This window comes from Phodopus roborovskii, unplaced genomic scaffold (genome assembly GCF_943737965.1).
Source record: "Phodopus roborovskii unplaced genomic scaffold, PHOROB, whole genome shotgun sequence".
Taxonomy (NCBI): Eukaryota; Metazoa; Chordata; class Mammalia; order Rodentia; family Cricetidae; genus Phodopus; species Phodopus roborovskii.
In genome coordinates, this window is record NW_026126433.1 from 25,229,363 (window position 1) to 25,366,409 (window position 137,047).

General features: G+C 42.3%; 1 protein-coding gene across 1 annotated transcript; it reads right to left on the minus strand.

Annotated features, from left to right (window-relative positions):
• Window positions 1-352: 352 nt before the first annotated feature.
• On the minus strand, window positions 353-115,105 carry Lamc1 (laminin subunit gamma 1). The gene is made up of 28 exons (XM_051185969.1): window positions 114,299-115,105; window positions 41,691-41,995; window positions 37,397-37,527; window positions 34,430-34,596; window positions 31,144-31,332; window positions 30,281-30,398; window positions 29,761-29,859; window positions 29,538-29,674; window positions 29,025-29,147; window positions 28,745-28,934; window positions 28,260-28,372; window positions 26,434-26,655; window positions 26,138-26,326; window positions 23,805-24,050; window positions 23,145-23,298; window positions 22,544-22,686; window positions 21,004-21,182; window positions 19,984-20,140; window positions 14,821-15,026; window positions 14,052-14,131; window positions 12,321-12,458; window positions 11,392-11,536; window positions 10,376-10,525; window positions 10,112-10,226; window positions 8,907-9,106; window positions 7,792-7,950; window positions 5,049-5,148; window positions 353-3,211 (listed from the first exon to the last, which is right to left on the minus strand). The coding sequence occupies exons 1-28, from the start codon at window positions 114,708-114,710 to the stop codon at window positions 2,955-2,957; spliced, it is 4,824 nt and encodes a 1,607-aa protein (XP_051041926.1). The 5' UTR covers window positions 114,711-115,105; the 3' UTR covers window positions 353-2,954.
• Window positions 115,106-137,047: the final 21,942 nt, after the last annotated feature.

The following is a 137,047-nucleotide window of genomic DNA, read 5'->3' on the forward strand; positions in this document are numbered from 1 at the left end:
GATCACAATTTGAAGGGTTAAAAAAAAAAAAAAAAGTTGAGGCTAGTGGTGCAATCCCATGATCCCAGCTAGTCAGGAGGCAGAGGCAGGAAGACCTCAAGTTCAATGCCTACCTGGACTGCATCGAGACCCTGTCTCAAAATAAAGGGGGAAAAATGTGGTTGGGTGCGGCTCAGTTGGTAGAGTATTTGGCTAGCATGCTGGAAGTCCAAAATTTGAATAACAAGCAAACAACACTGGATGAATCTCAAGAAGACAAGGAAGGCAGTTAAGGCACCATGCAAGTTGTTCATTCATTATACCTTATAAAACACTTTATGTCCCTAGCACCACACTCAGGTAACACAAGATATAAAGGGTTACAAATATTCAGATTTTATTATAAATAAAATACTGTTTTCTTTTTAAACATAGAAAAATGCCAAGTGTTACGCTTTGCTACCCTCCCTGGAGTGGAAGGCTGTGGAGATTGAGGCAGACAGCTCAAGTGAAGGCACATTTAAAAGGGCCACAGTTGGAATCAAAAGGGAAACTTCATGGGGGGGGGAGAATAAAACAATCTATTCTCTGTGACACCCAGCATTTTACAGCAGCCATCCTGTCAATTTAATTACATAGAATACAGATTACTGGAACTATACAAAAAACAACAGCCGTGCTGCAGGCATGTAATAGGTGTCGTCTTGTAAATAACTCTCATTTTTAAAAATAAATTTGTTTAAAAATATGTCACACAGATGAAGAGGACAAATAAACCAAACAAAATACCACACCCACCAGGGCCAACGACCTGCTGGCATGGAGCTGACCCAATGGACGATGGCGGTCTCTTTTCAGCCATCTTCCTGCAACTGTGACCAAAATGCATTTGTTAGGTGGTGAGGCACTTACTCAGAGGAACTAGCCAGTCAGCAGTGAACTTGGTGAGGGAGGGCTATGCCTCTGCTGTAGCAGAAAAGGTCTGGGAAGAGCAAGAGTGGAACCTCAGGGGGGCCAAGCCCAGAACTCCGGTGATCCCTGTTTGCCCAACAGAGATGGAGGCACACTGAACAGAGCCTCCTCCCTCCCTCATCAGTGACTGCCCAGCGCCCTAAAGTGCTCAGTCATCACGTGCTGCCTGTCAAAACTGACCCATCCTGATCAAGAATGGGAGGGTCCCATCAGTAAACTTTCCAAACTACTTCACCCTGTCGCCTGGTGACTGCTCTGGGACAGGCACTGAGGACAGCATGGAGCTGCAGATGGTCAGGACTGCAAGGGAGAGGGCTCGAGGGCCCTCTTGGGTCTGGCTGTGGAGGTGAGCAGGTTGAGATTCCTGTCAGATAGCGAAGGTGCTGCAAACACAAGGCAGAGGCAGAGCAGAACCCTGGGGAAATGATGGGAAGGAGGGTAGTGTCAGGTTCCCTGTGCTAGCGAGAGGGAAAATGGAGCAAAGACGTGAACTGACAGTGCCATTCTAGCACTGGGAATATTTACATAAATTCCTTACTCTATAATCATGATAAACAAAAACCATTCACACAAAAAATATAAATTTCAAATAATTAATAGCACCAGTGTGTCAGATAATAGTTTCTTTCCCCCCCGCTACACAAAGTACAAAATTGCATAGTGTTAAAGGCTATATATGAATCTCAGAGGCAGGTAGGTGGGAGGAAGGGGGTGTGTGGCAGGGACTGTCACAGTGTGGCCTTCGGAAAACCACAGAGCTGAGGATCAGAGGCTGAGAAGCTTACTAGGAAATGCCACACAAGGTTCTTCCCGCTCCATCCAGAGGAAAGGCTTAGAGTGGGCGCAGACACCAAGTGCAGGAACTAGATGGTGTTGGCAGCTGTGTGAAATACTGAGCGACAGCTTTTGCCACCAGGATCTGGCAAACGATGATGTGTTTTCGAGGAGTTTTAGAAAAATGGAAACATCAGAAGAGAATTTGAGCTAAGGGCCAAATATCACATCTCTCTCCAACAGAGAAAAAGAAATGCACATACGGAACCCGATTTATACAGGTTACACCTCATTTTCCAGAAAATATGGGGAGAATGGGGACTTGCTTTCCTTTCATTGGTCAAGATCTCAGAGACCAACTGTTGGACAGACAACTTAACACACTAACAAAAAAGATCAAAGAATTAGACTTGGAAAAATACCAAAGTCTTTAGTGGTTATCACACCTGTTTCTCATGCATTAAGTCCTGTTTATAGACGTATCCAAAGCTACCTAGCACACTGGTGAATGCAAGCTGCCCATACTGACTTTTTAACAGCTGCCTAAGGATTTGGAAAAAGTTTGCCTTCCTGGTTAGTGAACACGGGAGGAAATCCTAGGTGTCTTTGAGCCATGCTCTATGGGAGACCCACACATAACTGCACTCTTACCCACGATGGCTCAGTGTCCTATACTCCAACAGCTAGCATGACTGGTGGCTGGCTACCAACATTCTAAATGACCAATACCTTTGGCACAGGATGTTTATTTCCTTTTGTTTAAAAGAGGAGGCTGAAGATGCAGAGGCATTTTCTTTATCCACAAATGGGACATATTGGCCATCTCAATGCTACGATGAGGAGCCAAACATTTCCTTCATAGAAATATGAGAGCTGAGATAGATTCTGCTGGTGTTGAGAGTGGGGAGGGGCATGGGTCTGCCCTGGCATAGAATGGGTCACATGACATGGGTATGCCACTGGAGGGTGCCGTGACCTCAGGCAAAGGAGGGAAAGTTTGGGTGAGATGGTGATATGAATGGAAGAGAGATTTTATTAGGCAAAGCCCTTCGTTCCTGGTTCAGGTTGTCTAACTTGCTTCTCTTTAAACTCTGACTTTTCTTGGTTCGAAAGGACAGTGATGGAGAGCAGCAGAGAAGTGGGGGGTCTGAAAGTGTAATCTTTGTGTCAAGGCACTGTGGCCTCACAGGGCTCCCTTTCGGGGGCACTGCCTTGCAGCCCTCTCGTCACTAGGGCTTCTCAATGGACGGGGTGTTGAAGCAGCCGGACGGTAGGGTCTTCTTGATGTCCTCCAGGTTGTGAATGTCCTTTATGATCTCCTCTATGTCTCGGTTATAGTCCATGATGGCTGCCTCCTGCTTCCGGGCTTCATTCTCCAGGTCAGCCACCTTCCTGTCCAGATCGCTGACCTTCATCTCATCTTTGGCTTTGTTCAGGGTACCTTCTATCTCATTTAGCTTGTTCAGGTCCACTGTGTCCAGCTGGCCTGCAGGGTCAGGAAGGGCACAAAAGAGAACAGGCTCATTCTGTGAGATCTGGATCACGACCCTAAGTGCCTCTCGCCTTGCCATGCACTAAGGCCGGCACCCGCCCTGATGAAACAGAAGTGCTGCTGTGTTCAAGGGCCTGAGCGGTGCTGGCCTCACCAATAGGGCTGCGCAGAGTGGATCATTAACATTAGAACAGTTTTAGTTTTGTTCTTGAGAAAGTGGTTTTCACAGAATATTTTTAATTTTTAAATACTCATTATTATTATTTATTGTTGTGTGTGTATACGTGTTTGTATGCATGAATGGCATATATGTGGAGTACAGAGGACAACTTGTGGAAGTTGGTTCTCTCTTTCCACCATGGGGGTCTCAGGCATTGAACTCAGGATGTCAGGCTTGGCAGCAAGCTCCTTTAACCACTCCATCTCTGGAGAACCATCTCTCCAGTCCTTGTAGAATGTTTTCTAGATGTACAGGTACCACGTCCTAGACCTCACTCATGCTTAAGAAGGCCATTTTACCAAAGTTACCACTCAATCCTGTTTGCTGGTTCATATGTGTAATCTATGAACCATTTCAGTGTCATCAAAGAATACAAAATTCTCTAAAATAGAAGCATGTGCCCTCAACTCCTGGGTTCCAGGGAAGATGGGCTAGTTTGGGAGTCACTTCCTGCTTGTAAGAGTTAGACACTATTAGGAAAATAATGGCCAGGGCTGAAATAATGCCAGTAAAGCTTCAATCTAAATGCATCAAGAACAAAATAAAAGATTCTTTTGAAAGATAATGCTCCATAAAAAACAGAGAGAGAAGCAGACAGCCTCCTGAGGCCAGTTTAGCTCACTAACTCTCAGATGGCTCGGAATTTATTTGACCAGCTAAAACCTTGGTGACAGAGCCAGAAGTCCAGCTCCAATTCGCCTGGGCACAAAGTCTGCTTCATCCCCTAAAGACCATCCCTTTAGTTCACTTCCATAGCTCATCTGCTGGCACACAATTTATTGTTATTTGTCTTTGAGACAAATAAAATATGATTCTTCCCCCTCTAAAGAAAACAACAACAACAAAACTCAAAAAACAAAACCAGCAGCGCGTGCCTTTAATCTCAGCACTTGAGAGGCAGAGGCAGTCAGATCTCTGAGTCCGAGCAAGTTCCAGGACAGCCAGGGCCATACAAAAGGACATGTGTCCTATAAAAGACCTGCTCTTTCCCAAACCGGAATAAAAGGAGGGTTCTGTATGCTTATGTTTCCATGAAAACAAAATAAAACAAAACAAAGCTTTTCTTTCTTTTGGTGTAAAAGTTTTCACTTCATAAGTAGAGAGAGAATTATAAGCAATGGTACACGGTCAGTTCCAAGTATTCTCTTATTCCACCACTGAGCCTTTTCTTTTCAAATCCCTTAAAGAAACTCCACCAGCAGGAGGAACTAAGGGGAAATGACTGTTTAGCTGTGTGATGAACCTTGACCATAAGTGACACCTTAGCTGGCAGCTCATCTTCATGTGTAAAGACCATGGCATCCATTCAGTGCAGAGTCCAGGGAAGGCATCTAAAGTTCCTAAACTTTAAAAAAGTCCCAATTCCTTTCTGCTCTAGAGTTGACAGCTATCAATGTTGTGATGGTGCAAGCTGCCCTGAGAAGGGCCTGCCACCAAGACACAGGGTACAAGCTACCCTTAAATAAGCAAGAGCTAAATGAAATATTAGTGTATGAGTAAATGGAGCTTTTGAGCACTTCCTATTAATTGGACTCATAGTCAGTGGTATCAGAACCCAAGAACAGTACAAAGCACCAGTGCCCTGGCTGGGACAAGTCTTCCCTTACTTACCCAGTTGCTCCAAGAGGTCAGTCAGTTGGTTGAGGAGGCTGCTAACAGAGTTTTTGGCTTTTCTGGCATTGAGCTCAGCTTCTTGAGCATCCTGTGAAGCCTGCAGGGAAAGAGGGTAAACAGCATGGATACTTGTGACTCCGTGTTTCCATAGTCTCTAAATATTTTCCTCAGTGATCCAGTAGCTATGTTTTCAGATGTGTCCCTTTCTACGTGATGAGTCATGGTCTCTCTGCAGGTTTGGGGTGGCATTTTCAGGTGGAGGATGTTGTTTCTACTGCACAGAGCATCATAAGCCCTTACACCTTTGTGTGTTTGTGTGTGTGTGTTTGTGTGTGTGGATAGTTTTGCTATGTAACCTAAGCTGGTCTCAAACATGAGATCCTCTGGTGTCAGCCTTCTGAGTGCTGGGACGGTAGATATATATGTATATATATACCATGTGTCACGGCTGCCCTTCATGACATATGCATTCAAAAAACAATACAATCTCATTTTCTCACTCCCCCCCCCCCCCCCGCTCAAGAATACCTGGAGCAAACACATGATAAACACATTAAGTAGAAATAGATTCTTTTTAAGTACAGATTGAGTACAGGAACAGAATGCGAACATTCTTAGGTGCCTGATTATTAGAGATATCCTATTCTTGGAGAGTTTTCATAAGCAAAGCCAGGCTTTTCTGAAAATTCTCTATCAACTACACACATGCTCTTGTGTGCATGCGTGAGCGCTTGCACACGTGCGCGCGCACACACGCACACACGCGCACACACACAGGCAAAACAATGGATACAATGGATATTTTCAAAGTCAACCAAAGGTAAATATATTTGGGAAAGTTCCATGAAACCTGAACAAACACACTGAGCATGAGTCACAGGAAACAGCGGCGGGAAAGGAAGCATCTACGCATCAGAAAGCAGATGCTCTCACCAACGAATCCAACGGGACACAAATAAGAGGCTTTGGACTCTCTACCAGTAATTGTTTTTCCTAGTTCTGGGGTCACGGCAAAGCAAACATTTAGGGATCAAAACAATGTGAAATTTTAAAAACAGAAAGGATAAAAAATAAAAAGCTTTCACAAATAAATGATTAACTCAGTTCAAATTGCAGCTGCGGTCAGGGAGTCACACAGGCTTCCTATGACTGTTCTGAGACTTGGGCACAGGACTCTGCTGTGTTTAACCTGTGGCCTTCAGCGACTTCCAGAAAGAACCACAACCCTTCTGGTTGAAGAAAATATTAGACCTGGCAATACTAGCTGAATGTTGGGTGTTCAAAACTGATATAAATACAAAAGGGATAATGTATGAAGGCATGGCTTAGTGCTCCTAAGAAGTTAAGTATCAAAACTAACAAAAGAGGGATTCTCTTTCTGCTCTTTGAATTAAACCCATATCCCTTTTTGGAACTCATAAATACGTATCCTTTACTTTTTTTTTTTTTTTTAACATGCTTTAAATACAATGTTTCTATCAAGATGCCTCAGAGATAAGTTGCCATAAGTTTAATGACCTGAGTTCTAAGCCCAAAATTGACACAGTGAAAGGGAAGAACCAACTCCCACAAGTTGTCTTGAGACATTAGCATATGTGTTATGGTGTGATGCATGCACATGCATGAAATAAATATATTTAAAAAGGGAAGCCCAAAGAATATAAAAGAAATACTGCATATTTCTGCACATAAGAGAAACACTGATTTTTTTGCTTCATGATTATCTCCATCTGAGCATTAAAAATCACAGGATAATCCAGCACAAAGTTTAAAAACTCAGCTGTTTAACTAGTTGTGGTAGTGCATATCTTTAACCCAAGCATTTAGAAGGCTGAGACAGGAAGATTTCTATATGTTCATGGTCATTCTGGTCTACAGAGAGAGCTCCAGAGCAGCCAAGGCTACAGAGTGAGACCACCCTGTCTCATAAAACCAAACAAAAAACTGAGCTGTGTGAACAGAGAGGTGTAAAAAATTTAATTGGTACCACTTCACCAGACCTTGTATTTCTTTCTGTCCCAAAGTAAAAATGACCCATAGCAAGAGGACTTGTTTTTGGGGGGCCTGGAAAGGATGGGCCTCTTCCTGACCCTGCAAGTGTGTGAGCGAACAAGCGAATGTATCTGGTTCCTATGAATGAGACTCCAAACAGGAAAGGAATATTCCTCCACAGTAAGTTCTTTCTAGTGCAAAATATCACATGTCCTCCCTTGGCCATCTAGGCACAAACCCATTCTGTCACAGGAGGTGTGATGTCTGCACATCACCACAGAGGTAAAGCAGGGAAGCAGGGATGAGGTTGGTGTGCTGCAGGGCAGTATGTCCTGTAGAAGAAACTGCCTCAAGTGAGTGAGCAGCTGGGAAAGCCCAGAAAGAAACTGGCTTTTTGCTGCAGTCTCCTTTTAAAAGAATTTTAATTGTATCCCACTTATGAATTACCTATTCAACTACATCTCACACACACAGAACTTTTTTTTTTTTTTTTAAATGTTCTAAAACTCCAGCTGCGGGGGAAACGTTTTGCTTCTAAGTGAGTAGCTCTGGGACAGGGTAGTTGTGTAACATCAATACCTGGCAGAGGAGACAAATTCTTTGTCTTCTACGTCAGCTACTGACCCAATTCTTGACCAGAAAATGCAATGCAAACCCGAAGTTCATATGAATGAGGCATTTGGGGGAGCGGGTCTTCACCAGTGAACGCCCTCCACTGGGCCTCTGAGCAGCAATGGGGAGCTCTTACCTTCCCCGCCATCATCATGTCCTGGTCGGCATCCCTTTGCTTCTTCTTCAGCTCATTCTCTGCTTCCTCCAGCTGTCGCAACATCACGTTCACCTCATCATCCAGGTCCGTCACCTCTGCAAAGGTTCTTTCGGCATCCGCCTTGATGCTGGTGGCATTCTAGGTACAGAAGAAACTGCTGACCAAAGCAAACCAAACCCCAGCACAACGTGCCCTTTCCAGGGCACATCCTTACTCCCTTTTATAGTCTGCAATCCAGAAAGAACATCAATGGCGTGTACTATCATGACCCACTTCCCACCATTTCCTGGTCTCTCATAAAAAAAAAAAAAGAAAGAAATTATTGTCAAACACAGCAGCATTTTATACAGCACCGTCATTTGTGCTCCATTCTTTAAACCTTTGAAATGTCCTCTTCTATTATAACCATTTCTAGCTGAGGTCACACAGAGAACAAATAAAATTTAATTGTGAACACTGTTGTGCCACATTGTGTTGATCATACTCTTTCCCTTGGATATTTTTTAACTCCGAAGCTTGCCTTGTAAGTTCATTAGCAAATGTACAAAGGAGCTCACATCCTGAAATATGAGCATTTTATGAAACAGATCTAAAAGCCAACCCTTTTAAAGAAATTAAAATTTTCTGTGATTCTCACACACTTAATTTTAAAATAAGCTCTAATCTGTCCTTGAAGTAAAACAGATGGATCTTTAAATGAAATGAGCCTAAAGAAATTCCTTTAACGCCCCTGCAGCAGCAGCCACAGTAGCCCCAGTGCTGACAAAGCGTTGACACAGCATCGATACAGCCCTCGTCATGTGCAGGCTCAAGGAGGATGCTTATTTAGGAAAGGTCTAAACTCTTGTGGGCAGGGACTCTGACGTAGTCTGAGACCACCCTCTTCACAACTCAGATCCGACACTGAGACAGGAGCAAGTCCTTTTACTGATTTCTCTTTCCCCAGTCACTTATATATTCTTACATGAATTGAAAAGAAAAAAAGCAGCCAGGGATGATTCCCAACAGTGTAACTATAGCAGAGAAAAAAACTCTGCAAGGTCTAGAAAGCAAGAGATGCATGAGCAGGGGCTGGGGAAGAGGGAAGCGCTCACCATCTGCACGGCGCTGGCGATCCTCTCCGCCTCGTGGGCTTTGTTTTTGGCCTCTGTGGCGTCAGCTGCAGCATTGCCCAGTGCCAGCTGTGCCTCCCTTGTCTTCTCATTGGCTTCGGCTATGGTCCGGTTGATGGCGGGAATCCTCCTCAGCGCCTCCTCTGCAGCTGTCTTGTTATCATTCACACGTCTATCAAAATCTAAAAGGAGTTCAAGGCAGGCATTTGAATTAAAAGGAAAATAAAAATGAAAGTGCAATTGGATTTTGTTTTCTCTGCACTAAAATCTGTTTTTAAAAAATGAATGACTATTGGGGCTGAAATCTCACAGGGGAAACAATACACACATCCCTGTGCAGGTTTTCCGGGAGTAGTCACATGACGCACGTCTGTTTCTGAACAGAGTTCCTACTTGAAAAGCCGCTGTCATGTAGAGCCTGGAACACATCACTGCTTTAGCTAGTGTCTTTTAGTGTCTACTGTGTGTCAGGTGCAGCGTGACACTTTTTGGATAAATGGGAAAGCCAGCAACTGAAGATGCTAATTTGTGGAGCAGGGATTCAAACAGACTTACTGACAACAAAGTTACACTCGCAAACTATTGTGTTTGCAAATCCTCCTCATTCATAGAACCTGTGATTATTTTTTACCAGACATGAATCAGCCCCTCAGTGAATTGGGCACGTTTCTCTAAAACAAAGAATTAGGTATCAGAGGCAGAAAGAAAAAAAAAAAAAAAATGAAAGATAACCTCCATTTATCATTGAAAGTCAGCTAAGCAGGCAGACCATGGTGAGACCACCCTCCTACACAAGGCTTTTTGTTTTCAGACAGAAGAATGCAGGGTTACAATGACAGAGGCACTCTGGTTTTCCTTTCAAATACATGAGCTCCAGATTTGGCAAGAGATCCTGCCTCAATAGATAAAAGTGAAGAGCCATCAAGGAGATACCTGAAGTCAATTTCAGGTTTGCACATGCATGTGCATACATACATATCCACATACATGCAAACACACACACGGCAGAGTATGGAGTTTAAATGGCAAAAGATCATGGTTAACTATTAAATCTAAGTAGTCAGTATATGGGATTCACCTCACTTCTATGGTCAAAGAGAATCACACTAAAGACAAAATGGAAAAGTGACACAGTGACCGCCTCCGCTGAAGACACTCAGAAATGCTGTCGCCTGACCCTCTCGTACCTTTGAGGTTGCTGAGAATGTCATTGGCTTCTTGTAAGGTATTTCGTCCTTTCTTAGCAGCTTCTTCAGCAAGAGCCTTGGCAGCATCAGCTCGAGCTAGGAGTTGGTCGGCCGTCTGCAAATGCATGGCAGGTCAGAAGACAAACCTTCCCGGGTCAGCCTGTCCCTCCCTCACAGCCTCAGGCCATGCACTAGGCACGGCCTACACCTGTGCTTCCAGAATTGTTGCTTCCAGAAATGCACCCAGCAGCAAATCAAACTCACCTGCTGCTCAGCTTTTCCCTTCTCTAAAAGGTTCTTCACTTCATGCTCTTTCCCCCTCATATCTTCCCGAAGGTCCTCATAATCCTTTAGCTTCTGGTCAATTAGACGGTCCAGATCCGCAGCTTCTTTCTTGATTTTATTTGCTTCATTCTGTGACAAACACGTAAGAAATAATGACATTGAGTGACAAGGGAGTTTAGGAATGCTGTAGGATTTAAGGCTCAATTGACAGTTCTAAAAGAGAGCAGAGGTCAAGATACCCAAGTGTAATTCAGTGATTTCCCCATGTTTCCTGTACTTTTTACAGCTTTTGCCAGCCCACAGCTCCATTATGACGCAGAGCACATCTTCCCCAAGAAGCTCCCTGGGTACTTTCAAGTGACTCTGTCTACCCCCAACTCCCACAGCTGCTGCTCTCCTGACTACCATCATATCAATCCTGTTTGTTTTCATACTCATATTCATGGACTCTGTCAGCACTAGGTGTCTGAAGAGACCTAAACCGTGGGATACCAGTTGACACCTCAGATATAGGAAATAAGATGGCAAATTTCAAGTTTAATATTAAAGATATTTATATGAGGGCTCTGAGTGAGGAAACATGGTTAGAATGAAATAAAATACTACCAACTCCTGAATATTCTACCTGCCCCTGAGCATGCTGGTATAGTTGTTGCTGGCTATCACCTCTTCCTGCTCTCTAGAGGTCTGTTATACAATGCCTAGGAGGAAGGCTCCAGCCACACTCTACTTCATGGAACTCAAATATATCACAGTTTGGATTTATAGGAAACATCTAGAGGAAGTACTCATATTAGCATAGTAATCCTCGTTTCATGTCTGTAATCCCTTATCTCACTAAGTTCTATTTGCATAATTAAAATAGAATTCACCTTTACCAGTGAGTCAGTCAGAGGTCTGGAAGGGAGGAGCAGGGCACTCAAAATGGCTCTTACAGAGACTAGAGGGACAGGGATATAAAGGGATTCCAGTGACCAGAGTCTTTGCACACACACCTCCAGCGCCTCAGAGTCCACAGGGGTCAGCTGGGCCACACTGGCATAGATCTCCACAGCTTTGTCACCTGCCCGCTTGGCTTCCTCGTGGACTCGGGCAGCCTGCTTCTCCAGGTCCTGAGAGATGTTCTTTGCTTGTTCATACCTAACGAGCAAATGATGTAATTCATTAAAAAAATAAATAAATAAAAATAAAAAACCAGTTGGGTTTTTTTTCCTTAAAACATCTTAATATTGATCAAATACAATCTAGTTAATATCACTGGGACAATAGCTCCAAAAATCTAAAGGAGCTGCCATACCAAATGCTCTCTCATTTTAATACCAACACCTAGCTACTTACCTTATCACATATAAACTGGGCACCCCTAACCCCAAATCCCAACTCTGTAATGTTTTTAGCACTCTTATAACACACAGGAGGAGAATTTCACACTTGATTCTATTTGAAGGCTACATCAAACTGCAGACACACTACAAATATTATATATTTCAGGCTACATGTACAGGAGCATAAATGAACTTTGTATTTAGAGTTGGGTTTCATTCACAATCTCACTATGCATGCAAATATTCATGTATAAGAACATATAATATTAATACAATACATACACAGAGAGTCCCAAACACTTGTGGTCCCTGACCTTTCAGATTAGAGATATTAACTTTATACATTTTATACACTCTTACTTCAGACCTGTTTAAAGGTTGGCAGCTCAGTGTATGTCCCCTCGTCAGTCTCCACATATGAAGAATCTTAAGTGCATGGTTAGTCTAGTTCCCACCCTCTGCAGTCTGAGTTTGGAGCGGCTGCACATCCCCTGCTCTAACTACTCCACCATTCTGAAAGCGTGGTGAACCTCACAGCACATGCACTTACACCCCAAATCACAATGCAGGACTGGGAGCCACTTCCCAATGACACTCACTTCCTATTAAGCTCTTCAATCTCCAGAGCAGTTTGATTTTCTCCTTCCAGGGTCCTCAAAAGCAGATTATATGCCTCAGTCGAAGTCTCATTGGCTGTCTTTGCCACTCGGACAATGTCATCAGCTTCCTGCTTATGGCTGTGCATGTAGGAGGAAAAATTTAAAAATAAATCACAAATGAGACCATGTAATAGAGAAAGAAATAAAATTTAGACATTTACTTTGTTGTATTTCCATATACTAATATGGGCAGAGATCTAGGAACACTGGAAAGCCCCATTCGGTTTTTCACAATCATTTCAGGTGGTTACATTTACAAAAAGCATTCTGTAAACTGAGAAAAGAGTATTTTCTATGAGAATCAGTGGCACAAAACTCTATTGGGGCTTTCTTAGAAAAACTGCTTTTTGGTTGGGCATGCAGTGGTAGGTAGCTCCTGCCTATAACCCTAGCACTGAGGCACTAGGCTCAGGAGGTTCCAGGCCAGATGAGTTACAACATGAGAATGTTTCAGAGAACAGGGAGGGGGATAGATGGAGGCAGGCAACTCACTTTAGAATACAAGTAATTTACATACAGCACTCTGCTATCCAGAACCCTAGTCAGCAACACAAACCTCAGGACTGATCTTATCATACAGTCTGCTGGCCTACACAGTTACTACATGGGCTCTACACACATAGTTACTACATAGTTTCTACACAGCCTGTCTCTTCTGACTTTCTTATTTGACCTAATTACTGGAAGAAAAAGCAGCACCAAATAGCAATGAACATGTCATCAGGAACTCCAGCCAAGCAACGCATCTTATCTGGGTAACAATGCTAATGGATTTTCCACTTCTAACATTTCGTGTTGAATTGTGACACCCAGCATATGGCCATTCTCCATGTCATAAGAAACTTTTATCCTACATCCTCACATGAAACCTACCAGATCAGTACATCTCTAAGACCTAGGTTTCTTGGGAGCTTCCATGTTTTCAGCTATCTTCCTTTAGTAAGAAAATCCAGCTATAAAACTATGAATGTTCTGTAAAGCTGATTACATGGCTCACAAATTCACACTTACCCAGAATAGAAAGAGACCTGCTAAGGTCAATGTAACCTAGAACCTGTAAGACGTCAATGGCACTTCCCTGGACAGTGTTGACAATTCCAACGTCTGCATAAGGCTCCTACTGAGGTCTACTGTACTGACTTCATACAAAGATACCTGCTCTCAGTGATGCCTACATTTTAGCCACTCTTAAAAATGTAATTCCTTCTGCAATTTAAAGCCTTGCAAAGAAGTTACAATGAATTTATAAGTATCTAAAAAACAAACAAACCAGGTATGAAATGGTCAGTATTCTTTGGCTTACTTTCAAATGTACATTGAGTTAGTGTTTTTTTATTGAGAACTGAAAATTAAATATTCATCGAAAGACTAATGTAAAAATTTTAAATTAATAACTTCTACTGGGTTTCTTGGAAATCTGAAGGCTTTAAAGTTTAAAAATATCTAAAAAATTGTTATGATCTGTGAAATATATAAATATAATTTTGTTCTAAACTATTATATTCTAATACTTGAGGTAAACATTCCAATTTCCAAGTGAAAGAAACAGAGTTTGCATAGCTGCTAACATTTCAGAACCTTACGAAAGAAAGTATGCACGGGAGGGGACAGGAGCACATGCACACATCAGCTGGGGCACCATGCCTGACCCACAAGGCCGCTGCACCTTACCGCTCTGCAAGCCTTCGGGCTTCTTCTGCCAAGAGGGTCATGTTGTTTGGTTCCCCTGTAGACTCTGGCTGAGTGATTGACTGAAGAGGAAATAAAACACTTAGTCTCAAAATATTAAATTGTTTAAATTCCACAAAGCAAGTATTAACACTAGTAGTTTTTTTTAAATTATTTTCAGAGATATTAACTTCTGATCAGCACCTTTAATTAGAAATTATTTCTATTCTGAGTACTGCAGAAGAGGCAAGTGAGAGGAAAACCCTAGACACCTCTGTTTTTATCCAGTTTCTTCTGTTTTGTGACAATTGCTGAAGTTAGAACCTGAAGTGACCCCCCCCCAGGCTCCTTTGTCTGAAAACCTGGCCCCCACCTGGTGTTTAGGGGAGGCTATGGAGACTTTGGGTCACTGGCACAGGCCTTTAGGGGAACAGCAGCTCAGCTTCTGTCCCATTCTGGGCTTCTAGATCTGGCTGCTATATGAGAAGCCACCGCACACTTCTGCCGGTACCAATGGCTGTCCCAGTGCTTTGCCCTCACTGAAGAACTGTGAGCCACAGACCCCTCCTGTCTTAAGCTGCTTCTGTTTGCTTTGCCACCATTAAGAAGTAAAGCAACTCCTTCAGTGACTATGAGCAGCAAGGGTCTCCTGCTCCTCAGTGCCAGGTAGGCGGGTGAAGACATATTGTAGCAGATGGGCAATGGAGTAGAATGGTCTGCTACAAATTACCCAACAACCCATCCTACCCACCGCAACTTCAGAGTAACTCACCACATTGGCAGCAGCCATTTTTGCTTTCTCAAGCTCCCTGGAGGCAATCTCAATCAGTTGCTCTGTACTCTCCACTCTGGACCGTGCTTGCTCAGCCAGGATACCAGTCTCTTCTATAGTATTCCGGATATTGTGCAGTCGGCTAATTTGGCTATGCAGACTGCTGTTCACTCTCTGAAGGCGATCCATCAAACTTTGATCTACATCTGAAGGAGTATTGCAGACAGTGTGTAAATGATCTGAAGGGCCACCCCATCTTATGGGAAGCCCAGGTTCTGTGTGTCTTTATTATCTCCAACAGCATCTTTCAGACACATGTGCCCAAACCCCCAGCAGAGGTGATGTCTCTATTGTGCCCCATGCTTTCACTACTACCAACCTCACCGCACTGCTTGTCCCAGATGACTAAGTCTTTCCTATTCATCACTAGATCCACAATCTTCTACAACAGTCAGCAAAGCACAATCAGGCAGAAGGATGTTTCATGAAGGAAAGTAAAATTGATCTTTATACTATGACACATGCCAGATTTAACCATAGCTATATAATATTAAAATGCCGTCAGCCCTGAACACCTGACACATAACTGTTAAAAAGACCATTTGAAGCAGACGCCAGGTATGATGGTCAAGCTTTTAATCTCGCACTAAGGAGGCTGAGGCAGGTGACTCTGTGTGTTCCAGGCCAGCATGGGCTACACGGGAACTCCAGGCTAGCTAGGGATACAAAGAAAAACCCTGACTCAAAATAAAACAAAACACCCCTGAAGTATGGTAAGTCCAACTTCTTTGTATTGTAAACCAAGCATGCTTTTTGCTCTTCCCCACCCTACCCCGTCTCAGCACATGTAAATTTCAATTGGATCTCTGTTTCTATACAGTTTCTCAAATTGTACTTTACTGTTCCATTCAACTTAAACCTCATGCTTGGGTCTTAATAAATCAAATGATATTTATAAACCTGTGCAAGTATAAATTATTTATATTTAGCCAGTATTAAATTCTCACATGTCATGAAATTTTATTAATATACAAAAACTCATGTTCTATTTAAAATCGACCAGTTCTTGGAATGGAAGAGAGCTTAGAAACACACCCACATTTGCAGCCAGATGGGTTTCAAAAGAGTTGAAATACACACCAGGAAAAGGATAGTCAGTTCAATAAATAGAACTGGAAAAGCAGACTACCACACAAAGAATGAAGCTGTACCTTTAGCTCTCCCAGCTATAAACACCAACTCCAATGAACTAAACACTTGAATAGAAAGCCTGAAATAATGAAATTACTGAAAGAAAACAAAAAAAAAAATTGCTGTAGAACTCTAGAATTGGCAAGGATTTCTTGCACAAGACGCCAAAAACTAGACAAACACAATTATATCAAACTGAAAGGCTACACAGCAAAGGAAACCATCCAGAGTGTGGAGACAGCCACAGACCAGGAGAAAGTAAGTACAAGCTGTGTGTTGGAAGTACTAAGAACTTAAGTTCATTAGTACTCATTACCATTGCCATTAACTCATTACCAAAAGGAGGTGAGTTAGCAAATGGGAAGCACACATAAACAGACATTTTTCAAAAAAAAAAAAAAAAAAAAGACACACAAATGGCACACAGGTACAGGAAAATAAATGTTTAACACCATCAATCATCAGGAAATTCAAGTCAAAACCTCCATGAGAGACCATCTGGCCTCAGTCAGTATGGCTCCAGTCAACAAGACTGTGGAAGACAAGTGCTGGTGAGGATGGGGGGAAAGGCAAACCTGCACACTACTGCCAGGAATGTGATTTATAGCAGTGCAGTCATCATGGAAAACACTCAACATCAGATCAACCTGACCCAGTAATCCCAACCCACATACCCGTTCCAAGGGGACTTCAAAGACACACCTGCAATCCCATCACTGAGACACTATTCTCAGTATCGGAGCAGTAAAACCAATAGTTGGGCCTATCAATCAATGGATAATGAAACGGTACATAAACACAAAGAGATATGCACAACCATAAGAAGGAACAAAATCCTGTCCCTAGCAACTACACAGATGGAGTAAGATAATTATGTAAGTGAAATAAACACAGAGAGCAGAGAGTGCCATACGCCCTCACTCAGATGTGGAAGTTTTAAAAAGCTAACATTAACAAAACAGTGTGTGCATGCATCCGAAGGCAGGGGACCATGGAATGATGGGCAGTGGGCAAGCATGTTAGAGAGCGCTAAGGAGTTCTGATGCGCTACTGAGTAATGAGTGCGGCAACAATGATATCAGCATGAAACGTTGTGAAAAGCTGGAAAAAAGGGGTTTGAAAGTGTTCACCATAAAGAAATAATAAATGTTTGAGGAGTAGATATGTCTAATGTGATTTAAACTCTATGTTATGCATATATGTATCTGTATCAAAATATTATTACTCTATGAATATATATAATTTTTATGCTCAATTTATTACTTAAACTTAATTTTTAAAGACTGAGCAATTTTAAATTTTCAACATGATGCTCTGTTGGAATCTAAATTTTCCAGAGAATCTAGGTAATGAAGAGGACCCTATGAAAGAGATACATGGATCCACCTAGGAAGAGGAAAAAGACAATATCTCCTGAGTAAATTGAGAGTAGGGGGTATGAGTTAGAGTAGAAGGGGAGAGGGGAGGGGGGGAATGAGAGTGGGAAAATGTATAGCTCAATAAAAACATAAAATAAAATGAAATTAAAAAAAGGAAAAAATTCTAAGGGATATAAAAATTGAGAGTTCCAAGTGAAGATCAAATGAAATAAATACAAGCTTGGAAAATAGCAACTTGACAGTAAGGCCATGAAACACGTGTGTAAAGTGATGTCCTACACAACTCATACCTAACTGCACACCGTGTCCTGCTGACAGGACTCTTTGTACAATTCTTTGATAATTAGACATTTTTAAGAAACTATAAAGATGCAAACATGTTTAGATCAGAAAAGAATCAGCAAATGCTGTAAAGAAGTCTCTATCCTTTAAGACCAGTGCTCTTCAACTTATGGGTCACAATTCCCTATTTCCAAAATATTTACAATTCATAAGTAGCAAAATTATAGTTAGGAAGTAGCAAGGGAAACAATTTTATGGTTGGGAGTCATCACAACACAAGGGACTGTATTAAAGGGTCTTATCACTAGGAAGGTTGAGAACCACTGCCCTAGACTCTCAGGAACACAACTGCCACGCCTCAGTGTCCAGTTCTCTACAATGGCACCAGAAGAGACAACAGAGACACTAATTGGTATGTTCATATCAACCATCCTTCAACTCCCAGTGTCTACCTGTCAGCCCTAAACTGTACATATCATCTTTCAAATCTGCAGATTAAGCATATTTCCACTACAATTGAGTACTTAACAGTCTCAAAAGCCAAATCATTACAAAGGCGTGTCATTCTTGGCTAGAGAACCTAAGCAGGAAAGGTCAGCTGGGAACTCCACAACTGAGGAACCTCAGAAGGGGAATTTAACCCCAGCCTATGAGATGATCTCAGGGCTGGGAGAAGCAACAACCCACTGTGCTGTCAGCTTGCAGGTGGTACAGGGAAGTATAATGGAGCTTCTGGCCAGCAGAGCGTCTATGTGGGCACAGGAAAATACATGGTTACTGTGGGATGCTGCCAGTAGCTCAGCCATATTAAGTTGCATGGAATGACAGTGCCCAGACTTGCTGCCCTTTTCTGGCCCCAGGATTACACCTGTGTGTTGGTGGTATTGGCCCAGAGCTTTCTGTCACACCTGGGTTAGCCCAGCTGGCATATCAGAATATAACACCATGACTTAGTGCATACAGCAAACACATGGATTTGTTGTTTTGATAGAGCATGTTAATGGAAAACCACATGCCAAAGTGGTTGACACAATGAACCTTCTAAATGGGAAGGGTGTCCATTCCTCCCAGGCAGTGTTTATCACTTAGAATGATACAAACAAATAACCCCAAATAGGCACACAGCTGCATCTAACATTACAATAAGCCACCCACATCTTATGCTTTTCAATACCTAAGAAGCATCTCACATGGAACAAATTCCAAATGGATACATATTTATAAACTCAAAGTGGGCTTGGTCACTGCTGCCCTGTGCAGCTAATTTTAATGAACATTTACTATGTGTATCTGGGAACACACTTGACCCATGATGGAAAGCCCCACACCAAGGGGACTCAGTATGATGGTGATCATCCTGCAAACAGGAGAGCACTGTAGGAAGTGTCTGCCTAAGTTCAGGAGAAAAGCTAAGTTCAGGGTAAGGAATAAAAACAAAAACTTAAAGTGATCTAAAAAGCAAGTATATGATATAAAATAACATTCCCACTTCAAAGTTTTTTAAAAACAAGTTTCTTTGAAAAAAAATCAACAAAATAAATTGATTTATTTTTAAATAAGTTATGTTAAAATAAACTGTCTTCTAAGTCTTAGGCTGATCTCCTTTCTTTCTTGTCATACCATGCACAGAAGACCTTAGGATGGGTCTGGTACATATGACATGTACTTTTATATAATGTCAGCACATACTGTGCTAGTCAGACAAAAATTTTCATGCACAGGCATTTTACAAATGCCAAGTGTTGCATATTCAGTAATTAGCTACTCAATCAATGCTTGGACACCCATTTTCTGTTCTCGAGTCATGTTGAAGAAAATAAAGCTATATATAAAATAAATTCCCACTCATTAGAATAGTGGGGGAAAAAATCAAAATTAGAATTTTTTCCTTAAAAATATTTCTCAGAAGTTGTGGCTGGAAAACAAACATCCTTAAATAAATAATATTTTCAACTTCACATTCTCTGTATGTAAAGGAATAGATACATAAGGTACTTTAAACCTGGACAACAAATAGTTTTTGATATAGTGGGAAGCTACCCATGTTTATTTCATCTTAAAATATTAAGAGTAGGATGTTTTTGTAATGTCATCTTTAAAATAACTTACAGCCAGGCAGGTAGCTCATGCCTGCATTCCTAGCACTTAGGAGGCTGAGGATATATTGCCAGGTCAGCCTGAGCTACAGGGAGACTCTGTCTAAAATAAAAAGACCATATTCTGCAAGTAGTTTATAATGTGTGAATTTTATAAAAACCATATGAATTACAAACTAGAAATGAGATCAGTCACCCAGCTGCATAATGTATACCTCTGACATCCTGAGCCTCACGAAGGAGGTCTGTAACCTCTCTCTCTGCCTCCTTGAGTCTATCCTCAAAGGCTTGATCCGTCACCATCTCATCCCCGGTCCCAAGGTTTGCTATGAGGTTCTCTAACTCCTGGAGTTTCACTCGATGCTCAGCAACCTAAGAAGGAGAAAAGAGGACTTAGCTGTGCATGCTGCAAGAGCCACAGAAGTGGGAAAACCGTGCCCGTCACAAAGACAGCACAGGCAGAAGTGGCTTATCTGTTTCTCTGGCTTCCAAAGCAAGCTCTTAGAACTGTCTACAGACAGTTCTCCAGTTCTGGTCTCTCTTTTGAGCATCACTTAGATCTTTGCCAGGCATCTCAAACTGAACTCCAGAACCTGTTCTCCCTGGGGATTCCCAGTGAACAACATCTTCAGCAACATTAAAGCAAAACCCCCAAGGCCCAAGACTAATTCTCGATTCTTCTCTTCCCTGCCCTGCTCTCTCACCATATTTATTTACCCTATCCATTCAAAGGCTTCCCCACAACCCTGCCCTAATGGGCATTCTTCATGTGGTAGCCAGGTCACTCCTCTGAAAATACAGCTGGACTTCTGTGCATTTCCACTGCCTTTGGGAATAATTCCTAAACTCTTGGCTTATTGTCAACACAGTCCTATAGAACCAAGTTCCTCCACAGGGCAGGGTCCAGAAGCTTCCAGGCTCCAGGCCTTTGCCTGCCATTCCTCCTCACATGGCTCTCTCCTTCAGCTCTCACTTGGCAGGAGTTTCCTGAAAGGCTATACAGTTTCCCACAGGTATTGCCTGTTTCTGTTCTTTCAGCCTCTTATCTCAGGTGTTCTCTTATGTATGTAACTAGAAGGTATGCCTCTGAGAAGAGAAGCCAGATCAAATGTGTTCACCATTTTTTCTCTGGAGCCAAGAGCTGAATAGATGAGGGATGGATGAATGAATGAATGATGAGTGAGTGAATGAGTGAATAAGTGAATGAATGCATGCATGCACACACTACAGCTCACCTTATCCTTCACCAGTCGGTAACAAGCTGGACACTCCTGGCAGCCAGGCCAAGAGCGATTGTAGAAATAGTTCTCTTCACATTGGTCACAGCGATTTCCCACAAAGCCTTCCCTGCATTCACAACGACCATCGTCTTTACACTGGAGCGAAAGGGACCCTTCATGATGACAGTCACAAGCTACAGAACGAGAAGACGATTCTCATTTAACTGGTTGTATCATTATTCTGAGTACTTAGGAAAATGCATTTATGGAATTTTAAATGGCTGAATCTACTTAGCAAAGAAGACAGACATTTTAAGTTGTGAAGTAAAACATGCATCTTTTGGAGCATACTTTTTGTGTGTGGTGTATATGTTCATATATGCACACACGTACATGCATGAGCCTACAGAGGCCAGAGGTCAACACTGAGTATCTATCCTTCTCTACCACTTTCTGCCTTATTTCTATTTGTGTGTGTGTGTGTTATTTTGAGAGAGGGTCTCATTATGTAGCCCTGGCCTGAAGCTCACTATGTAGACGAGGGTGGCTTCAAACTCACAAGAGACCTGCCTAGTTTTGCTTCCTGAATGCAGAGATTAAAGGTGCCACTGTGCCCAGCTCAGCAATAGGTAAGACTGGCTGGCCAATGAGCTCCAAGAACCTACCTGTCTCAGCACTGGAGTTACAGACACACACCTACTTTTTTATATGGATGCTGGGAATCTGAACTCAGGTCCTCTTGCTCATATGGCAAGCACTTTATCCACTAAGTCACCCCCATACCCCCTTGGGGCACATAGCATGTGACACAGGAATTACAGGGTTACCAGGCATGGTGGTGAATGTGTGTCTTGGGAGGTGGAGGTAGGGAAGGTGAGGCCAGCCTAGGCACACAGGGAAGGCTTATTGAAGTGAGTAGTGCTCTTCCTTCGGGAATCCCTGCATACTTTCATCTTTCCACTGCCTAAATTTCTCAAAGAAATGAGGAAGCCCAAATGCTAACGCTTCCCTTGCATTATCTTTCTGTTTCTTTTCTCACTTTGTTCTCTGAGCTGCATTCCACAGGAGAAATGAAGGAATTCAGAAAACAAGAACCCAAATTGTTCTGATTTCCAGGCAAGTGTTTATGCCAAGGAGAAGCAGATGTTTATATACAACCGAACCAAAAAGGCCCCACGGGTGGAGAGTAACTACAGTAAGTCAACAAACACTGAACAAAACCCATTACTGTTTCCTCATCCACAATGACAATGTGATCAATAAATAAGTCTCGTTAAGCAGAGTGGGCAAGTTCAGTACTCAAGGGAGATTTTTTTCCTTAAAAAAAAAAAAAAGATTACAAAGGGGAGTATTAAAAAAAAAAAACCTCAAAAGGCGATTTCAACAAGGCAGTTACAAAGGAACCAGAAAAGCCCTTGTTTTCCAGAGTTTCATAATATTCACAGATAAAGTCTCTGTGATGGCCACACAGAGGCTATGGAGTTCTTTCTGTATGTTAGGCACTAATTGGAGTTGGAAGACAGTGCCCTGCAAGCCACCATGTCTTATGTCTTACGTTTGCAGCCTTCAGGTCCAAATCCAAAGTGGTTGGTCTCACAACGCTCACAGTGCTGACCGGTGATGCCAGGCTGGCACTCACACTGACCAGTGCGGATGTCACATTGCCCATTGGTGGAACCCAAAGCATGGCAGTCACACCTGAAAAGAAACACAAGACATGTCTATGGTAAGAAGAGCAGACTGTAAGCAACATTCTCTATCAAGGGCATCGTGTTAGGAACTGTTAGGCATAATGTTAGGGTTGTCCTAAGTCCCTAAGGTCCCAGCCCTTTCTGGGAGTGCTATTTAGGGCTCTTTGTCAAGCCTCACCTGTACCAGCAATCTCCATTCTGAAACCCTACCAGCACTGACCAGGCTGCAGCCCTGCTGAGTTTGTCTGAGAAGGAACCTTGCATTTGAAATGTCTGATACACGGGGGCTGCCACTGTGCTGCCTCTTCTGTCCTAGAAATCCTCTCACCCGGTGCCTTTCCCAGGTAAGACCCAAGAACAATTCCTGAACGACATCAATGTAGCCACTGACTACAACCTGAGAAACTGTACTTCTTATGACAAAGAAGGAAACGATCACTTCCTCCAAAGGCTCCAAAGTCTCACCTTTCACAGCCTTGCCCACTCTGCAGGTTGTAGAAGCCAGGGTCACAAGCACCACAGTCCCGGCCCGAGACATGAGGCAGACACTCGCACTGCCCAGTCACAGGGTTACAGCTACTCTGCTGCTGCACTGTCCCATAGGGATTGCAGGCGCAGGCTAGAGCGGGAAGACAGAAAAAGCAACAGATGCAAGTCAGCAGAAAGAACAGTAGCACAGGTGCTTTAGGCCTCTGGCCTACAATAGGAGCTGCCCAGCCACATACGGTATGTCCGGCTGATCTGCATGAACATGTGCATCAGCTGAAACACACACTGGCTCTGCTATGTACGGTGGGGAAAGAACACCTATTTCATTAACAGTTTTTAACTAATTATTAGTTGAAGCAATAAAATGTTGGCTGTATTAACATAATATGTCATGCTAATATGTTAAAACATATATAATGTTAATAATAATAATAAACATAACATTAAAATTAAATCCTGTTTCTTTCACTTTTTTTCAGTGTGGTGTCCAGCAATTTAAAGTTGTGCAAGTGTTTCACACTGCATTCTCACAGGTGTTTGGAAGCATCTGAGCAAACTTCTGTAAGTATTGAAAGAAACACACAATGAAATTGCACGTCAAGGTGTATGTGTGACTGACTCTGGCCAGTGGCTGACCTTTGCATTTGTCTGCTGGGTTGGGAGCCAGGGGATTGCCGAAAAACCCTTCTTTGCACCGGTCACAGTAGAAGCCAGCAGTGTTATAAATGCACTTCAGACATTCTCCTGTCAGGCGGTTGCAGTTGCCAACCGCATTGGGGTCTATGTTGTCGTTACACTGACATGGTCGGCACAGTCTCACAGGCCCATTGCTGCCCAGAGGGTCTCCGAAGTAGCCGTCATCACAGAGTTCACATCTCTTGCCTGGGAATGAGAGAATCCGAGGTTAAGGAAGAAAGGCCTGAGGCATTTCTGCTGTGGGTTACCAACAGGTACGGACTGTCAGTCTGACCATCATATGCAAGGTCTTGTGTGATACAGTGGAGAGCAGGAGACCCAAGCTGTGGCCCAGACCAGTGAAGTGACCGTGACATACTTTTTCAGTAGGATGGTCCCTGGTTTGCCTACCTGTAGTCTCTGTTCCCATGACATTTCTGTTGCAGTTAGGGAGGGTCAGCACAGACTTGCACACAAGACTTCAAATGGGGACAGTACAAGAGCATTAAACCAAACACAGTGACAGCTGAAATGACTGTGAAGGTGAAGGCCTTTTTTAGGTTGGGGGTGAGACATTAGGATGAGAATTCACAGACATAGAGGTCTTCCAGGAAAATACCTATGGGAACACTTTCAAACAAGGCCACACACGGAAGCAGAACCAACCAGCCCAGGTCAGACCAGGATTTAAAGTGAAGTGCTGTGACAAGTTACTAGAGAGTTCTTTCTTTTCTTTTTCCTTTTTTTTTTTTTTTTTAAATGTTACATGTATTTGTTTGCTTGCTTATTTGTATGCTCACATGCCGTAGCATGACTGTTGAGGTCAGGGAACAATTGGTGGGAGTTGGTTCTCTTTCAACTATGTAGGGATCCCGGGGACTGAACTCAGGTGTTGAGGCTTGACAGCAAGTGTTTCCCCACCCAGCCATCCCGGCCCTGGAGAGCTCTTAAGTGGTATAACCACAGCACATGGAGCACACACAATCTCAGCCAGGAAGATGACAGATTTGAGGTCAGCCTAAACTACATGGTAAGATGGCTCAGCAGAAAAGTGAAGTAATCTGATTACATCTTAAAAGGGTTATTCTGGCTCCCCTGGGAAGAACCGATCTGAAGCAGGGAGACCCATGAGAGAGGCAACCTTAGCTGAGAGGCTGCGGTGCCTAGAACAGAAAGCTTCCAGCCCTTCACTGGGTGGGGAAGGAAAGGGCTGTTGCTCAGGAGAGGATGTCCAGGGCTGAGGATACTGACTGCATAGTCCCAGGCAGAAACCTGAAGAGATCTGATCACCTAAGGAGGAGTGTGGATGGAATTTGGATGAAATCCCCCAGCCGAGATAAAGACTGTGAAAGAGAAAAGAGTAGTAAACGAGGAGAGTGGCAGGCCAGACTACAGAGGGGCAGCCAGCCAGCACTGTCCAGCATGGCCATGACACTGACCACTAGACCTGACAGACAAAAGCAGAGGTCAGTAAGCTGAGCAGGAGCAGGGGCAGAGGGGAGAAACCAGATTGCAGGAGCATGGGAATGAGGGGCCCTCCTGGCCCTGCTGTGGGCAGCCACCAGACTCCCTCAGAGCCATCTCCACATGAGCACATGGACCACATTCCAGCTATGAAGTCTCATCTGATAATGGAGCTATTCCACGTGTGACCTATACTTCAAAAGCTTGAAGAGTTGTTTCGTATCAGACTACAACAGACACAAGAGGTAGCCTGCCTTAAACTCATTCCCCATAACAATTTGCTTTCATTTCAAAGTCTACAATCAAGTTTCAAACCCTGAATTCCTTATATGGATTGATGGAGTAACACATTGTTTTATCCCTGATTTTTGTCTTCCGCTCTTTACAGTAAAGACAGGGTAAGCCAAAAAAGGGTGGTCTGCCAGCGAACCCCAACCCCCATGGTCATGGCCCTTACAGCTACCTGTGAGAACTCAGTGGGTAGAATGGGAAGAGAGGTCTACCCAAAGCCCCCTCCACCCAAATAACAACTTTCCCAACTCAATGTGACCAATGTTGAAATTCTGAAAGGATGATTTAGAGAGAGAATTTTAAATTGCTATTTCACATTAACAATTCCAGACAAGCCTATTCTGAAAGCCCAGTGGGGTTCTCACTTTATGAGAGACTGCAGTATGGTGACAGTTTTCTTGGGTCACCCATTTCTCGCCACACACCATTGTCACTGTTTCCACACCTTCTTGTCACAGCACAACGGCAGACGTCCCCTCTCAGGGTTGTGAGGGCATTGAGGGAGGCACAGGAGGTTGAAAGGAGGGCGTGACACTCACCAGCGGTGCCAGTTGGACAGTGGGTGCACACTACTTCCTTTGTCTTGGGGACAATGGCACAACTTGAGCCACCAGGACAGGGACAAGGTTGGCAGTCAGAGGAGGTGCCCAAGGTTGAGTCTCCATAGTATCCGTCACTACATTTCTCACAGTGAGGGCCATCTGTATTGTCTCTGCAGTTACAGACACCTATTTTGGGAGCAGATAAAAGAATATCATCAGGTATGTGACAAGTAAATTAAGTCACTGAGTGCCCTCAGGCCCAGCAGTGACCTCAGAAGCAGTGGCCCTCTCACCTGTCTCGGGGTCACAGGTCTCGCTATGTCCATTGCAGGTACAGAGCACACACGGACTGTAAGGTCCAAGACTTGGAGTTTCTCTTCTGTAGCCTGAGAGGCACGTCTCACAGAACTGCCCTCCATACCCCACTGGGCAGGTGCAGGACTCCACCCAAGTTGCAGGGACTCCAGGTCCAGGACGAGCACTTGCTAAGGTGACATCATCCAAATATCCAGCACCTGTTTGTGGTGTGGGAAAGAGAACCTCTGAAGTGCCTTCCAGTTTCCAAGAACTCATGAAGAGTTAAGCATAAGAGTAGCCAGACCCAAGAGTTCAGACAAAACTCACCATTACCTCAAGTCATTCGCCAGGAATGATACTCAGAAAACAGCATTTAAGACAACCATATGATACAGGGTGCTGAGCACATGGACTAGAGGTATGGCAAAGTTATAGAAACACACACACGCATGCACACACACACACACATGCGTGCGCGTGCACACACACACACGATTGTATAGCTCTGACAAGTGTACAATAATCCCAAAGCCATTATGCCACATGTCAGAATGCTCTTTCATTTCCATAAGGACAAAGAAAGCTTATACTGAATTAGACAATGATCCATCCAATCTAGTAGAACCAGCAGCAACGTTCTAAGGTCAAAAAGAGGGCCTTGAAGATACTATCATGTTTCCCTTTAATTTCTATTTTACCGGAATCCTTTGCTGTCTTTTGCTTTAAGTACATTCCTCCCATGTTATGGAGCATTACTTGGTGCTAATATAATCCTCGTAGACACTGACCACCTAGGCCAAAGGACACTTCTCATACTAGCTTGAACGTAGCTTTTAATATGTTTATGGTTTCTGCCAGTAAGATCGTGAGTTATGATGTACTTCTAATCTCTAAACATTCTTACATCTCCCTGACCTAAAAATACTCTTCTTCCTTCAATCTTGGTCCTCCTCCCAAATGATCACTCATCTCTTTTTCTCTCTTTCAGCCAAACGTTAATATTCTTTATTTTTACCTCCTCACACTCAAAATCACCTTTTCAAAGAGTCCTGTTATCTTCCTCAGCTTCATCCCTGAGCCAAAGCTGAATTCTCACCAATGACTTCTCAACCCCCACCTAAAACCCAGTGGTGCTCTCGTCTTAAACCTGCAATTATTTTTTCTTCTCCAAATCCTTTTCCTCCCTTCAGCCTCAGGGCACACACCTCAACTGTGTTTCTAGGATCCCATCCCCTCTCTCTATTTTCTGCCACATTTCCAAGTTTAAAAGTAAATGCCCAAAATGTAAATATAATCTACATTAAAGCCCAAACCTCTTCCAAGGACCCAAGTCCATATTAGTAATCATTTATAAAACATTTCTATATGGATTCTTGCAGGGGGGGGAAGCAAAACCAAGACATCCAAGCTATAACTTTACCTTACTAGAGGGGGGAAAGCCCTCATTAATAAGCCCTTGTTTATGCAAATGTTCATTGGATGATGTATTACATCATTGGATCTAATTTCTGATAATTTATCCAATCACTTGATAATTACATGGCAGTAAATAAAAAGTAATGAAGATTAAGCAAGTTGAACCAGACTTTAAGAAAATCTATGTATAATGAAATTTCAATTGGCTTAATAATGATAAAATAATAGTTATTAATAGTCATTTTGGTGAATGTTCTCCAGATCCAAGATGGTTTGAAAGTACATTTTAATATACAAATGATAATAGCTTGGATCAGTGTGCATATATCAGAACAGGACCTCCTCCCTGCCACAAATCTTTCTACCATGTCATCTTAATTAACTCCTAAATTACATCACAACTTACTCCTCTCACTGTATGTGCCACGGATCTTGATAGAGGTCAAGTTGTTTAGGAGCTTCTGAAATTCGAAGGGGGAAAGAGTGGGCCTCCAAGGGTAATCTGTTGCTTCATGGAGCCTGGAGAGAAAGAAAGGGCACATAACCTCTGTCAAGATAATCTGCAAGGAGGCTGTTTCTTGCTCAATGATGCCAGCGCAGGCAATACTGACACACTAACCAAACAAGAGAGTGTTGCCAGTTTCTCAGTACAACTAGAAAAGAGAAGATAAAAGAAGGTGGCTCATCTCAATAACCCAAAGGGTTTTGTTGTTGTTGTTTGTTTTTTACAGAGAATTTCAATACATAACCTTCTCATCTCAGCCTCCAATGGTCTAGAGCAATAGGTATGAGCAGCCACATCTAGCTCAGACGTTTTTGTTTAAAATGAACAACAAAAACCCACTTTCTCTTTCATAGCTGGCCAGGTCTGAGTTGGCAGAGATGTCTCACCTGAAGATATATTTCACAGCAGTTTCACTAGGATAGGAATTGCCCTGAGCGATCAAGGGCACAGACACTCTCAAGCCAGCTCCCTCAAGCACGAGATCTTCTGCAGAGAGGCGAGTGTCCCGTCTGTCCACTCGGAAGGAGAAGGAGAGGTTCTGCCCATAACTCAGAACCTGGTTGCCCAGGAACTTTGCTGAAAGGCAGATATCAGGCTAGGTCAGAATGTGAGATGGTGATGGAAAGAAGCACCCAGAAAACCGTGTTGCTTTCCAGCCTCACTTACCAGGGGCGATGAAGTACCTAGGAAAGTAACTGTCTGAGATCACAGCAATATCCTGCCTATCAGAGGACCACTCAAGAGATGCCTCCGAGCCATCTCTCTGCTCCACACGCCACCCATCCTCATCTGCAGGTAGAGAATGAAGAAACAAGTATATTTACATGACAAACATCCTGTATGTAGGCTCACAAAATGTGAGACTACACCTTATATACAGAAAACCATTAATAAAAAAGTTTGACTCCACAACAGAACCTATGTAATACTATCCCCTGAAAGACATACTTTGCTCTATTTTTTAATAGAATATTTGTAGTCACTGCTTACTACAATAAATTCTCTAAAGCCACATGTATGTTTTCATTAAAGAGCCACACAATAAAAAAAATGCATATTAAATAATAGCAAATGTTCCTAGTGTCAAAAATCCTCCCAAGCTACTGATTCAAAAACTGCCCATGTAGATGTGGTCTCAGAACTCTAGAGGCCCATGAGACTGAATACGGGTTGAATTACCGATCTGAAAGGTGGAGGAGATGTCATGAACACTGTAGCCAACAGCATTTGTGCACACAGAAGAATGCCCGAAGCAGAAGCAGGGTGTGCAACCCTTAGGATTAGATGATTCCAGATTAAAAAATCCAGGTTTGCATCTGAAAGAGATTAGGGCAGCATCAGTCACTGTTTCCACTGGAAATCTGATACTATGAAAGCAACAGTTAGAGAAAGACGGAGCTACCTCTCACAGCTGAAGCCTTCGACGTTTTCTTTGCAAACACATCTTCCTGTTTCAACGTTACATTCATCCGTGCTGCCAGACGGATTACAGGAGCATGGCCTGTTGGAAGGGAATGGAATACAACAATGAAAAGGAGAGGAAAGAGATCCCACTCTTACAGTCTGAAGTGGAATCCAGGCTGGCAACAGTCACACTGGTCATCCATCACTCCTGGCTTACAGCCACGTCTGTGTTAACTGCTTTACATAACAGCAGATTCTACACACAGTGACCTTTAAAGGACAAAGTGAACTCCTGATACTTTTATATTTGGATTTGGTTTCAGTCATCACCCATAATGAAAACCAAAACCGTGCACACTAACATAAACTACTAAAAAACACACTGTACTCTCCGAAAGCCCATGGGAAACATCATGGTGGTCTTGAAACTGACCATCACTGCTGGGAAAGGGCTCCCACTATTACTACCACTTTCCTGTGCAGATTCAGGACCAGTCTGTGATCCTGAAAACATTTACCTGCATCCCGCCTCAGTGAGGGAATGGAATCCAGGCTGGCAACGGTCACACTTGTCACCCATCACTCCTGGCTTACAGCTGCATCTGCCGTAACTGTCACACTGTGTGCTGAGAGAACCTAAAATCCAATGAGTTCAATGTTCAACTCCAAATCTGAACAGATGGGTAAGTAAAAGCAATATAAAAGAAACACAAGCAGAAGCTGAAAGCAATGCCTGACGACCAATATGTAATCTCTAGATGATCAGAGAAAATAAGGACCAAATTCCAAACTAAAACTCTTTGTAAATCATAGCTTTAAAAGCCATTAAGAGTTTAGCTTTCCAGGCACACCCTTAGGTAAATATATCCACCACTCTTGAAAAAAATTATCCCCAATGACACAGTGTGCACAAGGCCAATCACCTCTCTGGCCATCAGACATTCCCTAAGATTCTCATCTAGAATTTCATAGGCACAAACAACAAAATATTAGTCTAACTTTAAAAAAAATACAAGAGACTAAACGCTCTAGACACATACTAACATGCTGCACACAGCTCAGCCCTCTAAGGAGATTAGACTAAACAAAATCATTAACAAGGGGGAGCCTTCCTTAGTCAAAGTTCAGATGATCTCTATGACCCAGCTGCCAATTATTTACAAAACCACTACTTCTTTTATACACACTAGGAAATAATCCGAAAGTTCAGCTTCGTTAGAGGAAGGGAGAGGCTTGGAGACAGAAGGAGATATTTACAAGTACAAGTATTGCTGCACCTAACTGTGCACATGCTCAGAACGCAAAGCTTCATTTTCTGGGTTCAGGAGACTACTGTGTCACCTTACTCCATCCAGTGGAATGGATCCTTCCTGTCACTTACCAACAGGACTGCAGTGACATGGAGAGCAGGCTTCGGTGTTCCCAAGGCGGAAGAAGTTCTCCCGGCATCTCTCACACTTGGCACCATCTGTGTTATCCCGGCAGTTGATACAGTGGCCACCATGTCCAGTTGAACGGTATAGTTCAGGGTCAAAGAAGCATTCTTGGGATCGGCCATTGCAGTCACAGGCTATAGGCCAAAGTATACAAGTTAAGTCAGATCTGTATACCTTTAAAAAGAAAATATATGTGTGTATCTGTATGAGTGGATGCCTGGAGAGGCCAAAAGAGGTGTCAGATGCCCTGGAGCTGGAGTTCGAGGCGGCAGTTGGGAACCACCTAACGTGGGTGATTAATTGGGAAATGAACTCTGGAAGAGGTGTGTGTGTTCATAACCTCTGAGTCATCACTATAGCCCCCAAGACCTGTATACCTTTAAGAAAGCATTTTAAAAGACTCCAAGAAAACCAAACCATACTTTCCTACATCTCTGTGACAGATTATATAGAATGACTACTGGGCACATTGTTTACAGAAAACCTAGTATGTCAATAAGTTTACACAGCCTTATCGTCACTTTACAAAGAAGTATCCATCCTTATAGAAAAAGAATAATCATAAACATAAGACCTATACCCAGGAAAGAATCTGTGTCCCAGTCGCTGCTCATATGTAATAGCCAAGTCAAATGATCCCTCTTTAACTGTTTTTTGAGACAGGCTTTCACTATTAGTGTTGGCTGGTCTGGAAGTCACTATGTAGACCTGGCCTTGAAGTCATAGAGATCTATCTGCCTGCCTCTGCCTCCCCAGTGCTGGGATTAAAGTGTATACCACCACATCCATTTTTTCCCACCAAACTCTATCTTTTACTTGTAGAAATGACAGTAAAAACAAGGCACTAATTTATCACACAGCTTTTAACATTTTTGTATTAACAATCGGAACACATTAAGATGCTATCTGTCAAAGGGCCATATTATCTATCCAGACTAGGGAATTTGAGACATGTAGGCTTAAATTAGAAAACCTGATGATGGAAGCAGACTCAGGGAAATCAAGACCTCTCAGATCCATCTGCTATAGAACCACAGTTTTAACTGGGTCATCTGTTAAACACAACCACACTTTAAGAATTAGTAACCGGCCAGATGTGGTGCACAGCTTTAACCCCAGGACTCAGAAGGCAACTCTATGAGTCTGAGGGCCAGCCTGGTCTCCACAGGAACTTCCAGGCTAGGGCTGCATAGTGAGATCCTGTCTCCAAAATAAACAAATAAATAAATATTTGGACTCACAGAGAGTCTTTATTGCTGCTTATTGTAAGATGATTTTCTCAGACTTAACTTGTCCAAAGAATATATAAGCTCTTAGCCATCACATAAAAACAAAGTTTCATTTGGTTTATGATAGAGCTATCAACTATTTTTTTAAGTATTTGAATATATGTTTTCTTTTTTGTGTACAATATAGTCTATTATAGAATTATAATTGAAAGCATTTTTTAGAAGCTTGAATGCTGGCGCCAAGACTTGGAGTTTAATTAAGCCATTTTTAGTGCCTACCCCTTTCCATAGCTGATGCACAGTACATTTTCAATAACTACTTCTCTTGCCCCAAACTGCCTTCCATTACCCTGCAGTCAATCCAGCCTTGTTAAGTGTGCACTGGTGCTGAGATCACAGAGCAGAACAATTCCTATATCCACTCTGCTCTAACCCAAAGCTACATACAGCTTGAGCCCTCTCATTCATAGCTAGGAAGAGAAAAGACAGCTGGATTGTTCTCTGATCTAGCCCCAGTATCTTAACTGTCCTGCTATAGTTTTGATTTACTTCCCTCTGAAGCATTAGTGCCGAAGAGACTGGACGGAGGCAAATTCAGTGAGTTCCTTATCAAAGCTTGATAGCTGCCAAAGCAGCTTCATTTCCTAGTGGTGAACAGTATTTTGTTTGTTCTTATTTCCTGGATAAACTAGAAACATGGCATCCATATGTATATAACTTTACAAATGCACGTGTGTTTAGATGACATGTTTTAGGAGGGCTTCATGTCTCTTTCGCCAGGCCTCATCTTACATCACCCAATTACATTACTGTGGTAATGGGATTAAAGGAGCTCACTGGATGCTTAGAAATGCTAAAGGAGGCCATAAAGTTTATCAGCAATTCCAGGATTTGTTGAGAGAGAAAAATGCTTAATAAATTCTGCTCGAAGCAGCTCAATGAAAGCAGTCCTAAGTGAGAAGGTGGCTCCTTCTCAAGGTATGCAATAATTGTTGCATGCTCCAAGTGTCCCTTTTCTTACTCCTTTTATCCCCCACACTGATGGAGGATGTAAGAACACTGTGGTGGCTTTAAAGTTTGTTCACATTAAATCTTGGACAAATCATAATTCAATGCTTTCTTTCTTAGTTCCTCCTCTCCACCTGTTCAGAATAAGCCATGACATTATGAAGGCTAAACGTGTTAACTTCTTCAATTTGACTTTTGCGACAGCACGGGGCTTATCCCTTCTCCCAAAGCCACCCAGATTTCCAGGCTGTGGTTGGACAAGTTCTTCCCACTTTTCTCTTTAGATAAGGGGAAAATTATTTTGAGAATTAACTCACTGTATTTGACATACACTAACCCAGCTGGCTGCTTGAGTGAATGACGGTGATGAAAAGGAGACGGCTATACTCTGTTCCTGGAGTTACACAGCCACAGCATCCATCAGCTGTCAATAGACAGTATGGTGGCAGTGCGATAATGTCTGTACTTAACATATGTACAGACGTTTCCTTATTGTCCCCACTCCCCAATGTAGGACAACCATTCACATGTCATTTGCACGGTTTGCCATATTAGTAACCTACAGATGACAAACATGGAAGAGGGGTGCAGGGTCAAATGAAAACACTATCCCATTTTATATAGTGAGCTTGAACATCTATGAACTTTGGTGTATAAAGGAGATTCTGGAACCCATTTCCTATAGATACTGAGGGATGGTTGATTTTAAAGGGCAACGGTGACTACAGAAGTCATATTTAAGAGGTGCCACATTGACCCAGTATTTGAATCTAAGCAAACTCCTGAAACTTGGCGATTCTGCTTCCTAGTTGATATTGATGAAGGAAACAAAACCAGCACAGTTTATTCATAACCAGCTTCCTTCATCCATCGGTTTCCTCTGCTCTACAGGAGCAGTGTCTTTCAGAGTTTTCCATCAGTGAGGAAGTCATCCATCCTTTCTTCCAGCTGCAGTCCTTAAAACAAGTGGACAAACTACACTAATGACACTCACGTAGGCATTCGCTGGCACTTTCCGCGGTTGCCCTCCTCCACGGCCGGTCATTGAAGAAAGGCAGGCACTTTTCACAGTCAACTCCGTATGTGTTATGTTTGCAATTGCACACCAGTTTGTCAAATTCATTCTTCACACACTCACTGGCATGTCCATTACATTTACACCTGGAGAGGAAAGACAAGGGCTGGCTAAGAATGGAACCACCGTGAGGTCCTAGAGACAATGCAGAGAGAGTGTGTATGGAAAACCAAAAGCAACTGAAGAATTCTTTGAATTTTACCATTCAAAAGTATAAACTGAGGAACTTAGCATGGATAAGTTGAAACACACACACCCAAAAGCCCAGAATGGAACATTAACTAGACAGAAGACAGTCCCTAACAGTTTCCAAGAATACCAGCAGGATATTTCCTGAAGTCAAGACCTTCAGGTAGCAGCAAAAGACAATGGCTAAGAATAGCATTAAGTCTGACACCAGGCCACCTGGGTTTGGAACCCTTCCCTGACACTCAGAGCTGCCTGAACCTCACCTGTGAAACAAACAATGCTAAAGCCTCTCAGAGTCACTGGGAATTGCTCAATTGCTACATACAGGACTCAACAGAACCCAAGTTAATACATGTGGCAATAATTCACCGTAATGACTAATGCTTCCCATTGAAGGAAGTGAGATGCTGACTTTGACACCTAAAACCCATAGATGTCAAGTAGACAGATTATTCCCTTGGGCTCTTTGGGGGCAAGGGTCACTGAAGGATCCCTTAGATGCAAGTATTATAAACTGAGGACCCAAGGAAACTCGGAGATGTGAATGTGGCTGGAGCAGAGACATTTCTCTCACTAGCTTCCTTAAAGACAATGATTTTACAGCTCCAACTGCTATGTAAAACTGCCTGTGCACACTGAAGTCTTCCTCAATGTGCAGAGAGGAGTCCTGATTTTAGAATCCTGTTCCCATCCTTCACCAAGGCTCCTATCCTTGTTGGTTGTACAAACTTAATGTCTCTCATATATCCTTAAACTCTACAAGTCTATGACTATGTGGTTGGCCCATTCTCTCTCTCTCTCTGTCTCTCTCTCTCTTAGTTTTGTTTGTTTGTTTGAGTCAGGGTTTTTCTATATTGCTTTGGAGGCTGTTCTTGAAACTCACTCTGTAGACCAGGCTGGCCTAGAACTCACAGACATCTGCCTGCCCCTACCTCCCAAGTGCTGGGATTAAAGTTGTGTGCCACCACCACCTGGCTAGCCCATTTTCTACATTTAGTAATGGTACCACTGTTCTCCAAATCATCAGATCTTAAGATCATCTTTGACTGATGACCTGGTAATTTCCCTTTCACAGTAAAATGCATCTCTGCATCCCTTTTGATCTGTCAGCAGCCTGATGTCAGGTTTTTGTTGTTCAATATGCAGATTACACAGCAGCAAATCAGGAATGGTAATTCCATCAACCACACAAGTCCCCTTACCCTGTTTGCACACTCACCTTAAACATTTTTCGGATTGATTCTGTGGGTCAGCATATAAAGTAATGGGCTTCACGGTGTCTTCATAACTACATACCACTATGCTCTGCTCTCACCATTCACTTATCTTCCTAAACCAGCTTTTATATTATAGCCTCACTCCAAATACTGTGCAATTTCTCACTGCATCTCAAACCAATCTCACTGAGCATGCCAGGAACACCAGGCACAAAAAATAATTTTTCTGTTCTAGAGACCTCATGGGCTAATACAAGGGGAAAAAGTCCATGATTCTTAGCCTGTCATCTCTGACCATAAGTCCATCTTTCTGGTTTACAGTTCTACAAAGAGATTTCCTCCTCATCAAGCGGGGTTACACTCTCTGAAGGCTGCGGATACAGCCCATCCTCCTGCACTCAGTCCAGACACCTTCCCTCTTTACCCAAGCTGTCCCTGTCCTGGAAGACACATCCAGACCCCAGATGCTCCTCTAGCCTTGCAGCTCTGTGTCTTGATTTGTGACATTTTGTTTAGAATACCTGGGGGCACCAGCACAAGCTGAGCACCCCCTCCTCGAGTGCTTGGAAAGGGAAGTTTCTGGATTCTTGATCTTTTCCAAAAACAGATTGCTATATCTTGGGAGCAGGACCAAGTCACAATATGACCTTCATGACCTGAAGGTAGTTACATAATACCCAGGGGGCTAGCATTTTGACTGTCCACTTGTGACAGCACCTGAGCACCAGAAAATTTCAAGTTTTGTGTGCTGGTTAGTTTTCCTATCAACTTGGCATAAGCATGGGGCATCTGGGAAGAGGGACCCCCAAATGAGAAAATGCCTCCATCAGATGCCCTGTAGGTAAGTCTGTGGGTATTTTCTTGATTAATGATTGATGTGGGAGGGCCCAGCCATTGTAGGCAGTACTTACTATCCCTGGGCAGGTGGTCCTGGATTTTGTAAGAAAGCAGGCTGAGCAAGCCTGGGGAACAACCTAGTAAACAGCACTCTTCCATGGTGTAGGTTCAGCTCCTGCTGGCAGACTCCTGCCTCGCTGGAATTTCTGCCCCAACTTCCCTCACTGATAGACTGTGACCTGAGAGCTGCAAGATAAATAAGACTTTTCCTCCCCAAACTTGCTCTTGGTCTTGGTGTTTATCACAACAACAGAAAACCAGAACATCTTGAGTTTGTGGATTAGGGATGCTCAACCTATGTTTGAATGTTTACGCATTTACGAATTGCTCTTAATTGAGTTATAAGACCCTAGAAGGTCTGCAGAATCTATTACTGGACTCTGCACTTAAACCGCCAAGCCAATGAGTATAGACTTAACAATTTTCAGAAAACCCAACTGCTTAGCTTCCAGAATAAGCTCTAGTAAGAAAAAAAAAAAAAAAAATCTAAATTGTAGCTTGTCTTTCCAGATGGACACGGTCGCTAAATGCTAATGAAGTCATAAACGGTTCCACATCAAAGTTCCAATCATAGTTTACTCACCTGCCGCCCACAGCAAAGTCTGAGATTGCATAATAATAGGACTTGAGAACTTTGGGGTCGTTAAAGACTTCATCTCCAAAAGTGTTTAGGCGATTGAGTGTTACTCTGATGTCAGTAGCAGTTACCCATTCCTGCCAGAAAAAAAGTTAAAAGACACATAAAGAGATGTAGAGGGACTGAAGATGAGAAACATGTTTGACAAATCTTCTAAATAGTTCATATGTTAATCTAGATCCTCTTTTGCTGATCATTGAAATACTGAACTACTGACTCAGATTCCCTGATATTTTCCTCCTTGGCTCTTCTGTAGTCAATAATCACTACCACTTGGGAGTTTCCACAGGCCAAGACACTGCTGGTTTCTTCCTAAGGTGAGAGAAACACACATCCAAAAGCCCAGTGAACAGCAGGAACTCTCAGCAGGACCCCTTGCTCTCTTCTCAGTCTACAACTAAAATGCAGGCAGCTCAGATCACACGAATGCCACACTTGCTCTAGCACACGTGTCCCTACACACTGCTTCTCCCTGTATGTTTTGTACCATCTAGTTCTGGCTCCTAGGCCTGAACCCCACACAGATAGATACTTACGCACAAGGTAATGCATGAGTATGCTGACCCAAGCCAATCAAATACAGTTCTGTGTTGTCATCTTTCCTACAACACCACCTCTGTCAGGTCTTCCCTGGCCCACTACTCCAATGCTCTGCCGATGCCATCCATCTCAACACTGCCTATCACACCCAATTAAAGGGCTCAGAAGGGTAGGAAATTGTGTTCATTTTGTCCAGTGCAGTGTCCCTCAACCTTGGCACAGAGTGAATGAATCTTCACGTGATCAAGTTGAAAGGTGTATCATAACAGAGCAGCAAGAATGAAAGCTGCAATATTACTCCTGGGTTTTATGATATCTACGCCCTTATAATAAATGCCCTTTTCATTTTGCTAACTTTATCAGATGCTTACATGTGTGGCTCACAGCTATCATAATGATCCCGATGACTCAGCCTGCCTGTGCCACACCCTGTGCAGTTTCCTTCCATGCTGACTCTGGGATTGGATGTAAGCTGGTTTCGGCAGAGGAGACATCAGTCAATATGATACAAGCAGAGGCTTGATAAGGACTATTCATGCTCAGGGAGTTGCCCTCACTGTGGAACAGTCTGGTCTGGTCTCCTGAGCATGGAAGACCCCAGGGGAAAAGAAAGATTCTGCCCTTAGTTGACCCGCCTAGTGAGTGAGCCCAGACCAAAGATAGCAGCGCTTCTATCCAATCCAGGAGGCTGACTTAGGGACTACGCGCTGGAATCACCCTCACATCTGTAACAAGTGGGAGGACTGGCTCAGGCATCTATGCTTTTGAAGGGCTCTATGAGACCAGCAAGTGTACTCCTGATAAGGAATCACTGCCTTAAGCTACACCAAACACCTGGCAACAGGGAGAGCTCATAAAAAACTAATCTCCATGAACCTTCAAGTATAATTAGAAAGGAGAAGATGATGATTTCACCGTATCCAATCTTGGAATTCAGTAACAACTCCCACTCATGGCCGCAATGGCAGGAATCTGTTAGTTGTCCATAATGTAAATAGTTAAACACACCTCTGTTTAATGCTTATAATACCTTCTAAGGCCTCATCTCTACTACAGCTCCCCGCTACAAGGGAGATGGAAAGCTCACAGGATGCCACTAGGACAACTGCCTTCATCAAGATTATCTTAAAAGAGCAGACAGTATGAGTCTCAGTTCTGCCACTAAATCTGAGAGGTGGGACAATTTCTTTCTGAGCTCTGATTCCTCATCTGTAAAAAGGAAGATAATAAAAATACCCAACTTACCGAGTTATGGAAGTTAAAAGGCTTAGTACATCTAGACATCAGAATTCTGCTCAGTTACCTACAGCTGAGAACATGCTTGCTTGCTGAACTGTAGCACAACTAAGTGTATAACAGATGCTAAGAACTACAAACGAATGCAGGTTCCACTCAGCCAGTGGAACCTGAGACGACTCCTCCATCTGGGAGAAGGCAGTAATTTACTCTTATCAGCTACAAGTCAAAGCTGCTCACCCGACTTGGCCCCAAGCTAGGAGAGCCAGGGCTCTTATATCCAGACACACATAATTAAAGCTACTGCACAATGAAATGAACTCACCAAATTTATGCAGAAAGCATGCTTACCACAGAGTCTCACTAGTTTCTATGACATAAGGAGCGCTACCCTGTTGGGAGCTGCTCAAGGCAGACTGTGGGCCTGCAGCAAGCAAAGGAGCCAGAAAACCACCCTTTCCTACTGGTCCCACTGCAGTCTCTACAGGACAGGAAATATAATCAGCCAGACAAAGAAACAAGATTGGCAGACATCTGCTACACAGCCTTCCTAAGGCTTTCCTTCAGTTCTTAGCTATTTCATCTGTCTCTATCAGCTATTCTCTCTGCCATTTATTTTACCTGCTTTACCACGAACTCTTTTCTGGAAGGCTTGGTAAATACTCGGATTTACTTTCATATTCACACATCTCCTGACAGCCTAAAAGAACACAATGGGTGGGGAATTGGACACACAGAAAAATATATTCTCGTCAGTGGCTCTGCCTAAAACTAAATAACCAAATCAGAAAGTGTCCTTGACTATAAGAATAAATTACAGGGATGGCAAGATGGCTCAGTGGGTAGGGGGTGCTTGCCCAAGCCTAATAATGACCTGAGTGCAATCCCCAGAACCAACATTATAAAAGGTCTTGCATGTTGTCCTCTGACCTACTTGTGGGTGGTACAGTGTACACATGTGCTCTCACATACACATACAAAATAAATAAATGTAAAAGAATAGTAATTATAATAAATCCCAAAGAAGAAGACTAAGAAGCCAGAAGTGGAAAGCCCAGGAAAACAGGGGGTTTCCACTAAGAGTTTTCATGAAATGGACATAGCATTTGCAAAGTCACATGAAGTCCTTCCTTCTCTCCTCAGTCAAAGAATATATATAGACTGCCCCCATTTAGACACTAACATCACCACCCATGTAGGTGTGACATCGGTATCTGCATCAATAGTCTAAGAATGACAAAAGGATCCCTAGTCTTCCATAGTCACACCCAGCCAGAATGTGGAAAGTTTAACCCTGAGCCACACACAGAGATTCCATAGGAGGCTGTATAAGGAATGTGCATATAGAAATGACGGAAGAAATCTTTGATTTGTCCCACTGTTAGATGGGAAAGAGTTTTACATGATCCTTAAGCACAGAACCAAGATCCCTAGCAGACATCTTGTCTGTAGAACTCAACTTCTCAGGTGAAGAAGAAAGAGTTCTCACAGTGACAATCAACAGCACAGACAAAATGTCCTTGTCTGCTAGGAAAGAAGGCTTCTTAAGTACTTAAATAGCCGGCATCAGCTGTTCCCCATGGCTAATTTAAAAAAATATAACTTTTAATTTGCCAATTCAAGAAGCAGTTAAGATAGGATGCAAGAAAAAAAAATATTTTATTTACTTTGGGAAGGGGCAAGACAGTAAGAAGGATCGGCAGGTAAGGCACCTGCCACCAAACCTAAGGCCTCAGTTCCATCTCTGGGATCCACAGGGTAAAGGAGAACTGACTTCCTTTAGTTGTTCTCCTCTGACCTACATATATAAGCTATTGTGCTCACACACATACACACAATACATTTTAAAATATTAAAAAAATGAGAATCCTTTTAAGGCAGTATCTCATGTATTCCAAGCTGGCCTTGAACCTGCAACATAGCTAAAGATGATCTTAAAGTTCTGATATTCCTGCCTCTACCTCTCCTGCTTTATGAGGTGCTAGAAATTAAACAGTCTACCAACTGAGTCATAGTCCCAGCCCTACACCAATATTTTCTTGAAGAAACCAGAAGCGAAATGTTCCTTCCTCAAGTACAGACACTAAAGTTAAAACTATTCACCGTTAATAAAATTTGCAAAGTAGCTGAGTGTAGTGTACTGGGGAGGTGGAGGCTGGAGGGTCAGGAGCTCAAGGTCATCCTCGATTGCATTCAGACTTTGTCTCAAATAACCAATATTAGTGTGTGTTTGCTTGGTTTTGTTTTGTAAGGGCTAAACCCTGGGATATGTTTTGAAGTGGAAAAGACAGAAGCAAAGTCTCCTAGGCAGGGTAGGGTGGGGGGAATGGTTCCTTTCACTTACAGACAACACCCAGGAGAACAGCAGAAACCCCTGCTGCTAATGTGATGGGTTACATGAATAATTTTCATACTCAGTCAGCCGGAGAAGAGCCAGTTCCCACACCACCCTGTGAGCACCTACCTGCAGCACAGGGCTGTTGTCAAAGTTGTAGGCACTGGGCCTTCCTTCCAGGGTTGAAAAGGCGACGTTGCCCCCGGTGAGGGGGGAAATGTCACTGAATTCATCAGTACACAAGGCCTGCTGCTCATCCCCTCCTGTCCTGATGAAGCCTCGGTTGGCCTTTGAGTAGGTATTCTCACAGGAGCCGCTGTAGTACTGGTAAGGAATCCAGGGCCCGTCTTCCCGAGTGCGCTTATAAATGGCAAAGCTCTCTGGGCGGCTGGTGTGGAATTTGAGACGCACGTAAGTGATGTCAAAAGCCTTTCCTATGGAACAAATACATCAAAGTTCTTAAGTCATGCAGATAAAGATAAAAATGTCCCTATTCCTTACTAGGTCTGTGACTTGATGAAGAGGGGTCCAGCAGTAGACCACGAGGACCTCAGTACACTCAACACAGTGGCTGGGCCTGGTGGGCTACTCTAAACCTAGAAATTGCACATTTCCCCACAATATACAGCTAAGCTGGCTTCTTAACATTGACCGTGAAAACTTGTGGTATAAGTACAGTACTAATGAATTTTAAAATAAAACTAAATAATAAGCTCACCTACTCTTCATGTTGCTGCTTTAGGGAAAGCTTAATTTAAAAACATTAAAAAACTGTCTGAGGACTTTTGAACTTGGTCTTCTGGGTACTTTCAGTACTTTAAAAGCCTTACTCTTTATTAACTACAGCAACTCTCTTGGCGCAGGAAGACTGTCCTCAGAACTACTTTTCCATCTACCCCAGCGGGAATGAGAGTGTATGGACATGAACAGGAAAGGGGAAACCCCTCATTCAGAAGCTCAACAAAGAGGCAGAAGAAGAAAGAGAAAGGCATCTTGAAGAGGTTATTGCTGAGGATGTGTTCACAAGAGAACACATGAGAAGCAGCTCTGAGCAGCAAAGGGCAGGAGGAGGAGTCATGGGCTGCCTGCCCTCTGGAAGCACAGTGGTCAGCGGCTCCGTGCAGCCAGAGCATGGCTAATGGTTGGGATAGCATGTCCTCAGACAATACACAACTATTTATTTACTCACCATCCATGTACTCTTCAGCCCTATCCTTTACAATATGTGACACTTTGCTACTTCTGTGGTCTACCAGAGACACAGCGTGACCACAGTTGGGTCAACAAGTATTTGTTGAGCTCAACTTCACATTTAGTCCTATGTGATGCACTGGGCACAGGGTGTGTACAGAAAAACATCTTTGTTCTCAAGGAGCTTGCATATACTCCCCATAAGTGAGTCACATCTTAGAAACAAAACCAAAAACCCACCCTGACCTTCTCCTATGCAGAACAGGGACTCCTGCCCTCTCAGATGCTGGGGCAGAGACCTCCACTGTGAGTCCAGGCCATATCCCCCAACCCAGCTTTATCTACACTAAAACTGACTTTCTCAACTAGCCAGATCAAGGAAGAGATTTAAGACTGAACCACACACATACACGCGAGTGCACACGCATGTGTGCACACAGTACTCTAATATAACACAACCGAACTTAACAAAGCTGAAGCATGCAAGAGTACTAGGATGGAGCATTGTGGGGCCTGAGCTCGGCCTGGCTCCTTTACTCACTCGCTATCTGATTCCTGCTGTAGCAGTTGCCCTTTGTAAAAAGATGAGGCCAATCCTGTCCCATCCACTCTTGCACAAGCTCCATCCATTAGAAAGTTCTCGGAGGTGTAAAGCAGTATTAGGGTGTATAAAGAAAACTCTTGAACCAAGGGCTTAGACCTGTTCATATAAGGACCTAACTGCCCCAGGAGTACTTAGTAAACACATTCACCAAAGAGCTACACAATACAGACCTCCCCTTTGGTGAGGTACAGCGTCTTTCCCAGACACAGGCCACACACTACAGTTCACACAGGTTTGTTGAAAGAACCATTGTCTCTGCCGTCAAACACTGGCAAGCTCTCACTTCAGAATGGGGGTGAGATTGTTGTATATTATCCATGGTATTCCAGAAACTTCCTCTCTAAGACATTCCAGCAAGGCAAACAGTTGATTTTGCGCAGGAGTAGGTGGTGTGGGACGCTCATGGGCTTACTCACTAATCTGTGGATTACACATTACCTTGACTTTCCTTCTCTCCCTACCTTCCTGACATCTCACCGCTTTTTAGCAGCCTGTCCTATAGCAGATACCCTCTGAAATAAGTCTGCATATGAAGCTGCATTGTGGCCATAGCAGCAAAGCATCCAGAGAGCTATACTTTCATTAAGCTCTGAGGCTTGCTGGCTTCCCAGCTGAGCTCTCAGTCTCACTTCCGAGCACCCTTTCTCCCTCAGCAATGGTCACAGGAAGAGGGGAGGAGCACCGTGTAACTTCCTCAGCCAGTCACCAGTGAAGGACTTATCCCAGGAAATACATGTTAGATTGGACTTTATGGCCAGTGTGGAGATTAGAAAGGGTAAGAATGAAGGACAACTTCTTTTTTGTTTGTTTGTTTTGTTTTGGGGTGGGGCATCTCAATATAGATAGCCCTGACCTGTAACTCACAATGCAGACCATGAGGGCTCCAACTAAGAGATCCACCTGCCTCTGCTCCCAGCTCCTGGAATGCTGGGACCAAAGGCATAGCCATGTGCAGCCCAAAGACATCTTCTTAAGATGCGGCAATAGTCCAGGAAAGATGACAGACTAACCATGAAACAGAGAAATAAATGGACCTGTAGGGAAGGGTACTGATGCACAGTCACTGAGACAAGGTGGTTTGTTTAGTATCATTGTTTTGTTGTACTCACAGTGCTGGGGGAAAGAAGACATAGGATGTGAAACAAAATCAGGTTTCCGTGCTGGCTGGGGACTGGCTCTACTGGGGCTGAGGGCTGGGGACTAACCTGCATCCTAGCTCTGTCTACTCACAAATTCAAGCAACTCTGTGAGGGATAAAATGGAAAGAGTCCTGATAATGTTTTCCTTTTGTAGTTACAATCAAGGGTACTTGCATTCACAGTAGGAGGCAAAGCCAGTTGGGGAAGCTGAGTGGGAAAGATCTAAAAACTCAGAAACCATACTTCTTAAATTGTTTATTATTACTGTACATGAGACAGCGTGTGTGGGAATGCCTGTGGAGGTCAGAGGGTACCTTTTGGGAGTCAGTTCTCTCCTCCCACAGTGGTTCCAGGTATTAAACTCAGCTTAGAGGCTGATGGAGCAAGTACTTTTACACAGGAGCCGTCTTGCTGGTCCACTTAAGATACTTTAATAGGCACATGCAGACCAGCTTCCTGCCTCCCAAAAGTAGCCTTATTGGGCAAAGACTGGCCACTGGGAAGAGGGTAGAAGGTTACAACTCTATGTACTGATGTCTCTCCAGCACCCTTTATACTGATGTGCCCTGAAGGACAAAGAGACAAGAAATTTAAACTGTTTCAAGGAATCTGGACAACAAAGAAATAGACCAGTGTGGTGTGCAACCTTACAACCCCAAAGTCAGGGTGAGGTGTTTAGACCCTGAGCTACACAGTAAGACCCTGTGCCCCAAACTGAAAGTTCTGGGTGTAGCTCTGCAGTGGAACACTCGCTTAGCATGCAAAGGCCCTGAGCTCAAGTCCAGCACCACATACACACAGCAGACACGGTCAGAAATGGAATGGAGGGAGGGCCAGGGCATGAGATCAGTTGTGTTACCTGAAATTACGACGATCATGGATGATGGAGAACGGGAAAACCTAACTTGGGTGCTACACTTGAGCACCTCCATGTCTGTCTCTCCTTCCTCCTGCCCTCCCTCTACCTCACCGCACTTCTGGCCTCATCTTATCATTCCACACTGGTAAAGTAAGAAGAGCTAATTAATTGGTAGGTGGATAGAAAATAAATTCAGGTTCTCTGATTCCCAATCCAGTGACCTTGCCGTCCTATCGTTCCATCATGGGAGCAAGCAAAACTAGACAGTAGGGCTCTAAGATACAGAAACCGGATCAAGTAAATGCGTGAGTGCAGTTCTGGAACCATCACCTCCCTCCTACAGACATAAGAGGACACCATGGATATACACATCCTGCAGAAAGTACCCAGCTTCTGAGTGTTCTACTGGCTCTCTTCCTCCCCTGACACATTCCTTCCTCAAACAAAAGAAAAACTCAAGTGCAGAAGTTTAGAATGGAGCACTCAAAACTAATTAATATTTTCTTCTCTGAATCCTACGGTCTTGAAGGAATGAGAAGAGGGGGGGGGGGGCGCCTGAACAATGAGAATCCAGCCATGCTTCCAGCAGCGCCAAGCCAAGGAATTCTGCTGCAGCCTCCTACGTGGTAAAGTATTTCTAATCTCTTTGAGTAGGGAGAAGCTCTTCCTGTCTTAGAATTGGATGCAAACACTGACTACTGGGGAGCATAAACGTCTCTCTGTTATGTGTGGTTAGGAAGAATTCCATGAGGACCTTGTGAAACAACCGCCTTTACAGTTTGGTGATGAATGACAATGGCCATACACAACTTTCCAGGGTTCCAAAATGCTTGAATCAGAACAAAATAAGTCCCCTCTAAAGAATCAAATTGGTGCCACTGGTGCACTATTGAGCTTATACGCTAGCTCTCTAGAAATCAGAAAATGAGCTCTCTCCCTGAAGTCAGACTCAGGAGTAAAACACTAATAAAGTTGAAGAACAAAGTCAATTAGAGATGCTGTATGTTTAGGCTACTAACTACTGCTCTCTAAACAGTTAACACAAACAGTAGACACAGAAAGCAACTGTTTGAAACGTTTTCAGTGTTAGCACAGAGTTCCCAGGACAACATGTCCAGCTGCATACCAGCTGTCACTGTTCTACCTCGGAGATGACTGCACAAACACAGCCACACCAATCCAGAGAGCCCAGAGCCAAGTCAGCGCTGGGCTTGGGATCTTCGTGCAGACCAGACAGCACTAGAACAGTTAAGCACTTCCAGGCTGTGCTGAGGGGACCTGAGCAAATTCAGTAGTAACCCCTACTATGAAAAACTCAGTCCTGAGGGCCCGAGTAAAGAGCTGGGTTCTTTCCACTATTAAATATCATATTTTTGGTTTTTGTTTTTTTTGTTTTTTTTTTTAAAGACAGGAATTCTCTGTGGCTTTGGAGCCTGTCCTGGAACTCACTCTCTCTGTAGACCAGGCTGGCCTCAAACTCACAGAGATCCACCTGCCTTTGCCTCCCATGTATTATGATTAAAGGCGTGCACCACTACCACCCGGCTAAACATCTTTTAAATAGAATGCTGAAAGAGAGACAGGAGAGGAAAAGGGACAGGACAGAGCAACTCACTTTTTTCCCTTAAATTTCACTGACTGTCCACTATCTGACCCTTTGTCAATCAGGCAAATGCCATCAGGGAAGGGCACAGACTCACGGAAAATACACTTAAATTACCATAATCTACAAATGAGAACAACCACCTTTACCATTTTCTAGCAAATAGAAATTGTCAACAAAAATTATTATAACAAGTACAATGCAGCTTTCAGTGTGAGAAAGCATCGCCTCTCAAGTAATGGCCCATGCTTTCAACAGTCAATTTTCCAAGTGTGCATAATGAACACTTCCTCTCACATTTGTGCCACAGATACACTAAACACAGAAGCCAAACACAGGAACATAGATGATTTCAGTTTCTTTTGAAAAGCTAGTAAGATTCTAGACATCAAAAGCTGTTTGTAAAAACGCTGGTCAGTATGAAGTTAATGAGAAAAACACATTTTGAAAACAAACAAACAAACAAAAAAACTCATAATTTCTAAGGAGCTTGATTTTCCCATAAAGTATCAAACTTAAGTTGTGGTAAAGGACACAATTCTACCCTCTCCCTCATATCCCCCAAATACTACCTGGTACTCTCAGGCCACTAACCCAGAGCAGTACACTTCAAAAAATAAAATATTTCCACCTGTATGGCCAAAGAACAGAATCCCCCAAATACTACATATTCATTAGCGAACTGAAAGCCAGAGCTAATACAACTCAACCTGGCTATTAAATGTGGCCCTGTTTGTCAGACAGCCATTGAGTGGACAGAGAGAACTCTTAACTAAATACTAGAATGTTCAACGTGCTTGGAAGGTTATTTAAAACAGGTGCAAATTACTACCAGAGGTTGACGGTTTCCATTACAAAACTTCAGGTAAATTTATCTTCATCTGGGTACCTCTGCCACTTCATGTTATATCTTCACCAAGAGATAAGATTACCAAGTGAAGTTCAAGCCAAGAACCGGGCACATGGCTTATTAACTGGAACCTCATGCTTACAAGGCTTAATACCAGCCCTGATTCAGGCTAGTGGGTCACAACATGCCTGAAATCCTTGAGCTGAGCTAAAGGAATGAGGCCGACTTTCCTCCCACTCATCTACACTCAGGCAAAAAAAAAAAAAAATCTACTCACTCCACTAAGCCAAGTTCTAGCTGTGGGAACCGACTGATGTGAGGGAGGCAGACAGAAGGCAAACAATTAAATTTATTATAGAAAGTAAGCAAAAAGGCATAACATGCTGCATAACATGTAGGATTGCGGGAGAGAGGAAGACACCGGCATTTGGGGGAAGGTCATTATTGCTCTGTGCTATCGAATGTGCACAGAAGGGTGAAACTAGTAAAAGAATGGTGGGAAAATAGTGATTGTAAAAATGGTTCCAGCATCTAAGGACAGCAGTGTAGTACAGACCAACTCTCCTAATCCCCTCCCCACAATGCACAAAGCCACAGAAGGGTGAATAGTACGACTTTATTTCTTCATTGACTACTTACTAATTGAATTAATTACCCCAAGCTCTCTGTGACAAACTACCAAGGATATTTCAATGTTTCATTTTGGAAGAATGCCTTTTACTGTTTAGTTTCTGTAGTTCCTGATGAACATGCCCCCTTTCTACTCCCCACAGCCATTTCGACTTATACCTCTCATCAGTAGGATAAATTCTTATAAAACCATACGTGCCTAACTACAAAATGGCTTTCTCAGTTTTTATGGTTGACCTACTTATTAGGTCAAAGATAACAGCCCCTGCTAGTCCTGATAATTATATAGATACAAATTCTTTCATTCACTCAACATGTATTTACTGACCATTAGTATGTGCCAGCTAGCCGATATTCTAAGCACAAGGTCACAGCAGAAAATAAGATACATATGGTGCCAAACAAGACGAGTTTACAATCTAGTAGGATGCAGGGTTGGGCAAGGGATGGAATGAAGGAGTAACAATGATGTGACTGAGAGGTGACTTGACCAGTGCTTGCCATGGAAGTTCAGGAACTTGAGCACTATCTACAGTACCCACATAAAAGCCAAACATGGGGCATGTGCTCACAATAACCCAGTACTTCGAAGGCAAACACAGGCCAATCCCCAGACTCGATGGCCAGCCAGCCTAGTCCAATCAGCAAGTCCCAGATGCCAGGGAGGGACACTGCCTCAAAAAGCAAGGTGTATGGTTCCTCAGGAATGGTATCTGATGGTGAATTCCAGCCTCCGCATACACAAACCTGTTAGTGCATGCTCGCTCTCTCTCTCTCTCTCTCTCTCTCTCTCTCTCTCTCTCTCTCTCTCACACACACACACACACACACACACACACACACACACACAAAACGTTATGTGTCAGATATAGAAAGTATGGAAAAAAGAATGTCATCTAACATTGCACTATCAGAGGTGACCTCCCTAACACTGATATGATGATATGTGAACACAGACCTTAAGTAAAACACTGAACACCTGGATGAGGAGCATTCTCAGGAAAAATACCCTGAGCCTGCCAGCAAGCTTTAGAGAGTGGTCAGGAGGTCAGTATGAGTAAGATGGAAAGAATTAGGAGACAAGGCTAAGGATACAGGACATTCTAGTATTTAGTTAAGAATTCTCTTTGTCCACTCAATGGCTGTATGACGAACATGGCCACATTTAATAACCAGGTTGAGTCACATTAGCTTGGCCTTTCAGTTCACTGAAGAATATTTAGCATTTGGAGGAGTCTGTTATTTGGCAATACATTTGAGGCCACTGAGAAGACCCAGTTCTTACTCTAAACAAGGTGAAAATCTCCTGGAGAATTTTGTACATAAAATTACATGCTCTGCTACTTCTAAATTTTATGTATTTTGAGAGAGAGAGAGAGAGAGAGAGAGAGAGAGAGAGAAAGAGAAAGAGAAAGAGAGAGAGAGAATAGGTATACACATACTTCCACACTACGGTATATATGTACAGGCCAAAGGGCAATTTTTTGGGGTCTGGGCTCAAATTGAAGTTGACAAGCTTGTGTATAAGTGTCTTCAGCCACTGAGCCATCTCGCCAGTCCCTCTTGGCTCCCTTGGCTAATGTACCTGCAAATACTTGCTGTGATGGGAAAATTAAAAAGCTGGTGGAGGAGCGGCTGCAATAAGCTAGGCAAGAGATGACAGCAGCTTGGTTCAAGGTGGCAGTGACAAGCAGTGGCTGGACTGCAGACATAGAGGGGTTTTGCTGACTGACTGGATATTAGCCGGAAGCTCTGGCCTAAGCAACTGCAAAGATAAGGCTGATGTTTACAAACACTGGCAGAGACTAAGCTTGGTGGGTATTTGTTTGCAGTGCCCATGAAACACCTAAGTGGAAATGCCAAGTGAGCAATTAATACACAAAAATCTGGAGCTGGGGATGTAGCTCTGTGGCAAAGCGCTTTCCTGGCATGGATGAGGCCCTGGGGTCAAACTCCACTACCATGGAAAGACAAAACAAGTCTGAAGTTGAGGGAGAAGTACAGGCAGGAGAGAGAAATCCAGACGTCATTACCAATCAGTATTCAAAGCCATGGAGTTAGACAAAAATGTCTGTAAATAGATATAGACATGAAGGCAGATGAACACGGACCAGCAAAGAAGACTCATGGGAAAGAGAAACAAAGAGAACGACCTTTTGAGATTAATAATTACATCATTTCCCTCTTCCCTTTCCTTTCTCCAAACCCTCCCTTGATCCCTTTCAAATTTATGGCTTCTTTTTTCATTAATTGTTATTATGTGTGTGTGTATATGCATGCACTGTATGTTCCTAAATACATATACATTCATAAGTATACCCTACTCAGTCTCTATAACTTACATAATCATATATAATGGTTTCAGGGTTGACCATCTAGATAACCAATTGGTATGCTTTTCAATAAGAGAAATCACCTGAATCAAGTATTTCTGAAAGATGAAGCAAGATTGGGATTGAGCATTGGCCACCAGATTTCACAACATGGAAGCCTCTATTAACTTGAAAAATGATTTGGTAGACTGCTAGTTAACAACAAAGAATGTTGGGTTGGGTTGGGTGGAGCTGGGCAGGCTGGGGTACAGACTGAGGCCTGCTTAAAGCAATTTCCAAGCAATTTTGTTATCAAGAATAGTAGCTAGATAGGAAAAGAGAGAACTAAGAGCAAACTTCCTTTAAAAAAAATTAATGTGTATGTGTCTATCTGTCTGCCTGCCTGCCTGTCTGTCAGAGGACAATTGCTGGTTCTCTCCTTTTACTGTGTGTCCCAAACAGCAGGCATCTTAACCCTCTGAGCCATTTCTTTAATCCAGAAACTGCCTTTAATAATGCTAGAAGATAGAATGTCTTGTGCTGATGGGATGATTCAATGTGACTGGAGTTTCAATGACAGTAAGTTTTCCTGGTGGCACAGATGAACTAGAGTGAGTCCTACAGACTCACTCTGGCCTAAAGTGAAAGGCCAGGAAGACAGCAATACCAAAGATTCCCAAGAGAGAAAGGACTAGTAGACATTCCAGGGTCACTATAAGTGACTTCAAAAAATGACTTAATTTTATGTGTATGTCTGTGCACCATGTGTATGCAGAAGCCTTGGGCATCAGAAGATAAGGTATGAGCCACCATGCAGGTGCTGGAAAAAATGTGGGTCCCCGGCAAGACCAGAGGTGCTCTTCATACTGAGCCAAGCAGATCAAAACCTCCAGACACTCACTCCAGAGAGCCCTGTCCCTTCCATTCAGCCCGTGCCTGGACTTTCTGGCTACACCGTACTTCCCATATCTTGGCCCTGAGTAAGGATCACCTAGAAAATTTTGGAAAAGGCTAATTTTTAAAGTATCATTCTAGAAATTTCAAAATCTGTACTTTTTTAAAACACACATGTACAATTATGTTTGAGAACTACTTCCCTGCTGTGACAGTTTTAATTGTCAACCAGACACCACCTAGAACCACCTTTGAAGGAAGTCTCCATGAGGTACTATCTATATTAAATTGGCTAAGAATGTGCTCTTGAGGGATTTTCCTAACCTAGTTAATTGATGGGATGGGGCCCATCCTGAATGTGGGCAGCACCATTTCATGAGCTGGCCCTTACATTGAATAAGAAGGTGTGAGATGATCATGTGCAAGCATGAATTCATTCCTGATTCTCTCTCTGTTTTTGACTGCAGATATCAGTAGCCGTTTCAAATCCTGCCATTTATCTATAGCCTGGAATTTCTAACTCAAATAAACCCTCTGCCCACTAAATTGCTTTGTGGGGCACTTTATCCCTGCAACAGAAACAAGACTAACACATCTACTGTTAGCCCTTTCATCTTGGTTCTCACACTTTAAAATAGATAGAAAAGGGTATCCGAATGTGATGCTACAGTGCAGACTTTCACAGGCCATGCATTTCAAGGCAAAGTGTATAGTAAGTATCCAACTGCAGACAAAGACAGGTGGTAAATGCTTCCGGGCTGGTCACTCAGTATCTATAGGCTTGGGGTGACTAGGCCAGCTGAATGCAAACTCCATCAGATCTTATTCTCAAGTCAGTTTCCTCATGGCTGTACTTCCTGGGCCAATAAAAATATACATTTGATGCTTAGAAAATTAAATGTCTAAAATTTCATGATGATATCCTTTACATCAAACACTGGTTAAATTCCTCATCCCCTCAAGCCCCCTCTCCCCACCCCAATCCTCCCAAGTTGCTAATAAGTAACACACATGTAAGACCATCAGCAGTTCTCAACAGGAAGGAACAGACACAGAAGCAAAGAGTTAACCTCTGTCTCAGCACACTCCAACAGGTAAGAAAACAGTTGTTTCCTTTGTCTAGACGCCTAGACTTGTTTAAGCCAAGTCTCTACCGGGCAGTGTTGGCATTTTCAGGTATGGTGTTTGCTACTTCTGCTGGTTTAGACCAGTATGGAAATATTGACTTTTCAAAGAAGAAATTTCAGATGTTTATTTTAAAAAGAAAGAAATATATCTGGGAGCTTTAAGAGCAAAGTGCATGATGCTCGTGTAGATTACCTAGGAGGAAGGAGAGGAAGGGTAAGAGAAGGGAACAGGGATGGGAAGGATGATGGGATCAAAGGGAAAAGGGAAGACAGGAGATTGAGGACTTAGAACATTCTGGAAGTCCAGACCCAATACTCCTATTTTCAGTTATTTCACAGCACTCACATCTAATCTTTAGGGAGAGTATTGTCCTGATTTTAGAAGCCTCAGCATGGGGGTGCTCCTTCTGGGTAAGTTTAGAGTAAATCAGAGCCTGGAGATTATCTGGAGCTAGTCTGTCTCTGTAAAGAAAAGCTTCATTGGAATGAAGTCATGCCTACTTGAGCGTACCCCATCCCCAGCTACTTACTGGAGACCAGAGCAGAGCTATATGGAAAACACTATATGGCCAATAAAGCCTAAAATATCTACTATGTGACTGACAGATGACTTAAGAAATCCAAAAATATAAAAACAAAGATTTCATGGGCCTTAGGGGAAAACCACCACTATTATTCTGCATGAACAAGGCACTAAAACGATTGCTAATGATCTATTACTATACCTATAGACCAGTGTGTTTATTGCTTAATCCACATTGGAGACACTCCTTGTTGCAGTAAATGGTAATTAACACAGAACCCCACAGTGGTGAGCAGAGAGTGAGAGGACTCTGGAGCACTGGGCCCTAAATGGAATGTCCTGCCCTTCTCAAGGTTCAGGCTCTATGGGAAAGAGGCAGAAAGACTGTTTAGAGCCTGAGGCAAAATGGATGACTCCAAAGAAACATTTTCAATACACAACAGGGCCAATGCACATACGAAATCAGAGACACTCACTGTGACAGGAAAAACAAAAACTGCACAGATTCAAGCAGACAAAATCCCGGCACTGAGAAGGGGAAGTGGAAACAGTCCCTCAACCCCTTCCCCTCCCCAAGGAAGAAGCTATTCCCAAATGATAGCTTCCAGAAGAAGGAAAATCAGTTCTCCTCCATAGAGTGACACGGGTCTAGCAACCACACTCCAGGACAGGCCTCATTTGCAGAAGTAGTTGGCTAACACAAAACAAATTTAACTGTGTTCGTGTATGCATATGCATGTGTGTGTGTGCCTTCTTGATTTTTTTTTTGGGGGGGGGGGCTTTGGTTTTAAGAGAAAGAACAAGAAGTTAGGTGGGTAGGGAGATCCTGGAATCTGGGATCCCCCTACCCACCTAACTTGGAGAAAGGTAAAACCTATGATCAAAATATATTATGTGAAAAAAACCCTTAAAAACAGTATTTTAATCCATGAAATTAAACAAACAAAAAACAGTTTCTACTAAAACTTCAACTACTCTTTACAGGGCACGCTGTTTTAAAATCTGATGCAATATATCTGAATTTTTCTTGTATTACCACCAAAATAACAAAAGTCAGGTTTATTTAGAATTTTCTAAGATTATTGACAATTTAAGTATGTATGATACCTAGAAGTATTTACTGTATCATGGAAGGATAACCACTTTATTTCTTGCAAATGGGCATGTACAAGAGCAGTGAAAGAACTCATCATTTCAAAAATCAAATGTGAATGATATTCTTTTTTTGATACAGCTCATGAAAACGAACCAGTCAAGCAGAAAGACAAGGGCAATAATACTGCTGGAAAAAGAGGCACCATTTTTCCAGTGCGGTCTTTCCCGGCCCCAAGCAGAAGCAGTGAAAGGAGAGAAACAGATTAATTACGTCAAACAGGAATCACAGGCGGGAGAGCGGGAAAAATGACATGTTGAGAACTGCAAATAAAATGGAAAATGCGAGCAGATCTCATTAGATCTCTATGAGAACCTCCCACCCTTGTCTTTTGGGTAAGAATTCAGTCTTTTCACACAAGGCCTCCTTGTCCTTCGGCTCTTCAGAGCGGATGGACAATTTACATCATGAAAGTACCCAGCCAGCTGGCATCCCCTCTACAAGAGGCTGACTGTGATCAGATGCCTTCCTAAGATAAGTACAGCGAATACACCCTTCACTTTTCATTCATGTGCCCTCCCTGCAGAGGCAAGACTCTCCACACACTCTTTTAGAAGTCCCTTTTTAGTTTTCATGTCCCTCCATCCCTCCCAGGCTGCCCTGAGACTTGCTATCCCATTTGTGGTTAAACTGTGCCCTCCCACCACATATCTAAGCCGTACACAATCTCCCTAGACCAGAGGTAAGCAACCTTGTACTCCTACACACAAACACATTTGATTTTTTCCAGTGATTTAGAGTAAACGCAGAAATCCCTAAGACAGCCTCAATATACAACCCATGGGAATCTGTTACAACAAAGAATCAAGACTTCTAAGTAGAAGTTCATCAAAATGACCAGTGGGTTTAATGCTGTGAACAGTCATTTAAAAAATGAGTCATTTTCTAGTTAAAGCAAGCATCTTTTCCTTAATGGACATTATCATTTCACAAACTATTTTGAAGTTCTCTTCAATTGGAAAGTGGAAAGGACTTACGCAGTTAAATATTAAATGTTCGTTTCCAAAGATAAGAAATGTTCCCTAAGGGCTGGAGAGATGGCTCAGCAGTTAAGAGCATCAACTACTTTTCCAGAGTTCAATTCCCAGCAACCATATGGTGGCTTACAACCACCTCTGATAGGATCTGATGCCTTCTTCTGGCATGTAGAACACACATACATAAAATATAAATGAATAAATAAATAAATAAATTATTAAAAAATAAAAAAGAAAGAAATGTTCCCTAATAAATCTCCAAATGTACAAATTGCATATAAACCAGATTCAGTGAAGCTATGTCAAGGGGAAAGAGGCCACTTGACAGATCACCCACACAGCATATTTCAGGTAGTTGCCAGTATCTTAAAAAAAAAAAAAAAAAAAAAAAAAAAAAAGAGCTCTTTTATCTGCTTTCCCTCTACAGTGAGAGCAAACATTTAAGCATGATAACAAGAAATGCTCTTCAAATCCATCCTCTGACATATTTCAAACAGGCAGCACTTTGGGACTCCCGCATGGGGTGATTCACACGCACCCACAATGGGACCTGTTCTACCTTTCTGTTTACATCCTGGAGAACTGCCAAAGACCTTCCCGGCTCTCTCTGATCTGATGCCAGAGACTCGGTACCCAAAAAACCACCTAGAAGAATTCTCTTAGGAGCTCCACGTCTGCACTGAGCTGGGAAGGATGGAAGGTACTCCAGAGTGCATCACAACGCGCCTCAGCTGCAGAGGCCGTGCAGGTTGCCCGACCTCACACAAGCTCTCCAGGCAAGTCAGTTCAGTTCACTTCATGGAATTGCCTGTCTCTGTGACACTCTCAAAATTTGTATTATCACTTATTGCCCCAATAATATAAATCACTACTTGAGTACTTACCCCTCTGTGGAAGTTTCCTTGCACCAGTAAAGTTTATGAAAAAGCAAGAACTTGAGGCTATCTGGTATCTTTTATCAGCATTTCCCCCCAAGCTTTTCTGGCAATAACATGCATAAGGAAAGAGACTTCACATTGCAACCTTAACAAGCACACACAGCTACACTCAAGCTTAATTTTAAAAAATGCTGTCTCCTGATGCAATCTTCTATCCCATTTTCCATTTCTGTTAGAAATTGATGACCTGCACATCACTAAGTTGACTTTGTGACATTAATGAATTGAAACGCATGATTTGAAAATGTCATTTGTCAATCCCTAGGGCACTGTCCTTGGCACAAACCAGGTGCTCTTGGAAAGTTGACATATCTAGCACATTAGACAGGTGAGAACTCTATAATGAAATATTGTCTGTATAGGAACATAGAGCTTGATGACATCTTTCCAAAACTCCTTTTAAAGGGATTAAAAAAAAAAGGAGGCATTTTTTTTTTTAAAGAGCTAAATTAGCTAAATTGCAAAGATTCCATTCATGAACATGGCGCCCCCGAGAGCCCTGATTTCTAACCCTGCATAAATCAATCTTTTACATTCTCCTCATCTGAACATGTGACACGCCTTCAGGTAGCAGCATGGAGTTCTGCGCGGTCAAGAAGGACTGTCACACACTACTTGGGCTTGGGTTTTGACTACAGAAGAGACTGGACGATGTTAACTGACCATTCTCTGTGTCGTTGTGTTCATGGAACTGTTCTTCCTGAGATTGTTTTTTTTTTTTTTTTTTTTTTTTTTTTAAAGCTGTGACACATGTACACTGAAGGACGCAGGGTGTGAGTCTGATGATCAGAACTTTTCTCTTCCTGCCATTCCTTTGAGACATGTTTCTGTCATTTTTTATAAGAAGAAAACAGTGAACCTAGAGGAATATGATTTGTTGCCTGGTTCATTCAATGATGTATTCATTTTATAAATGCATTTTGCAATTTAACATGTACCAAGCAATTGGTTGGACACTAAAGATAAAGACACCAAGATGGAATAAAAATGAATCTCTGAGCTAAAGAAACTCTACTCAATGAGAAAAACCACAAGTACGTACAACACAAAATGAGAGAGAGAAAAAAAAAATCACCATAAAGGGTAAGGAGCCACCTGAAGTTCACTGACTTTCTGATGTCCAGTACCCCAGGGCAGCAGGCAGTACAACTGTCACATGCTTTCTCATCTATAAAGTAGTTTATGATGGCTGGGGATGCAGCTCGCTAGCATGTGAAAGGAGTTGTGCTTGATACCCAGCACAGGAAAAATGAAAAGAAAGGCGTTCAAACACAATGAATTTTAACAAAGACATAGATTCTAAGAAGACTGGGGTTAGGGGATGGCTCTGTCATACACACACACACAAGCACAGAAGCTCCAAAGTCACTTTCCAGTGCTCATGTAAAAAGCCGGGCACGGTGGTACATGCCTGCAACCCCAGTGACGGTGAGGTGGAGACAGCTGAATTCCTGGGGCTTGCTGGCCGGCCAGCCTAGAGTAATCAGCCAGCTTCAGTCCCCAGTTCGAGACCTTGTCTTTTCAAAAACCAAGGCGGAGAAACAGCTCTGTGGGTAAGGTGCTTGTTATGCAAGCATGAGGGCCTGAGCTCACATCCCTAGAGCCAACACAGACATTAGTCAGGTGTGATTATGCAGCAGCTGTCACCCCAGCCAATACTGGGAGGTAGAGACAGGCAGATCCCAAGGGCTTGCTGGCCATCTAGACTAGCAGAAACAGTGAGCAACAGGTTTGCTTGTCTCAAATAATAAAGAGGTTACATAACTGAGGAAGACATCTCTATATCACCTCTGCCCTCTACATGTGCCTGCATACATGTATACACCATACACACAAATGAAAAATAAAACAAGGTAGATACTGCCTGAGGAACCATAACCAAAGATGACACTCTCGCCTTTACACATGCACACACGTGTGCACTAACACACACCAAAAAAGGAAAACAAAAAAGAAAGTAAGGTCTTCAGAAACACAAAAGAATGTGTTTTCTGCTCTCATGTCTCTTGCTCAGAAAGTAAATGTTGGATCATTTTGAAAACTCACCCATCTACAAAACAGTGGAGCTAAACTGAACGCCCACCACTACTTAGCTCACGCATTCTTCCCCAGTGTGGAACAAAGACCCTATTGACTTAAGTATGTAGGAGGATTAGAATTGCAGCGCTGCCATGCAGCGCATTACTGCACAATGATTCCACCCTGCTAAGGCAAGGGAGGCTTCTCTAGAGCTGCTTTCCTCCCTGCCTGCCGGCCTGCTCTCCAAAGAAATAGAATTGTATGTTTACCATACATGCGCACTGGTGTTATTTAGCATAAAATAGGCCTGCCAATAACCTGTTAATAAATACAGGCATGCTATGCTTTCCTTGCCTACTTATAGTTATGCTGTCCTCAACCTTCTAAGAATGTGTTAAGAGTCAAATGCTCCCAGGTTCTTAAATATTCAGTGAGAAGCCAAAAAGAAAAAGCAAAACACCGGACTATACATAATGGAAGTCACTTGAGAAGGGAAAACAGGGCTCAATGGCAGAACCAAAGAGCAAAAGACATACAAACCAAATAAAGATGTAGGGGATAAATGAAACATTGTTCTGGGGCCAGGTGTGGGGACATAAACCTTTGATCCCAGGGCTCAAGAGGCAGAGTTCAAGTGGTCTACACAGCAAATTTCAGGCTGGCCAAGGCTACATAGCAAGACCCTGTCTCAAAACAACACAAAAATCTCTGCTCTGTTATATAGATCATCCATGCATCATGACATAGCATTTTTTGGTAACAGAAATTTTAACACAAATATTTAAGAGATACCATATCACAGTGCATTCAAGCAAACTGTTTGATAGGTAACTACACTAATTACAAAGTGACCAACAGTCACAGGTATCAAAACATACAAGAAACTGAAATACATGGCAGTTTCCCTAAAACCTGAGTGCACAAAATTCTAATTTTCATATGTAATTTAAAACATACAAGACTAATAAATATTTTAAATAGATGTGATTATTTCATCTACATCACTAAAAATTTTATTTATCCAAGTTAGCCAAAATCTTTATTTAAAACTTCCCAAAGAGAAATAAATAGTAGGAAATAGCCCAATATTTGGATTTAAAAAAAAAATATCCAGTAAACTTCATGCTGTACCTACAAGAACAAAATGGTAGGCCAAGTGAGATTCTACAAGATCTGCCAATCTCTAACCAAGCAAATGCCCAGTCTTAGAAGATATAACACATGTGTGGCAGGCCGACCAACCATTTGCCCAGACATGTCATTTACTATTCCCAAACAACAATGACAAGTCCCTCAGGGGAAGATGCCTTTGTCTGTTTCTCATTTTATTCCTGCTCTGTAAAGGAAATGCATGTTTCAAGGCAGATTCATCATTCATCACTAGACACGGGCTGCATGGAGCAGCTCCTGGATGGGCTGCAGTAACTGAAGAATAAATGTTGGGAGGTTCTCGCCTCTCAAATCCTCTTCATTAGGTGCCCTCCCCCAACCTGTGCACATACATGGATACACACACTTATCACACACCAGTCATCTGCTTTACACTGACCCTCCAAAGTCATAACCTCTTGCCATGAGACCTCCAGAAATAAGTCAATCAAAAGGACAATCAGTATACCAATTAGTTTAGAACAGGAGGGCGTGGCCACTCTCAGTAAGGGAAGTCAAACAGTTCCCACTTAAGTGGTTCCTTATAAAACAATGACGCTCAGCACTTAAGAGCACTGGCTGCTGTTCCAGAGGGCCTGAGTTCAATTCCCAGCACCCACATGGCAGCTCACAACTGTCTGTAATCCAGATGATATAACACTGTCACACAGACACATGCAGGCAAAACACCAATGTACATAAAGTTAAAACACTAATTAATGAAACAATGGCACACCTGCATGAGTAGGCCAATGACTGAAAAACTATGTCTGCAAAGAGCCTGCAAATAGATGTCATAAGCAATTCACAACTGCCAAACTTAGAACCAACCAACTTGTCCTTCAGTGAGTGAATGGATAAATTAATACCATCCCATACAACACAACACTGTAGCATGACTTTAAAAAACGAAGCCACCAAGCCATGAAAACAGAATGATTATTATTAAGTAAAAGAAGGCGATCTAGAAAGTGAGTAGTATGGCATGATTCCAACCACAACACTGAGAATACAAAACCAGAGAGAGAGTAAAAGCTCAGAGAGGCACAGAGTTAGGGAAATAAAAACTACTGTGAATGACAATGGCAGATCAGTGCCACAGTTTGTCCAAATCTAGACTGTGTGTCACACCACGGACTGGGAGCTGGTGAGACATTGGTTTTTCTTCCATGCAATGTGTAACAAGTATCCCTCTCTGATGGGGTATGTCTACTTCCAACTCAATTTGGACTGTGAACTAAAACTGCTTTAAAGCCTACTAATTATTTCTTTAAAAGAGTACTACTAAGTTTCACTTAAAAGATTTAAGAAACTGGGTTCTATTACAGCCTCTCTTGAAGACAATGTGCATTAAAAATATTAAAATCTTCATCTAAGAAAGCCTCTCTTTACAGCAAATGGAGACTATCACAGGACACCACAACTGAACAAAATGAAGAGATGAAATGGATCGTGGGAAGACCAGTTCCAATGGACACATTTACATCACAGCTCCTGCATTGATGGCTCAAGGAACATCACGGAAGATGGGTCTGGGAAATGGTCAGAGACAGAATACAAGGAAGTCTGCTAGGAAATAATCTCCTAGAAATTGCTGCATAAAAAAGACAGGAACCCTGATAGTATCAATAGATTTGCTAATGTGGGAGAACAGAAATCTGATAGGATGCCACACCTAGACATGCAGGCAGCAGGGACTGTTCAGGGAGGAAGCCTGTTCAGGGAGTGGCCTCTTTGGGATGGGCCACTTTATTACTTGAGTGGTCAGCCCTGGAACCATATATACACCACCAACAAATATAGACTAGCAAGCTGAATTTATGTATTTTGACAGAGATATACATATGTGCACACACACATATGCACACACATATACTATACACACACACACACACACACACACACACACACACACACACCATGTAACACTAAAAATAAAAAGGAGCTATCCACTAGGGTGGGGAGTATGGGAGAAGTTGGAGGCAAAGTACTTGGGAGAGGCTGGAAGTAGGATGGGAAGGAGAAAAGTGATGTAAATCTATTTTAATTAGAATTTTTAAAATATTAAATCTAAAAACATTATTTCTGCCAAATGTCCTAAGGCCAGCTTTTAAGAAAAGGCAAAGATTGTATTCAGTTGGACATGGTGGCACATGCCTTTAATTCCACAATTCTGGAAGGCAGAGGCAAGTGGTTCTCTGCCAAGTTGAGAGGCCAGCCTGATCTACTCAGCAAGTTCTGGGCTAGCCCAGGCTATACATAGTGAAACTCTGTCTCAACAAAACAAAACAAAGGTATTGAAATGTAACCAAAAACCAAAATCATACCAGTCTAGCAACAGAAGTTCCTCCATTTTAAAGCAGTACAGAAAGTGTCTGCATTGGGATGAGGGTATAGGATGCAAATAAATGTTCAGTGTGCACAAAGCCCTAGGTTCAATACCCTGCTTTAAAACTCAATAAATAAATAAACAAATAAAGCCAAACCATTACCAACAAACTAGAATGGTCTGCTTCAAATAGCTATCACATCTTGGAAAAGCAAAATTCCTGGTTGCAGAAGATTTGACAAACCCACTAACTGATGAGTTTGGTGAATCCTACCCCACCCCACCCCACCACATTCAATGCTGCAGTCACAGGAGAAAAGAAGGGACAGAGAAAGGGAGAGCCAGGACCAGGTAGCAGAGGTAAGATGGACATCAAGCTCTCTCTATAAACTCCAGGTAAACTACTTCATCCTAACCCACTACACCCTTTCCATCTTGCCTCACCCTCAAGGAGCTGCAGGTAAAACAAACATCTATACCTCCATTTTGCACGTGTGCATATATCAAGATTGTTCAGTTCCCTAGAAATGGATCAACAGTGAAGATGGACATAGGCAACAAGATGTGCCTTGATGTCTTAAATATCATTGGTGGGGAAAATAGCAAATACAATAAAAAAAAAAAAAAAAAAAACCTTAAATGTCCACATTTTTGGGGACTACATTACTCAGTGAGATATCCTGCCATGAAAATCTTAGTGCAAAAACAACATTTCTTTATTTGCAGAATTCCATCGAATCTACTATAAAGACCAATAGTTCTGGTTAATTATTTTAAATGGAAATCACCTGGTGCATAGCTTTTCAATTTGGAGATTTACTTGTTATCAGTCCACCAGGAGCTGATCAGATACTAGAGAACTCAGTGTACTAATTAACCAAAGTCAACCAACCAAAGGCCATGAAAAACAGGGACAGGTCTCTCTCTCTCTCTCTCTCTCTCTCTCTCTCTCTCTCTCTCTCTCTCTCTCTCTCTCTCTCTCTCACTCACTCACACACACACACACACACACCTTCCCCCTCATATCCTGATATGGTTCTCCTCCTTCTACTCCTCCTAGTTCCTCCCCCATTCCCCCTCCCATCTGGACCCACTCCTTTTCTGTGTCTCATTAGAAAATAAACAGGCTTCTAAGGGATAATTAAGAAAAAATAAAGATGAAACAAACTAACACATGGGAATCGAACAAAAGAAATAGAAGAAAAGAGCCCAAGAAAAGGCATAAGAATCGGAGACCCACTATTTCACACACTCAGAATCCCATAAAAACACTGAACTGAGCCAGGCAGTGGTGTCTCACGCCTTTAATCCCAGCACTCAGGAGGCAGAGGCAGGCGGATCTCTGTGAGTTCGAGACCAAGCTGGTCTACAAGACCTAAAACAAACAAACAACAACAAAACCCCCAATGAACTGGAAGCCATAATATATTAGCAGGGGATGTGAGACAGGTTACTTTTGATGAAGTTTAATTTTGTCAAAAAGATGGAAACAGGTATCTGCACAGGGCAAGGCCTCACAGAAACCCAGCTCAGGGATTAGAAAGCTGCTTCATCTGCAGAAAAACGGGCCAGGCAAGAAGGACATTCTCAAGCAACAGCACTTCCAGACAGTTGCAACGTGCCCTCCCCCAGCGATAGTCCTCTAAAAATAATCAGAATATGAGTCTAAAATTAGAGCTCCCTTTCTCCCAGAGTGGGCCAGAGATTAGCATTCTGCTCCTCACTGCTCCATGTTCACTATTTCTTACAGGTTATGAAAGCTTGTGATTAGTTTCTTATATGCATTGTATCAACCCCTTCGTCTCATGTCTGCATTTAAACACAACAGAAAAATTCGCTGCAATTATTTCATCCATTAGAGGTTTAAGTGTCTTACCGTGGCTCCAGATTTGGAAATCTGAGGACCCGGTTTCATTAATTTAGCTTTTAGGCTTAAGTGTGTTTTAAGAAACCATGTCCCAGGGCTAGAGAGAAGGCTCAGTGCTTAAGAGACTGGGGTTCCATTCCTAGCACTGTAATGGCAACTCAACAACTATCCACAACCCCAGTTTCAGGGACTCTACCACCCTCTTCTGACCTCTGCAGGCGGGAGGCATGAACATGTTGCACAGACATATATGCAGACAAAACATACATATAAAACGTAAACAGCTCAGTCTTTTAAAACTAAACAGCAATCCCCTATGGTACATCTTTGTCAAGTTAACATGTCCGTCCCCAGACTGAAAATCACAAATTCTATAAGAGATATGGCCAGGGGGTGGTGCACACCTTTAATCCCAGCACTCAGGAGGCAGAGGCAGGCAGATCTCTGTGAGTTCAAGGCCAGCCTAGTCTACAGAGGGAGTTTCAAGGCAACATACACATAGAAACCCTGTCTTGAAAAACCAAGAGACAGACAGACAGACAGACAGACAGAGAGAGAGAGAGAGAGAGAGAGAGAGAGAGAGAGAGAGAGAGAGAGGTGATAAACTTCATGTTCAGATAATCTTATTGAACATCTCATAATTTGTAATCATATTTAAAACTTACAATTCCATCCAAAAGGGGGGGACACAAACTCACATAAGCAAACCAACAGCACAATATAACTCCCAAAGTTTAAAAATCTATAATGCGTGAACTGCACAAATCTGAGAACTTAACTGCCCTAAACAATTGGGAAGACGCAGGGCTGCTGTGGGCTGCTCTTGCCACGCTGAAGGAGTCGGGGCACACAGTAACAGAGCACAGAAAAGGCACTCCTTGTAAAGTCAGCACAGCCAGCTACTCCAGAACACTGTGGAAAAAGAACATACTGCACAATGATTCTGCCTAATAACTTCAAAAGCATCCCAGCTCCCTGAGACTTCAGCAATAAGAGACAAGCAGGGCTAATTAGGTTTGTGATTGTTTTCATTGTTGAAGTCCTTTCTTCCACTCTAGACAACAGCAAGCCACCCTGCTCTTGGCGGTTCTTAATTACACCAGGACAGACATTCATAATTACAACAGTGCTTTCCCTCAAAGCATGCCCTTGACTTTGAAGGTCATCCAGAAAAGAAGATAACAACTAAAATCAGTATACTCTTCCTTAACTAGTTGGCCATTAAAAAAACCAGTTTTCTATTTAAATCATTAGGGCGAGGTTTTAAACCAAAATATCGACATGCTGGGATATTGCCATGGTTTGAACCTGCAATGTCCCCCACAGGCTCAAGTTCTAAACACTTTTCCCAGTGGGTGGTGATATTTTCGGAACTCAAAGGACCACAAGGAGGAGGAGCCGTAGAAGATTACACCAGCCTCTGATTCCTGTCCCCATTTCCGCTCCCACTGCCACTGACTGAGCCACCCACCCTGTCTCCCCCACTACCACACATGAAAACCCTCTGCACTGTGAGCCAGAAAATGTTCTTCCACCCTGCACTTGTTTCTGCCAGGAATCCCATTTGATGACATGTGCGCTAAGGAACTTTATTTATTTAGTTATTTATATGTGCAAGTGATTTTGCAAATGTCAAGTTGCTTTCTATAAAATTTTAACAAATCTTCAGTATTAATGACTGAACCCACAACTACTGGAAAATACATTCACATAGTAAACTGAGAGATGGCAGAAGAGAACAGAAGGCAAGTAAGTGGCCGATGGTTTTGATGCAGGATCAGTTGAAACAAGGACTGGACATACTGTGTCCTCTTAAAGATGGACAGTGGTCCAAAAGGGAGGCTTGTACAAGGCTGGTACTCTTACTGATGAACCCCATGACTCAGGCTCAGGATTTGAGGATGCTCAACTGCATCCAGAGAGCATCCCTCCGTTCCAGGTCCCTATAGACTCCCTTGCCTGACAGCTCCATGAAGAGTGTGGGAGCAGCCAGTGGTGGTGCACGCCTTTAATTTCAGCACTTGGGAGGCAGAGGCAGGTGGATCTCTGTGAGTTTGAGGCCAGCCTGGTCTACAAAGCTACACAGAGAAACCCTGTCTTGAAGGGGGGGGGGGGGTGGAGATTGTGGGAGCTTGAGTAAACCACATCCTGTGGCTTTCCTGTTCCTCCTCTAGCACAAACCACATGAGGCGTGATAAACATCAATGATGTGCTCTGTGGGCAACAGTGCTTACCCACCCACCACCCACAACCCACACACAAATGTCATTCCCAGACTCTGAACACTTTTGCCTTTCCTAAACTATAGACTTGAACTTAAAGCCTATGAACTGTTAGACTCACTGCTTTCAAAATCCATAGTTAATAATGCTGTACAAACAACAGAACTGTGTGTACACTCAAGAACACTCAGCAACAGGCATGACTAACACTACATATATCTCTCTGGTTTTAATAACCACACAATTAATTTTAATTAAATTTCTCATTAAAATAGGAAAACAAAGCGTCCCTTCCAACATGCTAAGTAACGCCAATACAACTTTGACCCAAATCAGATAAGGATGAAGTTTAAGAAAATTACAGGCCAACATAGCTTGTGAATAGAAAAATAAAAATCCTGCAAATTAAACACAGCAGTAATTTATTTTTAGTTCTGGAATTACATGGTTGTTTCCTAATCTGTGTAATTTTTCTGTTGCTTTCAGTTCCACAATGAAATTTTCATAATTTTCCTTTCTTGAAACCTACTAAACAAAATTATTTTTAAATAGAAAATGCCTAATAATTTTTATATCTGAAATTTCAGTCTTTGTCTCTTTTGTCTATTGTTCTGCTGGTATTACTTAATTGTACCATTTTCTTTTATACATGTACTCACCTTATGTGTTTGACATGGTATTAAAACACAAAAACACATATGTATAAAATTATCTGAGCCCTAATATACTCCTCCAAAGGAATCTTCAATACCATGCACAGGGAGTAAAACCAGAGAAGGTGAAGGCTGGACTGCCTCAGATGATGCAAAGTTGGTATATTTTTGTTCACCCTTTACCCAGAAGGTAAAAGCCTTTGAGATAGCTGAAATGTTTGAGAATTATCAGGACTGCCCAGCCCCGAAAAACCTTTAATTCTTCATCTCAGACCCTTTGTTCTATGGGGCTATCAAAGTTGGGAAATGTACCAAGGCTTATTTTTGTGGCTCCTGTCTTTTGTGAGATTAATATCCAGAAATTCCCAACTATATTGTTAGCTCTTTGAGAAATTATCCCCCCCCCCAAAAGAAAGACTGTTTTCAAGAATCTCGTTGACTATAATCAGAATATAATATAATCAGTAATAGCAAAAAGTTCTCTCTGGTACATGAAAAAGATAATGCATTCTGAAGTTGGCTTACTCTATAAATGGATGATTGGTTTACACTTTCAAAAACATGCTATTTGTCACCTTTATAAATCAGAAAAGTATATAATCAGTTTAGTAGGCAAGGAAAAAGGGATTATCAAATTCAATATTTTAATAATAAAAACCTACTTTATTAAAGCAAAGATTTCAATGAAAACTCTGAAATCTAACAAAAGTTATTTATCAAAAACATTAACAATAACAATAAACCTTTAATAAAACCATATATAATAGTAAGGTGAAATTCCCTTACTATTAAAATGAAAAGAAAATGTTAAGGATGCCTAATTTCTTATTTATTTGGATTATTTGTTTGTTTGTTTTTGACATAGCATCTTTCTACTTAGCCCAGGCTGTCCTGGAATTCACTATGTAGCTCCCAAGCTAGCCTTTCACAGAGAACTGTGAGACTTGGCCTCCTGAATGCTGGGATTAAAGGCATGCCAAGATGATGTCTTACTTTCTGACATCACACTGAAGACCTAGTCCAGTGCAGAAAAATAAATTAAGAATATAGGAATAAACTTAGAGTGGTGACTTGTGCCCATAATCCCAGCAATTGGGTGGTTGTGGTGTGATCACTGCTCAGAGTTCTGGCCAGCCTTGGCTACAGATGAGACTGTGTCAAAAACTCTGTAAGAATGGAAACATCTACAGTTATCGAATAAAAGGCATGCAGGCCTTTTAACCAGTGCAATAAAATATAAAACAATAAAATACCATTTTGTCTATGATTGGTTAGGGATAAATCTATCAAAATCAAGTACCACAGAATAGATGAGCTAAGAGTGAGTCTTCACTGTCTTACCACAAACAGCATTCCATTTTCATCTATCTGGGCAACCTGAAGTGAGGATGAAACTCTACAGGTTTGAGGCCCAGTCTTGTATAATACTGCCCTTTTCTTCAGAAGTCCCCAAGCCACCTACACTTCTGATAGGCTGCAAGTCTGGGGGTCCTCACAATCCCCAAAGGTTCATATTATGAGTATGGTTTTGTTATAAAGGACACACACAGATCACAAACAGCCAGATGAAGAGATGCAAGGGCAAGAGATGAAGTTATAGAACTCAGTTCCATCTCTTAGTGCAACCGGCTGTATCTTCTTCCCAGAATAGCAATGTCTCCTAGCAACCAGAATGGTCATCTGGCCTCAATAGCTGGCTTTATCAAGGTTTCATTAAGTGTTCTTGACTGAACAGTTGACCATTTTTGTGAACTCAATCCCCACCTCCTGGTTCTCTCCTCAAATGTCAAGCTAGCCCAAAGACCAACTCTCAATCACATGGTTGAGTCTTTCTGGTGCCCAGATCCTACACTATGCAGGAGCCCACAATGAGTCCCCTCACTTAGGTGATAAGTGCATTCTTACTGGGGGAAATTCCACAGGGTTTTGAAACTCTGTGGCAGTAACTGGAGACAAAGGTGAGATATCTGTTTATCGCTGCATGCAGTACTGACTCCACACTCAGTACAACAGATTGTATATGAATATATGAAAATGATTTTGAAGATGACTTAATATTTAGTAACATTTATGGAAAAAAGGCCCACAAAGGAAATCAGAGTTGAACATTTAGATCATATGAAATTCATGGGTGTTTGCCCTCTGTGTCTTCAAGATCATCTTCTCCATAACCAGTACTTTTGATTTGACATAATTACATCTTAAAGTTATCAAATTTATTTGGTTCTTAAAATCTTGAATAGAGATATGTCCTCATAGAAATGAGGTAGAGAGGAAAGACAAAGGTCAGAGGGAATTTAAACTGGAAAACTTCCACTTTGATTCTATTACAAGAAACCCTTAGGCAATGACAGTACAATGGATGTCTTCTAATCCGCACAACCCAAAAGACATTTATATACCCAATGATATTCTTCCAAAGCAAAGCATTCAGTTCAGAAATACTAGAAACATTCCACAGCTCCCAGCTCCAAGTGTGTCTTCACTCTGGAAATGCCCATCATTACAATATCTTTGTAAAAGTAATGCAATGCTGTAAGCCATTGCCAGGACTGACTCCTCACTGTTAACTTAGGGAAGTTGGACCCTAGAGCCCAAGACTCTCAAAAAACTCTCTGAAGAATTTGCAAGGACCACTTGGATTAGATGCACCCATACCTTGCACCAGTCTTTGGAATGTGCCATGACAGGACTCCATCTACACTCAGAAGCTCTCTATGGCCAAACTATCACAGACATTACCCCTCAACAGCAGAGTTACAAGAGTTCAGGGGCTGAAGAGATGGCTCAGTGTGTAAGAACACTTGTTCTGCAAACTTGAGGGCTCAAGTTCAGACCCCAGCATCCATGTAAAATTCTAGGCACAGTCACATTGGTTCCCGTAACCCAAGCATTATCAGTGGTGGAGACAAAAGGCTCTCTGGGGCTTGCTGGCCACAAGCCTGGCTCCAGATTCAGTGAGAGACCCTGCCTCAAAGGAATAAAGTGGAGAGAAACAGAGTAGGACCACCAGATATCCTTCTCTAACCTCCACATATGTATGCACAGTCATGCATAATTGTACATGCATCTGTGTACACAACACACACACACAGAGAGAGAGATAGAGATAGAGAGAGAGAGTTAAGCTACCTACCTATGTACTATGATTTGTTCTTATTTACAAGATATACTACTTATTTTCAAAACCCAATATTTTTCTGTATTTTAAGAAGCATAAGCTAAGGGCTGGAGAGATGGCTCCATGGCTAAGAGAGCACACCTGCTTTTGCAAAGGATGCAAGTTTGGTTTCTAGAACCCATGTTGAACATCTAACAACCTCCTGTAGTTCCAGCTCCTCTGGCCTCCAAGAGCACCTGCACTGACATACACATACCCACACACATACTATACATAATTAAAAATGAATTTAAAATAACTTGATGTAGGAGCTAAAGCCTATAATCCTGACTCTTAGAGGATAAAGTAGGAGAACTGCCTTGAGTTTAAGGCCAGCCTAGGTGCCAATGAGACTCAGCCTTAAAATAAATAATAATAATACTTTTCTGAATCCACCAAGACTAAGACTAGGATCAATAAGCTTCTACTCTAATACATTTGATTCTCACTCATTTATTTTTTACAGCACAATATTGAACTGGAGAATTCATAACCATTCTTCCCAGGGAAAATACACAAGTAGGTGCCTGTAAACCTTTGGTCACAACATTGTCAGCAACTGATCAGTATGTATGTACCCTTTCTAGTTAGGGATGCCATATTGACACTAAAGTCATGTCAGACAAGCTTACTGAATGCATTCCCTTCCTAAGGAACATATCCCTCCTGTGCTTGGGAGAATTAGTTAACAGTCTTCATGTTACACTAGGGAGGGGGATCATCTTAGGCACCAAATTCAACAGTAGAAAGTACAAATGTGCACTGAAAATCCACAAGAGAAAGTTGGTTCTCTTTGAATGTCATCTTTTGAAAGCGGCCTAGGCGGCAACATTGACATCCAGGCTTAGGTGAGTGCAGGAATGCCATCATTCACATTTGGAACTTAAGGGCCTAGGGGGAGAGTGAGTGGGTAAAGTGAGGCTTGAGTTTGGATCCCCAGAACCCACAGAAATCAGGGCATGGTAGCTCATGTCTATAAGCTGAGCACTCCTGCAGGAATATGGGAGGTAGACAAAGAGTCCCCAAGAGCATGTGGGCCAGCTCTCCTGGCATACACTGTTACAAGAGATTCTGTTTCAAACAAGGTAGAAGGTGAGGACCAACACCAGAGGTTGCCCTCTGACACGTGTGTCCATATTTTCTCTCCCTCTCCCTCCAATTTTCAAACAGGCCTGGGAAATGTTTCCTGGATCAGTCTTTCAAGTGGGGTGGGGGAGGGACCAACAACAACCCCCCACTCTGCTTCCTGACATACAAAACATGATACCCTAATGAGACAGTCTTTAACACTGCTGTTACTTTGTATAGCGCCATAGCAGGTGGCAGGCTGTGATGAAACAGGAAGTGAGAACAAATGTCTCCCACACACCCATAGACCACCTCAGTGGCTAGGTCAGCCATCCCACATCTTCACCTTCCAGTAGCCATAATCTGTAGGATTTCTTTTCTTTCAGCTAAAACCACACCCACTGCTAAGTGCCTCTTCCACCTTTCCTACAATTCTTTACATTCTAAAGGAAGAAATCTTCCACAGATAACATTACAGGGGGCACTGAAAACTCTCACTGAACACTTTGAGGACGACTCCACAGAATTCAAGAAGGAAGAAAAAAGCCTTCACACTCTGTAGTTTATAGAATATGTCATATTATAAACGACAAAAAATTACTCTTTCAAAGAATGGATAGCCCCTTTCTCCTAACTACTTCCAGTGACTATGATCTTCCTAATTACTACTACACCTACTTTAAAGCAATTAGAAAATAAAATCTGGTCATTTCACTCCCTTATTCAGAATCTTTCAATTTTCAAAAGGACTCAGGGGAGGGTAGACACAGATTCCTTAACATGTGACATAAAACGACCAAGTCTAAGAAGAAACTCTTGCCTAATTCTATAATGCTGAACATTCATTCATCTGCCCCCTCACTCAATCACTCGATTACTCATGAACTAATTAAGATGTGCTGGGTACTGCGCCATCCAAACTGCTCGGGCTTACTCCAATGGGCCGTTCTCTTCTGGGCTCAGTGCCTTGGCCCATGCTGCCTGCCTAAACAATCTCCCTACCTCTCCTTACTTCTGTGACCACTGATGATGGCCCTGGAGAAGTTCTCTGAAAGTAAAGTCAGGATTTGCAGAAAACAGACCAAGATAGGAAAAAAGACACCTTCCATGGGTCAAGGTGCTGCTAGGGGCTCGCCTCCCAAACTCAGAATAACTATAGGCAGTTGTGACTTGGTGTGTTAGCTGCCTTATCCTAATCTTCACAGCAATCCAGTTTTTTTGTTTGTTTCTGTTTGTTTGTTTTGTTTTGTTTTTCAAGACAGGGTTTCTCTGTATTGTTTTGAAACCTGTCCGGGAACTCGCTCTGTAGACCAGGCTGGCCTTGAACTCACAGAGATCCACCTGCCTCTGCAAATGGAAGCACTCTTACACTGAACATTCATTTAGCTCTCCAAGCATTCTAGGTAACAGATATAGTCTCTCTCTCTCTCTCTCTCTCTCTCTCTCTCTCTCTCTCTCTCTCTCTCTCTCTCCTCTCCCTCCTCCTCTCTCTGTCTGCTCCCCCCACAAATCTCCTTGAAACAACAGGAGAAAGATATCTTCCAAATGGTAATACTGAGCACAATGAAATCCAGTTTTCCTGAATCTCCCATTACACAGAATTGTAGGACATTAAGGTAAATTCATATTTATTTTTCCTTACCTTGTATTGTATGCATTACATGCATTAGCACAACAGATAATAAAACTCTTGGGTTTTTGGTTGTCATTAAGAGTCTCATCTAGCCCAGGCTGACCTCAAACTCCCTATATACCAGGGATGACCTTGGACTTCTGTCTTCATCATCAAGCACAAAGTTTACAAGTATGCATCACCTTACCCAGTTGTGGTGGTCTGAATGAGAATGGCCCCCATAGGAACATTTGTTTGAATACCTGGTCCCCAATTGGTGGAGCTGTTTGGGAAGGATTGGGAAGTGTGGCTTCACAGAAGGAGGTATGTAGCTAGAGGGGCAGACAATGTGTCAAAAGACTATTCCCAGTGCCCTCTCTGGCTCTTGCTTATAGTGGAGATGTGGGCTCTCAGCGGTTTCTGTTGCCATGTCTTCACTCCACCATCATACACTTCAGCAATCTGGAACCATAAGTGCAATGAGTTTGCTTTCTTTTATAAGTTGGCTCAGTCACAGCAATAGAAGAGTAACTAAGACCCCAGTTCATGTGGTGCTAGAGATTGAATACAGAGGGCTTGTTGCATGAGAAGCAAGCATGCTACCAACTGAACTACATCCCAGTTCCAAGAACTTATTTTTTTCTACAGGGCTACTTTGTGAATACAGCCAACAAACACAAGTTTAAATGCCCATATGTCAGTTTAAGTCCCAGCAGTAAGCTTAAATCCACTGAGTTCTTCAAAACACAACATGAAATCTAGTAACAGTATATAGACCAGAAAAATTCAACTGTGATTTAAATTTGGAATGGGCATTTAAGACAGGGCATATATATATATATATATATATATATATATATATATATATATATACACACACATACATACATACATGTATGTATGTATGTAAATATATCATCCCTGGCTATCATGGAATTCTTGATATAAACAAGGTTGGTGTTGAACTAAGAGATCTGCCTGTTTCTGCTAAGACTAAAGACATGAGTCACTATGACCAACTAAATTCTGTTTTGTTTTGTTTTGTTTGTCTTTTTAAGACAGGTTTCTCTGTATAGCCTTGACTGTCCTGGAACTCTGTAGACTAGGCTGGCCTAGAACTTAAAGAGATCCAAGTGTTGGGGTTGAAGGAGAAGAAGAAGACGACGACAACTACAAGGTCATTCCCTACATTAAATCTTTAAAAAACTAGAATAACTACCATCCTTTACATGTTAAAAGTTAAATTTTCAATTGGTAAGTGACATCAAAATTTATAAACATGGCCTATCACCTGGAGGCTATCTCAGATACCTAGGACAGCAAGGTCACCCTAGTATGCTGGTAGAGCTTACTCTTGGAAAGAACGTTTGGAGGACTTAAGGAAACCACGGTCTACAAAGGTAAAAGACTCAAGACCCACATCACACCATCTTTGAGTATCACAGTTGTTGTCAGTTCTTGCTCAGCATCCTGTATCACATCTTTACCTCAATGTGCCAAACTGAAGCTACCTCACATCTCTCCAACTATGGGATCACCCTCTTTGAATTTATGATATAAACTGACAACCTTCTTCAAGCATAATTTCAAGCCAGAGTGGCAGGTGACACACACCCACAATGCAAAGTAGAAGTACAGAATCAGCAGTTTAAAGCCAATCTTGGCTATATAGTAAGTGAAGGGGCAGCTTAGGCTTCATGTCTGTTTAAGACAAATAAAAACAAAACAAAAAGAGTTGTAGTTCAGTTGGTAGAGTACATGCCTAGCAGGCACAGTACTGACTTTAAGCCCTAGCACTCCATAAACTAGGTACAGCGCCCATGCCTATAACCCCAGAGGCTGGCAATCAGAAGTTCAAGGTCATCCTCTGGTACATAGTGAATTCACACGCAGCAAAACATATTTTTAAAAAAAGTAACAGACATTTCTTTAAAACAGGCAGTACTACCTGGGCTTGGTGGCACATGACTTCAATCCCAGCACTTAGGAGACAGAGGCAGGTAGATCTCTAAGTTCAAGGCCAGTGTGGTCTTCAGAGAGAGTTCCAGGACAGTGAGGGCTACACCAAGACCCCCCCCCAAAAAAAGAAAAGAAAACAAACAAACAAAAGATAGGATCCCATTTTAAACATCACCAACAGAGAAAAGCAACTTGAACCCACACATCTGGGCTGTAAAGCTCTCTGAATCTATAGCCTAGCACCAAGAGCCTTTCCCAAGTTTTCTCAATTTGCCCCATCAAACAAACAAGCAAACGAACACCCCAACACTACTCATAGTTAAATATATTCCAATTAACACCCAAGGAAAACACTAACAGCTATGTTCTGAACCCTGAAAAAAATAGCTAAAATGTAACCACTGTGTTGTTTCTACACTGTTTCCAGTTCACTGTCAAACTATTTTTGCATTTGTGACTGACAAAATTAAGAAACCTATCAGGAAAAAAGACTAATAAAAAACATTCTTGTGGGCTGGAATTATAAAGTGACAGAGAACATTTGAAAGTGTGTGGGACAGCAACAATATATATCAAGAGTTGTCAAAATAATTGATACAAATCTGCTGACATTTCACAGTACTCCACTAAAACTAACTCAAAATGAAAATGGATTTAGGTGAGAAAATAAAAGGTGAAGGCTAGAGATATAGCCGAGTGGCAGAGCACTTGCCTAGTCTATATGATGCCATATATTTAATTCAAAGCAACTGGGGGGGGGTGAGAGAAAAGCTTGCATTTACTTTTTTGTCTCTGAAACATAATAGTGTACATTTTAAAAATCAGACCTTGAGGTAACAACAGAAGGCAAGGAAAAAAACTGAAATGTCATTTGTAGGTATCTCTTTTTTTATTCCAGAAATGTCGTATCTACCACACTGAAAAGCAACGTGTGAGTCAGTTTACTTAGGCAGGCTCAAGTAAAATGGGAAAACTGGAGGATGAACAGATAGCTTAGTGGTTAAGAGCACATGCTGCCATTGCCTAAGAGCTGAATTCTGGGAACGCTGTCAAGTGGCTCACAACTGCCTATAACTCCAAGTCCACAATGATACAAGGTTTAGGGCCTCCAGTGTATCAGCACTGAGCCCACAGACCTATCACATACACAGCATTAAAAATAAAATGAGCTGCTAGGTGGTGGTGGCGCATGTCTTTAATCCCTACACTCAGAGACAGAGGCAAGCGGATCTCTGTGAGTTTGAGGCCAGCCTGGTCTACAGAGCTAGTTCCAGGACAGGTTTCAAAACAATACAGAAAAACCCTATCTGGAAAAACCTAAATAAATAAATAAATAAAATGAGTTTATAAGACTCAGAAAACTTGGAAAATCAATGTTCTATGTTTCAACCTTAACAGTAAAAATAGAAATACTAGTTTATCCTCTCCTAAATTTAAAAGCCTGTATGTCAGGTGAGTTTTGGTCTTGTGGTTTTAAGTTAGCAGCAAAGGCCTTGGGCAGGAAGCTCACTGGCAGCAAAACCTGACCTGAACTGACACAGGGCTATTTATAGTCATCGCCCTGAAGTGTGGGATTTTCTGCACCTCACAGCAGAATTAGTCATGTGCTCAATTATGGAGTGCGTGTCCAAGCACTGACAGGGATAGCCATCACCTTTCTAAAACTAAAATCGTAACTCTGTAGCACATCCAGCTCCAAGAATGTGGGTTATAGGGCAGTACACTTGCCAAGACTTAGTAATTTCTGCTTCAGAGTAGCTGGGAGGGCAAGGGACAGTCAGTGGCTTTAACAGTAGGTCTTAGGATGAGTGGCTGCCATCAAGGCTCCCAGACAACTGGGAGGGCGGTTTTCTCCACCTGTCTGTCTGATTTCTCCATGCTCACCTCAGTGGATGCACCCACCTTACTTTGCCTGTACTTTATACATGAACACCAGATTACTATTTCTTTTTTGACTGTAACATTCCAGGTGCTGCTTCAATAGACCTGAAAATAATAAGCTTATACTTAAATTCAACTAAAAGCTGAGACCAGGACAATGGTATTCAATGTCAGCTTTGCCCTTACAGGAAAAAACACAATACAAAGCTAAGTCATTAAATGTAGCGTCACCTTGGGCAACAAGTTTGTAACAAAGCCCTTTCTAAACAGAGATTCCATTTTCAGTGTGTTACTGGGTATTTTCAAATGCTTTGCATTACACCTCTCAGCAACTTCCTAAACAAACCCTAAGCCCATCTCCAACCATGTAGGAAAGGCTCAGGCACATAGATGCAATCACCCACTTGTAGGGAGATTTATCTCAGACTATGATAACAGCCATACACAGTCTCTTTCTGCCATCTAGTTAATAACAGTGACGCCCATGTGACATTCCCATAATGGACTTTCCAAAGCCCTCTCTCTCGTGGTTCTCCCAATACTGTCTTAAATTCATATTGACAAGATGCAGATTGTCAGGGAACTACAGCAACAAGAGCACAAAACACACCCTGCCTCAGGAGACCAACTTTAGGAGCATAACCTCAATTATGAGTGCTTTAAAAATGTACCAGTAACCAGGCATGGTGGCATAATCTTATGGTGCCAGCACTAAGGGGGTGGAGGCAAGAGGATCCGCATTTAATGCCAGTCACCACCAGATAGCAATTTATTTTTAATGTGTATTAGTGTTTTGCCTGCACGTACCTCTGTGCACCATCTCTGTGCTGTGTCTACAGAGATCAGAGAGGATGTCTGAACCCCTAGGACTGGAGTAAGAGATGGGTGTGGGTACTGGGAATGGAACTGGGGTGCTCTTAATTAAGCACTGAAACATCTCCCCACAAGCCCCCACTGAGATTTCTTAAAAATAAGAAACAAAATGCAACAAATGTAAAAACCTTACAAATCAAATATTTTCTGTTTCTAAGCAAAATATCAGAGCCAATCACCATTACACAAGATCCTACACATAAAACCTATAATTTGAAACAACCTAAAGCTTCTCTAAGCACTCATTTCGACAAACAGAAGTATCAAAACAAGAAGTCAAGCTTGTATTCTTAAAGTGTCCATAACCACAGTCTACAACTCCATAAACTTGCACATCCCGGCTAAAATACAATAAACCAACCATTCTGCCTTAAGCCATGGCTGACGGTTTTCCGGGATATCTACACTTGCCTTAGCGTAAACCTCGAGGTCATAATGTTCTGTATAATTTTAGTTTCTGAGTTATTCTTTAGACAAAATGAAAAATTAAGAGATACTGGGGGATTCCCTCCCCCATTTTTCCCATATACGGTACTAAGGGTCCTCAACCCTTAGTACTCTTGATTACAATGTAAAAGACATAAAGGAAGTAAAAATCTGAAACATGATATAAATCTTAGATTAAAATCACTATGGTGACTGTCACTGTATTCCAGAGTTTTAAAAGCATCTCTCATTTAATTACCAAAATAGCCTGATAAAATAACAGTGTATAAATGTAGACAATGAGACTCAAATTCTAAAGTTATTTAGTGGCAGGACTAACATTAAAACCTAAATCCTGCAGCTCCAAACTCTCAGCCTTTCCAAGACCAGCTTGTTTCTGAATAAACAACACCTTGCACCCTCCTTGGAACTCTGTGCTTACACAGACATCAAACCGAATCTAATTTTCAGCCTCGAACCTGTAATTGAAACCCGTCAGTATCTTTGGGATGAATGGTTAACTTGCATGTCATCCTTTAGTAAACACCGGTCTTCATGTTGATGCAAATTATTTTCAGATACAATTACTGATGTCAGTTGACTGAATAAAGCAGATTAACCTCTGTAAAATATACAGGTGGGTCTCGCACAATCTGTCCAGTTGTGTAAAACTTCATAAGCATAGAGACTATCATTGCCTCTTATGCCATACTCAAATGCCAAGGAAAGCCCAAACACACCTACTCACCTAGAAACTGTACCTACCATGCAGTTAAAGAGTCAACTCCATATTAACAAAGTTTGACCACTTTGCTTTCTGATACTTATTTAAGACAGATTTCAATTCTTGAGCCATGTCTTTATACTTGAAACATGACAATATAATATTAAGTAGTCATCATTCAAAGCAGATTTCTGTATTGTGAAAAGGAGCTGTGTAATAGGCAAACCCAAGGTGGTGGAAGGGATCCGGGCACCTGCATCAAGTATGACCAATAAACAAAACTATTATGGAAATAAAATGAATGGTATTATCTCACATTACCACTCAGGAAAGAATCCAGGCAAGAGAGGTGTGCTTTGATGAGTTCATTTGATGTCTAAAACTGCCTGAACTGTAATGATTCAGTTGCCTTGATGAAACAGATGTGCCTGTCTCCACCTTGCTTGTTTCTGTAACATGTTTCTGCAAAAACAATGTAAGGAAGATTTACAAGATACTACAATGTATCGTCTAAAGCAAGCTAGGGAAAACGTGGAGTGACATGGCTCCTATGAAAAGCACCTGCTGACATGTGTTCTGGTGAGCAATAATAAACGTCTGATGGCAGTATCTAACAGAGTCAGGCAGTGCACGTAAACTGGGAGCCTCACGAAGCCGTCTTTGCAACACTCACCTTCCTGGGCATCTATACTCAGGCCACAAAAACTTCCTATTCTTCACTCTGAAGAGTCTGTTATTTGCTCTGTGGCAATGTGCTGATTTGGATATTTTTGATGAAGCTTGTGTTTTTTAATCGTGTTGGTTGCTAAATTCTACTAATTAGCTGTCTCTGACATAAAACATATGCATGAACTTGCTCACTTGCTGAACAAGCTCCAGTCTTACCATGCTAATAAGGACTGAAGGAAAGTTATTTGGACTCAGTATGTGAAACAAACTGAATCTAACTAATCTGAAACTCAGTGAAAAACAGGTAGGTTGTTTTCTTTTTTTAATGACTAAGAACACTTAACAATATCTAGGTACATTAAAACGCTATTATTTGCCAAACAATGAATATTGAAGCTAGATGTGGAGGCACTGACCAATTCTTTGCTCGCTCCCCAAAACTGGTAAGAAATGTGATGTCACAAGAGCCCTACAGTGATTTAAATCTAAAACAAAGTCTCCTGGGGCTGGAATGATGACTTGATGGTTAAGGACACTTATTGCTCTTAACCAGACCCAGGTCTGGTTCTCAGCATCCACATGGCAGCTCACAGCCATGTGTAACTCCAGTTCCTGGGGACCTGAACCCCCTTCTGATGGCTACACACATGGTATACACACATATTCAGGAACATACACATTAAAATATATATATATTTTTTAAATGTTTAAAAACAAACTAACAAAATCTACTAGTTATCTTTCAAGTTTTCTGAATCAGTATGAATAAAATATTGCCCTAAACAAGCTATTCAAAATCAAAGGGACTGGGGAAATAGCTCAGTGATTAAAGCATTACAAAAAACTTCAAGACATGTTCATCGGGTATAAACATGAGGACCAGCATTCAGATTCCCAGAGCCCACGGTAAATGCCAGGTGGGTATGGTGGCACACCTATGATTCCAGCACTTGGAAGGAGGAGACAGAGGATCCCAGGACAAATTGGTTATCTAGCCTGGCCTTACGGTGAGCTCTAGCTTCAGGTGAGAGACCATATCTCAAAGAATAATGTAGAGAGCAATCAAGTATGTCTTACTTAGATGCCTAATGCATTGGATAAAAATCCTACTACTAAGTGTGAGAACTGCTATATACAAAAGTGTGGTCAACTGACACATCAGAAAAAAAAAGTTTCCTTTTTCCCAATGATGCACAGTGAGAAACTAAATTTCTGAAAGCCTTAGTTTCCTTAACAAAAGAATTATTAATATTTAGCAGGTGGTATGAATATTTAGTATAAATTGTGTCAGTGAGAATAGCCACACTCTCCTTCCCTTCTTGCATGGTCTGTTTTTACCACAGTAGGAGATGAAAATGGGAAATCGAATTCACTATCATTTATTTTTCAATGTGGAAACTCAGAGGAAAAAAAAGGTGATTTATGATGAGTAATATTGTAAGTTTTTCGTAAGCCAAGGGAATGGGCCCTTCAGGAGTACCTCAGACAAAACTGACAAGATATAGTCATTAGAAGGTAAATTTTAAAAAGGAAAAAGACATAAGTACTCTTCCTTGATAGGCAACAACAACAACAGCAAAACTCCAGGAAGCCATGCTATGATGAGACTATAGGAATATCTTGTAAATGCCAGAGGTAATTTCTGAGTTTCCTTCTGGGCTCCAGTCCAGCAGAAATGAGTCTGGGTTTGGGGTGGGGCAGGGGGAGAACCATTGATAGCATAAATTCTAAAGACAAAAGTTATTCTAGAAATAACTCATAGAGTCTGGGTTGGGGCAGAACCTTTAGGCACTAAAATCAAAGGTCTCTGAAGGATCAGGCTTTACTTTTGAAAGGGAGGTGGGGTCACACTTTGGCAAACCTAAAGTGAGGCAATTTGACAGAGTTCTGCAGTGGCTGTTCTGAATGTGTCTCCTCTTGCCTTTCTAATTGGCGTCACCTGGGTCCCAACCCTCACAAACTCACATCTGCTATTACGACTTAACCAAGAAATCTGAGATCCACTCACACAGCCACTGCAGTCATTTTTTTCTGTAACTGTTAACTATGTCACATTTTTGTTTTGGCTTGATTTTGAGTTTCTGTTTGTTTGTTGTTTGTTTGTTTTGATTTATTGAGACAGGGTTTCTCTGTGTAGCCTTGGCTATCCTGAAATTCTGTAAATCAGGCTGCCTTGAACTCAGAGAGGTCTGCCTGCCTCTGCACTCCAAGTTGGGATTAAAGGCGTGCAACTATGGCATTTTCTTACCAAACACCAACATGGCTTCCTTTCCTAACACACTTCATTTCCATTTCATACTCAAAACCTTCTGTAAAATGATTATCTGTTGTTTTGTAAATCTATTTTTTATTTTTATTACATGTATGTTTCCAGATACCTTTGGAGGCCAGAAGAGGTCATCAGATCCCCTGGAGCTGGAGTTAGGGGCAGTTATAAGATGTGGGTGCTGGGAACAAACCTCAGGTCCTCTGCAAGAACAACAGTTACTTTTGACTGCTGAGCCATCTCTCTAGCTTCACGATACCCATTTTAAGTTTAACTCTCAACAAAAATCCTGCTTTCTGCTCTCACTTATTCTCAGACTAATTCTGCACTTGGGTTTTCACTCATGTTGTACATCAGCTTAGAATAATCTATGTCTTGTTGCTTTTTGACCATTCAGTCAGTCAGGCAAGCTTCTGGTTAGCCCATACTCTATGTTTGACATCAATCTAATACTGAGACCACAAAGATGAATGACTAAGGCTTAGTCCTTGTCCCCAGGAAATATAATGATAATTAAATGAGTCAGGCATGTAAACAATTTGCTAGGATACAGCTAAGTAACTGCAGTAACGCAAAGTACAGGATGCTTATAATAACACAATAGCTATGAATAGTGATTCACTCTCTCAGGGAATGAAGGGAAGCCCCAGTCCAGAGAATTTACAGGAAAAAAAACGAGTCTTGAATTCAGTACTAAGGATGACGAAGGAGGATGAAGATGCAAGGTAAGTAGAAAATTGCTATGTAAAATGAACACACAATGCATGTTCTATGAACTCCAGGAGGCACTACTGCAGGGCATGCCTGGCATGCAGAAGCAGTGTGAAAACAGTACATTCACAAGGATACACAATCAGGAGCCCAGGACGGCTGGGAGCATAGCGACATTGACAGGAAGCTCTGAAGGCTTGCTCAGCAACAGCTTCCTTGCCAAATCAATGGAGCTTCACTACCAATAGGGCTCAGGTTCCCTCTTCCCTCCCTTTCCCACTGAGTCCTAAAACAGTACCAACTGCTGTTTTGATCCATCTGCGATGACTCTCAGCTACCATGTCACACATGGACCACATCACACTTCTCACACAAAGCCTCTCACAGCTCGCTCTAATGTACACAGCCTGAAAACGGTGGCTGCCATCAAACCTAACTGCAGATTCTGTAATCTTCTTCTAGGATGCCATACCCATCCCACCTTGACCTGTACTCCCCTGTTCTCTCACTGAACTACTTCTGAGTCCTTTATCTTTTTGTCTATCTTAAAAGTGGCTGCAGGTCCTGTTTCTGTACCCAGGGCTGTCATCAGTTAGCTGCTGACTTATACTGGCCAAGTCACTTACTCTGGCTACTTCCCAAAGATCAGGTAGTCTCTCGGAGTATTCTCTATACTCCGAGTTTTTCATACAAACCACAAATGCTGGATGGGGCATTTTAAAGCAAACGAGCTGCTCCAGCCTAGTCTTCATCATGATATAACTTACCAAAAGCCCATCCAGGGCCCAGGAGATGGCTTTGCAGGTAAATCTGATCACTGCTATGCCTGGTGTCCTGAGTTCCATCCCCAGAACCCACATGACCAAGTCACTAGCACAGCAGGAGAAAAGCAACCCCCACAAGTTACCCTGTGACCTCCATTCATGTGTCATGTGCCATGTAAATAAATGTCTTTTTAATTTTTTAAATAATTTAAGAACCCATCCAACTGACATTTATCCAGAACATTTCTCAAATCAGAAACCAGGAGAAACAGCCTTCAAACCAGAAAAATTAGATAAAGTTAATAAAACCATCAGCCATGAAGCCTCGCTCTTCTCTGCAAGTTTCTTGTTCTGCTGACACAGCCTCATGAAAGCATGGATGTCCCACATATGAAGACTGGAACCATACAAGTCTCTTCCAAGAGACTCTAAGAAATGCGTAAGACAAGAGTAAGCTACAGCAGACACACAACAAAGCATACCCTGTGTTAAGTAAGAAGTTTGAGAGCTTTTCTTCCCATATGTCATAGCTTTCGACCACATGTCGAAATGATAAACTATGATAAACCACTATCACCTTATTTGGCTGTTTGGCTTGTAGCAGAAAGGCTGTGCCTTTAAAAAAATAATAAATGTAAACCTAGTGATATCTTTGTTGGTGGCTTTTCATAGGTTTTTGTTTTCCCCTTATTCAACTAATCACCTTCTCTCACCCTCCAGGGAAACCAAGTAGGTGGGCCAAAATTCCTGGATGCTTTGTGGAAGGTACTTATATAACGCCCACACCCTCAGACACAAGGAACACTTCAAGTCTATGTAAACAGTCTTCAGAGGTAATCTAGTTAACAAGATGCCTTGGAATGAATAAAGACTTAAAAGGGAAACCATATCCAGACAGAAGAAAATGCTGTAAGGAACGGGAAAATATACACTAATAAGAAAACTTCAACCTGGACTCTCTGAACTTTCTAGACTCTCGAGCCACCAATTCTTTACTTTGGTGAATGTGTTGGGGGACAGAAAATTATAGGGATCTTTTATCAAACTCTTATTAAAGATTAATCTAGAGCTGATTTAAGGGGCTGTAGAGACAGGCAGCTCAGGGGTTAAAAGCAGCAGCTCATCTTCTAGAGGGCCAGGGTTCAATTCCCTATGAATTGAATTCAATTCTATGGCGGGTCACAACTGACTGTAACTGCAGTTCTAGGGTATCTGGCACCTTCTTCCAGCCTCCTCAGGTACTACACAGATATGCATACAGGAAAACACCACCCACACAAAATAAAAATTAAAAAAATAAAAGACCAAATTTAAGAAAACTAAAAATAACTTCAGAAGAGTCTTCATTATAAAAAGCAGTGTATGCAAGATGCAAGCTATCTGGTCTTTCTAAACTCTATCTAGATGTTTTTAGACTAAAGATGTACAAAATCACAAAGTACAGTAAACCTGAGTCTCCCACTCCTGAAACTCCTGGGCTGCAAGCATGGATACAGTCTAACCCACTTAAAGTAGACATTCACTTCCAAGAACGTTCTACACTGAGAAAAAAAGCAACCAAGAGCTCAACTTCTGGAAAACAACATCATAGACAAAAAATAACTGTCCTCCCACATTAAAAGAGAACAGGAGAGAGCCTCTTTTCGGATGGGTCAAATATACTCAATGACGTAAACTGAGTTATTTTTAGATAGCAGTGAAGTCTGCTATTATTTCCAAACAAAAGCAAATCTTTCTAAAGGTGACCTTGGCTTATGAGTCAGTTACTTAGGTATTCAACTGCACATGAAAATATATGGCATGTTTGCCACATATTTATAAAACATGGAAAGAAAAACTTCAGTGAAGAAGAGAGCAAGATATATGTGGTGGGGAACCCAGGGAGGCAGCCTGGCCAGTAAGGGTACTTGCCACCAAGCCTGAGGACCTGAATTTGATCTCACGATAGTAGGGGAACTGAGTTCTGAAAATAATTCTCTGGCTGCCACATGTGAGCCATGGCAAGTATATCCACACATACGTGTAAAATACATGAAATGTTAAAAAAAAAAAAAAATAGGCCAGGCACAGTGGCTCACTCCTTTAATCCCAGCACTTGGGAAGCAGAGGAAGGCATCTCTCTGAGTTCAAGGCCAGCATGGTCTACATAATGAGTTCCAGGGCAGCCAAGGAAATACCCTGTCTCAAAATAAAAAAAGTAAATGTTTAAAAAAAAAAGTGTATCTCAAAAGAACTCATCCCTATTCTAGAAACTTCCTTATCCCCAGGAATTTCTGCTTTGAGGCTATAAGCTCTGTAATAGCACAGACTCTAATAAATAAGGGATGTGTTGAGTAAACATATTATTATCTTGTGTTATGATCATAAACATAATTACTCAAATATTGGGCTGGAGAGACCACTCAGGAGAAGAGAGTTTGTTGAGCACATGTAAGAGCCTGAGTTAGAATCTCCAGCACACAAGTAAAAAGCTGAGCATGGTTGTGTGTGCCTGTAACCCCACCACTGCAGGGTAGAGACAGGCAGATCCTGGGAGCTCAGTGACCAGCCAGCCTAGCTCAAACAATGGGTGTCAGATTAAGAGACCTTGTCCCAAGTGAATAAGGTAGACAGAGATAAAAGAGGACACTACCATGTACTCATCTGTTCTCTGTATGCATACATGAGCGTGTGTGCGTGCGTGTGTGTGTGTGTCCTCAAGTTTGGAAACTACTCAAGTAGGTCTTATACAATGTTGGAGCCAATGCATGATGAGACTTAGGTATTAGAGAAAAGGAAAGGGAAGCAGAGCTGTGTCTTTCACTGCATGGATGTGGTGCTGGCTAGGTGTTTACTCTTTAATCTTCACAATCCCCTAAGAGAAGTATTATACTATAGTTCACTTTTTATACTTAAGAAAATTAAAGAACCTGATATCCCGAAGATTTATCCAAGATCACAAATGCAGAAGACGTAGGGGCACAGTTCATGCTGCAGCCACAGCACCACACACTGCCCTTCACAGCAGTGGGCAAGAACACAGTCAGCATCAATGCTACTCAAGCCTGGCTAAGGAAAAGGCGGTAAGACAAAAATATGAAAATACTATTACACTCTGATTCCACATAGAAGAGATTTTTTTTAACTTGACAGTGACCTGACACAAAGTCCTCAATTAGACTCTCAGTCATATTAAAGTCATTAAAAATATCACTGATTGGACACTTGTTCTGTGCCAAACACCACAGAAACACTTTTGATGCTTTCATTTCATTCACTCATCCCAATGATTCTATAGAGCAGTGGTTATCAACCTATGGGTCACATCCATCTGAAAACACATATTTCAATGGTCTCAGAAACTAAGACACCACTCAGCAGCAAAAGTATAGTTATGAAGTAGCAACAAAAATAATTTTATGGCTGGGGGTCCCCACAACATGAGGGACTGTATTAAAGGGTTGCAGCATTAAGAAGGTTGGGAACCATTGCTATAGAGTATGTGTCATTGTTGCTGCACATTCATAGAAGAGAAAACGAAGCTTGAGGTTGACACCCTCACCAAATGTCAGAGTGGTAGGGGATATTTTTTACTGTTTGAAGATGTGTTGCTGTGATTGGTTTAATAAAGAGCTGGATGGCCAATAGTTAGACAGGAGAGATAGGAAGGATTTCTGGGAAGAGAGAAGAAAAGGAGGGAGAATCTAAGCATGAGGGTTACTACAGATAGATGCCAGGAGATACAGAACAAGCAGGACATGCAGGAGGAGAGGTAACAGCCACAAGCCACACAGAATCACGTAGATCAACAGAAATGGGTTAAGTTATAAGAACTATTTAGGAATAAACATAAGCTATAGGTTGAGCTTTCATAATTAATACTAAGTGTCCTTGTCATTATTTGGGAGCTGGCTGGCAGGACAGAGAAAGACTCATTACTTACATCAGAGCAGAGCTGAATCATCTCCAGTAAACAGTTAATGCATTTCTTACAGCATTTCACAAACTACTGGTTCTCCATAAGCACAGGATTCAAACAGAAGGCATTGGAGGAGAGCACACACAGGTATCCTGAGGACAGAAGAGCTGTTTTCCTCTTAGTCTGCAGTCCTATTCAAAGTCCTATTCAAAGAGCAAAAAATCCCTAAGGTTCCTATGGTCCTAGAAGGCTAAAAATAAACAATCCTATCCTTTCTCCAAAGCCAAATATTTTACACACTCGTTTTTTGCAAGCTAAGTATAAGAATACACTGAATTTTTAAAAAATTAAGTGCCTTTCAATCGAGCTATAAGAAATTGCAGCACAACATAACTTGCTTGCAATAGTAAAGGAAGTTAACCTTGAAGCGTAAGCAGCAAAGACTCCTAAAATACTCAATTTACCTATCTCTAATTTGTTACCCAGGCTTATCCCCAATAAAATCACAGAATAACACCATCCTGGCAATTTTGTCCACTGGGATGCTGAAGCTGACCCCAAATTTTATAAATGAACAGTGTCTATCCTGCCGAGATTCACCACTGCAATCTTTAAGAGCACAGGTTTTCTTCAAGAGACTGATTGACCTCCAGAGAGGACACTCAGCATCTGCCATCTAACTTCACGTTTTTCAATTAACCCATTATTTTGAATTAATGGGGGAGTGCTTAGGACTAGCATTTTAAAAAGAAGGGCTAAAAAGGTTTTGGAATAGAATAGCACATATCAGAGTGCAATATTAAAATATATAAGAATAGTAAGACTCCACTGAGAAGCTTGTCCCAGTTGTATTACTGGCTAGGAGGTAAAGCAAAATATAATATAATAGGCATAGTTAGAAAAAAAATACCAGGAGAAATAAAACTGCATGTAACAACAACTAAGGGAGAAAAAAGAGGCCATGGGTTTGAAAGAGAGCAAGGAGGGATATATGAATATATTCGAGCATTTGGAGGGAAGAAAGGTAAGGGAGAAATGATGTCATTACATTATAATCTCAAAAATAAAATAAAATATGGACCAAGGGAACAAAGTCAGATGTCTGTAATCTCAGCACTCAAGAAGCAGAAACAGGAGAGTCATGAGTCCAAGGCCAGCCACAGCTAACAGTTCCAGACTTGCCTGGGCTACATAAAACAAACAAAAAAAGAACTAAGTTTTTCAAGTTTTATACTTAATGTGCTATAAAGCCCTAATGAGAAATTGGATTTACAGTCTTCTCATCCTATAAACTTAGTCACACAAGTTTGGAAATGACTGGCGTTCACCCTCCTGGACTGGAAGCAGAATCACTGAGAAGTCCAGCCAAGCTCTGGAGCAACAGAATGATCATTGTGTGAGCCTCCTGCTGCCTTCACCTGTGTTTGCATTAGCAAACCCACAAGATCAAGACAATCATTCCTTGAGTTCCAGCCTCCGTGAGCATCACCCCTCCAAACACGCACACAGCTTTTGGTCTGCAGAAGAAAATGTAAACACAGCAAAGATCGCTAATCTAAATAAGTTAATGAACACTGCTGTGCATTACAAATGGATAGGCCCTTCTGTGCTCTCAGGCTGCTTAGAATCAGAAAGGGATTAATGCTTGACCCCTACACAAAGAGCCAAGTGGACTGCACTCCATATGAGGAAAAAAGTTAAGGTAACTGAAATTAGCATTTTTAGTATGAACAGGATAAGACATAAGGCATAGCTCTGAAGGAGCCAAGGAGGAGGACAAATGACACAGGAATGGACAAGTCGACACATGCAGGAAAGTGGCGGGGACACAATGCAGAATACCTGAGCAGCAACCAGAGAGCTGGTGTTTTCTTTGAAAGCGGGGGTTTTGGCCAGCCCCCTACGGACAGCAGGAGCAGGAGGACATCTTGTTCTCCACAGTCACCAGTGACAGCTCTTCTACAACTCACCCTGCACCTGTCTCCACTCAGTAGACAGTAGAGGATACCAGTTGAAAAGAGCCTCATCTCCCAGACACAAGATTCCTGGGCTACTAACTCATTTTTAAAATGTCTGCCAAGCTACAGTTCCCACACAAAAAAAATGCATAGCCCCAGGACATCTCTGGCACCTCTCCCAAAGCTCTCTAGCTGAAGTCAAAGAGTACAACTTCTCCAGGGAATCCACAGGTTCAAAAAGGAAAACTTCTAGAAAGGAATAAAGGACAATTCTCCAACCCAGCAATGCCAGGGACTTAGTCATTGTTCCTACCAGCTCTCATAGTACCACAAGTTACGCTCAAGTTCACAGACCTCAGCAACCACCAACCACTTCTACATCTTACAACCTCAGGAGTCAGGAAACTTGGGAAAGGCAGAGCTGGGTGATTCTGCTCCTTGGGGCACTGGCTGAAGCCACACAGCAGCATGCAGCTGGGCTGTGCATATCTGAAACTTTGGTGAGGACAGAAAGAAGGCTAGACACAGTTGGGACACTTACTAGAGTGCACAGTGCCATGTCTTCCCAAGCGTGACAGGCACATGGTAGCCACATTTCTGTTTGGCAGCTCAGGCTCCAGAAGATCAAGGAACAAGCTGCCAATCCTCTTAATAGGTCTGCAGAGGACTGCTGCATCCTTGCATGTGCTATCACAGATTTGTGAAAGCAGATGTGGGCCAATCCATGTACAAAAGGGAGTGTCAATACCTTTGCAGCCACCATTAATGCTTCCTAACAGGCTAAGTCAGAGCTGCAGTCCTGGTGAATATGACCTGCTAACCACTCAATACTGGAAATGTATCAACACCGATGAAGAAACATTAATGAGACAAACCTACATTAAAAAGAAAATAAATGAGAATTTTCAGAGCAGCAGATACTCTCATAGCATAAGCAAGAGGGTGGCCTCAAGTTCGAGGCAATCCTGGGATATATAATGAGTCCCCCACACCATCCTGGGATACCCGAGCCTCATCTTAAAACCACCAGTAAAATTTTTTTAAAAGATTTTAGGAGAAGAGACAGTAAGAACACACAACTTCTACAGATTCACTGTCCATGTGAGTGCTAGAAAAACAGATGGATTGGCACACGCTGAGTGCAGCTGAAGCAACAGCAGCAAGGCTGCAGGAAGGAGGCTGTTCCCATCAGTAACTAAGCTCTTGGTGCGTGCGCACACACACACTCACTCAAACACACAACACACAATCACGCACACACTCACACTCACAGCACACACACTCACACACACATGCACTCGCGCACACACAAGGAGGCTATTCCCATCAGTAACTAAGCTCTTGGTGCGCGCGCACGCACACACACACACACACACACACACACACTCACTCATACACTCACTGACACACATCACACACGCACACACTCACACTCACAACACACATGCACTCACACACACATGCACTCGCACACACAAGGAGGCTATTCCCATCAGTAACTAAGCTCTTGGTATGTGCGCATGAGTGTACACACACACTGAGACCATAGCAAAGCTCTCAGTGAGAGCCCATGTGTGTACACACACACACTCACACACACAGAGTCACATTCATGGGAAATTATGTAAATAAAATTATGGGTAAAATATATTTATGTATAAAAATAAAAGTTACATTCTAGACTTCAGGTAGTTATAGTCTAGTTTTTAATGGCACAACATCCTGTGAGAACTTGAATGGAACTTGGGCACTCCTTTGTTAGAGGGGACTGCTTTCTCTCCTTCCATGTACCCTTCCTATACCCTAACTGTTCCCAAGGGAACAGTAGCATACTCCTCTAGCACTCCTCAGGACTTAAAGATGAAAGACACATGGACCTTTCAGTCCCCCAAACCTAAAATCTGTCACAGAGCTATCACTTATAGTATTGTCTGAAAGTCTCTACAAAGCCCCAAGGATTCTGTTACTTTCTTTTTCTGTTGTTATCTGTAGAGACAGGCCTCCAACTGTAAATGTAGCTGAGGGTGACCTTGAACTCATGATGCTCTTGCTTGCCTCTCCCAAGAGTTGTGATTAGAGTCTGCCACGATACCCAGCTCTGATTCACCACTCTTTGTACCAAGCCACTTAAATTCAACTGCTTCTCAGATTATAAATATGAGTTCACATCTTTAAGTCTATGACCATAAAAATTATGGTGAAATATGAAGATACAGGACTCAGGACGTAGCTATAGGTACAATGCTTGCTCAGCACACATGAAGCCTTGTGTTTGATCCCTGCACTGCAAAACCTGGGTATGATGGCACACGCCTGTAGCCCCAACACTCAGGGAGGAGGTGGAGGCAGGAGGATCCGAAATACAAGTCCATCCTTGGCTATGAAGTTAGTTCCAAGCCAAGCTGGGATAAATGAGATACTATCTTTAAAAAAAATAATAAAATAAAAAGTTAGAAAAATGTATCAAACTCTAAAACTGTAAATGACTTAATGACAAACAACAAACCAAACTCAAATATTTCATATCAATGTTTCCTAAGTTAGTTCTTACTTTGATTTACTCTGGTTTTTGGCAAATTATCAATGAATTTTATTAACAAGCAGTGTTTTACTTTTCTAAAGTATCATCTACTGTGTCAAACAGTATGAAAAATTAACTTAGATATTTCACCAAAGGTGAGTAATAGCTATATGTTGCTTAACAAAATATTGTAGAACTGTTAATTCACTGAAACTTGTGTTTAAAAGCATTTCCTAAGATGGTTTTACAGCAAGACATTGAAAACTAAGATGGAAGAAATTCTGCATTAGCACCACAGCTTTTCATCAAAAAAACGAGATTTGGTAACTTATAGAAAAATAACATAAACAGAAAAAATGTCATCAAATTACGTAAAGTGAATCCCAGCCACTTAGGAGGGAGGAGCTGCAGCTTGAGGCTAGCCTTGACAGCATGGTAAGACATCATCTCAAAAACAAATTTAGGGGCTGGAAAGAAGGCTTGCTCAGTGGTTAAGAGTGTTTGCTGCTCTTGCAGAGGATCTGAGTTCAGTTCCTAGTATCTATGTCAGGTGTCTCCAGGAACTCAACTCCAAGGGACTTTGATACCTCTGACCTCAGTGCGCGTGCGTGTGCGTGCGTGTGCGCACGCATATACACACACACACAAACACACACACACACAAAATAATAATAATAAATTTAATTGAAATAAAACAAATGTAAGTGGTTAGGAGGACAGCTCAATGCAGAGCACTTGCCAGGCTAAAATTCCACAAAGACAGACAGACAGACAGACAGACAGACAGACTCACTCAGCAATTACATAAAAGACGGACCTGAAAAACATTCTCAGAGCTAGGCACTCAGAAGAATGAAGCAGATGACTGCTGCAAGTTCAAGACCAGCCTGGGCTGTATAGTAAGACCCTGTCTCAAAAGACAAAGCATGGGGCTGAAAACCCACATACGTACACATATATAATTAAAAATAAATTTTAAAAACAAGCAAACAAAAAGGAGTGAAAGGGGCTAGAGAGATGTCTCAGCAATTAAGAACACTGAATGATCTTCCAAAGGACCCAGGTTCAATTCCCAGTACCCACATGGCAGCTCATAACTATATCTAACTCTCTAACACCTTTGCACAGACTGCAGGCAAGGCACCAATAAAATAATTTTTTTAATTCATTTTAAAAAGTAAAATAAAAACACACACACAAAAAAAAAAAACTTCACACCTACAAATTAGAAAAACTCAGTAAGATCAGACCAGTTAAGACGGAAGTCTACATGGGTATTTGTATGATGTTCTAACATGAACAAAAAGGAAAATGGTTAGCAAGCAGACATAAGACCATTATTTATGGATGACTGCCTATATATAAAACCCGAGAGACTCTTAAGACAAATTATCAAAATAAGAGAATTAAATGAATTATCTTAAGAGCCATATTTTAAAATGTATACTTTTCTGCACAGTGCTACAAAGCAGTGTGATGTACTTTGAAATTAAATCAGCAATAGAAAGCACCCAGCACCAGGAATAGCCATAGGGTATGGTGGTGCACGCCTTTAATGCCAGCACTCAGGTGGCAAAGGCAGCCACATCCCTGAGTTCCAGGCCAGACTGATCTACAGACTGAGTGAGTTCCAGGACAGCCAGGGATACACAGAGAAACCTGTCTCAAACCCCCCTCCCAGAAAAAAGTAAGGGGGGGGGACTGGGAGCCAAGGGCAGTTCCTCTCTTCAAAAATCAAAAATGTTATCATTTATATTTAGGATTTAGGAATTTATATATTAGAATTTAATATTTTTACATTAGGATTTAGGAATAAATCCAACAGAAAGAAAAGACTCAAGAATGAAATTATTACAAAATATTATTGGAATTCACTTGAAAATATGTAAATTTTATAAGAGGTTTGTTAATAAGCTCAATAGTATCCAAATGCTAACACAAAACAAATGGGCATAAAGTCAGTATGAATTAAATCAAATGCAAATAGGGGTTTCTGAGGAACCTCATTCTAGAATTTACAGGGAAGAGGCCCAAATATAGCTAAGATCTTTCTAAAATAGAATACATCTGAAAAGGACTTGCCCTAGCCAATAAAGATACTGTACATAATGAAAACCCAAACCTTAGATCTTAAAAAGAAACAAAGATTTCTTACATAAGACCCAAAAGGACTTACTACCAGAGAATTAATAAATATGGTCATACTGAAATTAAGAAACTGTGTCCAGGGGATGGAAGAGATGGCTGAGTGGTTGAGAGCCCTGGCTGCTCTTGTAGAGGACCTGGGTTCAATCCCCAGCACCACATGGTGATTCTTACCCATCTTTAACTCAGATTCCAAGGAGTCTGCTGTCCAAACAGGACCTCCAGGAGCACTAGGCACACACGTGGTGCACAGACATGAACACAGCAAACACTCATGCAGACAGGAAAAACAGATGCTTAAAAAAGAACATGTCCAAAAAACAGAGAAAGTAAAAAGAAAAGCACGGTCTCCAAGAAGATAGACACAACCAGAACTGATGACGGATGATAAGTAGCCAGCACATCTGAAGAATTCTGCAAGTCAGTAAGGGGAAAAACCCATGAAGCAACAGTCTACAGGAGAAACAGGAAAGATCAAGAAATGCATGGACTATGACACAATTTATGGTACAAATTAAGAATTTTCAGTGTCAGGAGTGGACCAACAAGCTTTCCAGCACTGCTGCAGGGCATGCAAACTGCTATCACCCCAAGGAAAAAAAGTAGTATTATCTCAAGAAATTGAAGAGACCCATTACTGTGACTCACCAAAGTTGCACAGAATCTCGTATGTGAGTTCCAGGAGGCATGCAGGAGGATATCCACAACAGCATTACTCATACAAGGCCAGTCGGCAAGATGACAGCCAGCGACAGTATAATCGTCACTGCACAGTGGGGAGAAACAATGGGCTGCTTTTCAAAAGCTGTAGGAAGTGAAAACTAAAGGCGTAAATTTACCCTTGACTACATTTTTATAAAGCAGCCAAGCAGTATTTGCTGTTTAAGAAGAGATGACAAAACTGGCTCCTTTCAAAAGTAAAAAGGAAACAAAACCCCAGTGGAAGTTGGGGGTGTTCTGGAAGTTGCACCATCTTTGTAAGGGAGTTTTGTTTTGTTTGTTTGCTTTTGCAAGACAGGGTTTCTCTGTGTAACAGCCCTGGCTGTCCTGGAACTCACCCCATAGACCAGGCTGGCCTCAAACTCACAGAGATCCTCCTGCCTCTGCCTCCTAAATACTGGGATTAAAGGCACAATCCCCGAGGTCACTAGTGACCAGGATTAAGGATGAACAAGAAAATTACTACATTGGTCTAACCTTGAAGTAACATGAAAAAGCTTTAGTGATTCTTAACTTCAGAAATATATATATATATTGGTGGCTGGGCATAGTGGGCATGCCATTAATCCCAGAGGCAGAGGCCAACTTGATCTATATAGCAAATTCCAAGCTAGCCAGAGCTTTATAGTAAGACTGTATCTCATCATACATATGCATGCATCACACACATGAATGCATGCACACACACATTTAGGCACCAATTTAGAATTTATAGGTGTATGTCCATGTTTGTGACTATGTGTGTGCTCATGGAGGATGGAGGCAGTGCTGGGGGATTGATCCAGGGCCTGATGATAAGCTAAACACGAACTTACCAACGAGTTACACTTCCCAGTGCCTTGGACTTACAGTCAATAAAACAGAAACAGAAAGCCTTTGCCTGAGAAATTTTGCTATCCTAAAAAAAGAAACTCAGCTTTATGGGTCCTGGAAAAAAAAAGGCTTTTTAAAGGAAACAAGTTTTCAGTTAGTGTCAGCGCTTGCCTTGTTCTTAGAGCAAAGTGCTGCAGAACAAACAGGCAGGTCTCCTGTCCTCCACAAGAGGAGATGTCTTAAACTTTGAGAAAACAGTTCTGAGGCCTGCATCCAAAGCTTAATGAATGCAGCGCTTTCGCTCTTCCAAAGCCAGGCTTTGGAAGGATTTAACCCTGTGCTACACTGTCAGGGTTAGAATGAAGACTTCTGATTTACCAAGACAACCCAAGAACGCCAGATGCCTCCTGTTTCACAAGTCAAGGGCCAGAGCTCTAAACCACTGACAGTTCAAACGCAGCTCCTGTCCCCTGCGCAGTCACAGGAAAAATCAAGATCACTAATATATTCAAGGCTCATTGCAGAGGCTCCCAGTGAAGATGACATGCCCACAGAACGGATGAGTGATGCAACTGGCACTGCCTTATCATGCCTGCAGGATGTGGATGAGGGTTTATGGAGAAGGGGAACTCCTCCCAAAAGAAGCTGGGGTGATAAAGCCCAGAAGACCACACAGTATGTTCTGAGCAAAAGGTGCCAGTAAAAGTTTCTTAGCAAATAGAAAAGTCAGACCAAGAAACACAATTCAAAGACGTCATAATCTTTGAGAAAGCAACCTACTCACAGCCATTTGTGAGAATGGTGACTTAAGGATTCCAAGAAACACTGATTTACTAAAACAATTAAAAAAAATAGTTTTAACAGAGAGAAAGAAAACAAGAAGCTGTGATGGGGAGAATGGGGAACAGAGAGCACAGTCATCACAAAATCAGCTTCTGAGAATAAGACCAGAACTATTTCCAGCTCAAAAAGTATCTCAAACCAATAAGGCCAGGCTCCTAGCAAAACTACCCAGGGCTTTAGAGATGAAACTCCCTCTTCATTTAAATAATAATAATACAGATGTGGGTACAGGTGGCTGAGTGCTTACCTGCCATGCATAAAGCCTAGAGTTCAATCCCCAGCAACACATAAAACCTATAATCCCACACCTGGGCAGGAGGATCAGGAGTTCAAGGTCATCCTCAGATACACAGCGAGTTCCAGTTTGAAGCCTGACTGGGTTACTTGAAATTCTAGCTCAAAAAATAAAAACAGCTGGGCAGTAGTGGCACATGCCTTTAATCCCAGCACTGGAGAGGCAGAGGCAGGTGGATCTCTGTGAGTTCAAGACCAGCCTGGTCTACAAGAGCTAGTTCCAGGACAGCCTCCAAAGCCACAGAGAAATCCTGTCTCGAAAAAAAACAAAAAAGAAAAAAAATAAAATAAAATAAAATAAAAATACACTATTAATAACAATCAATACAATAAAAATGAACAGATAGAAATAAAAATGTTTCTCCTTAAATATATAATTTTTATATTTAGTAAGCCATCTGCCCAAATGACTAATAAATCTGTTAACATTCATCCCTCCAGCTGGGCACAGTGGCACACATCATTAATCCCAGTCCTTGGAGGCAGAGGTCAGCCATCCTGGTCTACATTACCTAGCCAGTTCTAGGCTAGCCAGGGGTGCATACTTATATTTTGTCTGGAAGGAAGAAAGGGAGGGAGAGAGGGGAGAGGGAGAAGAAAGGGAGGGGGAGAGAGAGGGGGAGGGAGGAAGGAATTCATTCTTTTGAAGTAACAGTTTGGCTTCTATTTCCTTTACATGTATAGCAAACATTTTGCCTCCCTGTATGTATGTGTACTTGTGTGTGTGCATGGTGCCTTAGAGATCAGAAAAGGGCATTGGATGGTTCCTAGTCTATATATTATGAGTGGTGAGAATTGAGGGCCTCTATAAGAGCAACATATGCTCTTAACTGCTGAGTCATCTCTCCAACCCTGCAGAAGCATGTATTAAAGAACTTTATCCATTTGCTTGGATAACAACCAATTTATCAAATGCTGGTTTTGTGTGAAACTTTTATACACCACTAACTGTAAAAGTGGTACAACTTACAACTTACATTGTGTAATCAAATGTGGAATGAAGCCAAGATCTTTTAGCTATGACTTTAAATTTTAAAAAGTTTTAAAACATAGATGTTTTGTTTAATGGCAAAATACATCCTTGTGTGAGGTTAACCCAATCTTTAATCACCCTATTGCATGTGAAGATACTTCTCAACCAAAACATTAGTTATTGTGATGTTGGATGTCCTTCCATACACTGCAAATATGTGTTGCTTTTATTAGTTGATGAAAGCTGCTTTGGCCTATGGCAGGGAAGAATATAGCTAGGGTGGGAAAGCCAAACTGAATACAGGGAGAAAAAAGATGGGATCAAGGGAGACCTCATCCAGCAGCCCAAGGAACAGCATGCCCATGGGCCAGTATCACCACAGCCACATGGCAATACTTACATTACATTAAACATTCGTTTAAATGTAAGAGCTAGCTAGTAATATGCCTAGGCTATCGGCCAAACAATTATAATTAATACTAACTGACGAGCACAAGAGAAACATCCAGTTAAAATACACACAATATATACAATTTTGCTGAATTTACTATGATTTCATGTGTTCCTAAGTCTAAGATTCCAGAAATAAGAACTGTGTGGTCTTGTGACTAACAGATGATAATAATGGGAAGTGTTTTGTCACTTTAGGAATCATGTTTCTAAAACATATCTGGATTTTAAAACAGCTGTGATTCATATATCATTGCTGAAGGTAAACAGGATCAGAACTGTTGGCTAAATGAAGACTTGTCTATCCCGATGTATCCTACCAAGATGTGGACAGATGTGCTCCCCCAGGATGGTTCTCCCGTAGACAGTCCGATAACTTAGGTGCACACCCACCCAATAAGAGCTCAGCATCAAGCAGGAGCTAAGATGATGAAAAGTGGTAACATACATAAAAAGGTGAATTATGAAGCAGAAACACTGTAAGAAACAGAGAGCCTCCTGTGAGGTGTGTCTTCTGTCTGTAAGAGGAAAGCTGCAACAACAAAATCTCAACAACAGGGTAGCCTAAAGATATCTTGGAAAAAAGTGATACCAGCTAATATGTTAACATGGATGGGGGAAAGCTCACAAGGCTCCACACTTAGAGGAAGAGCTACACGCAATTAATGGCTGCAGAGAGAGGGAGAATCAGTCTTCTGCAGGGATAAGCCCTCTAACGGGTTATTCAATTCCAAGTAGTCAGCCCTAAACATACACATAGGATAACACTAAAGGGATTCAGCAGGTTGTACTTATAAAATGTGCGTGTGTATAAAATAAAAATAAGAAACCATGAGTTTGAGATGGGGTGGAAGGAAGAGTTGAAGAGAAGAGAACTCATATGGGAAATTCTCACAAATAAATAAACAAACAAACAAATAAGAACAAGTTTTACATTTAAAAAAAGAAAGTGAATTCTGTAAAGGCATGGAGTGGTGTTCACTTTCTTAAGAGGCTCTCTAAAGATCTAGGATTGCTCGGGCAGGCTGAGAACGTGCTGGCTGCTGTCCTCTAAGGGATGCCATCTCTGAAGAAGACTCAAGACTACCACATGGGGGAGGGTGCTACAGCAAGCAGGGCTCTAGGGAAACACTGGCATGCAGAGCTGTCTGCCAAGCTCTGCTCTCATTCTCCTTGTCATAACAGTGCAAATGACGTGCACCACATTCAAGTCTTAGTCTTAACATTTAGACACACATTTCTCAACAGTGTGGACCTATTAGGAAGAGAGAAGTGCCTAGCCCTCAGAATCAGTCAAACAGAAGATAGCACCCTAAGGAATGGCAAATTACTACCATAAAAAGCTCCCACATCCCAGATCCTCTGTGCAGACCAGAGCTACCCTGAGGCCCTGAACCACTTACCACAGTTCTACCACATGAAAGAAAAACAAACATCAATGTTTTGCAAATGACTTCATTGTTGGGGATCTTTGGGATGGGACAGAGGCTTAGTGTCTACCAACACTGCTATGCTAATGAAGAAACTACACCACTTACTCCATCCATTCCAGACATCAGTGTCAACCCTATCTAAAGGCAAACTCCACCTGGGGAAAACTGCTGCTTCCTACACACATCTGCATTCTGTGGTCGCAGTTCTACAGAAGAATCCATACAATCCATTCATTCAACAAGCTTATTCCAAGTGCAGTGCTGACTACCAGATAAAGGATATCACACTATATATATCCACCATAGACACAAAGTCAATGGAGAAAACATCTACATTGCATCTTGTCATCCAGAATTTAAGGCTTAGATCTTCTAAGCCTTGTCCCCAGTCTTTTCCAGTATCTTTTGCATAGTAAGCATTCTAAATAAGAAATCACTGATTATGAAGTTAGCTTTGGTGAGTTCACTAATGGGGTGCATACAGGCAACCATACAGCACCTCTCACCTCACCCAACTGAAACACTTCCACTGAACCTGAATCAGATGAACTGTAGACATGGCACAACATCATGACAAATACAAACACCACCCAGGAGAGGTAGAAACCAACAGTCTTCCTAGAGGGGCTGAAAGTTCCCTGGAACATGTAGGAAGCAGCCAAACCAACTGAAAAGGAGTCAGGAGAGAGGGAGAACCTCTACAGTGTGCACATGCTCACTGTGACTGAAAGGCAGAGCAGAGCCAGGCCCACAACCAGTGCATCTCTGCCTCCAACCAATGAGGCCTAGCGCTGCTCTCCTCACATTCGCAATACCCACACACTTAATGCGAACAGTTATGAGCACAGATTCTCCTGTCTGTAGCTCCCCCATTTAATTTCACTGTGAAACAGAAAGCTAGCATTTACATGGCTAGTCCTGACAGCTCTTCTACCACAGGCTTAAAAATCTCAACACTGGTAGGAATCATAAGGGTCCCAGATAGCTGTTCTGGGAAGTCACTGATCTGAACTGCTGACATCTTTGTAGGTAACGGGTTAATATAGGTCTGGTGGCATTTTCTGTTTTCGTCACCGAGTGTCCCAGGATTAGGGTTAGGGCTCACGATCTGTTGATATGTATGTTCTCCCACTAGACCACATTTTTTCTCTCTTCATCTCTTTGGTTCTTTGAGATACAGTCTAGCTATGCAGCTCAGGCTGCCCTGGAACTCTCAATCCTCCTGCTAGAATTACAGCTATGCACACCACGACATTCTTCTCAGTTTCCACATATATATATATATATATTTTTTTTTTTACTGTTTTTAACCTCCTATTCCTGCAGTACTCAATAGTCAAGGTACTGCTTCAAGCCATCTCTCAGCCCATCCATCACCTCCAGCCAACTTGTAGAGTTCCAGCCACTCATTCATCCTGCGTGAACCCTTGCTATTGGTTTAGTCAGGACAAATCACAGCCTCTTAGATCTACAGTCATCTCACGGCCACAACTGCCTTCCTGTTTGAAAGTCAACAATGCCACATTCTTTTTTTTTCCCCCTTCACCTTCATTTCTATCTTGATGTCCCCAATGCATAAGAAAAATGGAGCGAGTCCCACATAAGACATTCTACTTGTTAAGTTTCAGAGTGCCCATGTCCAAAGCTGTCAGCTGTTTCCCTGCAGATGTCTTAAGCATAGAATCATGAATGGCCTTTCCTGTCCCATCTTTTGTTTGTCTGACAATGTTACTGAGCTTCCTTGAGATTTCCTGTTTGATTAACCACACACTTGGGTGTTCAAGCTCCATGTGGCCATTATTCACCATAAAAAGGACTGAGAAAGGAACCAGCCAGTTAAACCCAAAACGATGTACGAACAAAAACAGCTGTGTATGAGCAGAAGGCCAAAAGACAGTGGGGATCCAGGCAATCTGTGAATTTCAAAAAAACAAGGTCTATTTAGTCAGGCATGGTTAACAGGCTGCTGACTGGAGCACTGGAGGCCCGTTTCATAGCTGAAGATCACTAGAGCCATGAATGAATCTGCCTCTAGTTACTTCCAGCCAAGTCCTCAACACCGCCCCCCACCCACAGTCAGCCTCGAGGGACCAAATCTGCTTCTCTGGCTCCTTTCTCCCACAGAAAAGTCAGTACCAACTAAAAGGATTCCAAAAACTTTAACATCTATTTTATTTCCCAATCTAAAAAGCAGGCCCTCAAGCCCTTCCCTAAGGCAGCTATGATGAGAGTAAAACCAGGATACAGATACAAGCAGATACAAGGACAAAAGCACAGACAAGTCCACTCCCCAGACATCTGGAAGGTCTGTCATCTAGTCACGGTCTGTACCCACCATTGCCGTCTAGGCCAGGACATCCCAGCTTTACAATGGATGCGATCTGAAACTGGTCCTCTCGGAATGATTCCCAAGTCCACTGAAGTTCAATGCTAACTTATTTCTTGGCATGTGGTAAAAACACTGACAACAGCAATAAACAGGCTTGAGTTCTAAAGCAATCCTGGTAAAGTAAACAAATTTTATCACAGCTGCATTACAGATGTTTGCACAAACTTTCATAATCTGTAAAATTCTAAGAATTTGTAATCTCTAGTGAATTTTCTATCACATGCATTTATCTAAAATACTCACTATAAATTCAAACTCTACATAGAACTGCTCTACAAAGTCAGCCTGGGATACACAATCTCCTGAATACATTTTTCCCACGAGGAGGACCTAAAGCATCTAACGTACATGATCACTCTCCATCGCATAATCTTCATCCTTGGACCCCAGCTTCTTCCCACATCCTAAAAGAACCCTGCAAGGAAAATTCCAGGACTCTTACTTGTATGAGATTATGATCTGACATTAAAAAAAAAATAAACCATCTGGGCATGATGGTGCACAACTTTAATCCCAGCCCTTAGGAGACAGAGGCAGGCAGATCTCTGTGAGTTCAAGGCCAGCCTGGTCTGCAGAGTGAGTTCCAGGACAGCCAGGACGACATAGTAAGACCCTGTCTCAAAAACAAACAAAAAACCTGAGGGGCTGATGAGATGGCTAGGCAACTAAGAACAGTTGCTGTTCTTTCAGGGGACCCAGGTTCAGTTCCTTGCACCTACATCGGGCATCTTCCTGTCTATGACTCCAGTTCCAGGGGATTCATTACTCTCTTCTACCTCAACCCAAGTGACAAGTGAAGTCATCAGTCCTATGAGACTATCTGATGTGATGAGTAGGAATGACTGAGGGACACAGCTATGCAGATTAAGTATGAGGCCAAGGCAACTACACTAACATTAACTTTTTAAATTTTCATTTAATATTGTGTATGCTGACATGATGAATGTGGTGGGTGCACATGTCATGATGTGTATGTGTACTCTGCATGTCTGGAGGTCAGAGATCAACTTTGTGAAGTCAGTTCTCTCCTCCCATTCTTACACAAGTTCCAGGGATCAGACTCGGCCACTGAGCCATTTTACCAGCCCTATTTTCTTTGGGAAGAGATTAAAATAACATAAACTAGAATCCTTTGCCTAATTTTTTTTTTTTTTTTTTTTTTTTTTTTTTGGTTTTTCAAGACAGGGTTTCTCTGTACACTCTTTTCTAACCTGTAACTTATGCTGTAGACCATGCTAGACTCAAACTCAGAGAGATCTGCCTGCCCTTGACTCCCAAGGGCTGGGATTAAAGGTGTGTGTCATCATCACCAGCCTGCCTAAGCATTTTTCTAAGAGCTTAAACTTCCCTGAGGAGTTCTTACAGTTGTTTAAGTTTGTGTTCCCAATGTTGCCAAAGATGACTCTGAGCATCCTCCTGCCTCCACCTTCCAGGTGACAGGTTTACAGGCATGGGTTATCACACCTATATTTAGAATTTACATATATTCTTCATGAACCCCATAATTTCATTATTGATATTCTAGTTAGCCATTGTCTTGATCTACTTTCTGCTGCTATAAGAATATCTCAAACTGAACAATTCATTTGGCTCATGATTTTGGAGGCTAAGATGTCCCAACGCCCGCTGGCACTTACCTGGTAAGGGGCTTCTCTGTGGATTTTAATACACAGGGAAAGCATCAAACAGCAAGAGCATAAATAAGGCAAGAAGAGCCAAACTTAATTTCACAATAAACCTACTACATGCCAAAGACAGGAGGCCATGTATGGCAGGTCTTCGTAAATTAGCCACCCCCCTTTCAACACTAGTACTAGGTTGGTTTCCAACACATGAACTTGGTAAACATATATAAAACCACAACAGCCACATAGTGTAAATGTGCTCACATTCCAGAAACCAAGGTTCTAAATGTTGTAGGGTACGGCCACAAAACTTAAATTATCTATTAATCAAAAATTTTTACATTGCCAAGGTGCTATTACTTATTCCTAAAATGGTCACAGATTTTTTGGAAACATGCAGATGAGATGAAGGCAGGGAAATTATTACTTCCTAGCCCCTGGCAACTCATTTGATGATGTCCCTACACCCTTTCTAAGCTTTTCTCTTGGGAAAGGTAGGACATTTTCATTCTCTTTGAAAGAAATTGATGGCCTACCCCAGACAACATGCTTATGCTTCTATATTTTACCAACTGGGTAAAAAAAGATGAGCCAGGGGCGGGGGCTTTTAAATCCACCACTCACCCCCTCCCATGCAGCGAGGAGTACTACCCTACCCACCAAGAATGGAAACTCATCAAAGTAGTTAAAGTTATCGATGCTTCTCATGTGGTGGCACAGCCACATTCACCATGCAAGAACAAAAGGCAAGGACTAAGTAGGTCTGTAAGGAGAGCAGAAAGGGAAGGGCAGAGACAGAAACACGGGAATTCATCAGCCAGCTCATGGAAAGTCCTAGTTAAGTGTTTGGGACTGACTTGGGTTTGCTTGCTTGTTTGTTTGTTTGTTTGTTTGTTTGTTTGTTTTAATCTTAAATTCTAGAAGTAGAAGTAAAATATGACAGGGAGCAGCACAAAAAAAAAAAAAAAAATCCATTGCAAACAACAGTCCCAAGGGAATTATAACCACATCTCAGAAATAAAAGCCGAAACAGAACAGTAACCTTTACATGAACCTTAGTGTTGTGATGCTCTGGAAAGATTAGAAAGAGGGAGGTTAATTGCTTGGCAAATTTGCATATACAGAAATCAAGGTGACTGGCATGCTTGGGAGCCTGAAAGATAGAAATGGTGACAAAGGAAAGCTCCTGGGGTACAGCAGCTATCTCTCTATCAGTCAATAAAAAGGTGCATTAGACCTGCCAGGCAAAGTTGACTAACACACACACACACACACACACACACACACACACACACACACACACACACACAAAGCCACCACAGAAGGGTCAGAATTTACTGGGAGCAGGGGAGAAACAGAATAGAACTGGAGATCAACCAGGCCGCCTGCTGGCCTTATCTTTAGTGATGTCAGATAAAGGGAAAAGTTGAAGCAAATCAGTAGTTCAGCAACCAGAAAGGAGTTGCGGCCAAGCAAGGTAGGAAGTAGATAAGGTGGCATTCCCCTGCATAATGAGAGTTTACTGACCACCCTTCAGAACAGCACAGGGTATACTTTCCCCTTCCTATCAGTAGACATTGACAAAACCCAGGACCTCATTCTGAAATTCAATAAATTCCTTCAACATTCCAAGCACCATAAGACTAAATATTACACAACTAGTTAAAGTACTCCGAAGCTAAGAGCCCCTTTAAGAGTCCCCCTTACAAATAGGTAGAAAGCCCTCTTTTTTTTTTTTAACAGAAAATCCAAATTCAGAGTTTTTCAAGCAAATTCAGAAATACCAGGTTTAGCTCTCTGATGTGAGTTACTTAGTCCTCCCAATCTAAGGTCTCTACAGTCCACTACCTCTCATGTGTCAAGTCTGCTCTCAAGTGGCAAAGTGGCAAGGGATAAAATAGAGCAGGTCAGCTCAGGATTCCACCAACACCCACCTGTGCGACCACAGAAAAGGCATGAGTCATCTCTCCTGGTTCTTCACAGACATTAGCTCTTGAGAGGAAGAACTCAGGCACCCAACACAGGGCTCACTAGCTACTCTCTGCACTTGCTCTTAGCCAGAATGACCTGTTTCTACACTGAGACCATGCACGGAAAGGCGAGCAGTGCCTTCACAGTTCCCTGGTTATTTTTAGAACTTGTTCAAATAATTCAGCCTTCCTGGAAAGTCCTTCATTCATGTCCACTAGTTTTCTTCAAGACCCAGGAAGCTTCCTTCCCCTGGCTGATTTCTCTCTCGCCTCCCGAGCACTTTCAAAATACATCCAACTGGATCACTTCTCCTGTTGGTGAATGTTTTTGTCTTAACCCCTCAAATACATTACAAATTCCCTCAGGGTAGAGCAAGTGTCTTCAGTATCCATTACATATTACAATACCCCTAAATGAAAACTTTTCTCCCTGGCTGCCATTTAAATAATGCCTTTGTCCAACAAACAGAAACCCAACGCAACAAGTTCAGTCATTTTGAGTAGGAGAAACTCTTCATATAAATAGGAATATGTCACAAAGCTTCACATGCTTTCCCAAGAAAGCTACACAATTCAAGCTTGGATTTATTATATCTAATAGACTCCACAACAAGTCACTCCCTGGTAAAGATTAAAGGAATAGATGAAGACTTCATAACAGTGAACATGTGCATAACATTCAGTTTTCGCTCTGGGATTCAGAAAGCACATTATTAAAAATAAATAAGTAAGTAAATCCTTGACGGTATAGCCAATGCAGAAGACATCACACAGATATCCTTGAAGTCTCTAAACTTGGGTCAACAACCACAAACTTACACTTTTACATCAACCTGGAGCATCAACCCAAATCACAGCCTACTTTAAAGGAGGGGAAATCAAGAGGACCCCTCACCCTGCACACCCCCTGTGCTCTGCCCCCAAGCCTTGCCTTCAGAACAGCTCCCTGGGAACTTGAACTGACTGGCTGGTTGGTAGTCAGCTTGAATTGGCTGGTTCATCTGTTCCCTCAACAGATATATTTGTTAGTAACTACTGATGCCAGCAACTGCCAGATGAAGAAAAAGAAAGTAAGAGAAATACCTCCTAGCTCTCCCAAATCCTATGCTGGCTTATTTTAAGCCAGACTAATTCCAAACAAATGGTCTATATATTATTGTGTTAAAAGCACATCTGTAATCTCAAGCAGTTGGAAACTTGAGGCAGGAAGACTGCTTCAAAGTAGCTACACAGTGAGTTTGAGCTAGCCTGGGCTACATAGCAACATCCTGTCTCAAGAAGGAAGGAAAAGAGGAAGGGAGCGAGGGGAGAAACATACAGAAGACCTATTTTGAAAATCAAGTTTTTCACCAGTTTTTCCAAACAAAAAGATGAGATAAAAATCCAAGAAATAAAGCAGTCATTCAGTGATGTACTTAGTACAACAAGAAGGCAGGAAGGCACTTCACAGCTGGAAACCAAAAAATAAAAGGAGGGAGCCTAGGGACTATAAGCCCTGAAGTTTTAGAAGAAAACAAAGCACATCCCTAGTTCACCTCCCAGCTTTGCCAGAGGTGCTCCTCCCACAAGAGATCTGAGTGTGCATTGTCCAAGGAAGAGATAGTGGCTTTATTTTATTTCATGAATATGTAGCTGCAGAGGGCACCAGACTGACTGGGCCCAGTTATTTTCAGCTGGCCCCTGGAAGGCTACACAGGAAGAAATGCAGATGGACTCCAGTGAGCCTTCTGGGGGCCTCTATTAGGCAAGCTGTCGATTTTAAGCCCAAATGAACAAGCATCTAACTTTATCATCTTACAAGGAGCTTGCAAATCCCAGAAGGGCTTGCTTACACATCTCAGAGCGAGCAACCAAGACAGGGCAACAGAACACTGATGCACAGCCATCTTGAAACCCGACACTGAAATTGACCATTTCAGATAAGACAGGCGAATCCCTTATTTTTAAGTCTCAGGAATTCTGAGCAGTAAAAACAAACAAACAGCCCTGCTCTAAACTTTGACACTTCTCCCTAAAACCCAGAGAACAGCAGTCGGCCATCAGTTAAGTCCAGCTGGAGACTGGATGCAAGCAAAGCCAGGTTTTGTTCTACTTCCTGTTAGCTCTAAGCAGATGACTGTCTACCTGCCTGGCCACTTCAACACAGGACTACACTCAGTTGTTGACTATCACACCAACAGTCCAGACTGTGAACATCATCAACTACATAATTTCAAACCGATGCCATACACGTTAAACAAGTGAATACCCTTTCCCCTAGATGATCTGAGAACCCACTACAGCGAACTTTTTCAACAATAGAAAGATGCACATGTATTTTTGGCTAAAACTTGGTTATGATCATTTCTTTAAAAAGAAAGTTAACAATACAATTTCAAAAATGTACATTTAAGTGTAAAAATTTTTGAATAGTTTTCTCATGAAAATTTGCATAGACTAGGGCCTGGGGAGATGACTAGGCAGTTAGGAGCACTTGCTGCTCTTCCAGGAGCAAGGTGTTCCCAGCACTCATGTGACAGCCCTTAACTGTCTGTAACTCCCAGTCCAGGGCATCCAACTCCATCTTCTGACCTTCAGAGATTCTGACATACATATTATGAGATACTTATGTGCAAGCAAACTCTTACACATAAAATAAAAATCTTACTGATTTCAAGTCACATTATAGTCTTAATTTCTTAATTTTTACGTAAAAAAAAAAAAAAAGCAGACACAGAAGTAGGTATGGTAGTTCACACCTGTAGTTCCAGAAGTAGAGAGGCAGAGGCAGGACTACTGCTTAGTGAGTTCAGGCCAGCGTGGGCTAGTGAGATCCTGCCTCAAAAAACAAGATAAAATAAAATGACATCGCTTTTTCAATTCCCTAATACTTTTAAAGTTATAGAAACAAAATTCCTACATGCTGCATCTCAGATTGGTCACTACACTGACACATGCCTTGGGAAGTGATGGCATTGATAAAAACACACGAGAGCTCAATGAGAGGTCAATGTGCCACTCGGAAGAATGGGAATTAATGTACAATTCTCTAGGGCATGCATAATTTAGCCCATCATTTATTCACTCCACCCACACCTACTCAACACTCTACCAGACACACTGCTAATCACCAATGACACAAAAGCTCCAGTCTCCATCTAAATGGTTAAGTGGACCCTCTCTGTACTTGCATTTCTCAGTTGAGACTTATTGTAACATAAACAGAGGTCGCCAAAACTGTTCCGTGAGGGCCAGACAGTAAATATGTCAGCTTCTATAAGCAGGAACATATAGTCTGTCACAGTTACTCAGCTCTGCCTCTGTAGCAATAAAAACTGCCATAAACAATGTAATTAAATGAATTTAACTTTGTTCTAGTAAAACTTGGTGTATACTATGATTTGAATTTCATGTAATTTTCAAGTTACAAAATATTATTATCCCTTCAATATTTTTGTAACTAATTTAAAAAGTATAGGTTACTCACAGCTCACTGTTTACACACAACTAGATGGCAAGCCTGAGATAGACTTGGGTCAGAGGGCTATGGTTTTCTTAGCCCCAAATCTAGGGACACAGATTCCTTCATCTGGACTTCAGGTAGGCAGGAGGCCAGAGCTAGGTCCTAAGAAGCCCCATTCATCAGAAGTTTTCACAGTGCTCAGGCACAGCAAGCAATTAACAAGGGTTAATTGTACTACTAAATGATGACTAAGAACTAGACCTCCTTCAGAGACTTTACCATTATCTGGGAGAATTGGCAAACACTTGTGATCTCAAGTACTTCTGAAGCTGAGGCAGGAAGACAGCTTAAGGCCAGGCATTTCAGGACAGCCTAAGCAACATCGTTCTCAAACTAAAACAAAACAAAGTCACAAAAACTTCCAATATGGTCTAGAGGCAGAAATAGGCAAGTAAGGAAAGACAGTAGTATACGATGACAGATACTGACAGGACAGTTTAGGAAAAGGCATAACTCAGGCCAGGAAATGGGGACAGAAAGAAACCTATGACTTCCGCCTGCCTCAGTGGCTGGCTTCTGGGAGAAGTGTTCAAACCATGGGACAGCCCTTTGTGCACAGAAGTGATAAAAAGATAAACCTAGTTGTTGAAAACATTCAGAGCCTATAGCACCTGGCCCAATAGGACAAAGGCTTTGGCCATCTTACCAGAAAACCTGAGAAGTCACTGTAGAACTTTTCACTATGGCGACTCCAATACTGACAGTTCCCAATTACTGATGGGGGTGACTTAAGATTGAGTTTACAATGAGGAATAACTGATAAACATTTAGTAGACAGCAGTCTTTGGATTTTGACTAATTCAGTACTCTCAGTCAATTCTGGGGTGGAACAAAGAATCACAACACTACTCAATCACAATCATTAACAGCTACTCTCAGGGTACAATGCTAATACAATGCCCAGAAAGCTAGGTGTACCACATGCACTTTCAAGTTATAATACGTTCAGGTTGCAAAGGCTTTATTAAGGACATAACCCCACTGTAAATGGAAAGACATCTATATAAGGAGCAAAATGGAAGGCTGAAACAAATTTGTCAAGATGTGACAATCAGGTGAAATTCAATGAGGGTCAACATGGGTTTTCTTAGATCTTGGCAAAATGGTAAGAAGTAAATTTAAACATGGCTCCATCCAGTCGTCCCCCATTAATCTTATCCAGGTCACTGAGTCAGAAGAAAGAACTAGCACAACTTTAAATTTGCAAACAACAAATGAAGGCTTGGAACTAAGAGATATTCCTTCAGGGGCCGTAGGTGGTGTGAGATGATAAGAATTTGGGAATGTTAAGTTAAAAAGGAACAACAGCCTAAGGAAAATCAAGGGAGAAAAGCAAAGGAGTCACAGTCAGTCTGCATGTGAGCTTTTGTTTTAAAGGAATAAACCAGACACTCTTTTAGGAGATTTGCTAGAGAAACTATTACCTGAAGAAACCAATCCACTCATTAAGGAGTCCAAGACTTACCTGCATCAGGACTTGTAAGATCATACCTACGGGAGCCTCGTAGTTGCCTTCATGGAGCTACAAAACAACTAACCAATGACAAGCTAGAGGCTTTATAAACTGTAAAATATTATAAAGACCCTCTTGCTATAATATGGGAAAAGTACTACAACTTTAAATTCCCACTTATTAAGCTCTTACGACAGGGCCTTCAATCTTCCACACCTTTCTATCAGGCACTGTGGTATGCATTTTAGGTATTTTAAAAATGTTTGCAGGATATCTGGCAGAAATATGAGAATGTATGCACAAAGAGAGGGGCTACATGATAAAAAGCATACCCGACTTCCTAAAAGGATTTAGAAATGAAATAACCCAATGTTACTCCTCCCACACCAACGAGACCAAGAATAAACTGATGGAAAAAGGTGCCTCAGAGCAGAGCTCTGACTTTTCCTCTGATGTGTATGTTTTCTTCTGGGTGCCCTCGAAAAATGGGAGAAGGAATTTGCAGAGAAAGCAATGAACTGTAGAACAGGGAAATAGCCAACAGCAACTTTTATAAAACTGTTCAACTACTGGCCATTAAAGAACAGCTCCTTAACTTCTCAAGTTGGAACCTGCAAAATGTAAATCAGGCCTTTGTGAGACAAACTAAAATAGTGTCCCCTCAGGGCGCACGAATACCACAGTGAAGTCACCAGCTTGAGCTACTCCCTGACATAGTCAGAGCCCATATTACAAAGTTTTTTTCCCAGGAGAAAAGGAAACTTTGCTGTTTGTTTCATGTTAAACATTAATACATACTCATCGGAGGGCCAAGTCACCTTATGTGTTGATTCTGATTTATACACACAAGACACTGCATACAGACTGAAGCTTGTCCTAAAAAAGCTTATGAAGTGCTTGGGAACTGGGTTGCAATGCTAACTTTGGAAGTTCCATAAACTTTGACTGGCTTGCTTATATAAACAGTTTCTTAACCTAATTGTTTTAAGAATGAGAAAAGGCTACCTTTTTTGCAAGATCAAAATCCCGTCTGCCAAGTTTCCATTCACAATAATTAGCGCATTAACTAAAGGGGCTACTTAAGAAAAATCAATCCTCAGCTACAGTACTACTCTCAGTAAGTCCCTAGACATTGCTAAAACTCACTTTTAACATAATCATCAGATGTAAATGCTACACTTTTAAGCAGCAACTAAATAATCTATATACATTATTTAAAAAGATATGAAAGCTGAACGCAAAATAGAACTTTTGGGAACGGGTGCCTGAGACGTCTCTTCACAATGGGCAAAAAATACAGTTAGAGTTCCCAAAGCAACTTTAACTCTTCATGTCCAAAGATGCGCTGTGCCGTGAACCCTACTATGATACAGTATATGGAAGTTAAGTAATGGCCACTGTCTGAATCCACGCTGGTTTTCCTCCATTTTTTACATCAAGTGATGGTACTGGCCATAAGGATCTAATTTATACCTGTCGAATGTTAAAAATACGATTTGGCCTCCCAAAAAAGGTACCAGTGAAAATAATCATTCAATCTAGTATATGAACATTTCTGAAGGGTACATAAACACCTGTCATTGGTGGTCTCCCAGCTGTGCACCTTAGCAACTAAAGACAAACTGACCTGTTGCTATATGCATTATTTGAATATCTCTTCTTGTCTCATTGTCATAATAAAAAGGTGACTCATGACCATCACCAAAACATGTACATTGCCTGTAACTACTTGCATGTGCTCTGACTTCACAATTTTTTTTCTCTAAATTTTGAGATGGGGGTCTCATTATGTAGCTCTGGCTGGTTTGGAACTTGCTATGTATACAAGATGGCCTTGACCTCACAAAAATCTGCCTATGTTCAGCCTCCCAGAGTGTTCCAAAATACCTAACCCTAGACTTGATTCATTTTTAAGTCTTGCAGTGAGTAAAGTTGAACATGAAATTGAAGGCTAGCGAAGTAGTGGCTGGCCTATTCTTTCATACTGCTCACTGGAGTTTCACATGCTCTGGAGGGGCAAGGCACAGTATGCACCACTTGTTTAAGGGTATGTGAAATTTGAACTGGATGGGAGATTTAATGGATGCACAAAACAGTCATGGTACTTGACTCCATGGGAAATAATTAGTTAGCTACAGCCCACAGAGTAACTGGAGTCAAGGAGTGAATCAAAACACTCTGATAGGTCAGTCCTTGCCTACTTGCCCTAAATTATTGAGCACAGCATTCATGCATGCATACATACCCAGTCATTAAAAAAAAAAAAAAAAGAGGGGCGAAGGGACAGAAGCCAGAAACATCAACGCATGACAAAAGCTCTTCCCTCCCCATCTACTCCATCGCACACATTTCCTGCAAGACATCATGCCCAACCAAAGAACAAGTACTGTAAGTCCACTGGAGATTTCATAAACTAGCCAACTAAAAGCACATGTGTTCACAATAATTATACTGCAATGAGAATACTGCAAATCTTTTTCTTAAGAGTAACCTGCTGGATGAGGCTGCACTCAGGAGGCAAGCAAGTCTCTGAGAGTTCAAGGTCAGCCTGATCTACAGAGTGAGTTCCAGGACAGCCAGAATGAGACCCTGTCTTATGTCAATCACCAACCAAGAGAAGACTTTTTCAGTAAAATCAAGTCCAAGCATATAGAAAATGTCATGCTGCAATCCTAATGAGGTGAAAACACCCTTTGACCTTGTTACTAACATGGCCCAAAGTAAACATATCTGGCTCCCAACAGCAGCAGCCTAACCAGATTGCTACCTCTCCTACCTTAGCACACTGTCTCTGCATCAGAGAACCCTCTACAATCACCTGAAACCAACCTCTGCTCCTTTTGTCTAGAAGAGGAGGAAAGCCAAGATTGACAGCCTATTGTTCAGAACTTTTCAACTGCATCTCAGGCACTCAGGAGCTGTCAAGGCCTTTTTTTTTTGTTGTTGTTGTTGTTTTGTTTTGTTTTGTTTTAATCTGAAAATGAATTAAGCAAGGCTTCAAGGGGATTCAGAATTGAACAGGAAAAAAAAATGAGTAAAAGGTTAAAATAACTGGGCATAAATTGCAAAACTCATTTTGGACAACTTAAAAATTTTCAAGACCCTTAAAAATTTCCAGGAGACCTTGGGAAGCCCTGAGTGTCTCCCTCCCACTGTCTTCAGAAAGGCACCTGTCCCAAGACATGACTTCTACACTTCTATAGAGTGCCCATGCCTTTTGAAAATCAAACTCATCCATTTCTTTAGTTACTGAAGAGCAGAGGCCTCACAGTTTCATTTTATGGACTTGTTTTCAAAATGTTCCATCTGCCTGGTGACTCACCCACAAATAAAAAGGTGTTTACTACAAAGACACTGAATAGTGCTTTTCTAAAACTTATTACACATGGGATAATTTACACTTTTCAGGGCACTTTCTCTAAGTCATATTCCTGCTTTGAAATCCTGATGTTTGCATGCTAGAAAGCAATGGAAAGAAAACTTCGAAACCATGACCTAAGAATCACTTGCCTATATAAAGTCCCTTGCAAATATCCCAGACGTTATTAGCTCTATAGAACTGCCATGCTTTGGGCAGGTTTGGGGCAACCTGTACTCTTTGGAAGTTCGTTAGTACCAGCTACTGGTAAAATCAGGTGCTACAATGCAATGGGGATGGGAGCTCTACACATCCAGTCAGATTCTCACACTTACATTGCACTCTTGAACACAGCAAACTTTTCTGTTTGCTTGTATGTCTCAAAAACGAAGAAAAACTTTCCTAGATCAACCAGGAATTTTGATCCATTCAGAGAATCACAGCCTTTCCCACCCATGGTTCTGCCATGAAGTCTCCTACTATAAACCCCCTTCCTGAATTCTGAAATGATGCACGTTTCCACACTTGCTTGGATCAAAGCAAAAGGGAAGAAAGCTAGGAGAGCCTTTGAGTCTTTTACACCGGAACAAAACTGCCCGGCAATTACAGTGAGTGTCTTCATTACCTTTTTGTTTTCTCTCTACCAGGATTAGCAGTGAAATAGCTCTTAATTAAGTCTGAACAGCTCTAAAGAACAGTAACTTTAAAAGTGAACTTCTACTTTAATTACACATAGGCGATACCAGCAGTAAAGGCGTTTGCTCCCCTCAAATTCCCTTATCAGAGCTAAGAGCAATCATTCTCAACCCCGGAGAGAGACAACTAAACATTTTAAAGACAAGTGTTTAAAGTAGACCTTCAAGGCTAAAGCAAGCATGCGATGTGATAGTCCTGCCAGCATGGGTGTTTCATTAGCGCTTCAGGGGGAAAAGGCGAGTGGGGGTGTTGGTCCAAAACCCTGACTGCTGAAATAGAAAATGATCAACAGAGTAAGAATCCGGTTGGGTTAGAAAGTGTGAGAGATGCTAGCGTGGGACATGGTGGCCCTCACCGGATGTTCAAAGCGAGATGAATTTTAGAAGTTGGAGAAAGGAATTTCTGTGTGTGGCCCACGCTGGAGAGCAGACCGTCCGCACGCGGCTGGACTGGCCCCTCCGGCCGGACCAGCGGCTCCATGGAGGCAGCCCCGGAGCTGGGCCCTGAGCGAGAAGTAGTGGGGAACAGGGCTGTCACCGCTTACCCAGGTGCAGCGTGAGGTTGATGGAGTTGGGGTACTGCACCCCGGCCAGCATGGTCTGGCTTTGCCACCAGGTGGTGTCGGCCTGGTTGTTGTAGTCGGTCAGGAAGGCTGCCCCGTGCTGCAGGTGGAGCTGGCCGGCGTCGCACAGGTGACAGGACTTGGTGACTCCGGTCACCCCAGTCTGCACGCAGTACTCCTCGGGCGGAGTCCCACACGTGTTGGTAGCCACCACGGTCACATTGAAGGCGGCATTAACAAACTCCGGCATGCAGCGCTGCGGGCGGCCGCTCTCATCCGCGCACTCGTCCATGGCCGCCCGGACACAGCCCGCCGCAGCCGCCAGCACGGCCAGCAGCGGCCACAGCCGCCCCCGGGGCCGCAGGGCCAGCTCGGCCCGCCCGCCGCCCGTCATCCCACCACGCTCCGGCCCTCGGCGAAGGCTGGGGTGCCGCGCTGCTCTCGCCTAGCGGCGTGCCCCGAGGCTGCTCCTCCGCTGCGGGTCGAGGCCGGGCTGTGGATCGGGCTGGTGGCCGAGAACCGGGTGCGGAGCCGATGGGTGGGCGTCCTAGGCGAAGACCGCGCCGCCTCCGCTGCCTCTCGGTGTGAAGCTCGCACTGTGCGCCGACCCCCGACTTCCGAGCGCGCACCCGAGAGCGCGCCCCAGGAGGAAGGAGCAGGGGGTGGGGTCTGCCGGGCGGGGTGGGATCTGGCGGAGGAGAAAACCCAAGACCGGCCTCCTCAGCAGCTCATGAAGGCGGGGAGCGGCTCCCCGCCCTACGCGTCCTCCCCAGCGACTCCCGGCGGCGGCAGGGGCAACCACTGGCGCTCTGGCCTGGAGGGCGGTGGGCCCGAGAAGGGAGGTGGGCGGGGCCGAGATGGGCGGGGCGAGGGAGTAAGAGGGAAGGGCGTGAGGTGGGCGGGACCAGGAGCAAAAGGGAGGGGGCGCGAGATGGAAGAGAAGCCGGTCGGGGGAGGGCAAGAAGGAGGGCTCCTGGATAGGCGTGACTAGAGGTGGGCTGGGCGAGGGTATAAGAGGGAGAGGCCCAAGGTGGGCGGGGAGGGAGCGTGAGTGAAGGGAGGAGGGCGGGGCGCGGGGGTGGAGGGCGCGGGGCGTTGCATGCTGGGAGGGCAGGGGCCTCAGTGGAGATCCCGCACCTTTCGGGAATCCTAGCCCTGATTCTTGGTCCTAAGCGGATCTTGTCTTGGAGGGTATCCGGGACTAGGAGGAGATTCTTAAAGAGCGACGCGGGCTCGGGAGGTGGCTCGGAATGTGTCTTTTGACTCACGATGACTTGGACCGTGGCCCAACTAGGTGTCAGTCCTTACTGTATAGTTCAGCCACTACTGGGCGCTGGGACCCAAACGACCTCGCCATGGTACCGAGGCCTGCGTGACCTCGGCCTCCGCAGACGTTCCGGAGATGCCTCTTGTTAGCGCAGGACAAGCGCCTAACCCGGCTGAGGAGATCCCGCGGTGTACAAGGGGCTGAATCCAATCTCAGCTTCGTTGTCAGCTTTGTGATTTCCTGGTTCTAAATTAAAGTGTAACTGTCATTTACCAGGGCAAGGAAGGAAGTGAGAAGGCTGGGAATGGAATGACATTTTCCCTCTGGATATGCAGACTCGCTTTGAAATTCTTCCACTGTGTTGTTTGTGTTTCCCAGCTTGCCTTTAAAAGACTTGAAGTTATCTGGATCCTGGCATCTTCCTTTGCGGACCTGCTGAGTCACGGAATATTGTCAGTGCCAGAGTGACTCAGTTCGCAGAGCACGAGCCAAAAGATCAAGAGTTTTAGTCCCAGATCAGAACTACCTACAGTGCTGATAGAACAAGCAGACAGAGGGAGGGAGGTTGCTGTACAAACCATCCAGTTGAGAGCCGGGCGTGGCAGTACACCGCTGTAATCCCAACCCAAGATGCAAAGCAGACCCACGAAGTGACTGCTCCAGACGCATTTTTAAAAACTTTCAGACTTAATAATAGAGTGATAACAATAAATATGATTTTGGCTTCAGTAGTCTTTTTAAGATTAGGGATATTAGAGCCAGGTGTTGTTAGCACATGCCTTTAATCCCAGCACTCGGGAGACAGAGGCAGGCAGATCTCTGTGAGTTCGAGGCCAGCCTGGTGTACAGAGAGTATTCCAGGACAGGCTCCAAAGCAATACAGAGAAACCGTGTCTTGAAAAACCACAAAAAAGAAAAATGAAAAAAAAAAAAGATTAGGGATAATGATATCTACAAAATAGCTCAGCGGGTAAGGCACCTGTTCCTAAGCTTGATGACCTGAGTTCAGTCCCCAGGGACCACATACATACTTCCATAACCACACCATGGCACTTGTGTGCCCACTTATATAGACACACACACACAAAAAAAAAAAACCTAAATAAATAAATGTAATTTTTTTAAAAAGTAGGGGTAGTAGACATATGAAACAATGAAGTTAAGTAAATGATAGGTAATGGTTAGGGTCAGTGTTAGGGGCCATCAGTCCTAATTAAGGATAGTCCTTAAGAATAATGGTCTACCGTGTAGGGCAGGGGTTACTGTCCAGGGAACCTGTAATACTGAACCAACCTGGGAATGCACCCACCTTCTTTATTTGATGAGATAGTGGAGATTATGTGTGCTGACGGTCTCTGACACTTTACCCCCATAACTCTTTGTGGAAAGAAAACTGGGAGCTACTATAACATTTTAGATGGCTGTAGCAAAATCAGTCCATCCCTGGAGGAGATAATGTCTCAGTTCATTAAACATGCCAAGTAAATTGGTGTGTGTCCTTTTCATTGCTCTCAAGCTGTTACTTGTGATAATTTACTCTGTAATTTCGTCACAAGAACCTTATCTCTTATTTGTACAGTATATGAAGAAACCTTGAGTTAATCTCTTTATTGCTCACTGGAATATGTTAAAGTAACAAAGTATGGGTTTTTTTTTTTTTTTTGCTTTGTTTGTTTTTTTTTTTAAGAAATAAATTGTATACAACCAATGTGCTTGATGATGCAACTTGTTTCATTGTTTGGATTTGGGGAGTGTGGTGGGGGTATGGAGAGGGGATGAGACAGGGTCCCACTAGATAGTCCAGGCAGGCCTGGCTCCCACATCCATTTTCCTGCCTCAGCCTCCCCAGTGCTGAGATTGCAGGCATAAGCCACCATGCCAGTAATCATTTTGTGAGTATTGATTCAAATAAACCAAAGACTTTGTAATACAATTCTGAAGAGAAATCTGGACACTGGATGATAATGTATTTGAAGTACCTGGAGGCACCACAGTTATCAATAGACTTGCTATTTAACAAGAAAATAAAGTTGATGACACCTCACTGGAGTGATTTCCTAACATCCACTATAGGCTAAGACAAGAGGATCTCTGGTCCAGGCTAGTGGAAACCTATCTCTCTCACCTGATCCAACTCAAAAAAGCATATAATATTTACTGGAAATTACACCGTTTTGTTATTTCTTTCCCCCTCCTCCTCCTCTTCTTCCTTTTCCTCCTCCTTCTTCTGTTTGTTTTGGATTTTGCTTTAAAAAAAATCCAGAGCCTTAACCTTTTAAACACACATTCTTAACTATTTTGAAACTTTATTATAAACTAAACAAACATGGTATTTATGAGGAAAAATATGAAGGAAAATTGAGTTCAGGTTTGTGAAATTCAGATTCTCTTAATGCCTGGTCAGCAGTAATTCCATGCAACAAGGCAGATGAAATCAGAGCTCATGGCTATACAAGCTAGATACCGTCCAAAGAGCCTCTATCTCCCAGTTAAACCTCTGAAGCACAGGAGACTTGTCCTTTCAGTATATATCTGAATAGCCGCATGGGAGGATGCTCAATGGCTAGGCCACCTGCGAATCTGTAGGCATGCCCACCCCTACCAAACTGAACAACAGTAAGCCCACTGGGACAAAGCCACTTGGGAAAGGTTTTTTTTTGCCAGTAGTGAGTAGGTTAAAAGACAGGGGGGAAATCAACAGATGTCCACTACCTAAGGGTCTAGTGTGCATGTTATATAATTAGAAACTTAAAGTGTGTGTTGCCTTTCAAGATTTTATCTTTGTTAGGTTTTTAACCCTTTATAATTACCAATGAGTTTACTTTTTCATTTTTTAGTCTTTCTGACCTCATCACCAAGTCTATTGTCTCCACATGTGAGGACATTGTACTGTCTGCCTTGTCCTTTATGTTTAGAAATGTTACCATCAGCAAAACTAGTATTAATAATATGATGGTGTTAGCCTGTATTTGCATATTATTTTCATTTTTCAGATTTTTCTCTGGAGCACGGGATGTCATTGCCTCTGTAGTACTGAAGAAATTAAGCCACAAGGTTAAGTAACCTCTGACCCCAAGTAAGAAGTAAAACAGGACAAAGGCTGCCCATCTGAAATTCTGCACAGAGGTCTCCTGCTGTGTAAAGGTCAGAAGAGGAACAAGGGTAGATGGAGCACTGATTTCCACAGCCATGGTTTCTCAGATTATCAAATAGGAGTTTAAGTTGAGTAGAAATTAAAGTGATACTGAAAAAGGACTAGAATTTCTCTTCAAAGTTACAGTGTTTTGGGTATCCTGTCTCTGTCCTTCCTACAAATCCCAGCATAACAAGATACGAGGTCTTGTATGGTTCAGGTAAAGAAAGACAAGATTCCTCTTGTATAGGTAGACTTAGTCATTTAGTTTTCTTAGTCATACAGGTTTTTTTGTCATTTCAAATCACAAGCCATTAGCTTTTTCTTTAATACGTCACCATTTCTTTTTTTTTTTAATTTTCAATTTTAAGCCCATTCTAAGTTCTACATATGAAATGTTAGATAATTAATTAAGTCATTTAGTCCTTAACACAGGTACTTAACAATAAGAACTTCTAGCAGGACATGGCACACACCTTTAATTCCAGCGCTCAGGAGGCAGAGACAGGTGGGTCTCTGTGAATTCAAAACGAGACTGTTTGGTCTACAAAGCAAGTTCCAGGACAGCTAGGGCTGTCTCAAGAAACAAAAAGAAAAGAAAAAAGAAAAAGAAAAAGAAAGGAAGGAAGGAAGAAAAAAGAAAGAAAGAGAAAAAAAGAAAAAAGAATAAGAACGTGTAAGTACTCCATCAGTCATGTGTCATACATGCTGATGTGCCTATGCCTGGTTCTTGTCATTGGTAGTTTTAATGAGTTGAAAATATTTTCTGATTTCTATTACAATTCTTCTTTGATCCAGAGAACATTCACAAGCTTGTTGCTCAATTTCTCAACAATTGGAGATTTCCTAGTTTTCTTTACTATACAATTAGCCGTAGTATTATTATTGAGAAATGGATAAGTAACACTGTTGTGAAATATTTAACTATGTAAAGATGTGTTACATTTGTTTATGCTGTTGAATATTACTTTAACAGTGTAACGGTATGTTACATTTGTTTCTGCTACTTTGGTTAACAATATAAAGATGTGTTACATTTGTTTATGCTGCATTTGTTTTAATCATACAAAGATGTATGGCATTTGTTTCACCTTGCCTGCCTAAGGCACCTGACTGGTCTAATAAAAAGCTGAACGCCAATAGATAGGCAGTAGAGATATAGGCGGGGCTAGTGGGCAGAAAGAATAAATAGAGGAAAGACAGAGGAGAAAGAGAGGAACATACCCCAGGACTGGCCAGGCAACCGTCAGTCAGTCAAACATGAGAAGCAGATACAAAGATGGAAAGGAAGGTTATTATTTATGATTTATTAAAGCTTGCCGGAGGGGCTGGAAAGATGGCTCAGCAGTTAAGAGCATTGACTGTTCTTCCAGAGGACCTGAGTTCAATTCTCAGCATCCACATGGCAGCTCACAACTGTCTGTAACTTCAGTTCCAAGGGACCTGACACCCTCACATAGACAGAACAGCAATGCACATAAGATTGGGGCTAGAGAGATGGGTCAGTGGTTAAGAGCACTGGCTGCTCCTCCAGAGATCCTGAGTTCAATTCTCAGCAACCACATGGTGGCTGACAACTATCTGTAATGAGATGTGGTGCCCTCTTTTGGCCTGCAGGCAGACATGCGGGAAGAACACTAGATACATAATAAATAAATAATCTTTAAAAATAAAATAAAACTTGCCCCAGAATTCAGAAAGCAAAGTCAGCCACAAGTAGAAGCCAGGCATATGCCTTTAATTCCAGCAGCCAGAGAAGTTAGGAGGTGGTGATACACACCTTTAATCCTAGGACTCAGGTTTAAGAGGTAGATGATCTCTGTGAGTCCAAGGCCACCCAGATCTACACAAGATTGATCCAGTCCTAAAGAGAAACAGCTCACCCAAAGATGATCTCAGCACCTGTGATCACGTGCATTAGGGAGGTATATAAGACAGGAGCAAGCTCTCAGTATTAGGCATTCATTCTCCAGCCACATTGATGATAGGAAGACATTTAAGTCTCAAGATTCTCCAGCCACGCTGAGGAGAGGCAGCAGTCTAAGGTTTGGGAGAGTCCGTGGATCAGTCATTTCAGTCTGATGTAGAGTGAGAGCTAGTGCTTTGATGGGAGATGTTATTCTCTATATGTTTCTCTTATTAGTTAATGAATAAAACATGATTAGCCATGCAGGAAGAGAGGTGGGGCTAGAAGAGGAGGAGGATTCTGGGAAGTGTAGGAGGCCAGAGTCCCACCATGCCGGGCATTACCAGGTAAGCCACAGCCTCATGGCAATATATAGATTGATAGAAATGGGTTAACAATTAAGACAGAACTGGCCAATAAGAAGCCCTAGTCATTGGCCAACAGTTTTGTAATTAATATAGTGTCTGTGTGTTCATTTGGGGTAAGACAGCTGTGGAGCTGAGCCATGAATCTTACATAACAGTGCTTTGTTTTTCTGATCTTCACCTTGAAGCCTAAACCCCAATATCTGTCTCTGGGTCTTTTATTTTCATGTTACAAAAAATAAAAAGCCCTGAGGGAAAAGATAGATAAAGAGAAACAGATTAATTTAAGTTAAAAGAGCTATCCAGGAACAAGGCCAAACATTCAAAACTAATACTAAGTCTCTGTGTCATGATTTGAGAGCTGGTTGGTGACCCAAAAGAAAAAGCCTGGTACATAACACCTTGATCTTCTGATGTGGACCATGGAGGGATGGAAGGGAACTCTGGTTTGAGCAAACTAGAAAGGAAGGGATGACCCAGCCCCAACCATCACACAAGTGTCTACCGCAGGAGCAGCAATGGCCTCCCAACAACAGAGACTAGTCACCAGAGCTGGCTGGCCTCTTGAGATAGATGATAAATCTGAGACTTCTGGGCTTACTGTGACATACAGACCTCCCCACAAAAAGAAAGACATTTTCATAAAAAGCAAGATAGATCTTGGGAATCACATTACTACTAAATATACATGACCCTAAGTTGTCTTCCAAGCTGGTGAAACATGATAATGGTATCTTTCACTTGATACATATTTGTCATTTCACATTTCATTTGGTGTTCAGGAGGCTTATATGCACCCTTCATTTTCTCAGTTCTAATTGAGGATGTGGGCTCTTCTAAGCATTTTGCTCTCCTGTTTCAACAGGTCCTCATCTTCTTACTAGTCCTGTATTCAGATGAAGAAACTGAACCCATATGGTATTAAGGAAAACTGTCCATAGCAACTGAGGTTGGATTCAAACTCATGATATCTGACAATGGCCTCCAAGGCTTCTCTTCACAACACAACACAGACAAATGGTTACTGAAATTTTCTGCATGGCAGTGGCATTTTTAATGCTCAATATAATATGAGCTCCTTTGACCTCTCTAACAACCCTAGGACATGTGCCTTTTTACTATTATCTTGTTTTATAGATGAGAAGGGAGAGGCATAGGAAGATCATGAAGCCAGTAAGTGGCAGAGATGACACTCTTACATAGACAGCTTGTTTATAGAGTCTTAGTATTCTTCCTAATGCAGCATATGCTACCCAACTGATACCGAGATACCATGGGTCAAACATCAGGTCTCACACATAGTCATGCTAGAGACACAGATAAATCTTTACATAGGTCTCATAATTGTGTCAGAGATGCTGACACATTTAGCACATCAATAAGATCACAAACTTTCTTTCAACTTTTTAAAAACTAAAATATATTCTACACATAATAGAAATAATCTGTCTATAGTAATAGTGATAAATGTTATTACCTGAAATACAATTATAGACTTGGTTTGTATTATCAAAAAAAGAAATGCCTATACAGATAAGATCAGCTGAGGGAGAGGCAACATTCAACTTACCTTAAATTATGTACATATATTATTTCTCTTATGGCTACGACCTAAATGATTAAAGTTAAAAGTTAAACTTTAATGCTGTGCATTCAAGAACTTTTTAAATATGCTGTACTGATTATAGAGTGTCGGTTCCACATGAAGAAGACCATCTCCATTTCCCCTAGAACACTTGTCCTTAGGAAAGCGTTGGATCACTAACTCTGAACCACTCTGTAAAAAAGACAGGCAAATAGGAAGGACCTCTGTGACATCTGTAAAGTTTTCCTGAAGTTAATGACATAGCATATAAAACAGTAATATAGCATGACCACTACTCAAGGCCAGTGGGCAGGAGGAATTTTGTAGAATTTGAAAGCTGAGTGACCACCTCCAGAGAAATCCTCTCAGCCAATCACAAACCTCAAGAACATGTAGGAAGGTCAAAGCAAGGTCAAAGCAGATGGCTAAAGTTTGAGAAATAAAATCAGTGCAAGGTTTGATGAGAGAGGATTATATACTTCTCTCTCTCTGGGTATGGACACCCTGGCAACTCCCAAAAGCCACATGGATGGATGAGAGACTGGTTCATGAGGGTCCACCACTTCCTGAGGTGCCATTAGTAGTTAATGGTTGCTGAAAGAGAGGAAGTCATATTTTCCAGGGTGCAGCCACTGGTAAATTGCCCACGTTCCAGTAAATAAACCCCTATCTACCCACACTCATGCCAGCAAAATTAATCAAACTCAGTGAATCCCATACAAAGAAAGCAACAGACAAACAAAAAAATAAAAAATAAAAAGACATACAAGTGGGAGGGGAGCTTTCTGGGAAAAAGAATGGCATGAAAGAGGTAATAGAGAATGAAAGTGAACTGTTATGATCATTTTTCCTGCCAGCCTGTTCCCACTGCCGCATCAGCCCCAAATAACACACAGAGACACTATATTAGATATAAAGCTGTTGGCCTGTTACTAGCATTTCTTATTGGCTAGCTCTGTCTTAAATACTAACCCATTTCTATTAATCTAAGTGTTTCCACGTGGTCTTATCTTACCGAAGAGAAGGTCCAGACTTTCTTCTCTCAAGTCCCTACATCTTGACTCCTCACTACATTTCCCAGAATCCTCCTCATCTCCTAGTCCCACCTATCTTGCCTTCCTATTTGCCAACAGTACTTTATTCATTAACCAATAAGAGAAACATATTTACAGAATGACATCTCCCATCATCTCCTCTTTTCTGTCTAAATAAAAAGAAGGGTTTTAACTTTAACATAGTAAAATATATAACAAAACAGTTATCAAATAAGAACCATAGTTAACAATATTTAGTTCATTAATATTTAGCAAGATTTAAAGAAAATATTCCATCATCTATCCTATCTTTGTGAGTCTAAAGTCTTGTATGTAAGTTATCTTTAATCCTAACTAAGGAAAACTATAACCATAACTGTCTTCAACTCCATCAAAAACCACAGAAGGATAATATATAAACTCTAGAAATAACTGAGATAACTGCCTGATCACCCAAAGTTTTTCTGTAATGTTCCACCTTCAGCCTATAGGCCATAGTGTGTCTGGCAGACTCCTCAGCAAAGCAAAACTTTAAACTGTCCACCTGTATGAGCAGTTTGTCAGTCATCTTTCTCTATATCCTGCAGACCGTCTGCAGACTCTTCCATGAAGCAGGAATCCTGTAGCAATGTCCATCTTGTTTCAGCAGTCACTTTTCTATGGGTCCTGCATGTCCAATTTATATAGCATAAAGTCAAACAGTCCAGACAAAAGCAGTATCTTGCCCAAATGGCTAGGCTTGCCATATTGGAAGCAAACTCCATAATGAGTTTCTTCCATGTCCATCTTCCTTTCTGACAAAGGTGGTATTGCCAGGAGCAGTTATGTCTCACTGTCAAGAAAAATCCTAAACCATTTTAAATACCACATTCTGTAGGTCTTTGAAAGGTTTGAAGAATGCCCATCCATTTGAAATATATCTCTGCATATCTAGAAAACCTAACTAACTTAAGTTTTGACTATTATAGGTCTAACTACCTATAATCTGTACTAAGTTATATGTTACATATTTAAATGAGCTATATAAACGCAATACCTAAGCAAGAGGAAAAATATACATGTCACAAAATTGACCTTAAATTGTATCAATAAGTGAAAATCCATTTCTAAACAAAGTATTCATTTCTATACCATAACCCCCTTTTTACCTTTAAAAAGATATTGGTTGTGGTCATTAACCATTTATAACCAACCCCATTTAAATGAAAACAAACATTTATAGACAATATTTGGGAAATTGGGCAGCATTCTTTCCAAACGGCTTCCTGCTGGTAGGGGGCACTGTCTTGGGGATCCTAAATAGATGCAGAAATCCTAGCTGTAGTGGTCTGCAAGACTGTCTTGTCCCAGCTGTTTTGAGTGTTGGATCACCTGGGACACTGTTTCAGGTGGTCTTACTTGATCAAACCATGTTAGTCTGGAAGGAATCCACAGCTTTTCATTTTCTGTGGAAACAAACATAGAAATTCTTTTCCCTAGTAACCTGTCCTTAGATTTACATTTTGAAGTCAAAGCATTTTAAAAATATATAAATTGGATTAATTCAGAAGCATTGATAATCAAGTGTATTTTAATAGTTGTTGTTCCTTCCTTAGCAATTCAAAGACAACACAATAGCATACAATATCCAGATTCCCTGTGTGTTTTGCATGTGTATTTTTACATGGCTTTTTTATTACTCATTTCTTTCACTTCTATTTATTTCATTATTTGAGAAAGGGTTTCTCTGTGTAACTTTGGATGCCCTGAAATTAACTCTGTATACCAGGTTCACTTTGAAATCACAGAGATCTGTTCACCTCTGCCTCCTGAGTGCTGGAATTAAAGGTGTGTGCCAACATACACAGCTACTCTCTTTCTTTTTATTTTTTTTAAACCACTTTATCCTGTTTCTTTTTCTCTCCCAAGCCTGTGTATATGTTAAAACACACTGTAAACCTTTAGAGGTTTTTCTTAATTAATCTGAATCTGTCTTTACTGTGAATCTTTATCTTTATCTGGCTACAATTTTTATCTGCCAAACAACATTGCTAAAATTAAAGCCACAGATGTTTTAGCTGACATCTATCCAAGATGGTGGGGGTACACTTACCACCAGCAGTGAGAGCTGTGCTCACTGCCTTGGTCTATGCTGCCATCCAAGCATGCTGCCGGCCATTGCCAGCTCTCGTACACACTATTTAGTTGTTAGCAGGGTTTGGCGCTTATGCTGAGTCAGGAAACCTCCCTTAAAGAAGCCGTGCAAATCTCTGCTTCTCTCCAGCAAAACAGAGTCCAACTGAGAAAAGTACTGCTACCTAGAAGACTTATTTGCCTCTGTTATTTTGTTTTTAAAATCCTTTTATAAGCTCTTGTTAAGTTTTAAGTGGAAGTTCTTAGTACCCATGTTGCAGGTGCCATTTTGTTATGGGCAATTTTCCCACCAGCCTGGTCCCACTGCCACATCAGCCCCAAATAACACAGAGATGCTGTATTAGTTATAAAGCTGTTGGCCTGTTACTAGCGATACTTATTGGCTAGCTCTGTCTTAAATATTAACCCTTTTCTATCAACCTAAGTGTTTCCACATGGTTTTATCTTACCAGAGAGAGGGTCTGAACCTCTTCCTCTCACATCCCTACATCTTGACTCTTCTCTACATCTCCCAGAATCCTCCTTCTCTCTTAGTCCAGCCTATCTTGCCTTCCTATTTGCCAACAGTTCTTTATACATTAGCCAATAAGAGAAACATATTTACAAAATGATATCTCCCATCAATGAAGAAAAACGAACATATACCTGTATGAAATCATCAAAGAATTTTTAACATATGTAAGCCAGAAGTTGGAGACTGACAAGATAGGTCAACTGGTAAAAGCACCAGCCTGATGACCTGAGCCCAACCCTGGAGCCCACGTAAAGGTAAAAGAAGAGACGCAGCTCCACAAAGTTGTCCTCTGACCTCCATGGGTAAACATGCTTCTGTGTCAGTCCCATCATCATCACCACCATCATCATTAGTAACCCAAGTTCTAATGGTCTTAATAATAAAAACCCAGAGTCAGATATTAGGGGGTAAAAGCTGAAAGGTCAGAAAAACAGAATAACCATCCCCTAGAGCTCTTACCACTACAAAATCCTCAAACTGAAAAGAAACCAATATTCCCCTCTCCAACCAACCATCTTACTTCCTGTCTGTCTGTACAGCCCTCCAGACATCTATGATTAGCTACTGGCTAGCTCCACCCTCTGATCTTCAGGCAAGCTTTAAAGTACAAACAAGATATCACCACAGTCATCATCATCACCATCATCATCATCATTGACAACAATTTAAAAGCCAGAAGTGCTTCAGTAAAACAAAAGGATCAACAAAACCAAACCTTTTGAATCATTGCTAACGGCTAAATAGACTTTTGTGATCCCACCCTCCTATCTATATTAGACATCCAGCTCTCAAGGTGATTTTTAGAGACAAAGTTTAGGAGCAGTAATCACTTCAGAGCATGGGAATGGGTTGCAGACTGCTAGGCTTAGCATTTCTATAAGAAGAGACACCAAAGATCTAGCTTCCTCTGTGTCTACCATGTAAGGAAGCAGCAGGGGATGCTCTCCAGATCACACAGGTGAGGAAGCAGGGGATGCTCACCAGGTCACACATGTGAGAAAGCAGCAGGAGATGCTCACCAGGGTCACACAGGTGAGGAAGCAGGGGATGCTCACCAGGGTCACACAGGTGAGGAAGCAGGGGATGCTCTCCAGATCACACAGGTGAGGAAGCAGGGGATACTCTCCAGGTCACACAGGTGAGAAGCAGGGGATGCTCACCAGATCACACAGGTGAGGAGCAGGGGATGCTCACCAGGTCACACAGGTGAGGAAGCAGGGGATGCTCTCCAGATCACACAGGTGAGGAAGCAGGGGATGCTCACCAGGTCACACATGTGAGAAAGCAGCAGGAGATGCTCACCAGGGTCACACAGGTGAGGAAGCAGGGGATGCTCTCCAGGGTCACACAGGTGAGGAAGCAGGGGATGCTCTCCAGATCACACAGGTGAGGAAGCAGGGGATACTCTCCAGGTCACACAGGTGAGGAAGCAGGGGATGCTCACCAGATCACACAGGTGAGGAAGCAGCAGGGGATGCTCTCCAGGTCACACAGGTGAGGAAGCAGGGGATGCTCTCCAGGGTCACACAGGTGAGGAAGCAGGGGATGCTCACCAGGTCACACAGGTGAGGAAGCAGCAGGAGATGCTCTCCAGGTCACACAGGTGAGGAAGCAGGAGATGCTCTCCAGGTCACACAGGTGAGGAAGCAGCAGGGGATGCTCTCCAGGTCACTCAGGTGAGGAAGCAGGGGATGCTCACCAGGTCACACAGGTGAGGAAGCAGCAGGAGATGCTCTCCAGGTCACACAGGTGAGGAAGCAGGGGATGCTGTCCAGGTCACACAGGTGAGGAAGCAGGGGATGCTCTCCAGATCACACAGGTGAGGAAGCAGGGGATGCTGTCCAGGTCACACAGGTGAGGAAGCAGCAGGGGATGCTCACCAGATCACACAGGTGAGGAAGCAGGGGATGATCACCAGGGTCACACAGGTGAGGAAGCAGGGGATGCTGTCCAGGTCACACAGGTGAGGAAGCAGGGGATGCTGTCCAGATCACACAGGTGAGGAAGCAGGGGATGCTCACCAGATCACACAGGTGAGGAGCAGGGGATGCTCACCAGGTCACACAGGTGAGGAAGCAGGGGATGCTGTCCAGGTCACACAGGTGAGGAAGCAGGGGATGCTCACAAGAGTCAAATGGCCCAGGGTCTGGGTCTTAACTACTAACCTACAGAACTATGTTGTGCTGTGGTTTTTGGCTTTGGTTTTGGTTGGGTTAGGTTGGTTGTTGTTGGGGTTTTGTTTGTTTGTTTGTTGTTTTGTTTTGTGTGGGTAGAAGAGGCTTAGAACAATGAAACGACACCTTTCTGTAGATGAAATGACCTAGTCTATGGTTTTGTTATAGCAGCCTAAACAGACCAATGTAATTGTTTGAATTTTAAGAAAATACTAGTGTCCAGCTTTACAAAGACACAAAGTAAACCTACTATGTCTCAGAAACTGTGACTATGTGTGTGCTGAAGATTAACTTCTTTTTTCTTTTTTGTTATTTTGTTCCCCATTCCCTCCTCCCGGAGCTGAGGATGGAACCCAGGACCTTTTGCTTGCTAGGCAAGCGCTCTACCATTGAGCTAAATCCCCAAACCCCTTCTTTTTTTCTTAATCAGCTTTTTGAGACATAAAAGTATGAGTAATTCATCTTACCATTCAGATAGTACAGACAGTACCTGTAGCTAAGCAAGTCTCCTCCATCTTTCTGCATAGGCTGCCCCTTGACCCAGTGTGGTGCCTGTGATTCTAGGACTCAGGAGGCTGGTGCAAAAGGACTTGCAAGTTCTAGACCAGCCTGGGCTTCAAAGTGAGACCCTGCCAATGAACAAACAAACAAACAAATAAATAGCTGTTGTGGACCTTCCAGTAACCATTGTTAGTGGTCTCTGTAAGTAGAATGTTAGGCATCTGGAGGTTAAGAATTTGAGTAGATGTGGGGCTGGAGAGATGGCTCAGTGGTAAAGAACACTGGCTGCTCTTCCAGAGGACCCAGGTTCAGTTCTCAGCACCCACATGGTAACTCACAGCTGTCTGTAACTCCATTTCCAGGATGCATGACACCTTCATGCAGGCAAAAACACCAATGCACATAAATTTTTAAAAATATTTTTAAAAAAGAATTTGAGGAAAGCAAAATTTCAAAATAAAACTCATGCGTTTGATTCTATGGAATTCAATAGCATTTATAATCCAATCAAGAAAACTGAATGTCTAGCTGGGAACAGTGGCACATGCCTATAATACCACCTACCCAAGAGACTGAAGCAGGAAGATGGCAAGTCCCATCTCAACATGGAATTGTTAAAATGGACTGGGGAGATGGCTCATTGAGTAAGGTGCTTGCTCTACTAATGAGGTATTGTCTAATGATTTCCTTGGAGACTAAAATTCAGCATCCTGAAGGAAGCTCCTTAAGCAGATTGGTTAAACAACTCTAGCTTTAGGAAGTCCCTGAAACTAACCAGATTCATTAGGACACGCTCTACCTGAGGAAATAATAAAAGCTGAGAATCCCCTCAGACAGGAGAGAACTGAGGAACAAAGGAGAGTCTTGAAAGCAGATTAGCTGCCTAGAAGAAGGAGAAACCAGCCAAGCCACCTGGAAGAGCAGACCAACTGAGGCACCTGGAAAGGACACTCTCCAGCCTGTTGAGCAGCCTGCAGCTGTGCAGCATTTCCCAGCTTCTGTGAGCTGTCACATGTGCTGGGATAGGCTTTGGTGGTGCAGCTGTCTTTGAGTCATTTCCGCTCCTCAATAAAACTCATTGGTTCACCAGCTGACCTTTGGTGGTATCTATACTTCTGTCTGTTGTAGGATCCCTATCTGGGGTGTGTGTTGCATCTCTCCAGGAAAAATTTTGTCACACAACATGAAAGTCCAAGTCCAGATCCCTAGCACCCATGTCAAAGGCCAGGCTTGGTGGTATGTACCCCAATCCCTAGTGCAGGGTGGAGACAAATGGATTTCCAGAGCTGGCTAGACAGCTGGTCTATCCAGTCACTGAACTCTGGGCTCAGGGAAAGAGCCTATCTTTAAAAACAAGATAGAGAGCAATAGTGGGAGATTCAATATAGCAAGAGGCTAAAGAGAGATATGTGATGACTTCAGCCTCTGGTCTCCACTCATACATACACACAGATACATACAACCTTTAAAAGGGCTCAGCAGATAAAGGCACATGTGGCCAAGCCTGACAACCGAAGTTCAGTCCCCAGGGCCCACAAAGGGAAAGAAGGGACCTGCCCCTCAAAGCTGTCTTCTGACTCCACACTTGTGTGCCCTTATATAATATGAAATAAATAAAATGAAAACTTTTTTATTATAAAAAGGGCTGAGTTGGAGCTCAGTTGGGACTCAGTGTATACAAGGCCCAATACTGTGCAACTTTTTAAAGATTTACTTCTTTTTATTGTATGTGTATGAGTGTTTTGCCTTAATGTGTGTCTGTACACCACATGCAGGCCTGTTTTCCAAAGATGCCAGAAGAGGGTGTCAGATCCTTCTGGAACTTAAGTTACAGACACGTGTGACCTGCTACATGGATGCTAGAATTTGAACCCAGGTCTTTTGCAAAAGCAACTAGTGCTCATAACCACTGAGCATCTCTCCAGCCTCAAAAAAGCTTTGTTGTGTTTGTTGTTGTTGTTTGAGGGGGAGAGAATCCAAATGTAAGAAGCATGACAAACTTTAGATACACTTGTGAGGTACAAGAACCATCTAAGTACTTGGCTTAAGTAAGAGTACAGTAAGAAAAGTATTCCTAGATTCTGGTGGGAGTGGCTTGTTAATGGGCAACAGCAACTGCAATAGGAAACACTAAGAGAATGGTGGGTGATTAAGTCTAAGCTCAATTTTCAACAACTTCAGTTTGAGCATAACAATCTATTAGATGCAAGATAAGACATAGTGCCTGAACTTGAAATTTCACCACATGGAAGACAAATAATACGTTAAAATTCAATATAACAAGAGGCTAAATGAAGATATGTAATGAGTGGAGTTAGTTGGACTCACTAAGGTCATTCTACAGCAGCAAATAAACCCCAAAGCGACTTAAGCAACACAAGTTTGCCTTGGGCAGGTTCAGAGAACTTTTCAAAGCCATTCCAGAAATGTGGTATGTTCGGGCCGTTTCATCACAAGTCATTCCTAGCTGTCAACAGAAGACAGAGTTGGGTCATGTACTGACTCAAGGGGTTTGGGATCAGCTCTTTCACCAGAAATCACATGGCCTCATATGATTGGGAAACACAGGCACCAAGAAACAACTCAGTATATAAATCTCAGTGTTCAGGAGTCTGAGGCAGGAGGAACTTGAGTTTGGGGACAACTCAGGAGGTGGGGGGTACTTTCTCTGTTGCTGTAATAAAATACCATGACGAAGACAACCTATAGAAGAGTTTATTTGGGTGTATGCTTCCAGAGGGGTAAGTGTCCATCATGGTAGGAAAGATTAGCAGCAGGAGGAAAGATGGCAGCAGGGCCAGGAAGCTAAGGGCTCTCTGCTAAGCAGAGAAAGTGAACTGGAAGTAGGGAGAGGCTGTATAATCTCAATGTTTATCCCAAGTGATGTACTTCCTCCAGCAAAGCTGCACCACCTAAACCTTCCCAAACAGCTCTACCAACATGGAACTGAGTGTCCAAATACCTGAGCCAGTAACAGTATCTTAGGGTTATTACTGCTGCAAGAACACAATACCTAAAACAACTTGGGGAGGAAAGGGTTTCTTATGCTTCCACATCACAGCTGATCACAAAGGAAGTCAGGGCAGGAACCTTGAGGTAGGAACTGATACAGAGGTCATGGTGGGATGCTGCTTTCTGACTTGCTCATCATGGCTTACTCAGACTGGTCTCTTATAGAACCCAGAATCACCAGCCCAAAGATGGTCCCACCCACAATGGACTGGACCCTCCCCCATCAATTACTAATTAGGAAAATGCCCTACAGCCAGAGGCATTTTCTCAAATGAGGTTCCCTCCTTTCAGATAACTCCAGTTTCTGTCAGCTTGACATAAAACTGGCCAGAACAGTGAACTGTTCATTCAATTCACCACAGGGAGTTAGTTGACACCATTGGAGTGATTAGTTATATGGAGATTTCCTTCCATGGAGCAACTATATTTGTGATGGAATTTGAAGGCACCCTAGAAGTTACTCACAGGAGAGGACAAAGGCAGGACTAGAGCATTAGTTCTCAACCTTTGGGATGCAAGTCCTTTGAGGGCCACAGAGGTCACTAAAGACTATCAGAGAACACAGCTATTTATATTACAATTTATAACAGTAGCAAAATTATAGTTATGACGTAGCAATGAAAATCATTTTATGGTTGGGGTCACCACAACACGAACTGTATTAAAAGGTCACAGTGTTAGGAAGGGTGAGAACCACTACTCTAAGGAACATGACAAGAAAAGACACCTCACACATAAAATGTGAAGAGACTGCACATGTCTGGGAAATGGCAAGAACAAATTAGCAGTTACAGGAGAAAACTTTCAGGGAAGTAGAAGGAAATTAGATTACAAACTGGGTACTTGGGAGGCTGAGGTACAAGTCTGAGGCCACCCTGCGCTACATAGTAAGTTCCAGGTCAGCCTGAGCTACTAGCAAGACCCTGTTCCAAAAAACAGTTCCTGGGCTGGCTGTGGTGGCACATGCCTTTAGTTCCAGCACTCAGGAAGTAGGGACAGGTAGATCTTGTGAGTCTGAGGACAGCTTGGAGGAAAACCAAAAAACAAACAAAAAAGCCTAAATGTACCTCAAAGCTCCGAAGAAACTTGCCTTCTAAATCTGATCCTGCCTTCAAAGCCGTGGTGTGGAGGCTATGCAGGTGACGGAGCGCTTGCCTAACATGCACAAAGCCAGGGTTCAGTCAGCCCTACCCCATAGACAGGGTGTGGTAGCTCACCCTGGTTATCCCAGCACTGAGAAGCTGTGAAGGTAAAAGGACCAGGAATTCAAGGTCATAGTTGACTACACAGTAAGTTCAAGGCTAGCCGGGCCTATATAAGACTGTCTCAAAAAGGAAAGAAAAGGGGAAAAAAGCCCTAGAAGTAAATATGTAAGTTGGACTGTGGAAAACAACAACCAGAACCTCCCTTCTCTGAGGATACACAGGCATTTAACAGTAGCAAGGGAAGATTCATGAGACTCTGCCCCTCCCCAAGGATCTTCCAACTATCAGTGGTTGCTAGGGAATGGAGAGATTGTCTTTAAAGGTGTCACTAATGGCAAAATACCTATGCTCCTGTAAATAGCTTCTCATGTATACCCCTGTGAGCAACTGTAATGGAGAAAAACAAAAGACATGAACGTGGAAGGGGGCTAGGAAGAAAGAAAAAGAGATTAGTGGAGGGTAGGGAAGGGACATAAGAGGGTAATGGGGTTGAAACATTATGTACATGTATGAAAATGTCATAATGAAATCCATTAGTTTGTATAATTAATATCTGCTAATAAAAACAGAAAACATCCAGGAGTCATGGCACACACATTTAGTCCCAGCAGAGGCAGGAGGATCTCTGTGAGTTCAAGGCGAGCCTGGCTTGCATATGGAGTTCCAGGCCAACCAAGGCTACCTGTCTTAAAAATGAAACAACAAAGCCAGGCGTTGGTGGCATACGCCTTTAATCCCAGCACTGGAAGGCAGGGGAAGGCAGGTCTCTGTGAGTTTGAGACCAGCCTGATCTACAAGAGCTAGTTCCAGGACAGGCTCCAAAGCTACCGAGAAACCCTGTCTTGAAAAACACAAAACAACAACAAAAAGAAACAACAAATGTCATAAAGCAACAGTGACAAAAGGAGGGCTATAACAACTTGGGAGAGGAGATTCTATTCTGATCTGTAGGCAGAGACAAGCCATAGGCTGTTTTGTTGTTGTTGTTTGTTTGTTTGTTTTTTGAGACAGGGTTTCTCTGTATTGCTTTGGAGCCTGTCCTGGAAATCGCTCTGTAGAGCAGGCTGTCCTAGAACTCGCAAAGATCCACCTGCCTCTGCCTCCTGAGTGCTGGGATTAAAGGCGTGTGCCACAAATGCTAGGCAACCATAGGCTGTTTTTAGGTGAATAAGTAACTTTGCTAAACCAGGGACCGGAAAAGGAGTGGAGAAGTAAAGGGAACGGTCATCATCTGGAGGAGAGGACAGAGACAGTGGAGGCGATGGCAAGTCCACTACACAGGGGAAGACCAGATCTACTGAGCATCTCTACTGAGGAGGTAGAATGAAATGATACAGGAAGGTGAGGCAGAGGGCGCTTCTGAAATGAGCTTGAGGTTTTTGAGTTCCATGAGTGGATAGTGATGCCATTCGAAAGGTCAGAGGGGCAGTCTCTGGGGCAGACATAAGGCAGAAAATAACCATTTCCACACTTGGAAATTCAGGTTCCTGGAACATCACTTGCAAGTACTACTCTTTAACTGAGTAGTAACAAAATTCCTTCTTTAAAAAGACACCCTTGTCAGCGGAAGCAGAGACTTCGTTATTGGCTAAAAGAAAGCCCCCTGCTTTGAGCCTCGGCCCAGTTTCTCCTTCCCACTGGTTCCCCTGTGCTCAGACCATGGAAACATCTGGAGCAGCCGTGTTTCCTTACCGAGGCCAAACAAGTTAAATGGTGTGAGCTTATCTCACCCCGCCCTGCAGCTCTCCTGGGAGGATGCAGCCCTTATTTACTTCAATAATCTGTAGAAAACAAAGAAAATGCAGAGAGAAGGCGCTGGAGGCTCTTCAGGATGCATTTTCAAGATAACTCATAAAAATTTTACGTGAGTGACTGATTTGTATTCAAATTTGACTTTGTTGTCATCAAATACAATTTTTAATTTTTGAAATATTGGTGAATTAATTCAACTTGTAGAGGATTGTTATGTAGTAATTAGACACTCCTAGATGGTTGGTTTTTTCCACCAGTGACTGATTTTCTAACTTTTGGTTAGTCACTTGACCTTTTGTCTGTGAGGCCCCTGATTGTGAAATAAGGAAAATAATGTTTAACTCTTAGAGGAATTATATTGGAACTTATTTAATCAAAGGCTCCAAAGCAAGGTTGTGCCCTTATCAAGAATGTATTCATAAATTCTATATTTGAATAACTAGTGCTATTTCTTTTGAATAGAATAATTTGCTGTCTTTATGGTTAGCAATCCTCCATTATACTTTATTGCTGAAGATAAAAAGGAATTCCCTATTTTAGGAGGAAGACAAGCCATGAAATCAAAGTGACAACATAAAGGGGCACAATTTCATAAATAGCCAAGGGAAATACTAGAAGAAAAATTTTAAAAAGAAAGATAAAAAAGAAAAGCAACTCAGTTTGCCTGATGGCTAGGGACACCACAGCTGGCCTAGCATGCCCTGAGGACCAGGTTCCTTCTGAAGGACAAGGAAGTTACTGGAACTAACTGCTTTACAAAAACATCCCCTGGGTTGGATTGACACTTTTCTCAATAAATAATTTCTAACAATTTCTACAGCTTTCCCTCCATGCAAGTTGTGTAAGGAAAGGCATGGGTTCCAGCTTAATATTTTATGTATCACAAGGTAATGGTGAAAAGAGTCGGTCAGGATCTAAACTGTTTACATTTAATTCCTGGGCAGGATGCTCAGTCACTTAATTGGTCTGTAGAACAGGAGTAGAAGTGGTCCCACTTTCTGGAGGGGTTGAAAACCTAATGCCATCAAAATCCTTGAAGTGACCGCTGCTGCCGTGCCGTGGAGAAGCCCACAACCAACCATACATGGGTGTGTCTTCCCCTCCACTTCTCTTCCTGTCTTAACCTCCTCTTAAAAAGACAAAAGGTGACTTGGGGGCGGGAGAAATGGCTCAGTGGTTGAGAGCATGTATTCTTTTTTTGTTTGTTTTTGTTTTTTCAAGACAGGGTGTGTCTGTGTAACAGCCCTGGCTGTCCTGGAACTAGCTCTGTAAACCAGGCTGACCCCAAGCTCACAGAGAACCCCCAGCCTCTACCTCCTGAGTGCTGGGGCTAAAGGTGTGCGCGCCACCACCTTCCTTCAAGAGCCTGTATTCTTGACTGGAGCTGCTGGGCCAACGCCACTTCAGGCAGCTCACAACTGCCAGTAACTCTAGCTCCAGGGGGATCTGGCTTCTGTAGACACTTGTAGCTGGCATTCACGCGCGCGCACACACACACACACACTTTTAAAAAAAAATTGAAAGTGATTGGTGCTAGCAGCTAATTGAGGCACACATTCTAAAAAGGGGGAAATTCTTGTCCTATCTTTATTGAATTTGAGATTAACTTGTGCTGAAATAAATAGGTCTTGACATTATATCAATCACCAATTCTCTCTCTCTCTCTCTCTCTGTGTGTGTGTGTGTGTGTGTGTGTGTGTGTGTGTGTGTGTGTGTGTGTGTGTGCATCCCTCTTTCGTTTGAAACAGGCTGCTACTATCCAGACCAGTCTCAAAACTCAAAATCCTCTTGCCTCAACTGGGATTGTGGACACAGTACATAGCTGCCATTTCTTTACTCTGTCAAATCAATTCACAAGCAACCACGTATTTGATGGCTACATGATTCCTACAGTGACAAGCTGAGAACATCAGAACTAGTTTATTTCTCCCTAATGGAGAAATGGGTATTACATTCCTATCTTGGTGACCAGTTATTATTCACACACAAGTAGGATACTGCACTACTGCCAATTTTCATGGTCCCACTATGTCAGAAGGCTTGTGAACGCCAACAATTCAGGTAGATCAGGATAGTTCCTGATGTGCCTGGAAATCGCTTTGAGAAGACAGAACATACTTGGTGGTTGATATGTGCTAAAAGGCAGTTTA

What these genes read in the sequence shown, in the direction of transcription:
- Lamc1 (XM_051185969.1), bottom strand. Translation starts at nt 114,710, where the DNA reads ATGACGGGCGGCGGGCGGGCCGAGCTGGCCCTGCGGCCCCGGGGGCGG. An exon ending in TAGGTACTTCATCGCCCCTG is followed by an intron (nt 28,935 to 29,024) that starts GTAAGTGAGGCT and finishes TCTGCCTTTCAG; the next exon opens with CAAAGTTCCTGGGCAACCAG. An exon ending in TGGACTCTGAGGCGCTGGAG is followed by an intron (nt 10,526 to 11,391) that starts GTGTGTGTGCAA and finishes TGTTTGTCACAG; the next exon opens with AATGAAGCAAATAAAATCAA.